We start from the raw sequence: 144179 nt of genomic DNA, 5'->3' as shown, positions 1-144179 counted from the left end.
CGACGGAAACTGCTTGAGTAACAGGAAGAAGATAAATACCTCCAGGGCTGCTCTTTGCTCCGTTTTCAATGAGAACTTCCCGTTGAATGCTTTCAATACAGCATCTACCGCTGTGTCAAAGGCTTGCCGCTACTCCATGTTCGTAATGTTTCTAGTGAATGAAGCGCTTACGGCATAGATTCTGTAAACAATCTATGGCTTCCGGTCGCAGTTCTACTACGTCACTGCCTTGAACACGCCTCTACCCAGGGCTGTTGGAGATGCTCAAAGTTGATTGGCTCCCGATTTTTCGGGAGCTTGGAAGAGCTGGAGATAGCTTGCCTTGCCAGACTAAGCTCGCAACAGGCTTTAATCACGGCTTTAATCTAGTTCAATACGATCAGTTTTAATCTTGATGTATTCGATTAAAGGAGAACTGAAGTCATTTTTAAACTTGCTTTACTTCTTAATTAACGCATTATTCGAGTACGTTTTCGGTTTTAGTAACCTTATATCGTGACTCGTATTGGCAACTAATTGCAATGAAATATTATACTTATCGGCACATTTGGTTTTTAGTCGTGTTGAATTTAGTTCGTTTGGTCCACGGCAGGCGTCGCTTATCCGCGCGATCTTCACGAGACTTGTGCGAGACTTCAAAACGTCAAGTGTCAGCCAGGCGTCAGTGCAGCCATCTTGAAAACTGTTTTCCAAACGAAACATTGCACAGAAATGAGTTTAAATGACGATTACTGCCGACTTTTTTCAAACTTTCCTGATTGCTATCAAAACAAACAAAACTTCCGGCTTGACTACGTCAGCATTCGAAAGAGGGCGCGCGTGTCTTTTGACAACATTGGCAGATGTCGGTCACTTTGATTTCCGTTGTACGTTTTACTTCCGTCCTACGATGTCTCGCACAGGTCTCAACGAATCTCGTTTACGGCTATTACTTTGACATATGGACTGATATATTTAGAGATGAAAGTGGAGCAAAGAAAAAAAATCCTGAACTTTTGAAAGTCAAACTAAGATGGGGGGGGTCGGGCGGCTACGTCCCCCGAAAAAATTTTAATAACACGCAAAACCCTGCATTCTAGTGCGTTTTAGTACTTATTTTCACTAAAACAAGTTATAACTTTTAAGCCTTTTTCTTTCATGTACATTAATGATTAACATGTCAAAAATATCAAATTTAATTCCCCTAGTTAATGAGTAATTTTCAGGAGTGCATTTAGAAAACGCGGTGATTTTCCTGCTACACAGTTCAGTACTTTGAAAAAAATCAGACAGTTGAAGGTAAACTCAGCAAAATCCCAAAACAGTCCTGTTAAAAAGTAAAGGTCTATTAGAGTTTCTAAAGCTTTCAGGTTTCAATGTTGGGGACATTGAGCCTCATTTATCAATCTTTCAGTAGAGTTGTGCGTTTGCAGAAGCTAAAGTGAACTAAACATTTCCAATTCATATTTATGCGAGTTGAAGCCAATTGTTTACATTAGTTCATATTGTCTGTAAATTTAAACACCAATGAATACCAAATTTCTCATGTAAATCAGGGGCGTAGCTAGGATTTTTCAGGGTGTGTGTGTGTGTGTGTGTGTGTGTGTGTGTGTGTGTGTGTGTGTGTGTGTGTGTGTGTGTGTGTCACACACTGACTGGCAGCCTGAGTACATTATGTAACAAAAAATAATTACCATTGCTAGTTTTAGGCAGCTTAGAAACCGGCTCTCATCATTGCTGTTTCTTCCACGTTTTCTTGATGCTGTGTTCTAGAAACGGCACTAAAACTTACAACCCCAATTCCAAAAAAAGTTGGGACAAAGTACAAATTGTAAATAAAAACGGAATGCAATAATTTACAAATCTCAAAAACTGATATTGTATTCACAATAGAACATAGACAACATATCAAATGTCGAAAGTGAGACATTTTGAAATTTCATGCCAAATATTGGCTCATTTGAAATTTCATGACAGCAACACATCTCAAAAAAGTTGGGACGGGGCAATAAGAGGCTGGAAAAGTTAAAGGTACAAAAAAGGAACAGTTGGAGGGCCAAATTGCAACTCATTAGGTCAATTGGCAATAGGTCATTAACATGACTGGGTATAAAAAGAGCATCTTGGAGTGGCAGCGGCTCTCAGAAGTAAAGATGGGAAGAGGATCACCAATCCCCCTAATTCTGCGCCGACAAATAGTGGAGCAATATCAGAAAGGAGTTCGACAGTGTAAAATTGCAAAGAGTTTGAACATATCATCTACAGTGCATATCATCAAAAGATTCAGAGAATCTGGAAGAAACTCTGTGCGTAAGGGTCAAGGCCGGAAAACCATACTGGGTGCCCGTGATCTTCGGGCCCTTAGATGGTACTGCATCACATACAGGCATGCTTCTGTATTGGAAATCACAAAATGGGCTCAGGAATATTTCCAGAGAACATTATCTGTGAACACAATTCACCGTGCCATCCGCCGTTGCCAGCTAAAACTCTATAGTTCAAAGAAGAAGCCGTATCTAAACATGATCCAGAAGGGCAGACGTCTTCTCTGGGCCAAGGCTCATTTAAAATGGACTGTGGCAAAGTGGAAAACTGTTCTGTGGTCAGACGAATCAAAATTTGAAGTTCTTTATGGAAATCAGGGACGCCGTGTCATTCAGACTAAAGAGGAGAAGGACGACCCAAGTTGTTATCAGCGCTCAGTTCAGAAGCCTGCATCTCTGATGGTATGGGGTTGCATTAGTGTGTGTGGCATGGGCAGTTTACACATCTGGAAAGACACCATCAATGCTGAAAGGTATATCCAGGTTCTAGAGCAACATATGCTCCCATCCAGACGACGTCTCTTTCAGGGAAGACCTTACATTTTCCAACATGACAATGCCAAACCACATACTGCATCAATTACAGCATCATGGCTGCGTAGAAGAAGGGTCCGGGTACTGAACTGGCCAGCCTGCAGTCCAGATCTTTCACCCATAGAAAACATTTGGCGCATCATAAAACGGAAGATACGACAAAAAAGACCTAAGACAGTTGAGCAACTAGAATCCTACATTAGACAAGAATGGGTTAACATTCCTATCCCTAAACTTGAGCAACTTGTCTCCTCAGTCCCCAGACGTTTACAGACTGTTGTAAAGAGAAAAGGGGATGTCTCACAGTGGTAAACATGGCCTTGTCCCAACTTTTTTGAGATGTGTTGTTGTCATGAAATTTAAAATCACCTAATTTTTCTCTTTAAATGATGCATTTTCTCAGTTTAAACATTTGATATGTCATCTATGTTCTATTCTGAATAAAATATGGAATTTTGAAACTTCCACATCATTGCATTCCGTTTTTATTTACAATTTGTACTTTGCCCCAACTTTTTTGGAATCGGGGTTGTAGCTTCGAAGCCACAAAATGCAACTTTGATGGAAAAAAATATATAATAAATTGCTTACTTCTCTTCACGTCGAAAGAAGGAGGAAAGTTTTGCTTGTTTTGACATGGCGAATTATTAACACGAGGAAATACTCGTAATTCAACTTAAGACTGCAGCTACACTGGCAGCTTGAACATGCTTTCTAGTGCGATTGTGTTGCACTCGCACAGAACAGTGTCAGTCCTGCGCACCTTAGCTTGTGCACCTGAAGGCGCGCCTAACGAGCTCCAGCACGCGTGCCATTAACAAGGAACACCTGTCTTTAATCAATGAACTATGTTTGGGCTATTTAAGGACTGCGCCCATGCAAGGATGATGCGAAGTATTACGCCGCGTCTAGGAACGCGAAAAATCCAAAAAATAAATTTCTCCATTTGGAAAACTGGAGATTTTCAAGAGTTTTGTCAAATATCCGGATTTCCGGGTAAATCCGGAAGACTTTCATCTATGTATATTCCATAGCATATTACAAACACTCATAACTTGCTATAGCAGTGACAAAATAGCGATCAAAAATGCATTCCGATATTTAATAAAATGAGAAATAGAATTTTGATAATTAAAAAAAAAAATGCCTTCAGTTCTCCTTTAAATTTACTGTTATGGGTAACATTGGGTATTGTGTAGCCAAAGCATGGTTGTTAGGTTTTTTTTAGTAATTTTCTGCATATCAACCTAAACATGGAAATAAAGTCTATTTACGTCATTAATGAAATCATTCACTGTCCAAGTGGACCAAATAAACCTTTACAGAATTGCCCAATTTTGGTCAGTAGGCCTAATATTGGTAAAGGAAACCATTTAATTTCTGAGTAGAGAAATGATGCACCCTACTAGGCAGCACACTGTAGCTTCGACTTGCCCAGGGGACGCACAGTAAAATGTCTACGCCCCCCCCCCCCCAAAAAAAAAAACACAACAGATTCAAGTCATGTTTAGTAAAAACGTTCAATCAGACCCGTTGCAACAAGGTAGGCAGACTTGGCAATTGCCTAGGGCCCCAGCCCTCGAAGGGCCCCCGCTGCCGAACGACTGGTTATGTATTCAATAGCAATGACAACTTTTTGAGCGCAGCGCCTAATGACACTTGTTGAAATACCCTAGTTCCAAGGGGGCCCCCCTAATGCACAACAGCGCCTCCCTACATGCTTTGGCCGAAAAGTGCAATGACAGTCTGTTGTCAACCCCTCAATGCCCATCTCCGTCCAGTCAAGTGGTTGCAGAGCTCCGCGGCAAAAAACAAAAAATCAAATATGAAGCGAAATTAGCCCTCAGGGAGCCAGAAGAGAAAGAAGAAAAGGGAAGAGGAAGACAGAAAAAAACAAGACACTGGTAAGTGAGAATGTACACACTCATTAATACCAAGCGGGTCGACAAGCAAATTTGGTAGCTAGCTTATGTTAATGGTAGTTATCTTGTAGACAGTGTTTATAACAGTGATGTAAACCTTGTCATGCACAACAGGCTTATAAACTTGCAAGGACTGGCTAAAAATTCTAATATGTGCCACACAAATAGGTGAAAGACTGTCAACTTCTCCCAGATTAACTTATTGTGTTTATCAAAATGTCATAGTCAGAGTTAGTTTCAGCGAGCTGCATGGCTTTCATCAGAAGTAGCTAGTGTGTCGTGAGCATGAATGGAGTAGGACAGGGGATGGCTCACAAGAAAGCTCTTTTTTTACATAAATAGCCTATTTATGTAAAAAAAAGTGGCACTGATGGCAATTGAATGTGATGTCCGCAGGTCTTTGGACATGGAGGGTATTGTGGCTGCCTTTGCTAAAGCCAAAGCCCGCAAGCAGCAGTTTTAGACATTTTGCCCATGATTCTAGTTGTGTATTCTTAAATTTTTGTGTTTTTCTATACCTTTTGCACTTTTCTGTGTGTGCTGGTTATTATTAAGATTCTTATTCATGTTTGTAATCATTTAATCACCATTTAAAGTTATTTCTACTTGTGTATATACTGTAAATATTTAGTGTTCTGTTATTTGCACATTTTATATTACTTTGGCTTATTTTCATATTTGATTTATATATATTAGTGTTGTCAAAAATGTCGCGTTATTAACGCGTTAACTTGACTCAATTTTAACGGTGATAATTTTTTTTATCGCGAGATTAATGCTCTGTGACATGATGTAGGTTTTTCATAAGCTTTTGAAACTGCCAGGAACTTGGAACAGAGACTTTGCTTAGAAAAACGATAGCAGCTAGACTGTAATGCCACGCCCCGCACAGCCAGAGTCCTCTGCCCTCCCCCCAAAGAACCAGCGCGGGCAGGGCGCGCTAGCCCCGCGCCTCGGGACGAAGAGCCACGGTGCTCGGCTTAGGTTTCGTTTTCCCATCGGCAGCTCCAGCCCGACTTTGCAGTGGCTGTGACAAGACGTGTTATGCTCTGCAATAAAAAAAAAAAAAAAAAAAAAAACATTGGTACAACCAGTGTTCGAACTATGCCGATATTTTCGGGGGGGTCCCTTTTTTTCCCTGGGGGGGTGCTTGCGCTTGTCTCAGAGCGCGGATCTCCATCGCGCGGATCTCCACTGTTGGCACACTTCCTTTCTACTAGTTTGTGTCCCCAACCTGGCAGCAGCAGTCGTTGTCATATCGGTTTATTTTATCTTTGATGTAAACACAACACTTCGGATATGCAAATGCTTCCCGTTACACACGATTGCTATGTCAATAAACATCATTTTGCCAATATTTTAGAGACCCCCCAACATTTCCTAAATCATGTTTTCAAGGGATCTCATGTCTGTTTCAGGGGATCTCGGATCCCCCGAGTACCCCCGTAGTTCGAACGGTGAGCAAGCCCATTCACTTTTTTATGCTGATAAGAGAATTACAATGGTTTTTCATGTGACAAAAATGTGTTATTAAATTGCGATTAATCGCGAGTTAACTATGACAGTCGTGACATTAATCGCAATTAAATATTTTAATCGCTTGACAGCACTAATATATATGTGTGTGTGTGCATTTTGTCTATTCTTGTGTTTAATTGGGTTTGATAATTATTTATAATAATGTAAAAAGAGTTTATTTATTAAGTAAAAATCGTAAGAATGATTACAATATGTGTGATGTTTACTTATTAAGTCTTCAGTGGGTAGGCGGCCATAAGGCCTTTCGTTGAGGGGGGGATAATTATGGGCCCCAGATCCCCCTTTGCCTAGGGCCCCCAAATAGCTTGAAACGGGCCTGTGTTCAATAACAGCCCAGTTTCTTCAGACACTTAGCCATCTGCACTGGCCTGTAAAGGATGTTATAATAAATCATGTCTCATTAATCAGTCCAGGACTACATCCTGTGTTTAAAAAAAAAAAGATTAACAAGTTCAAAGGTGAGCTGCGTTAACATTACACCTACATGCCCTTTTGTCAGCGATCCATGCCGCGCTCTTACGTCAGCGGAGAATAAACTATACTTTGCATATGAAAAGGACTAAGACGCAAAACCAACAAAAGTGGAACATAAATTATAAGTCACTCGAGGCTGTATGACGACATTTCAATACCCTTTCCAAACTTTTTTAAATCAGTGTACACATGAGTTCAGACTTTGTACTCGTCCGAAAGTGAGCCATTATTGTAGGACACTGAGGGGAAAAAAAAAAAAACAGTCACAAGTGAAAATATCTTGCGTATCGTCAAAATAATCTTTATATGACTTAACAGTTCTCGTGAGATTAGGATTAAGCTAAGACAAGCTGACTGAGCCTGTTTAACATTTTTCTCATTTCAAGCTTGATGGTGATTTGTTCTATTGGCAGATAATTTTGCTTCTAAAAATAAATGTTTAAAATGATCAAAATCATCATCTGCCAAAAAAACCACAATTTTACGCCTCAAACCAGTAAAACATCTGGAAATAAGCACAACAATAACAACCATTTTTTTCTTAAACGCAGTAAGAAGTACAAACTAAATTCTATTTAACAAATTTTGACTTGCCGAGCTTGTGTGTTCGCAGTGAACAGAGACCACATTCAGGAAACTCTGACTTGAATGAAAGTCTGTGTTCTGTGGCTTTGTTCTTTTTTTTTTTTAAAGATTATTTTTTGGGGCTTTTTCCACCTTTATTGGATAGGACAGTGTAGAGACAGGAAATGAGCGGGAGAGAGAGAGAGACGGGGAGGGATCGGGAAATGACCTCGGGTCGGAATCGAACCCGGGTCCCCGGATTTATGGTATGGCGCCTTATCCACCTGAGCCACGACGCCCCGTGGCTTTGTTCTTAACCTGTTCCTGAACATGCAGTTAAACTGGCACTGAAAGTAAATCAACAGGCTGTGTGACATTAAAAAGGAATTTCAAAAAAAAACAAAAAAATGAACAAAAAAAAGTGTGTGAAAGAATGAGCTAGTGAGAGAGAGAGAGAGAGAGAGAGAGAGAGAGAGAGAGAGAATGTGAGAGTGAGTGAGTGTGTATGTATGGGTGTGTGTGTGAGAGAGAGAGCGTGTACCTATGTGTGTGTGAGAGAGACTGAGTGTGTGTGTGTGTGTGTGTGTGTGTGTGTGTGTGTGTGTGTGTGTGTGTGTGTGTGTGTGTGTGTGAGAGACTGAGTGTGTGTGTGTGTGTGTGTGTGTGTGTGTGTGTGTGTGTGTGTGTGTGTGTGTGTGTGAGAGACTGTGGCCAAGTTTACATTAGACCGTATCTGTCTCGTTTTCTTCGCGGATGCACTGTCCGTTTACATTAAACCGCCTGGAAACGCCGGGAAACGGGAATCCGCCAGGGTCCACGTATTCAATCCAGATGGTGTCAGCTCCGGTGCTGTGTAAACATTGAGATACGCGGATACACTGTGCTGAGCTCTAGCTGACGTCGTCATTGGACGACGTCACTGTGACATCCACCTTCCTGATTCGCTGGCGTTGGTCATGTGACGCGACTGCTGAAAAACGGCGCGGACTTCCGCCTTGTATCACCTTTCATTAAAGAGTATAAAAGTATGAAAATACTGCAAATACTGATGCAAATACTGCCCATTGTGTAGTTATGATTGTCTTTAGGCTTGCCATCCTTCCACTTGCAAGTGGTAAGTGATATGCGCTGGGATCACACACACAGCGGCTCAGTCCCGAATCACTGCTTGTGCGCTCCACTCGCGCGCTGTGTGAGCTGCGCAGGGCCGGAGTGCGCACCCTCCAGAGGGCACTCGCTGTTCAGGGCGGAGTGATTTGGAGCGCAGGATGCCTGCGGAGCCGAGCGTATCCGTGTATTGGTGTTGCTGTGTGCACGCGAATCGTGTATTGCTGTGTGCACACTAATCGTTTTAAAAACGTTAATCTGATGATCCGCTGATACGGTCTAATGTAAACCCCACCTGTGTGTGTGTGTGAGAGAGAGTGAGCGTGTGTGAGTGTGAGAGAGCGCGTGTGTGAGTGTGAGAGAGCGCGTGTGTGAGTGTGAGAGAGCGCGTGTATGAGTGTGAGAGAGCGCGTGTATGAGTGTGAGAGAGAGCGCGTGTATGAGTGTGAGAGAGAGCGCGTGTGTGTGTGAGAGAGAGAGAGAGAGAGAGAGAGAGAGAGAGAGAGCGCGCGTGTGTGTGAGAGAGAGAGAGAGAGCATGTGCGAGTGTACGTGTGTGTGAGAGAGAATGTAGTGAATGTATGTGTGACAGTGTGTGTGTGTGTGTGTGTGTGTGTGTGTGTGTGTGTGTGTGTGTGTGTGTGAGAGAGAGCATCTATGAGTGTGTGTGTGTGTGTGTGTGTGTGTGTGTGTGTGTGTGTGTGTGTGTGTGTGTGAGTGAGTGAGTGAGTGTGAGAGAGAGAGTGAGCGCGCGTGTATGAGTGTACGTGTGTGTGAGAGAGTGAGAGAGAGCACGCGTGTATATGAGTGAGTGTACGTGTGTGTGTGAGAGAGAGAGAGAGAGAGAGAGAGAGAGAGAGAGAGAGAGAGAGTGAGAGAGAGAGTGCGTGTATGAGTGTGAGTGTACGTGTGTGTGTGTGAGTGAGAGAGAGAATGTGTGTGCATGAGAGTGTGCGCACGTGTGAGAGAGAGAGAAAATGTATGAGTGTGTGTTCCCTGATCTTTAGGGTCTGATGAGTTTACACATTGAAAAAAGAGAGAGAGTAAATACAGACGAATGCACTGCTCAGGCTTCAAGGCTGCTCCTGTTCCCTACAGAGCCGCGCCCAGAGTCAGGGATTTATTCCACTCTCAGGGACGAGATACAAAAGCACAATATCATCACTCAAACCACACTGTTGTGTACATTGCTATAAATACCGTACGGGAAACACATTTCCATGGCTGTACGGCAGTGGGCGCGGCTGGTAGCGCACCGTGTTACTCTGTGGCCATTCTGCCACTGATCAGGGTTCAACATTAATGCTTGTCCGACCAGACGGGACAAGTAATTGTTTGGTCCGGACAAGTCAAAGCCGCACCTGCTTGTCCGACGGGAGAAGTTGAACTGTTCCCAACTCTCCCGGAAGTTCCAGGAGTCTCTCGCATAGCGGCTCCCTGACGCCTGCAATTTACGTACAATATCCCAGAATCGAGAGCGAGCAAGCAAGAGAGAGAGAGAGAGAGAGAGAGAGAGAGAGAGAGAGAGAGAGTGTGTTGGGGGCGGGGAGTATAGCACAGAATTCATCATATCCAACTATCTCATGTAAGAAATCATCGAACATTATCATACTGAATGTAAACAAAGAACATGGCTATTGTTAGTGCTCACAGTTTTCGACTAGCTCGCAAGCTTTAGCAATGTATCTGCCGAGCCTTGTAGAAGACCCCAGTCACATGCAATCAATGCACAGCAGTGTTGGAAATTAGCACCTGCTACCCACCAAATGCGGGCAATTGTGCGTCGTGGCAGGTGAATTTGCTCAACCTACCAGACGCCGTGGTGGGTAAAAAATAAAAGTAGCATAAACAAAGAAATAACGCGATTGCACCAGAACTATTTGTGACGTTCCACAACACGGGCTGAATCACGAGTCTTCTTGTTCCACTCGGACACAATCTCCTCATTAAAAAGTGTCCGAGTGAAACAAGAAGACTCGGATTCAACGTGGCAACTTGAGCATAAAAAGCATGACATGCTAGCTAGCTAGCTAGCTAACTAACTAACTAACTAACTACTGACTGATCGTTAAATCATATACACAGAACCACGGCCTTACTTTTCATTTATAAATGCCTTGAGACCTCAAGAATGGCACAGGAATAGTTTTAAGCATTAATAATAAATCTAATATCGTAATTTTTACGATTAAAACGATTCATATCGGTAGCGGTCTGAATGAATGACCTTGAAGTCCGTAACATCACAGCAGGAAGTCTATCGGTCTCATCGCCATTTCCGCTATACTAAAACACAGAGCTGACTGCAACTCCGATCCTCCGTTTTAAGCTAATTTATCGCCATGCCACGTAGATGTGCTGCTGGTGGGTGCGGCAACACGACAGAAGGCGGATTTACGTTGCAATCACGGTCCAAGAATGTTCAAACTGCAAAGATTTGGACGCGTTTTGCGAGAAGTTCACGGGCACATTGAAGTGGTCTCTCCTCCGCTCTGCACATTTTACACGATTCCATATCGAGACTGGTCTAACCACTGCTGCGCACGGGAACGAAATTGATACCTGGAGCTTTGTGAAGGCCAATTTATGCTGACAGCCCAGTCCTCGCAGACGGCGTCGCAGATGGCGTCTGCGTAACCCCCCTACCTTCGCAGACGCTCTGCGCACACCTCCCAAAAATTGTGACCACCGCAGAAGCCTCGCAGACAGCGTCGCAGATAAGAGGGCTCTGATTGGTCCACTCTACATCCGCTGTACACGCACTTCCGCTTCCCAACTTTCCCGGTTTGGTTTGTTTTCACGACCGCCATTTTTAAAAACACGAGCGAAGATGGAGCAGCACGAAGAGCGGTTGATCGAGGAAGTGAGGACGTACGTACATCTATACGACTCCAGTTCTAGTCATTATAAGTAACCAGAGGATAAACACTCCACTAACCACACCCACCAACTACTCCTAGCGATTTCACAACTTCGCGCCCCCTTGCGTTGTGGCGGTGAATAACATCGCGCACGCCTATTACTCCCCGCTCAACGATGAATTACAACTGTCTGCGAAAAGCTATCTGCGAAAGCCTTGTCGCAAGAGCATGCAGAGGCCCTTACACGTGTGATGTCACGCATCCCTTTGGGATCTTCCGGATCAGTCTCAGCAGATTCCGTGAAAATCGGCTGATCTTAGTGATTTTACATTAATTTATAGCCTTTTGGATCAGCTATGGTTCAAAAACACATGGTCAATCAACAATGATTGTTGCTTTGTACAAGGAAAAAAAAAAGAAAGTGTGGTTTAGAGGTGTTACATACACTTTAAATATGTCCACTGTTCAAATTTGTATATTTCAAATTTTTTTTTTAAAATAAATTCAATGTATATAGAGCGGCTGCTACAACTATCGACACCTTTTCAGATTTGCCAATAAAAATTTTTTACAAAAGGTGAGTTTCAGTTACAGCAGTTATTATTGGTTAATTAATCAACCGGAAGACCCGCCTCACCCTTTGATCTTGCCATCTGATGACGCAGCTTCTTACCAGAGATGGAATTTTTTTCAGCACGTTCAGCAATTTGAGGAAAACCTGGACGTTATCATCGCAGGTGAGCATGGTGGGAAGATCACGGACATGTTTTTACTCATCAAATTCACTGATATTTCAGGATCTCCTTGTCGAACCCTACTTTGTTTCTTACCCTTTCATTTCGCCATTTTGTATCTAAACGCGCGTTTGAGAAGTCACGTGTATGAGGTGTCGATAATAGCGATCACTTTCACCGGTGTCCACCATTATCGACACGCTGTGGAATTAAGTGACGTTTACAACTGTTATGGCTCGATCTTTGGGTAACATTGTAGAAGTAGATGAAGGACTTTAAAAGAAGAAAGAAATAAAAATGCTGTGATTTATAAGAATTTTTTTTTCTGATTCATAACAGAATGGAATATTTATAGAGTATTTGGAATCCGATTGCAATAAATAGAATTAGAACAGAATTAAATTCGGGGCGGCATGGTGGCGTAGTGGTTAGCGCTGTCGCCTCGCAGCAAGAAGGTCCTGGGTTCGAGCCCCGTGGCCGGCGAGGGCCTTTCTGTGTGGAGTTTGCATGTTCTCCCCGTGTCCGCGTGGGTTTCCTCCGGGTGCTCCGGTTTCCCCCACAGTCCAAAGACATGCAGGTTAGGTTAACTGGTGACTCTAAATTGACCGTAGGTGTGAATGTGAATGGTTGTCTGTGTCTATGTGTCAGCCCTGTGATGACCTGGCGACTTGTCCAGGGTGTACCCCGCCTTTCGCCCGTAGTCAGCTGGGATAGGCTCCAGCTTGCCTGTGACCCTGTAGAGGGATAAAGCAGCTAGAGATAATGAGATGAGATGAGAATTAAATTCCTAGCATATTTTTAAAAATAAATAAAAATTCTATTCCATTCAGAAAATATTTTTTGCAGTTTGTTGTAAATATCTACCACATATTACAATTAGTGCTGTCAAGCGATTAAAATATTTAATCGCGATTAATGTCGCGACTGTCATAGTTAACTCGCGATTAATCGCAATTTAATCGCACATTTTTGTCACATGAAAAACCATTGTAATTCTCTTATCAGTATAAAAAAGTGAATGGGCTTGCTTTGTACCAATTTTTTTTTTTTTTTATTGCAGAGCATAACACGTCTTGTCACAGCCACTGCAAAGTCGGGCTGGAGCCGCCGATGGGAAAATGAAACCTAAGCCGAGCACCGTGGCTCTTCGTCCCGAGGCGCGGGGCTAGCACGCCATGCCCGCGCTGGTTCTTTGGGGGGAGGGCAGAGGACTCTGGCTGTGCGGGGCGTGGCATTACAGCCTAGCTGCTATCATTTTTCTAAGCAAAGTCTCTGTTCCAAGTTCCTGGCAGTTTCAAAAGCTTATGAAAAACCTACATCATGTCACAGAGCATTAATCTCGCGATAAAAAAATTATCACCGTTAAAATTGAGTCAAGTTAACGCGTTAATAACGTGACATTTTTGACAGCACTAATTACAATATCAGTAGACATTTTATATTTCGGTTCGAGGAATGACATGCGACCTTTGACCTGGCTTTTCATGTGGTTACAATGCCAATCGCCTGTTGATATTTATTGGTAAACTACAAAACTAGAAATCAGGGCTTTGAACCGGTTCAAGGAACGAAAACGAAAACCGGGAACTTTTTCTATTTCACATGGAACAGAAACGAAACCAGAAACGTTATTATTTTTTATGTTCCGGAACAGAAACGCTTATTAAAAATAATGGTAACCGGTTAATACCGGTTTTTATTTCATTCCTCAAAGTTTCCGTAGCCTACAAATAAAAAAGTCATTCTTCTCCTGCGCAAGTTTCTATGACCCGCTGGGGTTCACTTCCTGTGTGACGTTCGCTGACTGAATGGAGAGAGCGGGAGGGTGGACTACTATCAAGTCTCCACATCTTAAATAAGAGGTAAATATTGCAGTCTATCGTTATTCGAAAACGTCAATTTCAAACACGATATTGATATATTTGTCCACGTTAATGAGAGGCTCGCGAACATTAAATGACGTTAACCTCTGTTAGCCTATCAATGCATAGGGCCTGACTAGCCTTTGGTAACACACTAAACCAATTATCTTTCATTTCTGGCACTTTTTCTGTTTGTGTAGATGGGAAGACATACTGAGAATCCAAATCACCAACATTTGAAATAATTGTTTTGAATTATTTCTTGTCTTATTTAATGAAGGTTGTAATAGAATTAGCCTACATTTGGCTTAAGCTGGATGAGACAGAGACATAATTTTATAGCCATTTGTTAAACAGCTGACAGGGAACGTAATTAACCGTTCCGGGAACGAAATTTTTTTGTTCTAACCGGTTCGGGAACGTCTATTTAATGGTGGAACCCAAAACCGGAAACGTTAAAATTCCGTTTCTGTTCGGAACGAACCAATAGGAAAAAAATTCTGGTTCAAAGCCCTGCTAGAAATTAATACAAACAACAACGAATGATCAACAAACTGTGATCTACGAAAATACTTAGAAAGTGGGTAGAAAGTGGAACAGAAAGATTTTCCGATGCAGGTTAAACATGATCAGTTCATTTGTTTACAAACATTAGAATTACTTCCTCATTGACGTAAACACCGACATCCAGATATTTATATAAAAGATATTTTGTATTAAAGAAGTCTGTGTAAAACACATTTTAAATAAAAAAAAACCCTTTAACTTAATACCACATACCGATTTTTTTTTTATAAATGATCATCTGGATGTCGATGACTGTGGACAAAGGTGTCACGTAATCTAATACTCTGAGTAATGAGCAATTCCAGCGTTATGGACGTGACACTTGAACTCAAAATGGCAACAAATGACCCAGTGCATGTTTTATTGTCTCCCAGTATTTAAACAGGTGTTGCATATTTTAAGGCTGTACCATACTGGAGAAGTGATAGAACAAGAACAATTCCCATAGTACATCTAGGGCATGCCAGAAAACGCCAATAAAAGATGCGTTATGGATGTGACAGAAAAAGTATCACTTTTCTTGGGTGACTGTACATTTTTATCAAACTCTGTGAAATTGTAAACCTAATGTCGAAATGGAGAGATCCATTTGATAGAAGGATCCAAGGTGAATATTAAAAAATCTTTGTTTAAAATATTTTGTATTTCATGCAGAGTTTTGGAAGGAAAAGTCAGCGTTATGGATGTGACGAAATTCCGTTATGGATGTGACGCGTCTGAAATAGACATGGCATATGTTTAGAAAATCAGCAATTTAACCACCATAACCCTTTGAAAAACTCTCTAAATATCAGCTAAAACTATCAAAGTTCTTAAATAATATTTAGGATGGCTATTGTTTTGCTGTTTTGTGGATTTTAGCATACATTTCTGTGGCTTGTGGCAATAATATAGAATTGTACATCATCAAAGTTGATTTTAGCTTGGGTTTTACATTATAAGAAAGAAAGACTGACATATTAAGGTGAAGGGAACAATTCTTGTGACAAATTGGTTCAACTTATTCACATCTGTAAAATACAGGCCTAGGCGATATCTCCCGGAGTGGTTTTGATGTATTACATGTTGCTTTATTTTTGCATGGTGAGGTTGACATTTACATGGAATTGCCCAAATCGGGAATCAACTCTTTTTTTTTTTCCAGTGGAAATTTGAGTAATTATTCATGCACAATTTATGCATTGAAAGTCTTTTCTACTTTTGCAAAGGTGTCGATAACTGTGCACAAAGGTGTCGACAATTTTTGCACCAATTACAGTGGCCTCACTGTACCAAATCTACGTCTTTTGATGAACTGTGGGGGAAACCGGAGTACCCGTAGGAAACCCACGCAGACACGGGGAGAACATACAAACTCCACACAGAAAGGCCCCCGTCAGCTACGAGGTTCGAACCCGAAACCTTCTTGCTGTGAGGCGACAGTGATGACCACGACAGCACCATGCCGCCTGGAAAATAATTGTGGAACGGTGTTGATAATTGTGGACAAAGGTGTCACGTGATCTGATACGCTAAGTAATCAGGAATCACTTTCCCCCCCCCCCCCCCCCAGTGGAACTTTGAGTAATTATTCATGCACAATTTACATACTGAAAGTCTTCTCTACTTTCGCAAATCACCAAAAGATCGTTAAAGTGTCGATAACTGTATCTGTTCAAGACCCAAACACCAAAGCAAATTCCTTGTACGTGAGAACAGACACTGGAAATAAGAGTTTTCACATTCATGTGTTATCCTGGTCTTTCATTATTTACTGAATAAATCAAATCGATGCCAGTCACCCTCTGGACACCGTCATCAGCAACCAGAAGAGTCTGTTCAGTGACAGAATGCTCCTTCCCAAGTGCAGGACGAACAGACTCCACACAGAAAGGCCCTCGCTGGCCGCTGGGTTCGAACCTAGAACCTTCTTGCTGTGAGGCGACAGTGATAACCACTACGCCACCGTGCCGCCCGACAATACTGGATAATGTGCAATACCTCTTCTGTTGACCCTTTCCCCATATCTTCTCATCTTATCTCAAGGTCGCAGGCAAGCTGGAGCCTATCCCAGCTGACTACGGGTGAAAGGCGGGGTACACCCTGGACAAGTCGCCAGGTCATCACAGGGCTGACACATAGACACAGACAACCATTCACACTCACATTCACACCTACGGTCAATTTAGAGTCACCAGTTAACCTAACCTGCATGTCTTTGGACTGGAAACCGGAGCACCCGGAGGAAACCCACGCGGACACGGGGAGAACATGCAAACTCCGCACAGAAAGGCCCTCGCCGGCCACGGGGCTCAAACCCGGACCTTCTTGCTGTGAGGCGACAGCGCTAACCACTACACCACTGTTAAAGTTCTTCCCGCACCATGTGGTGCTGATCTCCGTTTTCGCAGCCCTCAGCCTCTCACCTACTACATAGCTAGGGTTACAGTGGGGGGCTAATCCTCTGGTAACCACAAGAGTTTAACTCCCGACTCGCATCTGTAATGCAGCGTCCCTTACCAGATGGTAGGTTTTTATGATGGTCTTTGGTATGACCCGACCATGAATAGAACTCACGATCTCCCGATCGAGAGGCGGACACGCTTCCACTAGGCCACTAGTCGGTGCACTCCACCACTGTGCCGCCCCGTATCTCCAAATCTCATCTCATATCTCATTATCTCTAGCTGCTTTATCCTGTTCTACAGGGTCGCAGGCAAGCTGGAGCCTATCCCAGCTGACTACGGGCGAAAGGCGGGGTACACCCTGGACAAGTCGCCACGTCATCACAGGGCTGACACATAGACACAGACAACCATTCACACTCACATTCACACCTACGGTCAATTTAGAGTCACCAGTTAACCTAACCTGCATGTCTTTGGACTGGGGGGGGGGGGGGAACCGGAGACGGCGAGAACATGCAAACTCCACACAGAAAGTTCTATCAAAATAAAGTTTAATCTAATCTAATCAACCTGATTCAGATTCATTGAATTCAACTTCATGAGAAAACTCTCCACTGGCTATAATGGTGAACTGGATTCCATGTGTGTCCTGTTCGGGCTTCTGTGTTAATGATTGAGCTCCATGAAGATAAAACACCTTGTAGAGGTGGGAGGATTCAGCCAGGTGACCTCTTCCTGCTTTCTGATCTCACTCTCAGTCCTGCCTGGGGAACTCCCAGTAGGACAGGACAGGACTCCTGAGGCCATGTCTGACTGTCCCTGACCGTGACTCCATTCTTCCAGATGTGAGGCGGTGCAGCTGTCGCTGCCCTCCTGCAGCTGTCCAGGTGTGATGTGATGTGATGTGATGTGATGTGTTGGCTCCTACCTGCCCGGTGATGCCGGTGATGATGGCGACTCTCCTCGGCTTCTTCCCACAGTTGTTAGCGGTAGAACCGGAAGTCGTCCCTGCGCACTGAGCCATCATCTACCGGTTCTGTTCGGGAATAAATGAGCTTCAAGATTTCCGGCGAAGTAACGTCTCTCTCTCTCTCTCTCTCTGTGTGTGTGTATGTCTCAGTTCCGGACGGTTCTGTTTCTTCCCCGCAGGAGCGGCGCGCTGCCAGGAGCCAATCAGAGAGCACGCCGGCGATGACGTTTCCACAAGCACTACAGAGAAAGGCGGTTTGCTTTCAGTTTAGCAGAATCGTACAGCGCCCTCTATAGTCAGGTCAAGTCAAGTCAACTTTATTGTATATGCTATACATGCTCGACACACAGCACAGATGAAATTTCAGTCCTCTCTGACCCACGGTGCAAACAGGCAATGCAATAAATAAAAATAAAAATAGAATAATTGAAAAAACAAAAACAATATAAACAGCATAAACGAACTAGACATAGACTAAACACTCATAAACAGACAATATAAACAGTATAAACACTAGACAAGAACTAGACATAGACTAAATACTCATAAACAGACAATATAAACAGCATAAACACTAGACAAGAACTAGACATAGACTAAATACTCATAAACAGATAATATAAACAGCATAAACACTAGACAAGAACTAGACATAGACTAAATACTCATAAACAGACAATATAAACAGCGTAAACACTAGACAAGAACTAGACGTAGACTAAATACTCATAAACAGACAATATAAACAGCGTAAACACTAGACAAGAACTAGACATAGACTAAATACTCATAAACAGACAATATAAACAGCATAAACACTAGACAAGAACTAGACATAGACTAAATACTCATAAACAGACAATATAAACAGCATAAACACTAGACAAGAACTAGACATAGACTAAATACTCATAAACAGACAATATAAACAGCATAAACACTAGACAAGAACTAGACGTAGACTAAACACTCATAAACAGACAATATAAACAGTATAAACACTAGACAAGAACTAGACGTAGACTAAACACTCATAAACAGACAATATAAACAGTATAAACACTAGACAAGAACTAGACGTAGACTAAACACTCATAAACAGACAATATAAACAGTATTAACACTAGACAAGAACTAGACATAGACTAAACACTCATAAACAGACAATATAAACAGTATAAACACTAGACAAGAACTAGACATAGACTAAACACTCATAAACAGACAATATAAACAGTATAAACACTAGACAAGAACTAGACATAGACTAAACACTCATAAACAGACAATATAAACAGCGTAAACACTAGACAAGAACTAGACATAGACTAAACACTCATAAACAGACAATATAAACAGTATTAACACTAGACAAGAACTAGACATAGACTAAACACTCATAAACAGACAATATAAACAGCGTAAACACTAGACAAGAACTAGACATAGACTAAACACTCATAAACAGACAATATAAACAGCGTAAACACTAGACAAGAACTAGACATAGACTAAACACTCATAAACAGACAATATAAACAGCGTAAACACTAGACAAGAACTAGACATAGACTAAACACTCATAAACAGACAATATAAACAGTATTAACACTAGACAAGAACTAGACATAGACTAAACACTCATAAACAGACAATATAAACAGTATAAACACTAGACAAGAACTAGACAGACTAAACACTCATAAACAGACAATATAAACAGTATAAACACTAGACAAGAACTAGACATAGACTAAACACTCATAAACAGACAATATAAACAGTATTAACACTAGACAAGAACTAGACATAGACTAAACACTCATAAACAGACAATATAAACAGCATAAACACTAGACAAGAACTAGACGTAGACTAAACACTCATAAACAGACAATATAAACAGCATAAACACTAGACAAGAACTAGACATAGACTAAACACTCATAAACAGACAATATAAACAGTATTAACACTAGACAAGAACTAGACATAGACTAAACACTCATAAACAGACATGACTAAGCAATTTCACATAATTCTATTTACTTATTTATTTATTGTTTGTTTGTTCATGTTTTAAATTGAAAACCATGAACATTTTTGTACATTGTTTGATTTTAGAGTCATTTATGAAGGAAAGTCCCAGCATAAGTGAAAGATAAGCTGTATAAGACAGTAGTAAGACCAGCTGTGATGTATGCAGGGGCGTCAGAAGCATTTTTAAAGAAGAAGTAGTTGTTGTTTGATTTTAGAGTGTATTTTTACATATATCTTCTTCTTCTGGCTGCTCCAGATTAGGAGTCGCCACAGCGGATCTTTCGTCTCCATTGCTCCCTGTCTTCCTCATCCTTCTCTACCACTTTCATGTCCTCTCTTACCACATCCATATATCTCCTCTTTGGCCTTCCTCGTTTTCGTGTGCCTGGCAGCTCCATCTTCAACATTCTCCTTCCAACATGCTCTACATCTCTTCTCAGGATGTGCTCATACCATCTCAGTCTCATCTCTCTTAGCTTAATTCCCAAGCTCTCCACATGTGCTGTCCCTCTGATGTGCTCGTTCCTTATCCTGTCCAACCTCCCATCGCAAACCTTAACATCCTCAACTCCACCACCTCCGACTTTTTCACCACCTCCTGTCTCTTCGTTAAGGGTACGGTCTCCAATCCGTATATATATATATATATATATATATATATATATATATATATATACACAACACCAATTCCAAAAAAGTTGGGATGCTGTGTAAACTGTAAATAAAAACAAAATATGATAATTTGTAAAACATGGAAACCCGATATTTCATTGAAAATTGTACAAAGACAACATATCAAATGTTGAAACTGAGAAATTTTATTGTTCTTTTGAAAAATTTATGCTCATTTTGAATTTGATGTCAGCAACACGTTTAAAAAAAGTTGGGACAGGGGCATGTTTACCACTGTGTTGCATCACCGCTACTTTTAACAACATTCTCTAAACGTTTGGGAACTGAGGAGACCAACTGCTGTAGTTTTGAAAGAGAAATATTGTCCCATTCTTGCCTGATATACAATTTCAGTTGCTCAACTGTTCGGGTCTCCTTTGTCGTATTTTGCGCTTCATAATGTGCCAAATGTTTTAAATAGGAGACAGGTCTGGACTGTAGGCAGGCCAGTTTAGCACCCGGACTCTTTTACTACAGAGTCATGCAGTTTTAATATGTGCAGAAAGTGGTTTGGCATTGTCTTGGTGAAAGAAGGAAGGCCATCCCTGAAAAAGATTTTGTCTGGATGGCAGCATATTGCTCTGAAACGTGTATATATCATTCAGCATTAATGCTGCCTTCCCAGATGTACAAGCTACCCATGTCATATGCACTGATGCACCCTCATATCATCACAGATGCTGGCTTTTGAACTGTGCACTGATAACAAACCGGATGGTCCCTCTCCTCTTTAGCCTGGAGGTCATGGTGTCCATGAGTTCTAAAAATAATTTCTACTTCTGATTCATCAGACCTCGGGACAATTTTCCACTTTGCCTCAGTCCATCATAAAACAGCTCAGGCTCAGAGAAGGTGGCAGTGTTTCTGGATATTGTTTATATCTGGTTTTAACTTGCATTTGTGGATGCAGTAATGAACTGTTTTCACAGATGATGGTTTTCTGAAGTGTTCCTGAGCCCATACAGTGATTTCCACAACAGACACGTGTCTGCTTTTAATGCAGTGTCACCTGAGGGCCTGAAGATCACAGGCATCCAATGTCAGTTTTCAGCCTTGTCTCTTGCATACAGAGATTTCTCCAGATTCTCTGAATCTTTTAATGATATTATGTACCACAGATGATGTGATCCCCAAATTCTTTGCAATTTTACATTGAGGAACGTTATTCTTAAATTGTTGCACTGTTTGCCCACACAGTATTTCACAGAGCAGTGAACCCCTCCCCATCTTTACTTCTGAGAGACTCCGCCTCTCTGGGATGCTCTTTTTATACCCAATCATGTGACCGACCTGTTGGCAATTAACCAAATGAGTTATTTTTTAACATTACACAAATTTTCCAGTCTTTTGATGCCCTGTCCCAACTTTTTTGAAACGTGTTGCTGACATCAAATTCAAAACGGGCATAAATTTTTCAAAAAACAATAACATTTCTCAGTTTCAACATTTGATATGTTGTCTTTGTACTATTTTCAATGAACTATAGGGTTTTCATGATTTGCAAATTATCGCATTCTGTGTTTATTTACAGTTTAGACAGCATCCCAACTTTTTTGGAACTGGGGTTGTGTGTGTGTGTGTGTATATATATATATATATATATATATATATATATATATATATATATATATATATATATATATATAAATTTCTTGCTTGGTGCAGTGATTACAGTCCATCTTTCTGCTTTTGGCCTACTCTCCAAGCACCCATTGAAGTGGGCGAACTGTGGCGGGCCAACACCTTACTGGCTGGGGGCTGCCCAGCTTGAGGTGGGCGGTAGCTGGCCAGTGGGACGCGATGATCCCTCCCACTGTCGGAAGACAACCTATAGCGCCATGAGTTTACGCCAATCCGCTCCAGGCTTTGAACTCGTAACTGCTGTCTTCCCGTGTTGTTGCTGGTGGCGGCACTGGAGTGACCTCTCCAGGGCGCAGGCCTGGGCGATGATATGGAGATCCTGGGATGCCCAGTTGTCAGGATCCCCTTCTCGGCTTTGCTGGCAGTCTCCAACGGAAAGGACGAGCTGATACAGTTGGCGCCAGCACAGCTGCAGGAGTTGCCGGATGGTGTCTCAGTGTGATGACCATCTGCCTTCGGGGCTCCACTCCGAATTTTTCTGTCGGGGTTGTCTCCCTTAGCCTTGTTCACTCCCGTGACAACCATAAGGCAGTAGTGCTATTTGCCTATAGCTGGGGGTTTGGTTTGTGGGCACCAAGACGTGTTCCACCATAGAGATGGGCCATGCATGCCGCACATCAAGGGGGCCAGACCTCCTCCCCTCGTCCCTGTAGTACAGCCAGTGTCCGATAGGTCACTGTTACCAGGTATCGGCGCAAGGAGCCACTAACATAGGACATTGCTGTTGAGAGGCTAATATACTGACAGGGCAAGACTTATGCACTCTGCTTGCCTTTTCGCGGTGCTGCAAGCAGCATTGCTAGTCAGCGGTGAGGGCTGAAAGTGAAACGTGACAAGCACATGCACACTTCACCAACACACTAGACACATCAACCAATCATTTGACGTGCTGTATGGTGAGCTGGCCACAGGCTCCAGACCCACAGGATGACCCACACTATGCTACAAGGACGTGTGCAAGCGTGACCTGAGGGCAGGCGGCTTCAACCCCGCAGACCTGGAGACGGCGGCCTCAGACCGCGCCGGCTGGCGGTCCACCGCCAAGGCCATCGTTGGGGAAGCCGAGGAAAGGAGAGAGACCCGGTGGGGGGAGAGGAGGCTCTGATGACAGCGGAGACTGCAGTTGGCACCAACAGACACCCAACCAAACAACTTCACCTGCAGCAACTGTAGCTGACCGTGCGACTCACGCATCGGCCTATACAGTCATACTACGCGCTGCAACTTGATAACTGATGGATGACCCCTGGCGCAGATCACCATGATCTTTTGAGATCAAAGGAGCCAACAATATACAGTACACTATAACAAATTGCTGTAAAAATACTGGATATTTTGCACAGTAGTGTACCATTCTCCATTAATACAGTTGAATACTGTAAATTCTGATGTCTTTGAAGAACAAAATATTAACAGCAAGCTTCTGTAAAGTCTTACGGTATAAAGCAGTATTTATTTATTTTTTACAGCAAGCTACCTATACTCTTACAGTATAATACAGTATTTTTTTCTTTTTCAGTTAACTTTAAAACAGACTTGATCTTCAGTCTGTTCAATAATTAATCTGAGCAAAATTAAATTAAATTAAAAATAGGCCTACACATCAGTTTTTTTAGGGTGGCACGGTGGTGTAGTGGTTAGCGCTGTCGCCTCACAGCAAGAAGGTCCGGGTTCGAGCCCTGTGGCCGGCGAGGGCCTTTCTGTCCGGAGTTCGCATGTTGTCCGTGTGGGTTTCCTCCGGGTGCTCCGGTTTCCCCCAAAGACCTGCAGGTTAGGTTAACTGGTGACTCTAAATTGACCGTGAGTGTGAATGGTTGTCTGTGTCTATTTGTCAGCCCTGTGATGACCTGGCGACTTGTCCAGGGTGTACCCCACCTCTTGCCCGTAGTCAGCTGGGATAAGCTCCAGCTTGCCTGTGACCTTGTAGAACAGGATAAAGTGGCTAGAGATAATGAGATGAGATCAGTGTTTTTATGTAAGATTGAGGACAGAATAACAAGAAGATGAAGAATTAGTTTTCATCCAGACTCTTTAGCTGAAAGCACCAAAGTGGACGGAGCACTTGAGGCATCACCTGCTGCTTTCCTCCCCGTTCTCTCGTCAACTGCGCAGCGTACCCTCATCCATCCTGTCCCCGTGGCTTTCTTATGAAGGTAAATATAATCTTGCAGCATAATGCTAATGTGATTTTGTGTTGGATTAACATTTTATTGACTGTTTTTTGCCGGGTGTACCCCGCCTTTCGCCCGTAGTCAGCTGGGACAGGCTCTAGCTTGCCTGCGACCCTGTAGAACAGGATAAAGTGGCTAGAGATGATGGATGAGATGAGATTGAGTCAAAAGTATGTGCCGCAAGCTAGCATACATTACTCTCATTTAGCAACTATGTGGACAAAAGGTTAGCTTTCTGTTGAAGCACATTACTTAAGTTAGCATAAATTGGCTTGGTCATTTGATTTGTTGTCACATCTACTTAAGGGGGGCTACAAGTTTCTATTTTACCTTTTGTTGCTTTACATTTTCAAGTCTTCAAGTATGGGAGTTTATAGGGAGAAGTTTGTTATGCAGGTTGATGCAAAAAGCTAAAAAGTAGCTTCAAATATGCACTAATGTAATATACAGTCACTAAAAGTTAGTTGACTAGTTGTTGATGTAATTATTTTTTTTTCTTGAGAGAGTATTTTAAAGATTGTGTGTTGGTGAGATTATTTTGCTCTGAAGGCCTGTAGTGAAAACATGATAACTTGCAACATATGTGGTAAAACCTGCAAGAAATACATTTGCACATGTCAGGCACAAACTCGGGCGGCACGGTGGTGTAGTGGTTAGTGCTGTCGCCTCACAACAAGAAGGTCCTGGGTTCGAGCCCCATGGCCGGCGAGGGCCTTTCTGTGTGGAGTTTGCATGTTCTCCCCGTGTCCGCGTGGGTTTCCTCTGGGTGCTCCGGTTTCCCCCACAGTCCAAAGACATGCAGGTTAGGTTAACTGGTGACTCTAAATTGACCGTAGGTGTGAATGTGAGTGTGAATGGTTGTCTGTGTCTATGTGTCAGCCCTGTGATGACCTGGCGACTTGTCCAGGGTGTACCCCGCCTTTCGCCCGTAGTCAGCTGGGATAGGCTCCAGCTTGCCTGCGACCCTGTAGAAGGATAAAGCGGCTAGAGATAATGATGAATGATAATGAGGCACAAACTCATAGTTGTCTGCCTAATGCATCTTTCAAGTGTGGTTTCCCTGAATGCACAAGAGCTTTTTCTAAGTTTTCGACCTTTCGCTCTCACACTCATCGCCATAAATATGTAAAGAATGTAACTAAACTGGATAATGCAAGAGATTTAACATGTCATATGGACTTCTGTAGTACAAAGTGTGAGGATATCCGGGGTCTTCTTTTGCACCTGAAAAGTCATATAACTGATTGCAAGACAGTCTCGTGCCCTTTCAGACAATGTGACAAAAAAATTTACAGTTAAGTCAACATTCACATCGCATGTGTCCAGAAAACATAAAGATTACTCTGAAGGAAGTCTAGTTGAGTCCATAGCAAGTACAAGCAGCACCAGTGATTGAAATGATGAGGGCTGAGATACACAGCTTGAGAATCCAGGTCAGTCCAGTGATGAAGACATGGAGGTCTACCCAGAAAAAGCAGACGAAGGGGAATTTGTCAGACATTTGGCCTTGTTTTATTTGAAATTACAAGCTAAATTGCTCCTTCCATCTTCCACCATTCAAGCAATAATTAAACATTATCAGGAAATACATGACATCAATTAGTCTCACCTACTTTCCAAGCTTAATGAGAAGTTGTCATCACTTGGATTTTCTGAAGCTGACATAAATACTGCCATAGATACACTGAAAAATGAGGATCTCCACAGGGCTAGCAATACCCACGCACTGAAAACTGACCATAAAAGAAAAACTTTTTTTAAAAGTAACTTTAATTATGTGGAGCCAGTGTCCATGTATTTCGGTCAGAATGAGTCAGGCAAAGAATCTCATCTCATCTCATCTCATCTCATCTCATCTCATTATCTCTAGCCGCTTTATCCTATTCTACAGGGTCGCAGGCAAGCTGGAGCCTATCCCAGCTGACTATGGGCGAAAGGCGGGGTACACCTTGGACAAGTCGCCAGGTCATCACAGGGCTGACACATAGACACAGACAACCATTCACACTCACATTCACACCTATGGTCAATTTAGAGTCACCAGTTAACCTAACCTGCATGTCTTTGGACTGTGGGGGAAACCGGAGCACCCGGAGGAAACCCACGCGGACACGGGGAGAACATGCAAACTCCGCACAGAAAGGCCCTCGCGGGCCACGGGGCTCAGACCCAGACCTTCTTGCTGTGAGGCAACAGCGCTAACCACTACACCACCGTGCCGCCCAGGCAAAGAATGTTTTGGACAATATGTTCCTGTGAGAAACACCATTGAGTCTGTCTTGTCTTCAGAGTCAGTGAGGGAGCAACTGCAGCAGGCAAAAACCAGAGTACAACCTGATAATGTTTTACAGGATGTGTGGGATGGTACAAATATTGAAAAGAACTTGCTGCTCGACCAGCACCACTCAACTGCCCCTTCATTAGGTGTAATCCTGTATCAGGATTCCTATGAAGTTGTCAACCCCCTAGGGTCCGGAAGGAAAAAGCACAAGATTTTGGCCATGTATCTAACCCTTATATTTTGCCCTACAACAGATCAAGTCTTGATCACATGCAACTTGTGCTGCTTTGTCGAGAGCAAGACTATAAATATTTTGGACAGGATCTAGTGTTTGGCCTTCTTGTGAAAGATCTGAAGGAACTTGAGCTGAATGGAGTAACTCTGCCTGATGGCCAGCTCTACAAGGGAACCCTGTGTGCCACAGCAGGAGACAATTTGGGTTCACACAACATTGGGGGCGTCACTGAAAATTTTAGCAAGAGGTAACATTTTTGCAGATATTGTGAGATTGATCGGGAAGCATTTCAGGCAGATCCTCTGGCTAAGGGCCATGATCGCACACCACAATCGTATCATAAAAACGCTGAGGCTGCGAGTCATAATGTGGAATCAAGGGGCTGTTGTGGTGTTAAATTTGATTCCATTTTCAATCAACTGGCATATTTTCATGTATGTCAGCCTGGATTACCTCCTTGTCTCGGCCATGACCTTTTTGAGGGAGTTGTCTCTACAGATTTGGCATTGTACCTCAACCACCTTGTTTTAAAAGAAAAAGAGTTTACTTATGTTGAACTGAATCGGCACATTAACCAGTTTAAATATCTTGGCAATGACGCCAACAACAAACCTTGTGAGGTGAACCCAGGGGCTGGAAAACTCTCTGGACATCTCATCTCATCTCATTATCTCTAGCCGCTTTATCCTTTTCTACAGGGTCGCAGGCAAGCTGGAGCCTATCCCAGCTGACTACGGGCGAAAGGCGGGGTACACCCTGGACAAGTCGCCAGGTCATCACAGGGCTGACACATAGACACAGACAACCATTCACACTCACATTCACACCTACGGTCAATTTAGAGTCACCAGTTAACCTAACCTGCATGTCTTTGGACTGTGGGGGAAACCGGAGCACCCGGAGGAAACCCACGCGGACACGGGGAGAACATGCAAACTCCACACAGAGGGGCCCTCGCCGGCCCCGGGGCTCGAACCCAGGACCTTCTTGCTGTGAGGCGACAGCGCTAACCACTACACCACCGTGCCGCCCCTCTCTGGACATGCAGTTCAAAATTGGTGTTTCCTGAGAATGTTGCCATTATTAATTGGTGATAAAATAAAAAGCCCTGGAGAGAGTGAGGTGTGGCAGCTTATTTTACAGCTGAGAGAGATCGTGGAGCTGGTATGTGTTCCAACCATTTCCACAGGCCAGGTAGCATATTTAAGAGTCCTGATAGCTGAGTATTTGCATATCAGAATGCAGACTTTTGCGGATCATCCACTCAAACCTAAACATTACTACCTAAATCATTATCCAGAACTCATTGTTCAATTTGGGCCACTCATCCGTCTATGGACACTAAGATTTGAAAGTAAGCACACTTATTTCAAACAGTGTGCAAGAAGGCTGCACAACTTCAAAAACCTCTGTGGAACCCTTGCTGAAAGACATCAGCTTTTGCAGTCTTTTCTAAGTGCTGGAACACTGTTTCCACCATCTGTTGTGGTAGAGAAGGGAACTGAATTTATTGCGGGAGACTACAATGATAAGATCAGACAGTCAGTTGCTTATCTTAATTTTGATCATCTAAATACCCTCATTAGTCATGATGTGACAGTACAAGGGACAACATATAAGAGCAACATGTTTGTTGTTGTAGGTCATAATGATGATGGCCTTGTAGTGGGAAAAATCAAAAAGGCTGTCATTCATAAGAATTCAGCAGTGTATTTCATCACTGAGGTACATCAGGCTGTTCGTCAACCAGAGATTAATGCTTACCACACTTCACCAATGCAGGAAGCCTACTACTGTGTCAGTCAAGCAGAGCTCCTTGATCACTACCCACTGCCTGAGTATTCAGTTTGGGGTATGTCTTTGCTAACTCTTCATCATTCTGTCCCAACATTTTAGATTCATATCATCCACTGGTGATGAAATAAAGGTCATCATCCTCAAGACTTTGCCCAATTTGTCTGAGGATACTCAAAAACAGATCATCACAGCACTTGAAATCTCAGGTGTGGAATCAACAGAAGACCTCAAATATATGAGGCAGGATGACCGCCGAGATCTCTTGCCTGATATCCAACAAAGGAAACTTCTGGAGGCATTCAAAATGGGTAAGTATTATCAATATACACTACCGTTCAAAAGTTTGGGGTCACTTTGAAATTTCCTTATTTTTGAAAGAAAAGCACTGTTCTTTTCAATGAAGATCACTTTAAACTAATCAGAAATACACTCTATACATTGCTAATGTGGTAAATGACTATTCTAGCTAAATTCTACTAAATGTGTGGTTTTTGGTGCAATATCTCCATAGGTGTATAGAGGCCCATTTCCAGCAACTCTCACTCCAGTGTTCTAATGGTATAATGTGTTTGCTCATTGCCTCAGAAGGCTAATGGATGATTAGAAAACCCTTGTACAATCATGTTAGCACAGCTGAAAACAGTTGAGCTCTTTAGAGAAGCTATAAAACTGACCTTCCTTTGAGCAGATTGAGTTTCTGGAGCATCACATTTGTGGGGTCGATTAAATGCTCAAAATGGCCAGAAAAATGTCTTGACTATATTTTCTATTCATTTTACAACTTATGGTGGGAAATAAAAGTGTGACTTTTCATGGAAGACACAAAATTGTCTGGGTGACCCCAAACTTTTGAACGGTAGTGTACTTTCTCTATTGTTACATTTTAGGTGCCTCATTGGGATTAATCCTGAGAGGGGAAGAAAGACCAGCCAGGGGAAGGTGGTGTCAAAGAAGACGGGAAAGCTGGTCCACAAAAAAGCAACAACAGTGAATCCCCATGTGGCCACTCTACTAAAAAATTTGATGGACTTTGAGTGGGGCTTTATTTAGCCAGTATAGTTCGGTCCATCTGTCTCAGATGTCCAGGTTCATTTTTGGACCCACCATTGTTGAGAGCCTCTTTGATAATGTTTAATTGTTATTGTTAATGGAATGTGTGTAATTAAGTTAGCTTTTACTTAGTTTTCTTAGCTGCTATGCAATTGATGCAGTGACTTTAACCCAACTGTTGTCTTTAGGTGAAGGGAGAAGAGGAAGGAAAAAAAACTAGCAGTAAAGTTAAATGAAGTTGAACTGGCTGATAATTTGTACTCTATGCTTTGCAAACAGTCAAACCAATTTTGACCCGGGGAGGAAAATACAAAGTTTAATAAATGCCTAATAAATGCCTAATGTTGTAAGGCCATCTCTTGTCTGAGCCATTTCTGTGGTAGCTATTTTCATTTATTATTATTATTATTATTATTATTATTATTATGGGCGGCACGGTGGTGTAGTGGTTAGCGCTGTCGCCTCACAGCAAGAAGGTCCTGGGTTTGAGCCCCAGGGCCGGCGAGGGCCTTTCTGTGTGGAGTTTGCATGTTCTCCCCGTGTCCACGTGGGTTTCCTCCGGGTGCTCCGGTTTCCCCCACAGTCCAAAGACATGCAGGTTAGGCTAACTGGTGACTCTAAATTGACCGTAGGTGTGAATGTGAGTGTGAATGGTTGTCTGTGTCTATGTGTCAGCCCTGTGATGACCTGGTGACTTGTCCAGGGTGTACCCCGCCTTTCGCCCATAGTCAGCTGGGATAGGCTCCAGCTTGCCTGCGACCCTGTAGAAGGATAAAGCGGCTAGAGATAATGAGATGAGATGAGAACTTTCTGTCTCTCTCTCTCTCTCTCTCTTACACACACATGCACACTGTTCTATTATCTGCACCTGGGTGTCTGATAGATTGTTTAGTGTTTTTTCACTTGTATGTCCATGTTACACTTCCTGACTTTGTACTTTGTTACACTTCTTGACTTTATACTACACTTACTGACATTGTTATTGTGCATATTTTGAAAAAAATGATGACACTGTGAGTGTGTGCTCATCACCTGTTCTAATATCTGCACCTATTGTTTGATGTTTGAGGTTGTTTGCCCTCAAAATAATTGTTTTCCAATGATGAAAATTGGCACGAAATGTTTGCGTATTGCACTTTTCATTAAAAGTGTCAAAATGAGGTTACTGTGTGTAGTGGCTGCACTGTTGCCGCACCGCGTCGTTGCCGCGCCATACCACACCACACTGCTGCCATGTCGCATTATGGGTCTATATATTTTCCTGCTTTTTTGTCCTTGGCCAATCACATCCCTGTAGGGTCACTGGGGGCCGGGTGTAAGTGGTGTTAGCAGCCTAGAGGGTCATTAGGGTGATCTGTGGGTCATTAGTTCTCTCTGCAATCATGTGAGTCAGTCAGTCAGTGCGTTTACATGCACATAGAGAAAATTGAATTTCTGCCATTGCTCGACTGAAATCGAAGTTCTAAATGCCATGGATACACCTTAGCTAGGCTGAAATCGAACCGAACTTGATTTCTCGTAATCGAGCAACGCGACCTAGATTATGCGATTTTAGCCAAACTACTTAGTGCATGTAAACCCTATCGAGCTATGTAGTCGAGCTACTTACTTCAGCACCGCCCCTTCTGGAAGTGACGAGTGACGAGACCACAAGCGGGAAACACAACAGCCTCAGTTGGCATGACAACGAATCATGACAACGGCATGAATCTTTTCTTTTTGTGGCATTGTTTGCACTGTTAAAATTTAGCTCACTTACTGTATCACCAAATACATCTGTACAGCTGTTGCATAGCTGTGAATTGTGTACATAAACAAGTCATTGTATTTGTGTGTGTGTGTGTGTGTGTATATATATATATATATATATATATATATATATATATATATATATATATATATATATGTGTCCAACATCTGAAGAATGTCAATAAAAACAAAACAATTGAACTTTTTTGTGTGTTTATTAAGACATAAGTTAAATTGTAAGCAAAAAAAAAAATTTTTTGTAAGCAAAAAAATGGACTTTAGAAAAATATACAATTGTGCAAAAAAAGTTGTCTTACAAAACAGTGGTCTGCGCAGGATAGTTTGTAGCCATACAGTCTGCTAGAGCAAGCCTAACAGCTTGAGCACAGAACTTGTGAACACGGAACTGCCAGTGTTGCCAGATTGGGAGGTTTTAAGTGCATTTTGGCAGATTTGAACATGTTTTGGGCTGGAAAACGTCAGCAGTATCTGGCAACACTGCTGATAACTTTGTTTATACTCTTGAATAGCTCTTCTTCATGACGACAACCGGAAGTGTACCAACACGATGGGGCGTGTAGCGCCACCTGTGGCTCGGGTGCACAATGTACCTCACACAATAGCTCGATTTCCTTGTGTGCATGTAGGATTGGATTTCTCTGGCACCCCTGCTGGGACCCTTAACTTGATTACCGACAGTAGCTCGATTTGGATGTGCATGTAAACACACTGATTGAAGCCAGCTGAGTCTTGGTGTGGATGTGTATTCAGTTTTCTGGGAAGTGTGCCAAGGACTGCATTGTAGGTGGCTGATAAGTGATGCCTCAGGCTACGTTTACATTAGACTGTATCTGTCTCGTTTTCTTCGCGGATGCACTGTCCGTTTACATTAAACCGCTTGGAAACGCCGGGAAACGGGAATCCGCCAGCGTCCACGTATTCAATCCAGATCGTGTCAGCTCCGGTGCTGTGTAAACATTCAGAATACGCGGATACGCTGTGCTGAGCTCTAGCTGGCGTCTCATTGGACAACATCACTGTGACATCCACCTTCCTGATTCGCTGGCGTTGGTCATATGACGCGACTGCTGAAAAACAGCGCGGACTTCCGCCTTGTATCACCTTTCATTAAAGAGTATAAAAGTATGAAAATACTGCAAATACTGATGCAAATACTGCCCATTGTGTAGTTATGATTGTCTTTAGGCTTGCCATCCTTCCACTTGCAAGTAATAAGTGATATGCGCTGGGATCACACACACAGCGGCTCAGTCCCGAATCGTGGCTCGTGCACTTCACTCGCGTGCTCTGTGAGCTGCGCAAGGCCGGAGTGCGCACCCTCCAGAGGGCACTCGTTGTTCAGGGCGGAGTGATTTGGAGCGCAGGATGCCTGCGGAGCCGAGCGTATCCGTGTATTGGTGTTGCTATGTGCACGCGAATCATGTATTGGTGTTGCTGTGTGCACACTAATCGTTTTAAAAACGTTAATCTGATGATCCGCTGATACGGTCTAATGTAAACATGGGCTCAGACCACCTCCTCTGTTCAGTGATGGCCATTCCAAGTTGACAAACATGACTTATTTTACTCCTCTTTCAAACCACCGGTCTACCTACAGGATGACCGAGAGGGTCAACAACCCATGTGACCTCAACGACTTTCCTTACGGTTGCTTTTGGTCCACTAGAGGATAAATACCTGGAACTCTCCACTAGTCAGATAGAACTGAAGAAGCCTTTCGGATGAGAGGTGAAACATCTTCAAGAATTTCAAGCAAGTCCAATTGCCTTCTTTAGCACCTACGGTTTACGATGACCTGGATGACTGAGAACCTTCACAGACATGTTCAGCAGCATCCTAACTTTAATTATAAACGTTATACAATTTACATTTCATACAAAAAGTATGGAGTCGCATAGCAAAGACATTTGCTTCTCAAATTTTGTTCCAGAACTACAAGTCTAACTAAGTAATGGTAATGAAACCTCTGCCTTAAACTGCATCTAGTTATTCAGTAACATCACACCGACTTCTCAGTGTGGTTTTAGAAACAGTATAGCATTATAATTCTAATCTACAGTACAGTCTTAGACCCTCTATTTTTTCATACAAACTTTGTTATAGATTTCTATTTTATGACTTGTACATTATCGAGTCAGTACAAAAACATTTTAGAGTTCCAAACATTTGTTTTCCAGCACAAATTAAATGTTACAGAAAAAAAATTTGTATCTGAGCAGCATATTACATAAGCAAGCGCTTTTCAGATTAATAAAGAAAACATAATGAAGGCTACTGGGTTTTGGTGCAAAATGAAGAAGCGAGTGTGACAGTCAAAGTGTCCAGAAGAACTGTGGTTGGTTCTGTAAGATGCTCAGTAAAACCTACAGCTCATTTCCGCATAAAACTGCATTCACTGTACCTGAGACTACTATTTATTTTTTTATTTTTTTTAAAGCAATGGTTCGTCTCACACCAAATATTGACTTTGTTTCATTTATTATGGCTTACTGATTACTGTTCATAGTTTTTTGTAAATACAGAGGGTTCACTGCACAGTGCAAGCCACTCATAAGCCTCAAGAATTTTGTTCAACCCACTGAATTAAAGCTGAAAGTCTGAACTTCAACTGCATCTGAATAGTTTTGTTCAAAATTCATTGTGGTAATGTACAGAACCAAAATTAGAAAAATGTCTCTGTCCAAATATTTATGGACCTAACTGTGTGTGTATATATATATATATATATATATATATATATATATATATATATATATATATATATAATTTTTTCATGGAAGGCAAGTTAAATACCCAGCAGCGAGGAAGTAGGAAAACGTTCAGCAGCATTGTAGATGCTAAAGAAGGCAACTGGACTTGCTTGAAATTCTTGAAGACATTTCACCTCTCATCCAAAAGCCTTCTTCGGTTCTGTTTGACTAGTGGGGAGTTCCAGTTATTTATGCTCTAGTGGACCAAAAGGAGAGTCGTTGAGGTCACATAGGTCATTGACCCTCTCAGGCTACGTTTACACTACGTCGAATCAGCGGATCATCAGATTAACGTTCTTAAAACGATTCGCGTTTACACTAAAACCGTTAGCCGTGCACACAGCAACACCAATACGCGGATACGCTCGGCTCCGCAGGCATCCTGCGCTCCAAATCACTCCGCCCTGAACAGCGAGTGCCCTCTGGAGGGTGTGCACTCCGGCCCTGCGCAGCTCACAGAGCGCGCGAGTGAAGTGAACAAGCCACGATTCGGGACTGAGCCGCTGTGTGTGAGATCCCAGCGCATATCACTTATTACTTGCAAGTGGAAGGATGGCAAGCCTAAAGACAATCATAACTACACAATGGGCAGTATTTGCATCAGTATTTGCAGTATTTTCATACTTTTATACTCTTTAATGAAAGGTGATACAAGGCGGAAGTCTGCGCCGTTTTTCAGCAGTCGCGTCACATGACCAACGCCAGCGAATCAGGAAGGTGGATGTCACAGTGACGTTGTCCAATGAGACGCCAGCTAGAGCTCAGCACAGCGTATTCGCGTATTCTCAATGTTTACACAGCACCGGAGCTGATACGATCTAGATTGAATACGTGGACGCTGGCGGATTCCCGTTTCCCTGCTTTTTCAGGGGGGTTAATGTAAACGGACAGTGCATCCGCGAAGAAAACGAGACAGATACGGTCTAGTGTAAACGTAGCCTCAGTCATCCTGTAGGTGTCAGGGTCACTGGGGGCCGGGTGTGAACGGTGTTAGCAGCCTAGAGGGTCATTAGGGTGATCTGTGGGTCGTTAGTTCTCTCTGCAATCATGTGAGTCATTGAAGCGAGTCTTGGTGTGGATGTGTATTCGGTTTTCTGGGAAGTGTGCCAAGTACTGCATTGTAGGTGGCTGATAAGTGGTGTCTCAGGCTACATCCACTCGACAACAGCAACGAGATGTTATTTAAAAAAATATCGCGTCCACATGGGCAACGATCAGTAAAATATCAGGTACATATGGCAACACAACGCTTGCTGAAAACGATGCAATACACATGCCACACCACTAGGGGCGCTGTAAGATGGTCCCTTCGGAGACACCAGAACAATAGAAGAAGTAAGGACGCATGCACATAAACTATTATGCGCGAGACTTCATATTAGCCACAAAGTCAGAAAGATCTGTTTGTAAAATTACATTATAATGACCAAATACAATGAAAAGTATTTTTCCAGTCTCACATGTGAAAGGTAATCCCATGTGATCTCGTTTGGATGGTAAACCTGTTGGTACAGTTAAACGCAGCACATGAATGAGGCATCTTTATTCTCCGCTTTGACCCATCCAATATGGCGGCGAGGATGACGTATGATTCTACGCGGAAGGCGGCGTCTTTAATGGTCCGGAATAAATTGAATGCTACACGTTGATGGATTAATTTGTTCTTCTACGCCCTTTTTGAGGAATGTATTGGGGCAATTCCATGTAAATGTCAACCTCACCATGCAAAAATAAAGCAACATGTAATACATCAAAACCACTCCCAGAGATATCACCTAGGCCTGTATTTTACAGATGTGAATAAGTTGAACCAATTTGTCACAAGAATTGTTTCCTTCGCCTTAATATGTCAGTCTTTCTTTCTTATAATGTAAAACCCAAGCTAAAATCAACTTTGATCATGTACAATTCTATATTATTGCCACAAGCCACAGAAATGTATGCTAAAATCCACAAAACAGCAAAACAATAGCCATCCTAAATATTATTTAAGAACTTTGATAGTTTTAGCTGATATTTAGAGAGTTTTTCAAAGGGTTATGGTGGTTAAATTGCTGATTTTCTAAACATATGCCATGTCTATTTCAGACGCGTCACATCCATAACGGAATTTCGTCACATCCATAACACTGACTTTTCCTTCTGAAACTCTGCATGAAATACAAAATATTTTAAACAAAGATTTTTTAATATTCACCTTGGACCCCTCTATCAAATGGATATCTCCATTTCGACATTAGGTTTACAATTTCACAGAGTTTGATAAAAATGTACAGTCACCCAAGAAAAGTGATACTTTTTCTGTCACATCCATAACGCATCTTTTATTGGCATTTTCTGGCATGCCCTAGATGTACTATGGGAATTGTTCTTGTTCTATCACTTCTCCAGTATGGTACAGCCTTAAAATATGCAACACCTGTTTAAATACTGGGAGACAATAAAACATGCACTGGGTCATTTGTTGCCATTTTGAGTTCAAGTGTCGCGTCCATAATGCTGGAATTGCTCATTGTAGGACTTAAACCAACATCTGAAGAGGTGAGATTGCTCCTTTTTTTCCCCTATTTTTGCTGGCGGGATTGATTCTGCCCTAAGGGCTATTCTCTCTCTCTCTCTCTCTCTCTCTCTCTCTCTCTCACTTTGCACCATTACACAATAAATATTCACAGTGAAAATATTTTGTAAGCGCATTTCATGAACCAAGTTATAGGATTTGTTGACAACTTGCATCGAGTTCGTTACACTTCTACCCGGCGTGAAGCACTCACAGTCATGTGGTTGTGACGTCATCATAAACAAATCCGTTCTACTCATCCAGAAGACTTCGCAATGGCAACGTTGCCAGATCTTTCCACTCTGGAACCCGTTCTCAAAAGATTGCGTTTTGGGGCACCCAAAACGCCGGTGCCGTGTGGACGCCAGGCCGAAACAATAAACAATTGTATCGGATTCACCTGAATCCGTTGCCGTGTGGACAGGGCCTCAGACCACTTCCTCTGTTCAGTGATGGCCATTCCAGGTTGACAAACATGGCTTCTTTTACTCCTCTTTCAAACCACCGGCCTACCTACAGGATGACCGAGAGGGTCAACAACCCATGTGACCTCAACGACTCTCCTTACGGTTGCTTTTGGTCCACTAGAGGATAAATACCTGGAACTCTCCACTAGTCAGATAGAACTGAAGAAGCCTTTCGGATGAGAGGTGAAACATCTTCAAGAATTTCAAGCAAGTCCAATTGCCTTCTTTAGCACCTACGGTTTACAATGACCTGGATGACTGAGAACCTTCACAGACATGTTCAGCAGCATCCTAACTTTAATTCGTCATCGTCGTAGCATACTCTGATCAGAGCGTAGCTTCTCTTATGGCAGTGTGGTAAAAACGTCTATTCTGAGCAACCCTAGTTGCCTTTTCCATCGACCCAAAAACCTCTTTCATAGTTCTATCCCATCTACATCGTGGCCTTCCTCTGCTACACTTCCCCGGAATGTATGCCTCAAGAACTCGCTTCTCCATCCCATCATGCCTCACTATGTGACCAAAGTATTTCAGCTTCTGTCTCAAGAACATATTGTAGCAGCCAGTCACTGGTTACTTGTAGCTCCTTCCTGATGTCTTCATTTGTGCGCCTTTCCACCCAGGGGACTCTCAAAATCCTGCGGTAGCATTTGTTTTCAAAAGATGTGATTCTTTGCTCATCTGTCTTCCGAAGGACCCAAGCCTCACAAGCATAAGTTGCTATTGGGAAAATGCAGGCTCTGAGAACTCTGAGCTTTGTCTCCTTATCCTGTCCTGTCCATAACTCCTTCATCCCATTCAAGGCTTTCAAACCCATGGCCAGTCTACTCTTGATTTCCTTCTACTCTTGATTTCCTTAACTTTAATTATAGTTAGAAGCAAATGTCTTTGCTATGCGACTCCATACTTTTTGTATGAAATGTAAATTGTATAACAGGTTTATAACTTTAATTATAAACCTGTTATACAATTTACATTTCATACAAAAAGTATGGAGTCGCATAGCAAAGACATTTGCTTCTCAAATTTTGTTCCAGAACTACAAGTCTAACTAAGTAATGGTAATGAAACCTCTGCCTTAAACTGCATCTAGTTATTCAGTAACATCACACCGACTTCTCAGTGTGGTTTTGGAAACAGTATAGCATTATAATTCTAATCTACAGTACTGTGCAAAGGGCGGCACGGTGGTGTAGTGGTTAGCGCTGTCGCCTCACAGCAAGAAGGTCCGGGTTCGAGCCCCGTGGCCGGCGAGGGCCTTTCTGTGCGGAGTTTGCATGTTGTCCGCGTGGGTTTCCTCCGGGTGCTCCGGTTTCCCCCACAGTCCAAAGACATGCAGGTTAGGTTAACTGGTGACTCTAAATTGACCGTAGGTGTGAATGTGAGTGTGAATGGTTGTCTGTGTCTATGTGTCAGCCCTGTGATGACCTGGCGACTTGTCCGGGGTGTACCCCGCCTTTCGCCCGTGGTCAGCTGGGATAGGCTCCAGCTTGCCTGCGACCCTGTAGGACAGGATGAAGCGGCTAGAGATAATGAGATGAGATGAGATGAGTACTGTGCAAAAGTCTTAGACCCTCTATTTTTTCATACAAACTTTGTTATAGATTGCTATTTTATGACTTGTACATTATCGAGTCAGTACAAAAACATTTTAGAGTTCCAAACATTTGTTTTCCAGCACAAATTAAATGTTACAGAAAAAAAAAAGTTTGTATCTGAGCAGCATATTACATAAGCGAGCGCTTTTCAGATTAATAAAGAAAACATAATGAAGGCTGCTGGGTTTTGGTGCAAAATGAAGAAGTGAGCGTGACAGTCAAAGTGTCCAGAAGAACTGGGGCTGGTTCTGGAAGATGCTCAGTAAAACCTACAGCTCATTTCCGCATAAACCTGCACTCACTGTACCTGAGACTACTATTTATTTTTTTTTAAAGCAATGGTTCGTCTCACACCAAATATTGACTTTGTTTCATTTATTATGGCTTACTGATTACTGTTCATAGTTTTTTTTTTTTAAAACGTTGGAACATTTCATTTCATTATTTTTTTAAGCCATTTTTGGTCGACAGCATTTCTTTACATGTGCCTAAGACTTTTGCACAGTACTATATGAACATTTTGGGGTGTAAAGTTAATTTTTTTTTGTTGTTTTACATTGGATGCAAATGTAGCTAACAAATAATGGCACTCAAAAGCAAATGTTACTGTTGCAGTAAGAGTCTGTCACTGTCACGGGCGAAAGGCGGGGTACACCTGCGACCCTGTAGAACAGGATAAAGCGGCTAGAGATAATGAGATGAGATGAGATTTTCGATGACCACACACTGTACACCCCCCTACACATTTATATTACATACAGGATGTTCGGGTCCACTGGACCCGGGGCTAATAAAAGTGTGTACCTTCACTCTGTCCTCCTCCTGTCTGGGCCTGCTGTTAGTGTGTGTGTGAGTTTTGTGTTTCTGCCCCTGCCGTTCAAGCACCGACACCTGTCTGCTTGCACATTCCTACACATTTTACCCTCTGTCTTGCAGAAACCAAGACAGAAGTTCCCATAAATTGGGGGCGGGATGCAATAATTATAGCTTTTCCAATATGGCTCCTTATCACAACTGATCAAGATGGCCAAAAGATTCTCTGCTCAGATGGACTTGCAAATGATTTTGGAAGCAAGAGAAGCTTTTGATGATGGTGTAGAGGAAGACATTTCAGAACGTCAGGATCACATTTCTGAAAATTCAGAGTCTGACAGTGACTTTGAAGAAGAGGATGAGATGGAGCATCAGCCAGTCCCGAAACGAAGACGAGCATGGGGATGATGTGTTGTATAGACTGACGTGGTTACTGTATGTGTTCAGCTTGTGTTGTGTAAACTGAACTGAATGGGTTAAATTTCTCATGAAATTCAAAGAAATAAAAACCAGTTGTTATGAAAAACCTTGCTTCATTTGTAAATTTGAAGATAAACATCTTCATATCTTGACTGTAATTGATTTTCTTTTTGTAAAATTACATTTTATTAAAAAAAAAACGAGTAGCACTTTTTTTTAAATAAATGTAATCTAACAAAGGTAAAGGGCAAATATTAACCATATATGCTGTTAATGTTGCTTGTAATTGGGGTGAAGTAAACATCTGTTAAGTATTTAATGTAAAATTGTTTGATTGTGTTGAATTTAAAGCACCAAAATGCAGCGGGTCCACCAGACCCACCAACACTGGCTGAGTAACAAAAATACGAACACCACACAAGAAGTTAAAATTTAACTACTTCCCATTAGTTGTGTGAACTATTGATAGAAATATGTGTTTGGCATGCTTGGAACAGGAACAGGCTGTTCTGATTGCTGCTTGTTTTGGTTGGTTAAATCCTTGAGATTTATCTTCGCTCACACATTCTGCTCTCTGCTTAATGAAGGTTATGTTGACCAGTACTATCTTTCTTCTTTTAATAAGACTATGATCCTGATGGGTGATGTAATGGTACATAATGTCTCTCTTCTTTCATCCAGTAGTGTAGGCTAAACCAGTGATATCATGTTTTATAACTTAGCTTTGTCAGTTAAATCATCATTATCCAATCACATAGCTACAACACACTCTTTTTTTTTTAAAGATTTTTTTTGGGGGGGCTTTTTTCACCTTTATTGGATAGGACAGTGTAGAGACAGGACAGGAGTGGGAGAGAGAGACGGGGAGGGATCGGGAAATGACCTCGGGTCGGAATCGAACCCAGGTCCCCGGATTTATGGTATGGCACCTTAGCCACCTGAGCCATGACGCCCCCCACACTCTTGAATGTGAATACGGTACTCATGTTTGTCACAATAAACTGAGAAACATCTCTGAGCAGCTGTGTTTAATGGGAGTAAAGACTAAGACTCATTGGACAACAGGATTTTAATACACTACCAACAAACTTTGTTATAGATTTCTATTTTATGACCTGTACATTATCGAGTCAGTACAAAAACATTTTAGAGTTCCAAACATTTGTTTTCCAGCACAAATTAAATGTTACAGAAAAAAAAAATTGTATCTGAGCAACATATTACATAAGCGAGTGCTTTTCAGATTAATAAAGAAAACATAATGAAGGCTGCTGGGTTTTGGTGCAAAATGAAGAAGCGAGTGTGACAGTCAAAGTGTCCAGAAGAACTGGGGCTGGTTCTGGAAGATGCTCAGTAAAACCTACAGCTCATTTCCGCATAAACCTGCACTCACTGTACCTGAGACTACTATTTATTTTTTTTAAAGCAATGGTTCATCTCACACCAAATATTGACTTTGTTTCATTTATCATGGTTTACTGATTACTGTTCATAGTTTTTTTTTTTTTAAACATTGAAACATTTCATTTCATTATTTTTTTAAGCCATTTTTGGTCGACAGCATTTCTTTCCACGTGCCTAAGACTTTTGCACGGTACTATATGAACATTTTGGGGTGTAAAGTTAACTTTTTTGTTGTTGTTTTACATTGAATGCAAATGTAGCTAACAAATAATGGCACTCAAAAGCAAATGTTACTGTTGCAGAAAGAGTCTGTCACTGTCACGGGTGGCATGGTGGTGTAGTGGTTAGCACTGTCGCCTCACAGCAAGAAGGTTGGTTATGGGTTTGAGCCCAGTGGCTGACGGGGGCCTTTCTGTGTGGAGTTTACAGTTCAAAGAGATGCGGTTAGGTTAACATGGGGCAGCCATGGCCTGAGGTTCGGCTGAAGTGCCCTTGAGCAAGGCACCGAACCCATAGCTGCCCACTGCTCTGGGTATGTGTGTGTGTTCACTGCTTCAGATGGGTTAAATTTCACTGTATGCTTAAGTCTGTACTTCAGTGTAGACAAATAAAGACTTCTTGGCTTGGCAAATTTAGCTAATGTTATGTTGAACTATACATAATAACCACCAGCATTCCACTTTAATTCACTCTTTGCATTATTGCAGCATGTGGCTCCTTTAATCTTCAGTGTGAAATGAAAGAAGCTAATTTTCCATCCCGAACGTGTCTTGTCCTATCAAGTACTTTTGGGGTACAAGTGGAGAACTGTGTAATTTGTTCTTGCTAATGAACTACTTCTTAATTTCTAAATGAAGTGTTCTATATCACATACATTTTGTGATTGCTAAGAATATAATGCAAACAAACCCAAAAGCCACGTTTTTCCCATAAACAAGAAACCATTTTGAAGAGGGTGCTGGATGGAGAATGCATCTCTCTCTCTGTCTATTTTATATATATCAAGTCGTCCGCCAGGATGCCCTGCTGACAAAACACGACTTTTCCATTGTCCATCATTGCAGTTTGCAGTTCCTGAGTGTTCGCTATTCTCGAGTCATTCAGTAGGTTGTCTATATACGTGACTCGTCTTTGTCCTCTGTTGACTTTACCTTCGATTGGTTGCCAAAGTACAACTTTGTTGGCCAGTTCTTCTTCACAATATCCCACCAATCTCATTCGACGCTGACGAACCTTTGTTGATATTTTGGAGAGTTCCCCGTACAACTCTTCATTTGTGAGGTGTACCATCCTGAGCATCCGGGTGTAGCATCCATCAAGCAACTTCTCAAGAGTCTTCGTGAGAGTCCATGTCTCGGCACCATAAAGATAAAACGATTCAACTGCCACAGTGAATAGGCAAATTTTCAGTTTTCTGGAAAGTTGGGAGGACCGTATTTTGCATAACTTGTGACATGCACTCGAGGCCAGTCCCTTCTTCACAGAGAGATCTTTCTCTGTACTTTCCATCCAAGCTCCCAAGTATTTAAAATTGTTTACCACTTTTAGCTTCCTCCCATCTTTCGCTGTAACCTGTACCGGCTGATTCTGGTTAAATTGCATGGATGCATGGAGTGAAAGTAATAATGTATTCGAGCGAACCAAGTCTGCAGTACATTATATCATGATACAGTAAAAACAAAATCTTTAATCAGCTTTAATCATTTTTATTCCAGTATAAATATCAAACTATAAAATAAATAGTATCACAGAAATAAGACTTGATTAGTACAAGGTGAATTACGTGGAACAGCAGATTTGTGCGTTTTCGGTATGCAGCAAGTGGAGGACTGTAAAGCTCTGTCCTTTTGTTCAGGTATTGTGAGAAAATAGTTTGTATTGTGCTATCTATCCTATGTATAATGGTTGTGAAATGGAGATTCATTGTTGTATAGGAGCTGGTGGACATTCAGGTGCAGGGTCGTTGGTCCAGTTTTTCACATGGGGAAAGATGTTTTCTGTAGGAAAAAAAAATGTTGTAACTTGAGAAAAAAACACCTAGTCAAGAGAATTACAAGCGAATAAGATATTGTGTGTCTCCTTACAGTCTTCAAGTGGGAAGAAAGCATGCACAAGAATGAATGAACCTACTGTATAGAGGGCTACCGCATGACGTCACCGCGCCGAGAGATTTTGTTAGGCGCCATATTGGAAGACCAAGTACATGCACTCACAATATAAAACAAAGTACGAGCGAGAGTAAAGTGACATGATGGATGATAATTCTGGTTATGTGAGTACATTACCAGCTGCAGAAAGGGCACGGTATGTGGAGAAACTGGCTGTGATTGATGGGTTTGACCCATATGATAAGACTCGTGGCAAGGGAGAATGGAAACATAAGGAGGACCGGACACCAATTCTGCCATCTGTTTGCTACCCAGACATTGTAAACTATTTGTTGTTTACACCCAGTGCCTACACTGCTGATGACTTGAAGGCCTACAAAGGGCTACAGGCTTACAATTATGCTGTTAGTGGCTTGGTTCGTGATATTACAGCTGTTATTAAGAATAACCTACACATAGTTATGGCCAAGGTAATCTTGTTGATATCTTTTAATAATATATCTTTTCAGTTGAAAAAGTAATACTTTGTTACTATTAAGGTATCCATAATTTAGGTTAATTTATCCAAATTATACATATGTATTTATGATATATGCCTACACAACAACTATGCTTTATTTATATAATAGGAGGGAGAGCAAGCCCCAAACCATCCTAAATTATTATTATTATTATTATTATTATTATTATTATTATTATTATTATTGTTAAATTGTAGAAGTCTGGGAGGCTTGCTCCTCATACATTTATCAACTTGGGGCCAATTTAGCATGTTTTAAATCTGAATTTCTTGCGTTTGCTTACCTCAGTGTCCGCAGATCATGCACAGACTTATCCATTATATCCACAGTTTTTTGCCAAGTCTCACACAGGTTTCTTTCAAGTCTACTGTTGGGCCAATAAATCATAAATAAAACAGCTCAGATTTGTTTCTTTAAGTCGTTTGCCACTCCACTTTATTCTCGTGGATTCACATACCGCTGCCGTTATTTCCCCCTAATCACGAGTTTGTTGGTCTTCCAAAATGGCGCAGGGTCTGTTTACTTCCGGTTTCGGGTGACGTCAGTGAAATCCCTCTATACTGTATATGAACTCAAAAGACACATCCTTCAAACATTTGAGTAGGCATCACTGAAATTTTAAAATAATTCTTGGAGAGTTGTTAGCATGGGGCAGCACGGTGGTGTAGTGGTTAGCACTGTCGCCTCACAGCAAGAAGGTCCTGGGTTCAAGCCGACGAGGGCCTTCCTGTGTGGAGTTTGCGTGGGTTTCCTCCGGGTGCTCCGGTTTCCCCCACAGTCCAAAGGCATGCAGGTTAGGTTAACTGGTGGCTCTAAATTGACCGTAGGTGTGAGTGTGAAAGGGTGTCTATGTGTCAGCCCTGTGATGACCTGGTGATTTGTCCAGGGTGTACCCTGCCTCTCACCCATAGTCAGCTGGGATAGGCTCCAGCTTGCCTGCTCCCTTGTAGGACAGGATAAGTGGCTACAGTTAATGGATGGATGGATGGATGGAGTTGTTAGCATTAGTTAGTTAGCGAGCACTATCTATTTATTCCGGCGGCACGGTGGTGTAGTGGTTAGCGCTGTTGCCTCACAGCAAGAAGGTCCGGGTTCGAGCCCCATGGCCGGCGAGGGTCTTTCTGTGTGGAGTTTGCATGTTCTCCCCGTCTCCGCGTGGGTTTCCTCCGGGTGCTCCGGTTTCCCCCACAGTCCAAAGACATGCAGGTTAGGTTAACTGGTGACTCTAAATTGACCGTAGGTGTGAATGTGAGTGTGAATGGTTGTCTGTGTCTATGTGTCAGCCCTGTGATGACCTGGCGACTTGTCCAGGGTGTACCCCGCCTTTCGCCCATAGTCAGCTGGGATAGGCTCCAGCTTGCCTGCGACCCTGTAGAACAGGATAAAGCGGCTAGAGATGATGAGATCTATTTATTCCAATCAAGGACTAAAGTCTGTGGTGTGCAGAAAGACCCACATGTACATTATTTGGGAATCTGAAGAACTGCGAGGTACCTGTTTTAGCTCTCTGGTGGAGGAGCATGTGTGGAGTGGCACTTGTTTCTCTGCAACAAAAACACAGTCAGTATGAACACAGAAACATGCGCCAAAGCATAAGCAATTCCTGAGAGAAATATCTGTCTGGCATACTTGACACTGGAACAGGCTGTTCTGATTGCTACTTGTTTTGGTTGGTTAAATCCTTGAGATTTATCTTCGCTCACACATTCTGCTCTCTGCTTAAAGGAGATACACAGAACCAGGGCCTCACTTTTTGTTCATAAATGCCTTGAGACCTCAAGAATGGCATAGAAATAGTTTTAAGCATTAACAATAAATTTAATATCGTAATTTTTACGATTAAAACGATTCATATCGGTAGCGGTCTGAGTAAATGACCTTAACGTCTGTGACATCACAGCAGGAAGGCTATCGGTCTCATCGCTATTTTTGCTATACTAAAACACAGAGCTGACTGCAACTCCGATCCTCCATTTTGAGCTAATTTATCGCCATGCCGAGTAGATAATAATAATAATAATAATTTATTAACTTATAATGCGCTTTTTACATAAAATGATCAAAAGCGCATAACAAATCGAAAACAGAACAATACATCATATACAACCTAAATCAGGGGCGGCACGGTGGTGTAGTGGTTAGCGCTGTCGCCTCACAGCAAGAAGGTCCTGGGTTCGAGCCCCGGGGCCGGCGAGGGCCTTTCTGTGTGGAGTTTGCATGTTCTCCCCGTGTCCGCGTGGGTTTCCTCCGGGTGCTCCGGTTTCCCCCACAGTCCAAAGACATGCAGGTTAGGTTAACTGGTGACTCTAAATTGACCGTAGGTGTGAATGTGAGTGTGAATGGTTGTCGGTGTCTATGTGTCAGCCCTGTGATGACCTGGCGACTTGTCCAGGGTGTACCCCGCCTTTCGCCCGTAGTCAGCTGGGATAGGCTCCAGCTTGCCTGCGACCCTGTAGAAGGATAAAGCGGCTAGAGATAATGAGATGAGATGAGACAAACTAAATCACACCAGTGTCATACAAACCAAAAATAAACCACATAGAAAAGATGATGACAGAGCGAATGCATCATGACCATGAAAAAAAACACACACAACAACACTGCATCTCCCTCACGGCTACGATGCACTGGCTCCACCACCAACAATAATGCATGCACATATAACAATAATAAAAGATAGCAATAGAATAATGCTATTCTAATGACTATAAAATTTCCTAAGAACTAAAAGCTAATACAACCCCAATTCCAAAAAAGTTGGGACAAAGTACAAATTGTAAATAAAAACGGAATGCAATGATGTGGAAGTTTCAAAATTCCATATTTTATTCAGAATAGAACATAGATGACATATCAAATGTTTAAACTGAGAAAATGTTTCATTTAAAGAGAAAATTTAGGTGATTTTAAAATTCATGACAACAACATGTCTCAAAAAAGTTGGGACAAGGCAATGTTTACCACTGTGAGACATCCCCTTTTCTCTTTACAACAGTCTGTAAACGTCTGGGGACTGAGGAGACAAGTTGCTCAAGTTTAGGGATAGGAACGTTAACCCATTCTTGTCTAATGTAGGATTCTAGTTGCTCAACTGTCTTAGGTCTTTTTTGTCGTATCTTCCGTTTTATGATGCGCCAAATGTTTTCTATGGGTGAAAGATCTGGACTGCAGGCTGGCCAGTTCAGTACCCGGACCCTTCTTCTACGCAGCCATGATGCTGTAATTGATGCAGTATGTAGTTTGGCATTGTCATGTTGGAAAATGCAAGGTCTTCCCTGAAAGAGACGTCGTCTGGATGGGAGCATATGTTGCTCTAGAACCTGGATATACCTTTCAGCATTGATGGTGTCTTTCCAGATGTGTAAGCTGCCCATGCCACACACACTAATGCAACCCCATACCATCAGAGATGCAGGCTTCTGAACTGAGCGCTGATAACAACTTGGGCCGTCCTTCTCCTCTTTAGTCCGAATGACATGGCGTCCCTGATTTCCATAAAAAACTTCAAATTTTGATTCGTCTGACCACAGAACAGTTTTCCACTTTGCCACAGTCCATTTTAAATGAGCCTTGGCCCAGAGAAGACGTCTGCACTTCTGGATCATGTTTAGATACGGCTTCTTCTTTGAACTATAGAGTTTTAGCTGGCAACGGTGGATGGCACGGTGAATTGTGTTCACAGATAATGTTCTCTGGAAATATTCCTGAGCCCATTTTATGATTTCCAATACAGAAGCGTGCCTGTATGTGATGCAGTGCCGTCTAAGGGCCCGAAGATCACGGGCACCCAGTATGGTTTTCGGGCCTTGACCCTTGCGCACAGAGATTCTTCCAGATTCTCTGAATCTTTTGATGGTATTATGCACTGTAGATGATGATATGTTCAAACTCTTTGCAATTTTACACTGTCGAACTCCTTTCTGATATTGCTCCACTATTTGTCGGTGCAGCATTAGGGGGATTGGTGATCCTCTTCCCATCTTTACTTCTGAGAGCCGCTGCCACTCCAAGATGCTCTTTTTATACCCAGTCATGTTAATGACCTATTGCCAATTGACCTAATGAGTTGCAATTTGGTCCTCCAGCTGTTCCTTTTTTGTACCTTTAACTTTTCCAGCCTCTTATTGCCCCTGTCCCAACTTTTTTGAGATGTGTTGCTGTCATGAAATTTCAAATGAGCCAATATTTGGCATGAAATTTCAAAATGTCTCACTTTCGACATTTGATATGTTGTCTATGTTCTATTGTGAATACAATCTCAGTTTTTGAGATTTGTAAATTATTGCATTCCGTTTTTATTTACAATTTGTACTTTGTCCCAACTTTTTTGGAATTGGGGTTGTATAAAAAGATAAGTTTTAAGGCGCGATTTAAAAGTAACAAGGGATGAAACATTGTGAAGTTCGCCAGGAATCTCATTCCATAATATTGGTGCCCCCATGCTAAAAGAACGATCACCAAAAGTGCGCAGCATTTTTCTTTTGGGAAATAGTAAAACAGTGCTAGCACCTGAGCGCAATGAATAATGCACATGTTGTCTAATATTAATTAGATCAGTAATATAAGGTGGCGCCATACCATGTAAAGCCTTAAAAGTTAAAAGTAATATCTTAAAATGTATTCTAAATCTAACGGGAAGCGAATGTAGGTCCCGAAGAACGGGAGTTATGTGATCATATTTGCTAGTGGATGTCAATAACCTTGCTGCAGCATTCTGTACTCTTTGAAGCTTAACTATCTCACAGTCAGGTAAACCATAAAGAAGACTATTACAATAATCAATTCTAGTTGTAACAAATGCATGCAGAACCATTTCCAGCTTATCCTTAGGTAGAAATTTGCTTACGCGCCCAATATTATGCAACCAAAAGAAAGCTACGCTGCAAGACTTAGATATTTGGGTAGACATAGTAAAGTTAGTATCAAACCAGAATCCTAAATTACGTACTGCAGAAGCAGGCTTAATATCAGTAGTACCAACATGAATTGTACAAGGATTAATTTTCAAAAGTTGTTGTTTAGAACCTATAATTAGAAATTCAGTCTTATCATCGTTCATCTTTAACTTGTCCTGGAACATCCATTTTCTTAAATCGTAAATACAGTTCTCCATGGCACGTACCGCCTCAGCTTGGTCCAAAGGACTGTTAGGCTTGAAAGAAAGATATAATTCTGAATCATCAGCAAAGCAATTAGCATCTGGAAGGTGAACTTGCACAATATGGAATAGCTTGGACGCATAGATCACGAAGAGTAATGGGCCAAGGCAGCTTCCTTGAGGAACACCAAAACGCAGGTCGAAACTATCTGATGTAGCACCTTCAAACAAGATACGCTGACTACGCCCTGACAAGTACGAGGTGAACCAATCCAGCGCCTTCCCACATATTCCAAAACTCAAATTTAAGTGCCTCAGCAAAATTTGGTGATCTACTGTATCAAACGCAGCACTTAAGTCCAACAAAACAAGTAGTGTGACACGCTGAGAGTTCATATTTAGAAGAATATCATTAGCAACTTTTAATAAAGCCGTTTCAGTACTGTGGTATTGACGATAAGCAGACTGCAATAAAGGATAAAGGCCCGAGGATATCAAATGATCATGGATCTGATTGAGTACTGCACGTTCTATGAGCTTTGATATATATGTCAGATTACTCACAGGACGCAAGTTCTTAAACTCCGATTCTAGACCAGCTTTTTTCACTAAAGGTCGAACCATAGCCTCTTTCCAATCTTCAGGAAAAGTCCCTGATTCCAGAGAAACGTTGATAACCTTTGTGATCACTGGGATCAAAGGACCAACACATGACTTCAAAAGAGAAGTGGGTATCGGATCAAGGCAGCAGGATGTAGTTTTAGAATTAGCTATCAGCATGCGAACATCATCCTCAGTCAGCAAATTAAACGAGCAGCTTGCAAGCTAACATTGCTAATTTTGTCAGCTGATATTTGAACAGCCTTTTGATGCTCTTACTTATGAGGACAGACCAACAAATGAAACAGATAAAACACACACCGATCATCCATAACATTACGACCACTAATGGGTGAAATGAATAATATTGTGTCAGCCCTGTGATGACCTGGCGACTTGTCCAGGGTGTACCCCGCCTTTCGCCCGTAGTCAGCTGGGATAGGCTCGAGCTTGCCTGCGACCCTGTAGAACAGGATAAAGCGGCTACAGATAATGCGATGAGATGAGATTTTCGATGACCACACACTGTACACCCCCCTACACATTTATATTACATACAGGATGCTCGGGTCCACTGGACCCGGGGCTAATAAAAGTGTGTACCTTCACTCTGTCCTCCTCCTTTTTGGGCCTGCTGTTAGTGTGTGTGTGAGTTTTGTGTTTCTGCCCCTGCCGTTCAAGCACCAACACCTGTTTGCTCTCACATTCCTACACATTTTACCCTCTGTCTTGCAGAAACCAAGACAGAAGTTCCCATAAATTGGGGGCAGGACACAATAAATATAGCTTTTCCAATGTGGCTCCTTATCACAACTGATCAAGATGGCCAAAAGATTCTCTGCTCAGATGGACTTGCAAATGATTTTGGAAGCGAGAGAAGCTTTTGATGATGATGTAGAGGAAGACGTTTCAGAACGTCAGGATCACATTTCTGAAAATTCAGAGTCTGACAGTGACTTTGAAGAAGAGGATGAGATGGAGCATCAGCCAGTCCCGAAACGAAGACGAGCATGGGGATGATGTGTTGTATAGACTGACGTGGTTACTGTATGGGTCATTCTATGAAACCGGTGCCTTTTCCACATTGCAATTCTTAAAAAAATAATTTAAGATAAGCTATTTTTTAAGATACTCATATTAAATATGTGACATCAGAGCCGCAAAAAAATTTATTTTCCCACCTCGTGCATAAATTCCTGTTAATATTATCCTTTTTATTGTGACCCAGGTGTCATGCGTTTTACCACCCTGTAACGGACAAGATGCACTAAATTTGAATACAAAGTGTTAAAGGGTGGTATGTTACAGGGTGGTAAATTTCACCTCAGAATGACCTCAGCTAGTTCTGATAATAACTAGCATAGCTAACAAGTGTACAATCCAGTTTACAAATCTCTCTATTTTCCTTAAAAGCTGGAAAAAACAAGAATTTTTTATAGTTTCCCTGTCTATTATGCGTTACAGGGTGGTAAGGTTAAGCTTAACGGACCCTATCTAACTACCAAAAAGAGCAAATAAATCATATCAAATTGTGTGGGAACTTGCCTGCTTGGGATCCTGATTTTGGCCAAGGGTTTGAGTGATGTTATCAGCTTCCTGTGATGTCACTTAAAGAGACACTGTCTTTCTAACAGCCAAAACGTGTAAGCGTTACAGGGTGGTATGTAAAATTGTGGGACGAGCATAAATTGTGATTTTTAGATAATAAATGATACTTTTATTCTAAACAAAACTATTGTATTTTACGAAGGATGTAATTTTATTCATGAAATTAATAAAAATTGTTTGAAAAATGTATATATTTATGTAAATATGTTAGGTGCAAATTCCATACGCGACTTCCCGGACATGGGAAAATAGGTTGTGTATATGATAAAAAGATGAAAAAAATGTAGGATTTTTGTTTACAGTGACAGTAAAACATGCATTGTGTAATTCACAACACTTAAACAGTTTTGTTCATTTGAAATACATTTTCACAATTTCTGACATTTTTTAGAGGTCATGAAATTATGCAGACACAAAAGGCACCGGTTTCGTAGAATGACCCGTATGTGTTCAGCTTGTGTTGTGTAAACTGAACTGAATGGGTTAAATTTCTCATGAAATTCAAAGAAATAAAAACCAGTTGTTATGAAAAACCTTGCTTCATTTGTAAATTTGAAGATAAACATCTTCATATCTTGACTGTAATTGATTTTCTTTTTGTAAAATTACATTTTATTAAAAAACAAAAAAAACGAGTAGCACTTTTTTTTAAAAATAAATGTAATCTAACAAAGGTAAAGGGCAAATATTAACCATATACAGTGGTGCTTGAAAGTTTGTGAACCCTTTAGAATTTTCTATATTTCTGCATAAATATGACCTAAAACATCATCAGATTTTCACACAAGTCCTAAAAGTTGATAAAGAGAACCCAGTTAAACAAATGAGACAAAAATATTATACTTGGTCATTTATTTATTGAGGAAAATGATCCAATATTACACATCTGTGAGTGGCAAAAGTATGTGAACCTTTGCTTTCAGTATCTGGTGTGACCCCCTTGTGCAGCAATAACTGCAACTAAACGTTTGCGGTAACTGTTGATCAGTCCTGCACACTGGCTTGGAGGAATTTTAGCCCGTTCCTCCGTACAGAACAGCTTCAACTCTGGGATGTTGGTGGGTTTCCTCACATGAACTGCTCGCTTCAGGTCCTTCCACAACATTTCCATTGGATTAAGGTCAGGACTTTGACTTGGCCATTCCAAAACATTAACTTTATCCCTCTTTAACCATTCTTTGGTAAAACGACTTGTGTGCTTAGGGTTGCTGTCTTGCTGCATGATCCATCTTCTCTTGAGATTCACTTCATGGACAGATGTCATGACATTTTCCTTTAGAATTCGCTGGTATAATAAAGAATTCATTGTTCCATCAATGATGGCAAGCCGTCCTGGCCCAGATGCAGCAAAACAGGCCCAAACCATGATACTGCCACCACCATGTTTCACAGATGGGATAAGGTTCTGATGCTGGAATGCAGTGCTTTCCTTTCTCCAAACATAACGCTTCTCATTTAAACCAAAAAGTTCTATTTTGGTCTCATCCGTCCACAAAACATTTTTCCAATAACCTTCTGGCTTGTCCACGTGATCTTTTGCAAACTGCAGACGAGCAGCAATGTTCTTTTTGGAGAGCAGTGGCTTTCCCCTTGCAACCCTGCCATGCACACCATTGTTGTTCAGTGTTCTCCTGATGGTGGACTCATGAACCTTAACATTAGCCAATGTGAGAGAGGCCTTCAGTTGCTTAGAAGTTACCCTGGGGTCTTTTGTGACCTCGATGACTATTACACACCTTGCTCTTGGAGTGATCTTTGTTGGTCGACCACTCCTGGGGAGGGTAACAATGGTCTTGTATTTCCTCCATTTGTACACAATCTGTCTGACTGTGGATTGGTGGAGTCCAAACTCTTTAGAGATGGTTCTGTAACCTTTTCCAGCCTGATGTGCATCAACAACGCTTTTTCTGAGGTCCTCAGAAATCTCCTTTGTTCGTGCCATGATACACTTCCACAAACATGTGTTGTGAAGATCAGACTTTGATAGATCCCTGTTCTTTAAATAAAACAGGGTGCCCACTCACACCTGATTGTCATCCCATTGATTGAAAACACCTGACTCTAATTTCACCTTTAAATTTACTGCTAATCCTAGAGGTTCACATACTTTTGCCACTCACAGATATGTAATATTGGATCATTTTCCTCAATAAATAAATGACCAAGTAGAATATTTTTGTCTCATTTGTTTAACTGGGTTCTCTTTATCTACTTTTAGGACTTGTGTGAAAATCTGATGATGTTTTAGTTCATATTTATGCAGAAATATAGAAAATTCTAAAGGGTTCACAAACTTTCAAGCACCACTGTATGCTGTTAATGTTGCTTGTAATTGGGGTGAAGTAAACATCTGTTAAGTATTTAATGTAAAATTGTTTGATTGTGTTGAATTTAAAGCACCAAAATGCAGCGGGTCCACCAGACTCACCAATACTGGCTGAGTAACAAAAATATGAACACCACACAAGAAGTTAAAATTTAACTACTTCCCATTAGTTGTGTGGACTATTGATAGAAATATGTGTTTGGCATGCTTGGAACAGGAACAGGCTGTTCTGATTGCTGCTTGTTTTGGTTGGTTAAATCCTTGAGATTTATCTTCGCTCACACATTCTGCTCTCTGCTTAATGAAGGTTATGTTGACCAGTACTATCTTTCTTCTTTTAATAAGACTATGATCCTGATGGGTGATGTAATGGTACATAATGTCTCTCTTCTTTCATTCAGTATTGTAGGCTAAACCAGTGATGCCATGTTTTTCATCGCCCATTTCCGTTACCCTGTCATACATAGATAACTTAGCTTTGTCAGTTAAATCATCATTATCCAATCACATAGCTACAACACACTCTTGAATGTGAATATATACGGTACTCATGTTTGTCACAGTAAACTGAGAAACATCTCTGAGCAGCTGTGTTTAATGGGAGTAAAGATTAACACTCATTGGACAACAGGCTTTTAATACATCATTTTGGGTTCCATCCCAGATGCACAGCTTTACTAGGAGTAAACGTGGGTGGGTGCGTGGCTTTTGTGCACAGAAAAGAAAAAAAAATCTCAATTTTTTCGACCGTGTGCTGTCAGCCACCTGGAAGCACAGCTTCACCATGCAATGATTGGGAAATCTCTCAAAGGGGTGGAAACTTGTAACCAATTGCTTATCACTGAAATGGAATTGAACATGACTGATATCTCAAACTTAAACATATCAGTGGCAGTCAGACTCACAAAGTGCCAGAGCTGCAGTAATCAGTAGGATAATCCATAACAGTTTTACACAACTTGTATAGCCCATTATTTTATCTTTGTAACTGCTAAGCATTGTAAATAAACTAGCAGTTGTTGCCATGAACCTGATTTCCTCTGAATGGTGCTCTTCGATGTCCTGTACAATCGAAACTCTCAGGTGAGTCGTGGAGGGGAGTCCCCACCGAGGCTGTGCGCAGTGTGTTAGCGTGGGCATGTAGCCTATGGGAAATGAATAGTGTGTCAGATTAGCACTAATCCCATGTTTTGGAAAATGGAAAATGTTGTCTTGGGCCCCTCTGGGGTGTCACTAATCCATGTGCAAAGTATGGTGTATGTGCGTCCAGCCATGTCGATTTGCATAGGCGAACAGACAGACAGGGGCGGCATGGTGGTGTAGTGGTTAGCGCTGTCGCCTCACAGCAAGAAGGTCTGGGTTGTAGCCCCGTGGCCGGCGAGGGCCTTTCTGTGCGGAGTTTGCATGTTCTCCCCGTGTCTGCGTGGGTTTCCTCCGGGTGCTCCGGTTTCCCCCACAGTCCAAAGACATGCAGGTTAGGTTAACTGGTGACTCTAAATTGACCGTAGGTGTAAATGTGAGTGTGAGTGGTTGTCTGTGTCTATGTGTCAGCCCTGTGATGACCTGGTGACTTGTCCAGGGTGTACCCCGCCTCTCGCCTGTAGTCAGCTGGGATAGGCTCCAGCTTGCCTGCGACCCTGTAGGACAGGATAAAGCGGCTAGAGATAATGAGATGAGATGAACAGACAGACAGACAGCCTTCGTTTAGTAATATAGATTGCAAGTATAATGTTGGTCTAGCTAGCTAGCGGTCACTATCTTCTTCTTCTTGAGGGAAATTTAGCTTCCTAGTTAGCAGCTTGCAAGCTAACATTGCTAATTTTGTCAGCTGATATTTGAACAGCCTTTTGATGCTCTTACTTTTGAGGACAGACCAACAAATGAAACAGATAAAACACACACCGATCATCCATAACATTAAGACCACTAATGGGTGAAATGAATAATATTGACTGATTTATCTCATTACAATAGCACCTGTCAAGTGTTGGGATATATTAGGCAGCAAGACAGCAGTCAGTTCTTGAAGTTGATGTGTTGGAAGCAGGAAAAATGGGCAAGCGTAAGGCTCTGAGTGACTTTGACAAGGACCAAATTGTGATGGCTAGATGACTGGGTCTGAACATCTCCAAAATGGCACATCTTGTGGGGTGTTCCCAGTATGCAGTGGTTAGTACTGAACAAAAGTGGTCTAAGGAAGGACAACCGGTGAACCGGCGACAAGGTCATGGATGTCAAACGCTCACTGATTCATTTGCATGGGGCATGAAGGCTAGCCCATATGGTCCAACCCCACTACTGTAGAGCTACTGAGCACAAACTGATGAAAAAGTTAATGCTGACACCTTTTTGTTTTAGCCAGCATTAACTTGACCGGTGCCATTGTAACGAGATCATCAATGTTATTCACTTCACCTGCCAATGGTTTTAATGCTATGGCTGATCGGTGTGTGTGTGTGTGTGTGTGTGTGTGTGTGTGTAGTTCTTCAGTAACGGAATTACATTCACAGCAAAATGTGGTAACTTTTTTTTAGTTGCATTATTCAAGATAATGGTATTAAATAAAAATTTCACACTGTATAGGGTATCTTTTGACCCTAAAAAAAAAGAAAAGAAAATTGGCTATGTTTAACTCTGAATGAAAAATCTTTTATGAGGAAAGAAAAGTCAGTTACAGAATTACGTCGGAAAAAAACTGAACTTTCATTCCTTAAAATTCAAACCAAGATTTCTCTGAAGCGACATTGCTATAATTGAGAGTGGTGATTTTTTTCACTATGGTTTTCAGTACATTTTGCCTTGGATTCCATACTTTAGCAATATCACCGAGCTGACAAGTTACGGCAATCTTAATTATTTCATAATTCGGGCCTCTTTGCTGAAGAATTACATATATAAAACAGACACCTATGGTTCCAACCAGTTTAAACAAAAGCAGCCACCACTGCTACAAAGTAATATAGGGAGAGAGAGAGAGAGAGAGAGAGAGAGAGAGAGAGAGAGAATGATAGAATGAAACGGTGAGATGAGGTGTAGGTGCTTACTTTCTGATGCAGACGATAGTGAAGTGATCGGTCAGACAGCCAGGGATGTTTCAGGGACTGAGATGCACTCATCCGCCAACTATATTGAACACAAGCATTAATCTACAATGAACCCTCTCACTTAAAATGAACTCTCTCTCTCTCTCTCTCTCTCTCTCTCTCTCTACCTCTTGCTCTTAATGAGCAGGTGTGTTATGAAGTCTTTGGCTTCATCAGAGATATCTGCAAACTCAGCCTCTTCAAAGCTCCACTTACATTCTAGGATGTTATTCAGTGTCTCATTGTCATCATCACCCAGGAAAGGAGAGAGACCACTTAGCCTAGAGGAAGAAGGAAGAGAAGAAGAAAGAAGAAGAAGAAGGATTACAACTTGCTTCCAAACTTCAAGTTAAACAAACAGTAAAATGTCGACTGGGGAGGGGGGGATAGAAAATAGACTTGATAAAAAATATTCAATGTAATCTACTTAAGCATACCCTTAATCTTTTGACTTCTCAAACCTTAAATAAAGCACTTCCAGTTTTAGATGGCTTTAGGTGACTTGTGTGCTCTTCTAAAGCTGGCATATGCTTAATATCCATATCCTGGTTATGCATATCCTCTCTCCTTGCTAGCCTTCCAGCTTCTGCCATCAGACCCCTACAGCTCATCCAGAATGCTGCAGCTTGCCTGGTCTACAACCTCCCTCGTTCTTCTCATGTCACCCCTCTGCTCGCTGGCTACCTATCACAGCTCACATCAAATTTAAGACACTGGTGCTAGCTTACCAGGCTCTCAAGGGGTTAAGGCCAGCATACCTCCAGAGTCTGTTCTGCCCCTACATGCCAGCCAGATCCCTACGCTCCACTACTACTGGTTGTCTGGCCCCTCCTCTTCTCCACTCCTGCCCAGCCCACTCAAGACTACTGTCTGTCCTGGTACCCCGTTGGTGGAATGACCTTCCCATTAAGGTCAGAACTGCCGACTCCCTGACCACCTTCAAGCGCAGACTGAAGACTCACCTCTTCAGGCTGCACCTCTCCCCTGCTTCCCTGCCCACTGCATTTTGGTCAAGACCAACCCAGGCTGTGTAAGGTCTAGCCTGGGGTTAGCTGTTTTGAGTTCTATTTAGTTATACTTTATATGGTTGGTTTGTTTCCTTGGCTGTTTGAGTGTTGGTATTTCAACAGCATATTACACTAGATATTGCTGTCACTTGTTCAGCTGGCACTAGAACTTTCTTGTCTAGAAGTTCAGCACTTCATCTACCTGACTTTTGCACTCGTTGTACATCGCTCTGGATAAGAGTGTCTGCTAAATGCCACGTAATGCCATGTAATATCAGATATGCAAAGTTCTTATAAACCTTGGAAAGTGTACAGTAGAATTACTGTATTTTTTGAGGTTCCAGAGAACACATGATCACTTCCAACATTTTAAAATTAAAATTTGAAACCACTAAAACATATAGTGTGTATATATATATATATATAGTGCTGGCCACATAACCAAACCAAGCCTACAGGGGACAAGGACTTTAGTCATGACACATCCCAAAGGTCACTCTGTTAGGAGTCTGGAGGACCTGTGTCTCCACTTTGACAAGACATGACACAGCTGGACACAGCAGGTTTGAACCCATCCCAGGTTGTTACAGCTCGGGATGGTTAATAGGTGGGTAGCAACAAGAGATTACCATTATACGTACTACCTTGGAAAACACTCTCACAAGAATGCCATGTGAATGATAAACACAGTGCCAGCCAAAGGTCCATATCTTTTGTTATAATGTTCACTATGTGCATCTCAAGACCTTAAAACCTAAAGTTCATGGGTCTTGCTTGGTAAATTCAGTTAGGAAAGTAGCATACTCTCACCGGCCACTTTAATAGGAACTTATTTTGATTCTAATATTCCTGTTCTTGGCTGGCAGGAGTGGAACCCAATGTGGTCTTCTGCTGTTGTATGCTGAGATGCTTTTCTGCTCACCACGGTTGGAAAGAGTTGCTTTGAGTTACTATATCCTTCCTGGCAGCTTGAACCAATCTGGCAATTTTCCTCTGACCTCTTATCAACAAGGCGTTTGTTTCCACCCACAGAGCTGTCGCTCACTCAACTCAATGTTTTTTGTTTTCCGCACCATTCTGTGTAAACTCTGGAAACTGTTGTGTGTGTGTGGAAAGTCCAGGAGATCAGCAGTTTCTTGAAATATTCCCGTGGCTGTGGTGTATTTGAGATTTTTTTGCTGTCTGAAGCTGAGGGGTGATGAAATTTTATGTATTTGAGCTGGTGGAGGGTGTATACATATATAAAGTTTTGTGCCAATTCCAATCTGATACCCTCGTCACAGCGCTTACTGTGGAATCATCATTACAGGATTGTCAGTTCTAAAGTCACTCAAGAATAACGTACTATGGCATCTTTTTTTGTTGACAAATTCAATAGCATTCAAGAGGTCAAGAAGGTCAAAATGTTGAGAGCTGGGACTCACAGCATGTAGGTAATGACTCCTAAGCTCCACATATCTGTTGGGAAGGAGACAAACTCATAGTTGATCACCTCAGGTGCAAGGAACTCAGGTGTGCCAAAATTCACTCTGAGCTTCTCCCTTGGTTTATATCTGATGATGCAAAAGAGCATAAAAGTGAAGAGAGATATAGAGATGTCATGGCTGGAATATTAGTCTATAATTCCAACCAGTGTACTAACCAACCTTCTGGCCAAGCCAAAGTCAATGATCTTGATTTTGTTTGTTTGTCGGCTCACGCACAGTATATTTTCTGGCTGGAAAAAGCAACAAAGGTTCAAGTGAATCGCCTTTATTAATAACTTGTGTACAGTATGAAAGTTGGCTTGTAAGCATGTGATACCTTCAAGTCAAGGTGCAGTATGTACATCTTGTGCATGTACTGCAGCCCCTCGGCGATCTGTCTGATTAACAGCACTGTGTCCAATTCAGTCAAATTGTAATTCTCATCGATGATGCGGTCAAATAATTCTCCTCCCTCGACACTACAATTATACACACCCACATATATAAATACTAAAAAAAAAAAATCAGCATATCCTGCTATCTCGAGCTACGTGTCTTTATTTACTTACTACTCCATGACAAGAGTGATATCAGTGCGTGATTCATAAGCAGCATAGAGCTGGATGAGGCTAGCATGGTTCAGCTGGTTCATAACCTCAATCTCACTTTTAACCACTTCCTGATAAGGCAAGATAGATACATACACCATAGTAAGTACAACAGTAAGAATAGAAGAGAAAAGTGTATTAAGGGCTTTCGTTACTTTTCTGGTTTAATTATTCTTTAATGATATGCATTGTGGTGTACAGGAGCGTATTGCTGCCACGTCAGAAAAAGAAAAGTGGATCAGTATCATGTTATAACGTGAAAAGTTTGTGATGTTTTTAACGTGAAACGTTTCACATCGTAAAAAAGGTTTCTTGTTTGGCGAAACAAACGTTTGGCAGCAACACATTTCTGTCGTGGTCAATAGAGTACACAGTGCCGTACACTGCAAAAAATTGAAAATTGAATTTGAAGAGAAAATTAATTAAATTATCTTGCTGAATGGACAAATATTTTTACTTGATAAGACATCTTCGAATAAGTTGGTTGCAATCTAGAACTAGGTTTAATAATCTCAGAATTGGTGTCTTGTATTCTTCTCATAGGAAATGCTAGATCGTTTCAACTACTTTCAAGATATTTTCACTTGCTAAGATATCATTTTTTGCAGCGTATATCCAGCAAGCATGGACGTGATTTTACCTTCTCCTTTTGATTCCTGGTTTTGATGATCTTAGCTGCCAGCGTGAGGCCAGAGGTAATCTCCACACACTTACGGACCATTCCAAAGCGCCCACTACCAAAACCAAACACATTTTACACCAGGTTAAGTGAAAGGTTTACCAAAAAGCTTGCACGAGTTAAAAGCTATAATTTCTGTATTTCAATTACATCATTCCTGATTAAATGTCATCCCTGCTATGTTTTAGGTAAAGGTTTACCAGACACCATGACATGCTAGAATAACGCAGGGTGGAGAGTTAATGCTAGACATGAAAGATTAGTATTCTAATGTTCTACCTAGCCTCTTGGTTTTTACTTTCATCACAGTAAAAGGCATGGTGGTGTAGTGGTTAGCACTGTCGCCTCACGGCAAGAAGGTTCCGGGTTTGAACCCCATGGCTGATGGGGGCCTTCCTGTGTGGAGTTTGCATGTTCTCCCCATGTCTGCATGGGTTTCCTCCGGGTTCTCCGGTTTTCCCAACAGTCCAAAGACATGTAGATTAGGTAAAATACCCAGCCACTGGAATTGTACAAGACAGTGTATACTTAGTACCTGTTCCAAGCCTGGATAAATTGGGGAGGGTTGTGTCAGGAAGGGCATCTGGTGTAAAACCTATGCCAAATCAAATATGAGGAACAGATCCGCTGTGACGACCCCAAACGAACAGGAGCAGCCGAAAGAAGAAAAAGACAGTAAAAAGAAAAAGATATTGCCTGATACAAGAGACCGGTGAGTTTTTAAAACCCCTCCCCCCTTCTCCCCTTTTTTTTGATGGGTGAAAAATAATCAAATTCTGTGCATATTAATAAAAACTTTGTTTTAAGTAATGAAGAAAAAAGGACATCATACAAGCAAGTTACAGAAATCCCATTTGAGAATTTCCTAAATGAAAGGTTCTGTGCTTTTAGCAAAGTCAACACAAACACATAGTGCTGGGAAAGCAAGCAGAAGCAAAGTTGCGAAATCCTTGGTGACAGAAAAGCATCACAGAATCCTGGATCAGCAAATATACTTTGGGGCTGATTTATAACTATAACTTTTGTGGTGCGATTTTGTTAGTATCCAAGTATCTTTGCTGATCCAGGATTGTCTAAATGCTCTTTTGTAACCAAGGATTTCCTGGCTTGCAACAGACATTGTCTGAAATAGACAACACTACCATCTATCCAGAACTATATTAAGAACGGTGTTTCCATCCATCCATTATCTGTAACCACTTATCCTGTGCAGGGTTGCGGGCAAGCTGGAGCCTATTCCAGCTGACTATGGGCGAGAGGCGGGGTACACCCTGGACAAGTCGCCAGATCATCACATGGCTGACACATAGAGACAAACAACCATTCACACTCATGGTCAATTTAGAGCCACCAATTAACCTAACCTGCATGTCTTTGGACTGTGGAGGAAACTGGAGCACCCAGAGGAAACCCATGCAGACACGGAGAGAACATGCAAACTCCGCACAGAAAGGCCCCCTTCCGCCAGCCACTGGGCTTGAACCCAGAACCTTCTTGCTGTGAGATGACAGTGTTAACGACTACACCACCATGCTGCCTTAAGAATGATGTTGAAGTATGAAAAATAAATGCAAACAGAGAAAGGAAACAGCTCACAATCACATTCTCAATAGCAGTTCATAAATGGCAACTCCAAAGGCAAATTCAGGCAAATTCAAAGGAAAATATGGCACCCTGATATCCAAGAGAGAAAACAGGCTCAGGAGAGTATATCATAGACTGACATCAGTCTGAGCTTTTCTTGCCAATCATTTTGGGGAAAAAAATCTACCCCACATCCTACCAACTGACAGCAAATCCATCACAGAACCAACGAAATATGAACATTTTGAAGATAGTGTCTTCAAACTCTGCCACCAAGTCTGGAATTACTGAGCATTGAAAGCACAGGGGGTGGCACGGTGGTGTAGTGGTTAGCGCTGTCGCCTCACAGCAAGAAGGTCTGGGTTTGAGCCCCGTGGCTGGCGAGGGCCTTTCTGTGCGGAGTTTTCATGTTCTCCCCATGTCCGCGTGGGTTTCCTCCGGGTACTCCGGTTTCCCCCACAGTCCAAAGACATGCAGGTTAGGTTAACTGGTGACTCTAAATTGACCGTAGGTGTGAATGTGAGTGTGAATGGTTGTCTGTGTCTATGTGTCAGCCCTGTGATGACCTGGCGACTTGTCCAGGGTGTACCCCGCCTTTCGCCCGTAGTCAGCTGGGATAGGCTCCAGCTTGCCTGCGACCCTGTAGAACAGGATAAAGCGGCTAGAGATAATGAGATGAGATGAGATGAAAGCACAGGGAAAGTATTAAATCCCAAAAAATGTAATTTCTCCACATTAACAACTGGACAAGCATTACACTTCAAGCAACCCTCAACATATTTGAGAAGAATTAGACTACACACACATATATTTGTAGCCAATCTCTCTGTTCAATAATTTTCCACACTCCTGGATGGCTTTGAAACCTGGTATCTGAAAATCATACCAAAAAGAGAGTTGAACTGATTACAAACAAGGTTTTCAGAAGCAGAGTCAGAAAGACAACTAGTTTCTGCTTTCTAGACCTTGTGATAGGACTCCACCCAACCTGACCTCCAAGTAAAGTCCGAAAGTTGTTGCCTTCGGGACAGAGGCAGACAGGATACACAAAAGTGGATTTGAAACAAATGCAGTGCCCTCTACAATTACTGGCACCTGTAAATATCAGTAGAAAGGGTTAGAACAAATCCACTTTTGACACTGAGAAAATGAGAAAAATCCAACCTTTAATTGAAATAATTTTATTCAGAGAGAAGCAAATCCCTCATCAGGAAATAATTATTTTCAACAAAAACACATGTGCCACTATTATTGTCATCCCTGGAAATGATGGTGAACACAATGCAACTGAAGCATGTTTCCCATTTAAACTCTACATTTTTTAGATGATTGGATTGTGTAGAAACTTTCAAGCTGTAATCCATGACTTCCTGATTAATTGGGGTACAAATATGAGGTGACACAGAGGCCAAATTCCCTTAACCCTGTGTCCCAAATCACTATTCCCTACTCCCTATATAGGGAATTACTACAGTATATAGAGGACTATATAGTGAGCTCATTGGCAAAATGAAAAAATGCTTTTGGACACTTGTCCATCGCGCTGGGATTTACGTCATTACTGTCGCACAATTAAAACGTGTCAGATCAGCCAGCTGATGGGTTTTCAAAATAATAAATACATGCATGCATCTTTGTGATAAATCCATATTATACTGAGCGTATTTCCCACATTAATCAGTACAAAGTACCTGCGTCTTTCAGTTTTTTAAATCAAGGCTGAATACTTAATTCTTTGCCGCTGCTTTTTATTAAATCAAATTTGAGACTTTTAATTTGATTTCTTTCAGCACAACTGCAATGCATGATGGGATATATTGCTTGGTTAGTGACCATCGGTTGTATACTACTTTTCTTGATGCACTGTGGGATACTTTGAGTGCACTATATAGTGTGTAATAATCCTCACTATCGTTTTGGACAGCACTACAAAATGGCGTCCTCACTATATAGTGCCCTATATAGTGAGTAGGGAGTGATTTCGGACACAGGGTTAGTCATTCACCAACATGGGAAAGATAAGAGAACACACAAACCAAACGAGGGAGAAGTGTGTTGACCTTCATACCTCAGAGGATGGTTATAAAGAAAAATAGCTACTCTCCTGAAAATGTACATTTCTACTATTAGGGCAATAATAATAATAATAATAAAAAATGGGCGGCACGGTGGTGTAATGGTTAGCGCTGTCACCTCACAGCAAGAAGGTCCGGGTTCGAGCCCAGCGGCTGGTGAGGGCCTTTCTGTGCGGAGTTTGCATGTTCTCCCCGTGTCCACGTGGGTTTCCTCCAGGTGCTCCGGTTTCCCCCACAGTCCAAAGACATGCAGGTTAGCAAAAGCAAAGGGGAGTCCCATATATGATTCGTACATTGGGGGAGTGCCTGTTAGAGAGCGCACTTGTCCTGGGCCATCGGCATAGTGAGGTAGGGTGGCCAGTTCCTTTCCTCGCCGCCAGTGTTTCCACCAGGTCCCCATTCACTGCTGGGTGGACAGGGAGCGAGCCCCAGATCCCTGTCAAGCCGAGGCTCGAACCAGGGACCATTCGCTTAGCGGTCAAGCGCTCTAACCACTTGGCCACCTGCGCTCCATGCAGGTTAGGTTAACTGGTGACTCTAAATTGACCGTAGGTGTGAATGTGAGTGTGAATGGTTGTCTGTGTCTATGTGTCAGCCCTGTGATGACCTGGCGACTTGTCCAGGGTGTACCCCGCCTTTCGCCCGTAGTCAGCTGGGATAGGCTCCAGCTTGCCTGTGACCCTGTAGAACAGGATAAAGCAGCTAGAGATAATGAGATGAGATGAGATAATAATAAATTGGACACCAACTGGAACTGTTACAAACTTGCCTGGAAGAGAACCCAAGTTTAGCTTGCCCCACATACAGTGAGGAGGAGGGTAAGAGAGGCAAAAAAAAAAAAGGAAAAAATCCCCAAGGATCACTGTTGGTGAATTACAAGAAAAAGTAAAATCTTGAGGTTTCCAAGTCTCCAAAACCACCATCAGACTCCACCTCCATGCCAAGAGATTATTTGGAAGGTACTCCAGGAAAAAAAAGAAGCCTTTTTCTGTCAGTTAATCACAAATGTAAGCACGTGGAGTTTGTGAAACACTACTCCAACTTTGACTGAAACTGTATTCTATGGTCTGATGGAACAAAAATGGAGCTTTTTGGCAATAAACACTCAATGCAGGTTTGATGTAAAAGGAAGGATGGCTATAATGAAAAGAACCCTATCCCAACTGTAAAATATGGTGGAAGTTTTGTGATGTTTTGGGGCTGTTTTTCCTTCAAACACCCTAGAAACCTTGTTTGGGTACATGGCATTATAGACTCCATGAAATACCAGGACATTTAAAATCAAAATCTGTCTGCTTCTGCCAGGAAACTCCTGCATCCTTCATGACCTTTTGCAGGAGTACCAAAGTCTACTGTAAGTCAGGTTAATTTAATGTAATATTTTTGTTTCTTCAAAGATTCTGTAGCTCACCCTCCAAGCACTTCCTCTCTGTTGATGGTGTAATAGGTAGCTATATGTTGGGTTTTGGTTGTAACCACACGGTGCTCAAAGGGTGCTGGAGGAGGAGGTGAGCAATCTGGAGGACAGAGCGAAAAGGAGAAATAAGAGAACTTTCCAAATAAACAGTCCTAAGCCATTGGATTGTAGCATATCTTATACCTATGATGTACTCCTCAGGTCTTGGCTCTACTTCTTTCCTCTCATCCTCAGGTTTTTCTGGTTTCACTTTGGATGCTCCCACTCCAGGCTTCTCTTCTTCCTCACTTTTTTCGACCTCCTCTGACCTTTCCTCCACTCTGCTTTTTTTGAGATCATCTTTCTCCAGATTGTCGACTCGTCTCTTTGTGCTGGCGATCAACTCCACATGTTCACTGTTGCTACCCAAACACACAGCACACATGCATCAAGGAAAGAAAAAAAAAACATTTTAATGGATTAGATTTTTCCAGATTCAATATTGCAGTGAAAAATAGTACTTTTTCCAAACAGCGTCAACAGCTGGCTTAAAGACAGTGTTTAATTGCGAATGTTTCAGTACCTTTCCTGGGGGACTTCATGGCCTCGACTAAGCTTACAGTTTGACAGGAGTAAAGACGGCACTTCAGGGACACTCAAACCATCTTCTTTTTCTATTCTCTGACTCTCTTCCTCTTTGTTTGTCTCTACTTTCTCATTCAACCTGGATTCTTTGAGAATATCTTGATCTTCCTTACTGCCCTCTTTTTCCTCCTGTGCTTGCAGCTCTTCTTCATCATTTTCCTTCTCAGTTTGTGCTTCTTTCACATCTTGGATAAAGTCCAGAAGTCCTTTTGTGCTCACATCCGTTTCAGCATTGCCATGGGAAAGGCTGGTGTTTTGTTGATTGAGCATTTGTACCTTTTCCAAGTCATCCTGGGCTGCAGCTTAAAAGAATTAACAAGATCAACTGTGAGCTACTGCTCACTTACATATCCCCCCGCTCTCGCTTATATCAGAATGCAGGCAATCGAAGGAATAGGATACTTATTATGAATGTTGACTTCAACAAATAATTAACCCTGAAACAAGTAAGTAAAGAGCAGTGTTCTCCCCAGGGGTTTCAAATAGCATCCTGGTAAACTGTCATTTTGAAATAGCATTTTGCTTCTTGAACTGGCGTCAAAATCCACCCTATATGTTTTATTCAGTCGGTAAACAGGAAGTCGATGTGCAACAGACCTGAAAATGGTATACACGGTATAGAACCCCAAGCTGAAGCTCAGTACCAAATATCAAGCAGTTGTGATTTGTAGTTGCTGAGAAAAATGTTGCAAATCTACGCAATATGTTTCGTAAATACATTCAGTTGGTAAACAGGAAGTTGATGTGCAACAGACCTGAAAACAGTATATGGGTCCATCTCAGAAACTGGTCTCTCATTTGGGACATTATGGTCAAAAAATCAGTTTTCAAATTTTACTATTTTTTTTGCATTTACCTAACACTCAATGTTTCTTTTGTCATGTTTAATAAGAATAAAGATAGCGTCTTGCTGTATCTTGCCTCTACTGTGGAAATATTTTTTGATTACAATTCAAATGTTTTTGTAAAATTGATTTGCATATAAAATAACTACATCATGAAGAATTAAAGCCCCTCCGTCACAGATGAGTGAAAATATTGAATACATTTCCTCTTTTTGATTGCTTGGGTTAAAAATGCCAAGTTATGATGACTGAATTGATTATTCACTTAAATATGAATAATATGATAAATTTTGGGTATTTGATATGGCGAAATAGGACACAATGGAAAAATCAAGAACACACCGGAAAGATGAGAATAACGGCGCTGGTAAAAGAACAGCGACTGTACCGGCTGAAGGTCGCGCGGGTCTCTGCTGCGGCGCGCGAGCAACGGGACATCACTACCGCACTGGACGGAGCGCGAGGCGGGGCAAAATGACTGGCTGTAGATTCTATCAAAAGTTCGATCTAAACTAACCATGGTTGCAAAATATTGGCCAAAAATATGCAAACACTACGAAATATGAAAGTAAGATGAAAAGGAAACATTCTATTGCCTTATACTGCAAGACTAAAACAAAATAAAACTGCCAAAACTCACCTTTTCAGTGATAACGTCTGAACAGATCACTCGCGTAACAGAAAGACCGCAAATGGAAGCACGATCAACTTCTAACTGTTGGAGTGGAAAATTCCATTCTACACATGCAAATTGTTAAAGGAACAGTCCACCGTACTTCCATAATGAAATATGTTCTTCTCTGAATTGAGACGAGCTGATCCGTACCTCTCCGAGCTTTGTGCGACCTCCCAGTCAGCCAGATGCGCTGTTACTCCTGTTAGCAATGTAGCTAGGCTCAGCATGGCCAATGGTATTTTTTGGGGCTGTAGTTAGATGCGACCAACCTCTTCCGCGTTTTTCCTGTTTACATAGGTTTATATGACCAGTGACATGAAACAAAGTTCAGTTACACAAATTGAAACGTGGCGATTTTCTATGCTATGGAAAGTCCGCACTATAATGACAGGCGTACTAACACCTTCTGCGCGCTTCGACAGCACACAGATACCTTCATTCCTGTTTTTTTTTCTCTCCCCCGCCCCCCCTAACTTCCGTCAATACAACCAATGTGACCACCAAGACAAGTAGCCTGCACTCCTTTGAACACAGTCTAGTCAGGGGGGCGGGGGAGAGGGGGAAAACAGGAGTGAAGGTATCAATGTGCTGTCGAAGCGCGCAGAAGGTGTTAGTACGCCTGTCATTATAGTGCGGACTTTCCATAGCATAGAAAATCGCCACGTTTCAATTTGTGTAACTGAATTTTGTTTCATGTCACTGGCCATATAAACCTATGTAAACAGGAAAAACGTGGAAGAGTTTGGTCGCATCTAACTACAGCCCCAAAAAATACCATTGGCCATGCTGAGCCTAGCTACATTGCTAACAGGAGTAACAGCGCGTCTGACTGACTGGGAGGTCGCACAAAGCTCGGAGAGGTACGGATCAGCTCGTCTCAATTCAGAGAAGAACATATTTCATTATGGAAGTACAGTGGACTGTTCCTTTAATGTGTGTCCTTCCGCGCACACAAATAACATGCTACGGTAAAAAAATAGACCACAACTCATTTTATAGCTCAGAAATTCATACAAGACCAGCTACCATCGTAACATATTCTGTAAGAAACATATTCTATACCTAACTTTCAGCTTTCGTTTTAAAAAACAAAATCGCAGATTTATAACTAAATTTTTATATGGCCTAGTGATTTTAAGTTACTACTTTTGGTGAGGTAGTGACCTTGACCCTGAGGCTTTCCGTTTAGATCAAAACACACGATCGTATTGGTTTTGGGTATGCGGAAAATGGAGTTACAACGGTGATCAAATATTTTGCATAATGTTTTATTACGGTTATGATTATTCTGGGGCGGCATGGCAGTGTAGTGGTTAGCGCTGTCGCCTCACAGCAAGAAGGTCCAGGTTTGAGCCCTGTGGCCGGCGAGGGCCTTTCTGTGCGGAGTTTGCATGTTCTCCCTGTGTCCGCGTGGGTTTCCTCCGGGTGCTCCGGTTTCCCCCACAGTCCAAAGACATGCAGGTTAGGTTAACTGGTGACTCTAAATTGAGCGTAGGTGTGAATGTGAGTGTGAATGGTTGTCTGTGTCTATGTGTCAGCCCTGTGATGACCTGGCGACTTGTCCAGGGTGTACCCCGCCTTTTGCCCGTAGTCAGCTGGGATAGGCTCCAGCTTGCCTGCGACCCTGTAGAACAGGATAAAGCGGCTAGAGATAATGAGATAAGATGAGATGATTATTCTGTGAGCGCACCAATCCTTAGGTGGATAAAGTTACAACTTAAAATACAATTAGTGATAACTGTAGACTTTTCAGTGGACTACAACCTTTTTAAGGGAATGCGATGTAGTCAACCATTTATCATGTCCCAGATCAAGCCACCATTTTTCCACAAATTTGCAGAATTTTTGCCAAATTCTGAATAGAGTATTCACATCAAAGATTTAGTTTTATCTGTATTATTTCTTTCATCATTTTATTTCAAATTAAAACCAACATCACCATTCAAAACCGTATAGTTTATTGACTGAGTATATTTAGTGGGGTACCCACACAGTACCCAGTTTCTGAGACAGACCCATATACGGTATACAACCCCAAGCTGAAGTTTGGTACCAAGTAGCTATGATTTGTGGTTGCTGAGAAAAAGGGTGTTTCGGACGGACGGACAGAGGTAAACCAGTATACTCCCACTCTGAAGGAGTATATAAACACAAGGTTTATATACTATTTTTGTGAAATCCAGTTATCAACATCACGGGGAAGTCATGGCCTAATGGGTAGAGGAGCAGCTTTGGGACCAAAAGGTTGCCAGTTTGATTCCCTGGACCAGCAGGAATGGCTGAAGTGCCCTTGAGCACGGCACCTAACTCTCAACTGCTGCTCTGCGTTCATTGTACATCGCTCTGGCTAAGACCGTGTGCCATATTATGTTACAGATGATGTCAGGGACCAGTTCTGTGCCTTCAGATTCTTTGCAAAATTTTAATCAACATCAAAATCTTAGATTTTCAAACAAGGTAAACCACCCTAGAGATGTACCAGCTAAAATCTAGCAGTTGGATTTGCAATTACCTGTTACATCTGGTGGTCTTTTCTTCTGGGAGTTCAACACCAGCTTCTCCTTGCATTCCTTTTCTTTCAGCTGCATAGGGACAAAGAAAAGCGAGAACAGCAAACAAAGCATTTTTTTTTAAATTATGAAAGCTTTAAAAGCTGTCATGTTTCCACCATTAAATTGTATATAAGGCATCTGTAAAGTAGACGGATTGCGGTATACATCCTACTTTAGACATTTTTCAAATTATTTCATGTTAAACATGAATACAACACCAAAGTATTATCATTTCATATATGACACACTCTTCTGCTGTCCATAACAAATGATAAACATTGAATAAATGACAATTTTTTTAAGAAATAAAAATTCTAACAGGCTAGTTAAAATTGCTTTTAGTAAACAAAGTCACATTTTTTCATATTTTGCTCTCTGTGTACTTAAAATTGCCTTTGACAGAATAAAATAGTATTAAGTTATTTAAAACCATGCAAATACTGCACATGCAAACATGAAAAAGCAATTGCAAGGCATGCTCACCCTAAGAAATAGAAAAATAGATGACAGACCTAAAATTGCTCACCAGCAGACTCCATGTAATGATTTTTTTTAAATTTACTTATTTCTTGTTGTAATACAACAAAATGTGGAAAAGTTTAAAGCTAGACGGCCTTTCAGTTTCATAAAATCGGTGAAATTTAGTTCCCTCTGAAATTTGGTCATTGTGATGTTTATTTCTATAATATCTCAAAACAGGCCATTCTGTGGCTGGGAAGTTATTTAATTTGAGGGGATTCCTGAGCAAATAATGTGCATGAAATCACTCGCTTCATGCAATCAAGCAGACAGAGGAAGTCCGTGTGCACACTTCCTTCTTCTTTTGGGTTTTACGGCAGCTGGCATCCACAGTGTTGCATTACTGCCATCTACAGGTTCACCATGACCGTGCACTGACAGTTCCATCATTCTGTCACTAAACAAACAGCTGATCACATCGAGGTGCTCGCTGACCACCGATATTTATTAGTTTGGTCCTGCGTTTCCTTTCCTTCGCAACATAACATCTTTGCTTTTCAATTTCCGTGACTGTAGTCGGTCTTTCACGTTTCATTCACACACTCACATCTTCCATTTTTCTCTCCTGTTTCAAATTTGTATCCCATAATGCCTTGCGCGAACAGGGAAAGCCTACCATGATGTAGTATCTTGAATTGGGTCAGGGTGAAGCAGGAAAAAATATCGGAGAATTTAGGGCCATGTGGCCCTAAATTCATTAATTAAATGCATGAATTAACTATTAAAAAAAACTAATAAAATTGGAAGTCTGTGATTCAAAGTCAGTAGCTTTCGGTCCACTAAACAAAAATAATTGGGTGTCGGGGAAAATTCTTTTTATGACCTAGACTTGAAAAATCTGAAAGGCAGTCTAGCTTTAAGGGGGTGAATACTTGTGCATGACATCTTGTGAATGTAAATTTATAGCCACAGTGAGACATTGAATCTGCTCAGCTGTCTCTTTAGACTTTGCAGAGATAGTCACTATGAACAAAAATGCCATGTCCTTAATTAAATATGCAACTAGCTTACAAAATGGATCACTTTCCGTCTATCCATTTATCAGTCCAGTAATTTACAAGGCGCTTTACCCTTTCACTAGTAGGTGTGTATGCATTTTTAGAGTTTGCTCAACTGCTTGAGTACCTCAGAGAGGAAGCGGATAACTTAATGAACTCCGGTCAGCAGTCGCTCAAAGGCTTCTAGTCCCTGAGCCTTCTGATTGACCTGTTCATTCGTGGTCTCCATGCTACTTGAAGTCTGCTCTATGTTCTTCCTCACAATTGATAATGCCCAGATGGCTTATGGCTGACTTCTGTAGAGTGAGGAGCATGTCTTTCTAGCCCCTAAGTACATCGATCTGTCTCTCAATCATCTCATCTCATTATCTCTAGCCGCTTTATCCTTCTACAGGGTCGCAGGCAAGCTGGAGCCTATCCCAGTTGACTACGGGCGAAAGGCGGGGTACACCCTGGACAAGTCGCCAGGTCATCACAGGGCTGACACATAGACACAGACAACCATTCACACTCACATTCACACCTACGGTCAATTTAGAGTCACCAGTTAACCTAACCTGCATGTCTTTGGACTGTGGGGGAAACCGGAGCACCCGGAGGAAACCCACGCGGACACGGGGAGAACATGCAAACTCCACACAGAAAGGCCCTCGCCGGCCCCGGGGCTCGAACCCAGGACCTTCTTGCTGTGAGGCGACAGCGCTAACCACTACACCACCGTGCCGCCCGTCTCTCAATCATTGCAAAAAAAATGTTGAAGGAAGAGAAGCTAAGGAAGATTTATCTTCTGCAGTCAGCAAGGATTTTTAGTTCCTCCTTTGCCACCGTTGCACCAACTGCGGTGGTGTTTTGAGTCAAAAATCTTGGCTGGCGATGTCATAAGACTGGAGCTCATCTTTAATGGTTCACGTAAAAGCTCCAAAATCAGATGCACTTACGGGGCGGCACGGTGGTGTAGTGGTTAGCGCTGTCGCCTCACAGCAAGAAGGTCTGGGTTCGAGCCCCGTGGCCGGCGAGGGCCTTTCTGTGTGGAGTTTGCATGTTCTCCCCGTGTCCGCGTGGGTTTCCTCCGGGTGCTCCGGTTTCCCCCACAGTCCAAAGACATGCAGGTTAGGTTAACTGGTGACTCTAAATTGACCGTAGGTGTGAATGTGAGTGTGAATGGTTGTCTGTGTCTATGTGTCAGCCCTGTGATGACCTGGCGACTTGTCCAGGGTGTACCCCGCCTTTCGCCCGTAGTCAGCTGGGATAAGCTCCAGCTTGCCCACGACCCTGTAGAACAGGATAAAGTGGCTAGAGGTGATGAGATGAGATGCACTTACAGAAGACACTGCAGAAAAAAAAGCAAAACAAAAGAAATACCCATCTGGAGGGAAGCTGTTGTGAACCCATACCTGTCCTGAACTACAGCATATATGGTAGTATTTATGAATTCCCTGTTCCTTTCCTTGTTTCTTGTCCACTCTCAAGCCCACAGACCTAACATTTATATAGTGTGTTTTGGCTGTTGCTGACTGGTCTGTATTGACCAGTCGAACCTTGTGAGACTCCTGGTCTGATCCTAAAGCAAAGCCAGGAGTCAGGTGTGAAGAAACATGCTCACCAATTCATAAATATTATACACTGAGCTTAAGTGTTTTAGCTGAGCAAGCAGCCTGCAATAATTCCTTAAATCCTTGGTTCTTCTGTATGTGTGTACTTGTGGTGTTTTATGGGTGTAGGTGTATGCATTGGTGTGTATTATAGTAAGATTTGTATCATTCAGGACAGGATACAAGTCCTGCTGTTAAACACACAGACAGGTGTGTGAATATCAGAGAACCGGATCAGGTGTGTGATAAAGCCAAGTAAACAAAGATTTGACGTGAACAACTTGGATAAAACTCAGTAAGGATGTTTACCTACATAAATCAATACTGAACATTCCTTTTGGAAAAAAAAAGACCTAATCTTTTATTGAAATCAAGAAAAAAAGGCCTCATAGCTCAATGTAGTGTAAGGTTTCATGCTTGTAAATTTGAACCAATTTGCACGAATCAATTCAAACTGTCAAATATGCAGCGGAATCTGTGTTGGACTCTGTTTCCCAGCACGGGGCAGCTGGAGATGGAGTGACTGGATGTCCCACAGTAGAAGCAAAGGTGCTTCCTTCTCCATCCCTTCCACACGGCGAAACTCAGGCTGATCTGCATGGGTTCAGGAGATTCAGGCATATGGAGGTGTCGGTTGTGGCTCTGAAGCAGGTGGTTGAGTCATATAGCCTAGTCGGTGAACAAGTCAAGGGAGGCTTCAGCATCCCGATACACCAGCACTGTGAGGACCTCAATTTTCAGGCTCTGGCGGAATGCAGCTTTTAATGCGGGCTTGTTCCAGCCGCTCTCTGCAGCTAGCATGCAAAACTTGAGCGCATACTCCATGACTCTTCTCCCTCCCTGCTTCATAGCTAGCAGTTCTCCAATCTCTTTTCCCTCACGAGCGTGATCAAACACATGATCATAAGAGGAGATGGACTTGCTGCCTCTCTCTCACACTGCCATGGCTCAGCAGAGAGTTTTGCCAGTGAGCAGCCTGAACAGTTGCACAATCTTGGACTGATCGGAGATGCCCTCTTGAGCGATGAAATAGAGGAAGCACTGGTGAAGGAATCCCTGACACTGTGAGGGTTCTCATGAGAACTTGGTGAGCTGGGCGACCAGTGATTTCATGGGTGTGGAGAAACCTTCAGTGAGGTGATGGAGCTGTGCACTCAGCTCCTGGAACTGCTGCTCCTGCTCTCTCATGAGACGACCTTGAGCACAGGGCGTGCTCAGGAGGAGCTCTGAATCCACTGTATCCGTAGTAGATAGTGAAGTAATCTGTCACTTAATGAACAGATATGGATGCAATTGAGGTTCAGTTCTTTTATGATCAATTCAGGCAAACAGGTTCAAAACAGTATTCAAAGTCAAAATCCAGAAACAGGTTAACGTCAGACAATCTGCAAACAACACTGTAATCCAAAAATGCGAGAAACCAGGAAACCAGAACAGGATCAAAAATGCCAGAATACAGTGGTGAACTGTTACTATTAGATCTGGGACTTGAGCTCAGCCAAAACTTAGTCAGACACACCAAAAAAGCAACAGGGCAAAGGACTTTGCAAGGGATTAGCGGCAGGCTGCCAGGTCGCTCCGTTGTGTCTAGCTGTTGATGTTGATTTTAAAAGTAACTAAGTAAATTACAGAGGGAAAGGAATACTTAAGCTTGAGTGAAAAATTCTATAACAAGTGTGCGTGGAAGAAGAATCTGGAGACAGAAAGCTTAGTTTCTCGGTCGATAGCCTGTGCTACTTGTTCTCGATAGCACCGGCTTGACTGCTTTATTAGCATTATCTAACACTACTGATGGACGCTACACCGGCTAGAAGGTGACTCCAATTTTTGGTCCCTCCCAGCATAAATCAAAATCTGATTGGTTAATTCATCTGTCACTTCCTACATAAACATACGCTGCCATGGCCTTCTGTCCTGGCAATGAAGTCCTAACCAATGAGTGAGCAGCTCTAAACTCTTCTCAGCCTAGAGACAACAAACAAACAAACAAACAAACAAAAATATTATTGGATAACTCGATTTTAATGTTTTCAGGACAGTAACCCTTTCATTTCTGAAGCAAATTTGATAGAAAATGAAGCCAAATTAGAAGAGAATACTTATCATGAAATTATGAAAGAAATTAAATATAAAGTTTGAAACGCTGATATGTTTGGGCCTTCTCTGAAGGCCTAGAAGGCCTTGACGGTTCCCCTCTGCCAGAATATCAGTCAGAATACACAAGAGCTTGTTAATATCAGGCACATGCACATTTGAGTGTTACTTCACAATGGTTGCATCTGAAAAAGAGTCTTTATGTAGTTTGTGATGTGAGGCAGGTGTATAAGTCCGGTGAACTAGAACGTGAGAACTGTCGGGATTTGTAGTCTATGGTGGTTATGTTTGTGTGCTGTGGCAGAGTCTGAGAAACGGCGTTGGATGTGGAAAAGTAGGTTTGGGGTGGGATAGTTCTGGCACTTTTTCTGCCAACCATATTGCCCTTGTTCATTGATATCATAAATCAGATAGATTTTTGAACAAGCTCAGGTTTATGTGTGTGGCAGCGTGGGCGTGGTCAAGTGCCAGTCTGTGACTGGAGGGCGGAGTCAGGGAAGGTAAGTGGCAGAATCACTTCACCTGATGTCAATTAACCTGTGTTTGTGTGTCTTCCCAGTGACCACGCCCTATATAAAGAGAGAGAGAGCAGAGGAAGTGAGCTCTCTCCTGAACCAGCCAACTTGTGTGTGTGTGTGAGACTGGGAGAGTATTTGTGTCTGAAAAGAACAAATAAATTGAGTTATGGAACTTTATTCTGGCCTGCCGTCTTTCTGTGCTCCTCCCCCTCCTACGAACTGCTACAGTGGTGCTGAAACCCGGGACGGAGCACAGGAAAAGAACAGCCCCATGGAGTCCTCCCCCTTCGCAGACCTGGTCCACGCCCTCGCCACGGCCCAGCAGAGCCAGCACCAGGCACTAGCCACCCTCCGGAAGGAGCAAGAGCGCTGGTTTGAGGCCCTGGTGCTGGCGCAGCAGGAAGATCGACAGGCATTCCGGCACCTCCTCGCGTCGGCGGGGTCCACCATCTCCACCACCGTGGGCCCTTTTTCCCTCACCCTAACTAAGATGGGCCCGCAGGACGACCCCGAGGCCTTCCTCACGCTCTTCGAGCAGGCAGCAGAGGCCTTGGGCTGGCCGGTGGAACAGCGCGCCGCGCGCCTCCTCCCCCTGCTAACGGGCGAGGCGCAGCTGGCCGCGCTACAGCTCCCCGCCGACTGCCGGCTGGCCTATGTGGACCTTCGCCGGGCCGTCCTCCAGCGGGTGGGGCACACCCCCGAACAACAGCGACAGCGCTTCCGCACTCTGCGTCTGGAGGAAGTCGGCCGGCCGTTCGTGTTTGGCCAGCAGCTCCGGGATGCCTGCTGGCGGTGGTTGAGGGCCGACAACCGCGACGCCGAGGGAATCCTCGATCAGGTGGTGCTGGAGCAGTTCATCGGCCACCTGCCAGAGGGAACCGTGGAGTGGGTCCAGTGCCACCGCCCGGCGTCGCTGGATCAGGCCATCGAGTTGGCGGAGGACCATTTGGCGGCTGTTCCGACAGCAGGACAGCGGACATCCTCTTCTCTCATCTCCTCTCTCTCTCTCCCCCCTCTCCTCCTGTGTCTCGTCCTCGCCCTGTTCCCCCACCGTGGAGGCGGGGGCCGGCCCCACCCCAGCCGGCTCGTCGCACCCGCGGTGCCGTCCCGTTTTTCCCTTCTGTGTCTGTCTCTTCCCCCCCTCAGGTGAGTGAGCCCCAGGGCGCCGGTGCAGAGAGGAAGCCCGGGCCGGCTTGCTGGCGCTGCGGGGAGCCGGGCCACCTCCAACAGCAGTGTTCGGCAATGGAAGTGGGCGCGGTGGTTCGGATCCCCGACGCGCCGGGAGCTGCCCTCGATCGGGCCGGAGCGTATCGCATACCGGTGAGTATCCAAGGGGATACATATCAGGCGTTGGTGGATTCTGGTTGTAATCAGACCTCAATTCACCAAAGCCTGGTGCAAGACGAGGCATTGGGGGGAGCACAGGGGGTGAAGGTGTTGTGTGTGCACGGGGATGTTCACAGCTACCCTTTGGTGTCGGTCCACATTTTTTTCCGAGGGGAAAAATTTAGAGTAAAGGTGGCGGTTAATCCTCGCCTCACACACTCGATAATTTTGGGGACTGATTGGCCGGGATTCGGGGAGTTGATGAGTCATTTAGTGAAGAGTGGGTCCTGCCGTAGTTTAGCAGGGAGAGGTCCCGGTGTCGCTTTGGCGGGAGCAGCTGTCACAGAGCCGTCTATGTCATCTCCGTGTCAGAGTGAGGAGCAGCAGGCTCCTCCTCCCTCTCTCAGGGAATCCCTGGCAGATTTCCCGTTAGAACAGTCGCGAGATGAGACTCTGTGGCATGCGTTTGACCAAGTGAGAGTAATCGATGGTCAAACGCTCCAGCCAAACGCCACCCCGTCCTTCCCCTATTTTTCTATTATGAAAGATAGATTATACCGAGTGATGCAGGACACTCAGACTAAAGAGCAAATCACATAGCTTTTGATTCCAAAAAGCCGCCGGGAATTGGTATTCCAGGCAGCTCACTTTAATCCCATGGCTGGACACTTAGGGCAGGATAAAACACTAGCCCGAATAATGGCCCGATTCTATTGGCCGGGGATTCGCAGCGATGTCCGTAGGTGGTGTACGGCGTGCCGCGAATGCCAGTTAGTAAATCCAGTGGCCATTCCAAAAGCGCCTTTGCGCTCTCTACCATTAATCGAGACCCCGTTTGAAAGAATTGGGATGGATCTCGTCAGGCCATTAGATCAGTCAGCACGAGGGTACTGCTTTATATTAGTTCTGGTGGACTATGCAACACGATACCCGGAAGCAGTGCCTCTTCGCAATATCTCAGCACGCAGTATTGCGGAGGCACTCTTCCGCATCATCTCCCGAGTTGGAATCCCGAAAGAGATTCTGACTGACCAAGGCACCTCGTTTATGTCACAGACACTGAACAAACTGTATGGTTTATTAGGGATTAAGCCGATCCGCACCAGCGTGTATCACCCTCAAATGGACAGTTTAGTTGAACGGTTCAATCGCACCCTCAAGAATATAATTAAAAATTTCATAAGTGAGAATGCACGTAATTGGGATAAGTGGCTCAAGCCCTTGTTGTTTTCAGTGCAAGAGGTCCCCCAAGCCTCCACGGGGTTCTCCCCGTACGAATTATTATATGGGCGTAAGCTGCGTGGCATTCTAGATGTGCTGCGAGAAAATTGGGAGGAGGGACCTTCACCAAGTAAAAACGAAATTCAATACGTTATGGACCTGCACGCAAAACTCCACACAGTCACACACCTAACCCAGGAGAATTTGCGGCAGGCCCAAGAACAGCAAACCCGCCTGTACAACAAGGGTACGCGCCTTAGGGATTTCGCACCGGGAGATAAAGTACTCGTACTGTTGCCCACATCGAGCTCCAAATTGATCGCCAAGTGGCAAGGACCCTTTGAGGTCACACAGAGAGTCGGGGACATTGACTATGAGGTGAGGTGAATGGACAGGGGTGGGGCGCTACAGATTTACCACCTCAATCTGCTCAAACTCTGGAATGAGGAGGTCCCCTTGGTGTTGGTGGTTCCGGAGAAGGTGGAGCTGGGGCCGGAGGTTCAAAAGGGAGCATTGGCATCGCGTACCTCTCCGGTCCCCTGTGGAGACCACTTCTCCCTGACCCAACTCGCGGAGGTTGCCCAGTTGCAGACCGAGTTTTCGGACGTGTTCTCGCCCCTGCCCGGCCGCACCAACCTCATAGAGCACCACATTGAGACGCCCCCAGGGGTGGTAGTGCACAGCCGCCCTTACCGGCTACCCGAACACAAGAAAAAAGTGGTTCGGGAAGAACTCGAGGCCATGCTCGAAATGGGCATCGTCGAGGAGTCCCACAGTGACTGGAGCAGCCCAGTGGTCTTGGTTCCCAAGGCCGACGGGTCGGTCCGGTTCTGTGTGGACTACAGAAAAGTCAACGCAGTGTCTAAATTCAACGCATACCCAATGCCTTGTATTGATGAGTTGCTCGATTGACTAGGCACGGTTTGCTTTTACTCGATGCTGGATTTGACAAAGGGTTATTGGCAGATCCCCTTGACTCCATTATCCCGAGAAAAAACGGCCTTTTCCACACTGTTCAGCTTACACCAGTTTGTCACACTTCCTTTTGGGCTGTTTGGGGCACCCGCTACGTTTCAGCGGCTGATGGACAGGGTCCTCCGCCCCCACGCCACCTATGCGGGCACATACCTAGACGATATCATTATTTATAGTAATGACTGGCAGCGGCACTTACAACACCTGAGGGCCGTCCTTAGGTTGCTGAGGCAAGCGGGTCTCACAGCCAACCCAAAGAAGTGTGCGATTGGGCGGGTGGAAGTACGGTATCTGGGCTTCCACTTGGGCAACGGGCAGGTGCGTCCCCAAATTAACAAGACAGCAGCAATTGCATCCTGCCCGAGGCCCAAGACCAAAAAGGGGGTGAGACAGTTCCTGGGGCTGGCTGGCTACTATCGTAGGTTTATACCTAATTATTCGGATGTCACCAGCCCGCTGACTGATCTCACTAAAAAGGGGGCACCAGATCCAGTCCAGTGGACGGATCAATGCCAGTGGGCTTTCTCTGAGGTAAAGGCTGCACTGTGCGGGGGGCCACTGTTACACTCCCCTGACTTTTCTCTCCCTTTTATGTTACAGACGGATGCGTCGGACAGAGGGCTGGGGGCCGTTTTGTCCCAGGAGGTGGAGGACTGTCCAGTGCTGTACATCAGCAGAAAGCTGTCAGTACACGAGGGGCGCTACAGCACGATCGAAAAGGAGTGCCTCGCGATCAAGTGGGCAGTCCTCGCCCTCCGCTACTACCTGCTGGGACGCCCTTTCACCCTCTGTTCGGACCACGCGTCCCTCCAGTGGCTCCACCGCATGAAGGATGCCAACGCGCGGATCACCCGTTGGTATCTGGCACTCCAACCCTTTAACTTCAAGGTGATCCACAGGCCGGGGGCGCAGATGGTTGTGGCAGACTTTCTCTCCCGTCAAGGGGGGGGGGGGGGGGGAGTCGGCTGCAGGCCGGACAGCTGCCCGGCCTGAGTCGGGCGGTGGGGGTATGTGGCAGCGGGGGCATGGTCAAGCGCCGGTCTGTGACTGGAGGGCGGAGTCAGGGTTGGTAAGTGGCAGAATCACTACACCTGATGTCAATTAACCTGTGTTTGTGTGTCTTCCCAGTGACTGCGCCCTATATAAAGAGAGAGGGAGCAGAGGAAATGAGCTCTCTCCTGAACCAGCCAACTTGTGTGTGTGAGAGACTGGGAGAGTATTTGTGTCTGAAAAGAACAAATAAATTGAGTTATGGAACTTTACTCTGGCCTGCCATCTTTCTGTGCTCCTCTCCCTCCTACGAACTGCTACAATGTGGTATTCATGCTGTAAATGTACAGCATACTGTGAAGGTGCAGAGGCTGCTTGACAGTCATATACAGGGGATTTGTTTTGATCTGCCCAGATTTAGACACAGTCCAGACAATAAACACCCCTCATGATATAATGTTACTTAATAGCCTGAATCAGCAAAGTACCAAAAAGACAACGCAGTGATCTTATAATAGACTGGAGATCAAGTATCAGAAGTACCAGATGTGTTTTATTCCTTACGTACAATAGCGATTTTGATTTGTTGATGAACATACTGTGCTTCTGAATAGTTGATACTTTTAATGTTGGGGAACATCTGTGAGACAAGTTCAGTCCTGTTTGCACCTACATTATAGTGGTGTGGAACCCCATAGTTAATAGAACTGCATCGACCTGATTTTTGATGGCTTGACCATACGATGTCTGTATGTACAACGAACGACGTACATGTACCGCCACAGGGAACCTGATCATAAGTGCAAGGCAATGCATCTCATACACACTTGATCACCAAACAATGAAATTTGTATCTTTATATTTACATAAGACAGATGGGATTTTATACAGCGCTTATTTAATTCGTGCTAGCAGCGCTGATGCAAACTGTAACTCTCAGGATCTTTCTACTTTCTTCTTCTTCCTCTTCTTCTTATCCTCCTAACGTTTTCTCCCTCAGTTTTCAACCAATCATCACCAAATATCACATGAAGAATACCTCTGGGCTGACTTGCGTTGTTATGACTTTTGGTGGTGATCTGGATCACTGATCCAGAATGATCCACGAAAACCTTTTTTTTTCAATCACTAACTCTGTCAATTTTCATGATTTTTTTCAATCATTTAAAAAAAATGTTCAGGGTGGCAGGGCGCAAGTTTTCCTCACTAAGCATCATTCTCTATCTTTTACTGTTCCTGATCTATTGGGTATGGTGACCAGACATCCCGGTTTGTAACAGCTAGTGCAAATTACTGTGACTTTAGTCACAGTCTCTATCTAGTTTTAATCTGCATTAAAAAAAAAATAACGTGGGATTATTTACTAACATATTTTACGGAAAATATACATGGCAGTTTCATATAAAAGTACAGTAGATGGATGTAAGGCCAGGAACAGTTTGACTGAAAACACACAAGCAAACAGATCCAAAATGGAGACAAAGGCGGAGTCAAAAAGCAGGCAGTGAGGCACAGACAGGATATCAATACTCACAGTCCAAAAACACAAACAGGGTCAAAACCAGAAAAGCGATACAAAATACAAGTCTGTGTTACTGAGAGTCCTTATATGTTTGTGCTATGATTGAGCTCTAATCAGGAACAGGTGCATGGGAATTAGTCCGAATGGCATACGTGGGCTTTGAAGTCTGCGACTGCATGCTCTAAGCTCCAACGCACGTGGATGCGACCGATGTAACCAGGCAACTGTTTGATACATCAAGTTTAATATTTGACGGGATCTATATAGTAATGATGTAAAGTGAAAGCGCTGGTTCACTGCTGATCACCAGGCACCCAGCAGTCACACCATAATAAATGTCATGGTGTTGTTTCTGGTGCATGGCATGCAGTGCCAAAGAAAGGAATAAATATGTATTGTAACTGTGATGTGTACATCATTATTGTTCTCACTGTCACAAGACAATACAGCAATTTAGTGACATGCGATGCACTACACTACACAATTTGGTGGTTTATATGCTATAATATTATTATTCTATTCAGGTTGATTTTGTGCCCTTGCAAATATTTTACTCATACACTCATCAGGAGCTCCACTTTTAGGCACTGGCTAAATATCTATATTAGTAATTGTTAACAGAGAGTTCAGAGGAGAATGGCCAGACTGGTTCAAGCTGACAGGAAGTCAGTATAGTAACTCAAAGAAACACAGTTTACAACCATGGCTTGGAAAACACAACACGTAGACGCTTGAGGCAGATGGGCTACAACAGCTGTAGACTTCCTGTAAGAGGTGCACAGCTGATCTGATTAAACTAGCCGGTAAGCATAATTATTTGGTTTGAGCAGATAATGTGTTCTAAACAAATACAGATACTAATATCAGATGCTGTATTTGTTTCTGTTGTTCCTGTTCCTGTTGTTGTTGTGTTAAAGGTAGGCTGCCTTTCAGATTTTTCAAGTGTCGGTCATAAAAAGAATTTTCCCGACACCCAATTATTTTTGTTTAGTGGACCGAAAGCTACTGAATTTGAATCACAGACTTCCAATTTTATTAGTTTTTTTTTTAAACAGAACACAATTAATGGGCGGCACGGTGGTGTAGTGGTTAGCGCTGTCGCCTCACAGCAAGAAGGTCCTGGGTTCGAGCCCCGGGGCCGGCGAGGGCCTTTCTGTGCGGAGTTTGCATGTTCTCCCCGTGTCCGCGTGGGTTTCCTCCGGGTGCTCCGGTTTCCCCCACAGTCCAAAGACATGCAGGTTAGGTTAACTGGTGACTCTAAATTGACCGTAGGTGTGAGTGTGAATGGTTGTCTGTGTCTATGTGTCAGCCCTGTGATGACCTGGCGACTTGTCCAGGGTGTACCCTGCCTTTCGCCCGTAGTCAGCTGGGATAGGCTCCAGCTTGCCTGCGACCCTGTAGAAGGATAAAGCGGCTAGAGATAATGAGATAATGAGATGAGACACAATTAATGGATTTAGGGCCCTAAATTCTCCGCTATTTTTTCCTGCTTCACCATGACGCAATACAAGATACTACATCATGCATCACATGGTAGGCTTTCCCCGTTCACGCAAGGCATTGTGGGATACAGATTTGAAACAGGAGAGAAAAATGGAGGACGTGAGTGTGTGAATGAAACGTGAAAGACTGATTACAGTCACGGAAAGCGAGAAGAAAAGACATTATGTTGCGAAGGAAAGGAAACACAGAACCAAACTAATAAATATCGGCGGTCAGCGAGCACCTTAGTGTGATCAGCTGTTCGTTTAGTGACAGAATGATGGAACTGTCAGTGCACGGTCAAAGGTAAACCTGTAGATGGCAGTAATGCAACACTGTGGATGCTGTAAAACCCAAAAGAAGAAGGTAAACCTGTGCATGCGCACACAGACTTCCTCTGTCTGCTTGACTGCACAAAGTGAGATTTTTTCATGCACATTATTTGCTTTGATCCCCTCACATTAAATAACTTCCTAGCCACAGAATGGCCTGGTTTTTTTTAGATATTACAGAAATAAACATATATCACAATGATCAAATTTCAGAGGGAACTAAATTTCACTGATTTTATGAAATTGAAAGGCTGTCTAGCTTTAAGGTTCAGTGTGTCTGGGTATGATTGCAGGTGTACACTGGGACTGGAAAGTCATTGGACACGACAGTAAACTGACATGAGTGGGAGGTTTTACTTTCATAAATTATATTCGCCAAGTGCACAAATATGAACTTTATGAGACAAAGACAAATGTTCATGATGAAAAAAAGAGTGTTCAGTTTTTTTTTCTGTTGTCAGTGTTTGCTCCACTTTTCATACTGTCAAAGGATTTGCAAAATAAGTTTGGAGTGGCTAATTATCCTTTCTTGCAGCTGAATAACAAAGGACGCAGCTCGACATGGCCGAGTCGAAGGCATACAAAGGTGCCGCTGACAGCCGCCATACTACTCATGTCTGCCCATGGAACACAGCTAGTTGGCCTAATGGTTAGCGTGTCCACCTCTCACTCAGGAGAGTGCAAGTTCTATTCACGGTTGGGTCAGGTATTCATACCTATGGTCAGTTTAGAGTAGCGAATTAGCCTAACTGCATGACTTCAGGGGAAACCAGAGCACCTGGAGGAAACAGACATGGGGAGAACATGCAAACTCCACACAGAAAGGCGAGAACCCACAACCTTCTTGCTGTGAGGCTTCAGCGCTAACCACCACCCGGTGACTTTTAGATAAATTCATAAAAAAATATTCAAACAAATTTTGAAATTTATTGAGAAGATTGTTAGAAATGAATTCTTGTTTTAATTGTCTCATCTCATTATCTCTAGCCACTTTATCCTGTTCTACAGGGTCACAGGCAAGCTGGAGCCTATCCCAGCTGACTACGGGCGAAAGGCGGGGTACACCCTGGACAAGTCGCCAGGTCATCACAGGACTGACACATAGACACAGACAACCATTCACACTCACATTCACAGCTACGGTCAATTTAGCGTCACCAGTTAACCTAACCTGCATGTCTTTGGACTGTGGGGGAAACCGGAGCACCCGGAGGAAACCCACGCGGACACGGGGAGAACATGCAAACTCCGCACAGAAAGGCCCTCGCCGGCCACGGGGCTCGAACCCGGACCTTCTTGCTGTGAGGCAACAGCGCTAACCACTACACCACCGTGCCGCCCCTGGGACAAAGTACAAATTGTAAATAAAAACGGAATGCAATGATGTGGAAGTTTCAAAATTCCATATTTTATTCAGAATAGAACATAGATGACATATCAAATGTTTAAACTGAGAAAATGTATCATTTAAAGAGAAAAATTAGGTGATTTTAAATTTCATGACAACAACACATCTCAAAAAAGTTGGGACAAGGCCGTGTTTACCACTGTGAGACATCCCCTTTTCTCTTTACAACAGTCTGTAAATGTCTGGGGACTGAGGAGACAAGTTGCTCAAGTTCAGGGATAGGAACGTTAACCCATTCTTGTCTAATGTAGGACTCTCGTTGCTCAACTGTCTTAGGTCTTTTTTGTCGTATCTTCCGTTTTATGATGCGCCAAATGTTTTCTATGGGTGAAAGATCTGGACTGCAGGCTGGCCAGTTCAGTACCCGGACCCTTCTTCTACGCAGCCTTGATGCTGTAATTGATGCAGTATGTGGTTTGGCATTGTCATGTTGGAAAATGCAAGGTCTTCCCTGAAAGAGATGTCGTCTGGATGGGAGCATATGTTGCTCTAGAACCTGGATATACCTTTCAGCATTGATGGTGTCTTTCCAGATGTGTAAGCTGCCCATGCCACACGCACTAATGCGACCCCATACCATCAGAGATGCAGGCTTCTGAACTGAGCGCTGATAACAACTTGGGTCGTCCTTCTCCTCTTTAGTCCGAATGACACGGCGTCCCTGATTTCCATAAAGAACTTCAAATTTTGATTCGTCTGACCACAGAACAGTTTTCCACTTTGCCACAGTCCATTTTAAATGAGCCTTGGCCCAGAGAAGACGTCTGTGCTTCTGGAGCATGTTTAGATACGGCTTCTTCTTTGAACTATAGAGTTTTAGCTGGCAACGGCAGATGGCACGGTGAATTGTGTTCACAGATAATGTTCTCTGGAAATATTCCTGAGCCCATTTTGTGATTTCCAATACAGAAGCATGCCTGTATGTGATGCAGTGCCGTCTAAGGGCCCGAAGATCACGGGCACCCAGTATGGTTTTCCGGCCTTGACCCTTACGCACAGAGATTCTTCCAGATTCTCTGAATCTTTTGATGATATTATGCACTGTAGATGATGATATGTTCAAACTCTTTGCAATTTTACACTGTCGAACTCCTTTCTGATATTGCTCCACTATTTGTCGGCGCAGAATTAGGGGGATTGGTGATCCTCTTCCCATCTTTACTTCTGAGAGCCGCTGCCACTCCAAGATGCTCTTTTTATACCCAGTCATGTTAATGACCTATTGCCAATTGACCTAATGAGTTGCAATTTGGTCCTCCAGCTGTTCCTTTTTTGTACCTTTAACTTTTCCAGCCTCTTATTGCCCCTGTCCCAACTTGTTTGAGATGTGTTGCTGTCATGAAATTTCAAATGAGCCAATATTTGGCATGAAATTTCAAAATGTCTCACTTTCGACATTTGATATGTTGTCTATGTTCTATTGTGAATACAATATCAGTTTTTGAGATTTGTAAATTATTGCATTCCGTTTTTATTTACAATTTGTACTTTGTCCCAACTTTTTTGGAATCGGGGTTGTACACACACACACACACACACACACACACACACGATTCCATGACACCCAATAAACTTGGTGTGGTACTGAATAGCTCTTTCACTGCTTGTAATTACTTGCTGTCACTCAGGCACTCATTCACTGATCCACATGCAAGTTAGGAGTGTTAGCATTCATATGTGTATGTGTGTAACAGAAGAGGAGACGTAGTATATCTGAAGTAATGGTAGATGTATATGTGTGCGTATGTGAGTGTATGTGGGCATTCAGCATCTATAAAACAGTTATGGGTTCAGTAGTAACCAAAGACTTGAGTGACATTATCATATGTCACTTTAGTTATGGGGGCGGCACGGTGGTGTAGTGGTTAGCGCTGTCGCCTCACAGCAAGAAGGTCCTGGGTTCGAGCCCCGGGGCCGGCGAGGGCCTTTCTGTGTGGAGTTTGCATGTTCTCCCCGTGTCTGCGTGGGTTTCCTCCGGGTGCTCCGGTTTCCCCCACAGTCCAAAGACATGCAGGTCAGGTTAACAGGTGACTCTAAATTGACCGTAGGTGTGAGTGTGAATGGTTGTCTGTGTCTATGTGTCAGCCCTGTGATGACCTGGCGACTTGTCCAGGGTGTACCCCGCCTTTCGCCCGTAGTCAGCTGGGATAGGCTCCAGCTTGCCTGCGACCCTGTAGAAGGATAAAGCGGCTAGAGATAATGAGATGAGATGAGATGAGACTTTAGTTATGATTAATTCAGCCAGTTTATAATCTTCTGGACTTTACAAGATCTGTAAACTGCATAAAGTTTATGGATATAAGTGTGTGTGTGTGTGTGTGTGTGTGTGAGAGAGAGAAAGAATGTAGTATGTTTAGAGAATGCGATTGTTTATATAAGGTTGGTTAAGGTCCAAGTAAATGAACAGAGAGGTCAAGTGCTATTTTAGTGTTTGAGAGGGTAGAAGAAGGTAACCAAATCTCTTCCCAACCCCCACCCTTCTTTCTTTTCTCTCTCTCAACACATCTCACTTGTCTCTATTTATTTTATGTAATTGATATGCGCACTGACAGGCGCCATCTCCTCTGTACAAAACACAGTGAGCATGTGTGCGGCTGTAGAGTAGAAACGTACGAGCTGACGTGGGGGAGTCCCAGGGAGAATCTGGCAAACACTTGTCTAGTGATAAAAGCAGGGACCTGGCACATGGGTGGTAAACACATCACCACTAGCTATACCTAGCCACTACTGAACTTTTCTCCCAAATATGACATTGAGAATGTGATTTTATAGGATTCCAAATTGTTAGTATTGTGTAAGGGCTGAACAGTTCGTCGTATTTTAATCACAAACTTTGACCTCCTCATTTAAGTATACTGGTGGTACTGATGAGCTTAGTTAGTACTGTAATTAATAATAATTACTTGTGTATTATAGTTCGGACCTGGTCTGCCATGATATCAAAACCACCTTGATCTTTCCACATGTCAAACATTCTCTTTCAATATCTTGTCTCATCAGGTCTACTTCTGTAGTAGCACTTCATGATTGCTCTGTTGTCTTCTCTGCTGTACTTTCTCCTTGAGGATGTTCCAAGAGCAGGTTGACGACCTTGGACTGCCTGGTTCCCCACAGTTCCACTGCTGGGCGAGAGCTGACTGGCCAGCCTGGCCCACTTCGTAATAACAATAATGAATAGACAATATCCAACAAGTAACTCTGTTAGGATTGGTGCAGGTCTTGAGGAAAGTCCTGTCCATACCAGTCTAGTGGTACGATCAAGATGGCAGAGACCAACTACTGACATGTTGTGATATAACTACTGCTAAAAATAATAATAAAGGGCAGGGCGGCACGTTGGTGTAGTGGTTAGCGCTGTCGCCTCACAGCAAGAAGGTCCGGGTTTGAGCCCCGTGGCTGGCGAGGGCCTTTCTGTGCGGAGTTTACATGTTCTCCCCGTGTCCGCATGGGTTTCCTCCGGGTGCTCCGGTTTCCCCCACAGTCCAAAGACATGCAGGTTAGGTTAACTGGTGACTCTAAATTGACCGTAGGTGTGAATGTGAGTGTGAATGGTTGTCTGTGTCTATGTGTCAGCCCTGTGATGACCTGGCGACTTGTCCAGGGTGTACCCCGCCTTCGCCCGTAGTCAGCTGGGATAGACTCCAGCTTGCCTGCGACCCTGTAGAACAGGATAAAGCGGCTAGAGATAATGAGATGAGATAAAGGGCGGCACGGTGGTGTAGTGGTTAGCACGGTCACCTCACAGCAAGAAGGTTCTGGGTTCGAGCTCAGTGACTGACAGGGGCCTTTCTGTGTGGAGTTTGCATGTTCTCCCCGTGTCTGCATGGGTTTCCTCCAGGTGTTCCGGTTTCCTCCACAGTCCAAAGACATGCAGGTTAGGGTAACTGGTGGCTCTAAATTGACCGTGAATGTGAGTGTGAATGGTTGTTTGTCTCTACTGTATGTGTCAGCCCTGTGATGATCTGATGACTTGTCCAGGGTGTACCCCGCCTCTCACCCACAGTCAGCTGGGATAGGCTCCAGCTCGCCGCAACCCTGCATAGGATAAGCAGTTACGGATAATGGATGGATGGATGGATATAATATAATAAATATAATGTATTAATTTAGATATTACAATTATTTTAATTGTAATTATTAGTTTCAGTTGATTTCAGGTGGCATGTTCCATCTATAAGGCAACACAGAGTGACACTATATCCATTAAAGGTGTCATTCCATGACAAACTGTTTAATACTTGCTCTTTTTGAAATACCATAGGTCACTCTGAGTTGCATATGCATGCTGCACGTGAAAATGTCCTTCTACCCCCATTCCCTGTATTAGCCTATGAAAGAAAATAGACGGGGCGGCACGGTGGTGTAGTGGTTAGCGCTGTCGCCTCACAGCAAGAAGGTCCTGGGTTCGAGCCCCGGGGCCGGCGAGGGCCTTTCTGTGTGGAGTTTGCATGTTCTCCCCGTGTCCGCGTGGGTTTCCTCCGGGTGCTCCGGTTTCCCCCACAGTCCAAAGACATGCAGGTTAGGTTAACTGGTGACTCTAAATTGACCGTGAGTGTGAATGGTTGTCTGTGTCTATGTGTCAGCCCTGTGATGACCTGGTGACTTGTCCAGGGTGTACCCCGCCTTTCGCCCATAGTCAGCTGGGATAGGCTCCAGCTTGCCTGCGACCCTGTAGAAGGATAAAGCGGCTAGAGATAATGAGATGAGATGAGAAAATAGACGGAAAAACGAGCGAATCAGAAAAAGCCCTACGAACATACGTCACTTCGAAAATTAGTAGTCATGGCCTCGCCCATAACCCACTGGAGGGAGCGTCACAGTGCTGTTAGCCAATCAGAAGCGATATGTTTACATGTCATGAATATTCATGAGTAAGAGCTGAAATCCTGTCCTTTTCTCCCCACCCACTCCTCCACCAAACAAGAACAGCTTGAAACAGGAGCACCACAGCATTTTTTTCACCAAAACCGGCTCACAGGGCATTCATTCATACTAGAGACCACCGTACAATTAATGAAAAAAATGATGCAATGACACCTTTAAATATTAAAACAATCATAATTTTATTTTCTTCTTCTTCATTTATTCATTTACCTATCAATGAGCTTCTACATATATGTATAGCAAGTGAAATCTTCATCCAGATTAATGTGACTCGTCTTATTTTAATTCAGAGTTATACTAACCGGCCACTTTATTAGGGACACCCATCCAGCTGCTGTTTTATGCAGTTATCTAATCAGCCAATCCCTTAACAGCAGCACAATGCATAAAATCATGCAGATACAAATCAAGCGCTTCAGTTACCGTTCACATCAAACATAATCTCATCTCATCTCATCTCATTATCTCTAGCCGCTTTATCCTGTTCTACAGGGTCGCAGGCAAGCTGGAGCCTATCCCAGCTGACTACGGGTGAAAGGCGGGGTACACCCTGGACAAGTCGCCAGGTCATCACAGGGCTGACACATAGACACAGACAACCATTCACACTCACATTCACACCTACGGTCAATTTAGAGTCACCAGTTAACCTAACCTGCATGTCTTTGGACTGTGGGGGAAACCGGAGCACCCGGAGGAAACCCACGCGGACACGGGGAGAACATGCAAACTCCGCACAGAAAGGCCCTCGCCGGCTGCTGGGCTCGAACCTGGACCTTCTTGCTGTGAGGCGACAGCGCTAACCACTACACCACCATGCCGCCCGTCAAACATCAGAATGGGAAAAATTGTGATCTCAAAGTGTGACTTTGTTTCACTGTGGCATGGGTGTTGGTTTTGAGCCAGATGGGCTGGTTTGAGTATTTCAGAAACTGCTGATCTCCTGGGCTTTTCACACACAACAGTCTCAGAGTTTACACAGATAGAATGGTGCGAAAAAGAAAAAAAAAAAACACTGAGTGAGCAATAGTTCTGTGGGTGGAAACAAAATTGCCTTGTTGATAAGAGAGGTCAGAGGAAAACAGCCAGATTTGTTCGAGCTGCCAGGAAGGATATAGTAACTCATAGCAACTCTTTACAACTGTGGTGAGCAGAAAAGCATCTCGGCATGCAACAGCAGAAAACCACATTGGGTTCCACTCCTGCCAGCCAAGAACAGGAATCTTAGAATCAAGAACAAGTTCCTATTAAAGTGGCTGGTGAGGGCATATATTTGAAGAAATACATACATAAATGTGAAAAACTCATCTGCTGATTTAAAATGGAAAAAAAACCCCCAAACAATTAAGTGCAATGAAGCAATCAAATTAAGTTAACGTCAGAAGTTTAGATACACTAATCATGGACATGAATGCCATAGTAATATTAGGCTTTCGATGATTTCTTTGAATGCTTCTTTTTCTGGGGAAGAATGATTGAACGACATACATTTTAATAAAAAAAAGAATAATTTGGTGCACAAGTTTTCATTTATTTTGGGCTTTCTGAAATCAACACAGGGTCAATATTATATATATATATATATATATATATATATATATATATATATATATATATATATATATATACAGTGGGGCAAAAAAGTATTTAGTCAGCCACCAATTGTGCAAGTTCTCTCACTTAAAAAGATGAGAGAGGCCTGTAATTTTCATCATAGGTACACTTCAACTATGAGAGACAGAATGGGGGGAAAGAATCCAGGAAATCACATTGTAGAATTTTTAATGAATTAATTGGTAAATTCCTCGGTAAAATAAGTATTTGGTCACCTACAAACAAGCAAGATTTCTGGCTCTCACAGACCTGTAACAACTTCTTTAAGAGGCTCCTCTGTCCTCCACTCGTTACCTGTATTAATGGCACCTGTTTGAACTCGTTATCAGTATAAAAGACACCTGTCCACAACCTCAAACAGTCACACTCCAAACTCCACTATGGCCAAGACCAAAGAGCTGTCAAAGGACACCAGAAACAAAATTGTAGACCTGCACCAGGCTGGGAAGACTGAATCTGCAATAGGTAAGCAGCTTGGTGTGAAGAAATCAACTGTGGGAGCAATTATTAGAAAATGGAAGACATACAAGACCACTGATAATCTCCCTCGATCTGGGGATCCACGCAAGATCTCACCCCGTGGGGTCAAAATGATCACAAGAACAGTGAGCAAAAATCCCAGAACCACACGGGGGGACCTAGTGAATGACCTGCAGAGAGCTGGGACCAAAGTAACAAAGGCTACCATCAGTAACACACTACGCCGCCAGGGACTCAAATCCTGCAGTGCCAGACGTGTCCCCCTGCTTAAGCCAGTACATGTCCAGGCCCGTCTGAAGTTTGCTAGAGAGCATTTGGATGATCCAGAAGAGGATTGGGAGAATGTCATATGGTCAGATGAAACCAAAATAGAACTTTTTGGTAAAAACTCAACTTGTCGTGTTTGGAGGAGAAAGAATGCTGAGTTGCATCCAAAGAACACCATACCTACTGTGAAGCATGGGGGTGGAAACATCATGCTTTGGGGCTGTTTTTCTGCAAAGGGACCAGGACGACTGATCCGTGTAAAGGAAAGAATGAATGGGGCCATGTATCGTGAGATTTTGAGTGAAAACCTCCTTCCATCAGCAAGGGCATTGAAGATGAAACGTGGCTGGGTCTTTCAGCATGACAATGATCCCAAACACACCGCCCGGGCAACGAAGGAGTGGCTTCGTAAGAAGCATTTCAAGGTCCTGGAGTGGCCTAGCCAGTCTCCAGATCTCAAACCCATAGAAAATATTTGGAGGGAGTTGAAAGTCCGTGTTGCCCAGCGACAGCCCCAAAACATCACTGCTCTAGAGGAGATCTGCATGGAGGAATGGGCCAAAATACCAGCAACAGTGTGTGAAAACCTTGTGAAGACTTACAGAAAACGTTTGACCTCTGTCATTGCCAACAAAGGGTATATAACATAGTATTGAGACGAACTTTTGTTATTGACTAAATACTTATTTTCCACCATAATTTGCAATTAAATTCTTTAAAAATCAGACAATGTGATTTTCTGGATTTTTTTTCTCATTTTGTCTCTCATAGTTGAGGTATACCTATGATGAAAATTACAGGCCTCTCTCATCTTTTTAAGTGGGAGAACTTGCACAACTGGTGACTGACTAAATACTTTTTTGCCCCACTGTATATATATACACACAGGGTCAATATTTTATATATATATATATATATATATATATATATATATATATATATATATATATATATATATATACACACACACAGGGTCAATATTTTATATATATATATATATATATACACACACACACACACACACACACACACACACACAGGTTCAAAAATATACATACAGCACACAATATTCAGTTTAAAAATGTCCCTTAGCAAGTTTCACCTTGACCAGCGCTTGGTGGCCATCTGGCAGAATTCTGGTTGGATATTTGACTATTCTTCTTGGCAGAATTCAATTTAATTTGTGTTTTTCCCTTCACGGACCCAACTTTTAAGCACAGTCCATACATTTTCAAAAGGGTTGCGGTCCAAAAACTTAATGTTAGCCTGCTTTGTCCATTCCACAACCAGCTTGGATGTGTGTTTGGGGTAATTGTCCGGTTGGAAAACCCAGTTGTGTGCAAGTTTCAACTGTCTAGCTGATGGTCTGAAGTGATGCTGAAGAATTCTGAGGTAGTCCTCATTTTTCATTATTCTATCCTGTTTGTGCAATGTACTAGTTCCACTGGCAGAAAAACATCCATTGCCAGAACATGATGCTACCACCACCATGCTTAAAAGTTAATACATAGTTTTTGGGGTTGAATGCCTCACCTTTACTCCTCCAAACATACCTCCTCCAGAAGACGTTTTCTCTGTCCATGTGGTCATCTGCAAACTTTAATCAAGCTTGAAGGTGTCAATTTTGGAGCAGGGGCTTCTTTCTTGGATGGCAGCCTCTCAGTCCATGGTGATGTAAAACTCGCTTGACTGTAGACCGAAACACTGGTGTTCCAGAAGCTTTCAGGTCACAACAGACCTGTGTCTTGGTGGTTCCTGAGTTGTACTTGACCATCAAAATCAATTTCCTCTCAGCTGAACTCAGTCACTACTCAAAGCTTATGACCATAGGTGAGGGTTGGAATGTAGATCTCATCTCATTATCTCTAGCCGATTTATCCTGTTCTACAGGGTTGCAGGCAAGCTGGAGCCTATCCCAGCTGACTATAGGCGAGAGGCAGGGTACACCCTGGACAAGTCGCCAGGTCATCACAGGGCTGACACATAGACACAGACAACCATTCACACCTACGGTCAATTTAGGTGGGGTTTACATTAGACCGTATCAGCGGATCATCAGATTAACGTTTTTAAAACGATTAGTGTGCACACAGCAACGCCAATACACGATTTGCATGCACATAGCAACGCCAATACACGGATACGCTCGGCTCCGCAGGCATCCTGCGCTCCAAATCACTCCGCCCTGAACAGCGAGTGCCCTCTGGAGGGTGCGCACTCCGGCCCTGCACAGCTCACAGAGCGTGCGAGTATAGCGCACGAGCAGTGATTTGGGACTGAGCCGCTGGGTGTGTGATCTCAGTGCATGTCGGGCATGCACGTCACTTACCACTTGCAAGTGGAAGGATGGCAAGCCTAAAGACAATCATAACTACACAATGGGCAGTATTTGCATCAGTATTTGCAGTATTTTCATACTTTTATACTCTTTAATGAAAGGTGATACAAGGCGGACGTCCGCGCCGTTTTTCAGCAGTCGCGTCACATGACCAACGCCAGCGAATCAGGAAGGTGGATGTCACAGTGACGTTGTCCAATGACGACGCCAGCTAGAGCTCAGCACAGCGTATCCGCGTATTCTCAGTGTTTACACAGCACTGGACCAGACACGATTTGGACTGAATACGTGGACCTTGGCGGATTCCCGTTTCCCGGCGTTTCCAGGCGTTTTAATGTAAACGGACAGTGCATCCGCGAAGAAAAGGAGACAGATACGGTCTAATGTAAACCTAACCTGCACGTCTTTGGACTGTGGGGGAAACTGGAGCACCCGGAGGAAACCCACGCGGACAACATGCAAACTCCGCACAGAAAGGCCCTCGCCGGCCATGGGGCTCGAACCCGGACCTTCTTGCTGTGAGGCGACAGCGCTAACCACTACACCACCGTGCTGCCCTGGAATGTAGATTGACTGGTAAATTGAAAGCTTTGCCTTCCAGCTCAGCTCCTTCTTCACCACGATGGTTCAGTACAACACCTGCATTATTGCTGACGCTGCCCCAATCTGTCTGTCCATCTCATGCTTCATTTTGCCATCACTTGTGAACAAGACCCCAAGATACTTGAACTCCTTCACTTGGGGCAGCAGTTCACTCCCAACCTGGAGGGAGCACTACACCATTTTCTGGTTGAGAACCATGGCCTCAGACTTGGAGGTGCTGACTCTCATCCCAGCTGCTTTACTCGCAGCTGCAAACCATCCCAGTGCTTGCTGAAGGTCATGTTCTAAAGAAGTCAGCAGAACCACATCATCTGCAAAGAGCAGAGATGCAATTCTGAGGTTCCCAAACTGGACACCCTCCTCACCCCAGCTGCGCCTTGAGATCACATCCATGAATATCACAAATAGTATTGGCGACAAGGGGCAGCCTTGGCGGAGTTCAACACCTACTGGGAATGTCTTTGACTTTATGCCAAGAATTCGGACACAGCTCACACTTTGGTTGTACATGGACTGGATGGCTCGTAGCAATGGTCCGATACCCCATACTCCTGCAGTGCCCCCCACAAGAGCCCCTGGGGGACATGGTCATATGCCTTTTCCAAATCTACAAAACACATGTAGACTGGCTGGTCATACTCCCATGAACCCCCCCCCCCCCCCCCCAACAACCCTGCCAAGGTAAAGAGCTGGTCCACCTTTCCACGGCCAGGATAGAATCTGCATTGCTCCTCGTGAATCTGAGGTTTGACAATCGGTCAGAGCCTCCTTTCCAGCACCCTGGAATGTATATATATATATATATATATATATATATATATATATATATATATATATATATATATATATTGTGTGTGTGTGTGTGTGTGTAATATATAAAACTAAGTCATGTTTTCAGTGTCCAATACATACTTACAATGAAATTAGTAGCAAAACATCTGCTTGAGGCTTTCTGGAGGATTCACAAACAGACCTTGAGTACATTCAAATGACTGAATGGTATAACACAGGGCCACCTGCTTCTGACAGTCAGCAGTAAGAGACCTGTGCTCAGCATTGCTGATGATCTTATTCCACCTGAACATGATGTTCTCCACATACTTTGAGCTCATAGCTTACAGTAGATAACAGACTCTGAACCAACCATGCCTTCTTTCACTTAACCTCACTTTATATATTTACAGCATAGATTAGTTTAAACTCTAATCTCTAATTTCTTATTATAAATTCCAAGAATTATGAATATGCAAATGCATAGATATGCCAAGGCTATCTGGGGAGGTGACAAAGCTTACTGTTTGTTCAAGGGCTTCATTTTTATACTGATGTTGAAAATTTCCACTGACTTTCAGAATAAATAGTTTCAAAAATAGGTTCATCTACATATATTAATAATGTCAAGTATGCACCTCATTTTGGTTTTATTTGCTAGTCAGTGATATAGCTACATGCTTGCAGGTCAGACTGAACAGCAGTTGAAGTTCCTTTAAAAATGGCATGTTATTTTGCAGCATCCATATGAAGGGCTTTTCCTTTTCGTGTCCTTTCCTTCACTGCTCCATTTGGCTGCTTCTTGTCTAGTCTTCAGTGCATCTACATATCTGTCTTTGCTTTCTGTTTCATGTTACTTTTATTTACAGAAGCTAGATGGAAATAAGGCCAGTGATCACCAATAGCACTGCAAGACTTGCAAGTCCATACAATATTATACTTTTTACCTCCGCCAAATTTGTCGGAGGAGGTTATGTTTTCACCTCCGTTTGTTTGTTTGTCTGTCTGTTCCAAATGTAACTCAAAAAGTAGTGAAAGGATTTTGATGAAATTTTGAGGAAAGGTGGGCCATGAGCCAAGGAACAATTGATTCGATTTTGATGTAAATCTGGATATGTATGTGGAGCCAGGATTTTTTTTTTGTCTGTTCCAAAAATAAGTCCGAAAATAGTGAATGAATTTTGATGAAATTTGGTGTACAGCTTTAGTATTATCCTTGGTTCAAATGATTTTGATGCTTGGCAGAGGTATGCACTCTACCATGTGTCCTTTTAGTTTATTATGCAATTATATACAATTGTCAAATCTGTATTAGGGCAGTGGGCATGTGCCATCCTTGACCACCATGCAATGGAGTAGTAAGACATGTCCTTCCCTCTACTAGCCTGGGGTGGTGCCTTGAGCAAGCACGAGCAACCCCTCGCTCCCCCTGGTCAGGGTTACGACCGAAGACTGGACTCAGCAGACTGCATGGAGGAGACCACCACCTGGTGGTTCAATGGGCAGGAAGGTGGACCCAGCAAAGCGTTTGTGGAGCATGATCAGGGCACAGTGCAACATGTAGAAAACTGTTGGGCATCCACTGCATCCTGACCTAGCTCCAGCCATCTTGATTCTGTCTTGCCCCTGGACCCAGTTAGATCGGGATAAGAGAGTGAGGCTGACGGCTGCGCAACTCTCCCTCACTCTAATCCAAGTCACGCACAAGTCACGACTTTAAATTCAAGTCCTGTGGCGATGGGCAAGTGGCAAAGCGGCAGGTGCGGAAAGACTGGAAGCTGTAGTCATGAAACTGCACACAGGCAGCCCATAGGGTCACTCTCTGCTGGAACGAAGCAGCAGCGGAGTTTGGCAGCCCCCTGGATGTCTGTGCAGCCCTGTTTAGGATTCGCTCTGCTCACCTCCATGGAGAAAGGCGCTAGAAAAGGTGCCCCAAACATAGCCTGCTTCACCTCATCCTGGCCAGCACACTGTGGCTGGCAGGGATTCCACTCATCGGTCGAAATACAATGAAAAGATAGTGAAGGTACTCAACCTTGGCACGTGGAATATCAACATGTGGGTGTACCTTCAAAGCCCGGATTGGCCTCATCAGTCACCTCCGGACCCACAACCGCCACCCAACAAATTGAAGTCATGGTCATCTTCAACCCCCAAAGGATGAACATCATCATCATATACAATTGTATTATACAGCTGTTCTTTTGGGGAAAAAGGCTCTGCACCTCTGCTTGTGTGTTCTTTATTCAGGTTATGTTCAAAATGTTAGGAAGAAAGTTTCCCAAAGAAGGTTAGAGATTAACAGGTTTTATCACAGAAGGTTAATGCACAGACAGCACCTTTAGACTAATATGAGAGAGAAATTAAATGAAACACACAACAGTCAAGACTGTAGCACATTCCAAACTTTTTTACTTGATTGCTTTATGTGCTATTACAATAACACGTTGGGAAAAGTAGCAAAATCTATGGACCACAGCAGAGCCTCACCAATAAACCTGCTGACCCATATCACATGATGAATGTCTGAATCATTTGACTCATATCACTGAGTAACCAAAGCAGGCAAGGAAGGTTCCACAGCTGACAGCTCACATGTTCTGTGCTCTTAGACCATCAAACATGCATAAAGTATCTGTACTGGTGTAAAAAACTGTTATAGAATGTACTGTGCACTACATGGTTTGTATATAAATTCAGCACTAATATTTAAGCTCTCCATACTCTCATTTATTACACACCTTGCCATATGTGAGTGGCAAAAAAACACTGAGCAGTGTGTGGGGATAAACGAGAGCATGCGTGTTACCTGTGAGTAAACTGATGTGCTTCGAGTTGATTTATCTTGTTTCCTCTTGTGGGTGAATAAATTCCAAAACTTCCTCCATAAAATGGATACAACTAAGCACACACTACCCACAATCCAAACATCCTTATCACGCAATAAGTTCTCCATGGTAACCAAAGTCACAAGCATGGGGCCCAAGGCCGAGCCTCTGTCTACGTCAAACTCTACTTTATTGACACTTTTAATCCCCTATGTATCCCTATCTCCCACTTTTTTCTTTTTTTTTTTAGCTCTATGTTAACAGCAGTCCGGTTGTTGACATCAACGGTGTGACCAAGCCACAGGTTCTGTAAGGGAGACAGAAGTGAACCCCCCCCCCACCCATACACACACTCCTCCTCTCTATAAGGAGCAGAGAATGTGTCAGTCACAGAGACAAGTGTCAGACAGGTGGAACGCTGGCTCTGAGGGAACGCAAGGTGCTGAAGAGGACCCTGTTTATCCTTTAAAATTAGACGCAGAACAGCTCAGTCATTTCTCTGCACTTGCACATTTGCACTTGATTCACACATGCACACACACAAATCTGTACAAACTGATAAACTGTAAATTTCTACATTCTTGACATGGATTAAACACTGCCATTCAGGATTCATTAGTTGAATTATGTATCGACAAATGCCAAGGAGTATAGGTTACAGTGCTTAAACTAAAGGGCAAAGTGAAACTCTAATTTGTAAACATCAGTGGCGCAAACTCGGAACACATTAGCCATCATGGAGCAGTCAAAATCTAAAGCAAACATTTGGATTCTTTTTCAATTACTTAATTATATCTTGAGTACCAAGTCCAGGGATCAAATGGTATCAGGAGATAGCTGCTAATACAACCAAGATCTTCAACATTCTTACTTGCTTACTGCTTCATTCAGCAGTTTCAAAACTAACACACACACACACACACACACACACTCGCTCACTGCTGGGTATGCATGACACTTCATCTACTTGCGTGAGCCAAGTATTAGGATGACTCCTAGCCAGAGCATCTTGAGCTGGTATTCTACTAATCACACATGTCAAGAGAGCTGCATGTATGTGTACTAATTAGAACACCAACATAGGCACACACTGCAAATACACATGCCACCTAATATATATACAGTTGTGGTCAGAAGTTTACATGCAGTGACATGAATATCATCTTGGATATGAATGTCATGGCAATATTTGGGCTTTCAGTAATTTCTTTGAACTGTTCTTTTTCTGTGGCAGAATGTACAGCATACAGCTTTAATTAAAAAATAAACACTAGAATTTGGTGCACAGGGTCAAAATTGTACATATAGGTTCAAAAATGTACATTCGTTCACTTAGATTATTAATTCAGAGGTGCTGAAACTTCCAAAATGTCTCTTATCTTGCCAAGGCCGAGGTCTCTTAACTTCCTGTTAGTGGTCATGATTGACTACAGCTGGTAGCTTCTCTGTGCCTTCATAAAAAGGGTTTGTTTACAGCACTCATTGGATTGACCAACACACAGTAAAATGGAAAAGTCCAAGGAGCTCAGTGCAGACCTGAGAAAGAGGATCGCAGATATACACAACTCCGGAATGCCTCTTGGAGCCATTTCTAAACAACTGCAGATCCCAAGATTAGTTCAAACAACTGTATCCAAGTTTTTGTGAGGTGTAGTCACTTTGCCAAGCCACTTTGCTTCAAGAAAACCCAAACCGTCACCTTCAGCTGAAAGGAAATTGGTTTGACCCCATCCGGCCAGCTCTGCTGGGTGAGAAGTTGACAGCGATGGAGATGGATGCCCTACTGGTGTCCTGGATTGTGGATTATTTGACTGGCAGACCACAGTACGTACGCTTGCAGTGCTGTGTGTCGGACAGAGTGATCAGCAACACCGGGGCTCTGCAAGCGACTGTCCTTTCTCCTTTCCTTTTCACTCTCTACACCACTGATTTCAACTACTGCACGGAGACCTGCCACCTCCAGAAATTTTCTGATGACTCTGCAGTGGTTGGATGTATTACTGGTGGTGAGCGAGTGCAGGACGGTGGTGGAAAACTTTGTCACGTGGAGCAGGAAGAACCACCTACAGCTCAACATGATGAAGACAAAAGAACTAGTGGTTGATCTGAAGAGAATCAGGGCTCCGGTGAACCCTGTTAACATCCAAGGGGTCAGTGTGGACATGGTGGAGGAATATAAGTACCTGGGGGTGTACGTGGATAATAAACTGGACTGGTCCAAAAACGTGGACACGGTATACAAAAAGGGGCAGAGCCGTCTCTATTTTCTGAGACGGCTGAGGTCCTTCAACATCTGCCGAACGATGCTGCGGATATTCTATGAGTCTGTGGTGGCCAGTGCCATCCTGTACACTGTTGTCTGCTGGGGCAGCGGCTTGAGGGTGAAGGACACTAACAGACTCAATAAGATCATCAGGAAGGCTGGCCATGTTGTAGGCGTGGAACTGGACTCTCTGACAGTGGTGTTGGAGAAGAGGACACTGTCCAAAATAAAAACAAACAATCTTAGACTGTCCTTCCCACCCTCTACATGAGGAGTTGATCAGCCACAGGAGCACGTTCAGTAAACGGCTGATTCTTCCATGCTGCACAACTGAGAGACACAGGAAATCATTCCTACCTGTTGCAGTCAAGCTGTACAATGCCACTGTATAACTCTGGTACACTGTCTTTACCATGTATACTGTATACAAGGTGCAATACCGGTATATGTATATAGGAATCATTGTATATAAAATCACTTCATTTTGCTTTTACTTGAAGTTATTGAACTTATTTAAATTTATTTTATTTTACTTTATTTATTCTTTTTTTTCAGACAATTTCCCTCTGGGGATTAATAAAGTAATTCTGATTCTAATTTGGTCAGAACAGCCTGGGCACCACCATGGCACAGCCCTGCCATGAACTGGAAGCTGATGGATCACTGTCTACAGTTCAGATCACCATGGACTAAGAGGCTGCTATCCAAGAAATAACCCCCTGCTCCAAAATTGACAACTTCAAGCTGAACTAAAGCTTGAAGCTGACCACATCGACAAAGAAAAAAGCCTTCTGGAGGAAAGCTGTATGGTCAGATGAGACAAAGATTGAGTTGTTTGGCCACAGTGACCACCATGTACAGAGGGACACTGTACCAGCTGGTGGTGGTGGTAGGATCATCATGCTCTGGGGCTGTTTTGCTGCCAGTGGGACTGGTTCATTGCACAAAGTGGATGGAATAATGAAGAAGGAGGACTACCTCAGAATTCTTCAGCATAAACCAACAGAAACTTGAACAGGACTTGGGACTTACAACAGGACAATGAACCCAAACACACATCAGAGCTGGTTGTGGAGGATAAAGCAGGCTAACATTAAACTTAAAACAAGTCCTGACTTCAACCCTCTTGAAAATATATGGACCGTGCTTATAAGTCGAGTCCATGCCAAGAAAAAAAACCCTGAACTCTATCAATTCTACCATGAAGAGTCATGAAATATCCAACCAGAATTCTGCCAGAAGCTTGTTCATGGTAAACAAAAATGTTTGGTCAAGGTGAATCTTGCAAAGAGACATTTTACCCAAATATTAGGTGTGCTGTATGTATATTTTTGACCCTGTAGGTATAATTTTGACCCTGTATTGATTTCAGAAAACCCAAAGAAAATTAAAACTTGTGCACCAAATTCTAGTGTTTTTTTTAAATTAAAGCTGTGTGCTGTACATTCTGCCACAGAAAAAGAACAGTTCAAAGAAATTACTGAAAGCCCAAATATTGCCATGACATTCAAACCCAGTTAAACAAATGAGACAAAAATATTATACTTGGTCATTTATTTATGGAGGAAAACGATCCAATATTACATATCTGTGAGTGGCAAAAGTATGTGAACCTTTGCTTTTAGTATCTGGTGTGACCCCCTTGTGCAGCAATAACTGCAACTAAACTTTACCGGTAACTGTTGATCAGTCCTGCACACCGGCTTGGAGGAATTTTAGCCCATTCCTCCGTACAGAACAGCTTCGACTCTGGGATGTTGGTGGGTTTCCTCACATGAACTGCTCGCTTCAGGTCCTTCCACAACATTTCCATTGGATTAAGGTCAGAAATTTATGTCCTTTTAATGTCCTTTTTGGAGAGCAGTAGCTTTCTCCTTGCAACCCTGCCATGCACACCATTGTTCAGTATTGTCCTGATGGTGGACTCATGAACATTAACATTAGCCAATGTGAGAGAGGCCTTCAGTTGCTTAGAAGTTACCCTGGGGTCCTTTGTGACCTTGCCGACTATTACACGCCTTGCTCTTGGAGTGATCTTTGTTGGTCGACCACTCCTGGGGAGGGTAACAATGGTCTTGAATTTCCTCCATTTGCACACAATCTGTCTGACTGTGGATTGGTGGAGTCCAAACTCCTTAGAGATGGTTTTGTAACCTTTTCCAGCCTGATGAGCATCAACAACGCTTTTTCTGAGGTCCTCAGAAATCTCTTTTGTTCATGCCATGATACACTTCCACAAACATGTGTTGAGAAGATCAGACTTTGATAGATCCCTGTTCTTTAAATAAAACAGGGTGCCCACTCACACCTGATTGTCATCCCATTGATTGAAAACACCTGACTCTAATTTCACCTTCAAATTAACTGCTAATCCTAGAGGTTCACATACTTTTGACACTCACAGATATGTAATATTGGATCATTTTCCTCAATAAATAAATGACCAGGTATAATATTTTTGTCTTATTTGTTTAACTGGGTTCTCTTTATCTACTTTTAGGACTTGTGTGAAAATCTGATGATGTTTTAGGCCATATTTATGCAGAAATATATAAAATTCTAAAGGGTTCACAAACTTTCAAGCACCACTGTACATACAGGTTCCTTTCGGGTGTTTAATGCATCTTTCTCAATCAAAATTCTCTCAAAATCTTCCGCATTTCATGAAGCAAACATGGTGGCCATGTTTATTTACAAATTGTCACAGTTGCTCACTAGTGCAGAAGTTTTACATCTCCGATGTGTGACCTCCGGTGGTGTAGTGGTTAGCGCTGTCGCCTCACAGCAAGAAGGTCTGGGTTTGAGCCCTGTGGCCGGCGAGGGCCTTTCTGTGCGGAGTTTGCATGCAGGTTAGGTTAACTGGTGACTCTAAAGTGAGTGTGAATGGTTGTCTGTGTCTATGTGTCAGCCCTGTGATGACATGGCGACTTGTCCAGGGTGTACCCCCCCTTTCGCCTGTAGTCAGCTGGGATAGGCTCCAGCTTACCTGCGACCCTGTAGAACAGGATAAAGCGGCTAGAGGAGATGAGATTTTATTTTCTCAAAGTTCATGCCAATATTTGCCTTTTCGCTGAAACGCTTGCATAAGATTGTATGGTGAGGCCTTTATCTTGAGTTAAGTCATTTGGTGACCAAGAGTAGCTTATAAAAACCATAAAGCTACGTGTCAGATAAGATTCTTTTTATTGCCATTGCACAGGAAGATATTTTATTTCCGTAATGAAAATCCAGACCTAAGTACTACTGTCAGGTTAACTTCAGTGTTTAGAGGTTTGCATGAGTTTATGAGCCTTCTGCAGTACCACTTACACATCATCAAATGCCAGTCTGACTGAATCCCTACACTACAAGCGATTATCTTGATGGTCCATCACACCATAATATACGGTATTCTGATATTTCATACCAAAAAGTATGGAATGCCATTTAAGTCATCTCATCTCATTATCTCTAGCCGCTTTATCCTGTTCTACAGGGTCGCAGGCAAGCTGGAGCCTATCCCAGCTGACTACGGGCGAAAGGCAGGGTACACCTTGGACAAGTCGCCAGGTCATCACAGGGCTGACACATAGACACAGACAACCATTCACACTCACACCTATGGTCAATTTAGAGTCACCAGTTAACCTAACCTGCATGTCTTTGGACTGTGGGGGAAACCGGAGCACCCGGAGGAAACCCACGCGGACACGGGGAGAACTCCATGCAAACTCCGCACAGAAAGGCCCTCACCGGCCACGGGGCTCGAACCTGGACCTTCTTGCTGTGAGGTGACAGCGCTAACCACTACACCACCGTGCCGCCCCCATTTAAGTCAGTATTAAATAAATCAATAGCAAACAAAGCAACAACAGCATCAGAACCAGAACAGCACTGAATCACTGAATATACAGCAGCATGGAATATATGAGAAGGCTGCAAAAATTTCTGATGGATGGAAAGACAGGAGATGACATGATTGCTGGTCATTGTTTATCTGTGTGGGATGTCTCACTCTGAAAAAAGCAACTTCTTGGACATCTTCCACATGAACACGGCGCTCAATCAGTCTCAGTTTAAAACGGCAACATCCATGTCTATATCTTGAAGAGCAATTATCTGCCAGAGTCTCAAAAAAGTCTTCAATATGGGACAAAACAGTATCAGCAAGAAGGTTCTGGGTTCGAACACAGCAGCTAACGGGGGCCTTTCTGTGTGGAGTTTGCATGTTCTCCTCTTGTCTGCGTGGGTTTCTTCCGGGTGCTCCGGTTTCCATCCCCAAAGTCCAAAGACATGCAGATTAGGTTAACTGGTGGCTCTAAATTGACCGTAGGTGTGAGTGTAAATAGTTGTTTGTCTCTATGTGTTAAGGCCAATTTATGCTGACAACGCAGTCCTCGCAGATGGCGTCGCAGAAGGCGTCTGCGTAGCCCCCCCCCTTCGCAGACGCTCTGTGCGCACCTCCCAAAAATTGTGACCACCGCAGAAGCCTCGCAGACAGCGTCGCAGAGAAGAGGGCTCTGATTGGTCCACTCTACATCCGCTGTACACGCACTTCCGCTTCCCTACTTTCCCGGTTTGTTTTGTTTTCACGACCGCCATTTTTAAAAACACGAGCGAAGATGGAGCAGCATGAAGAGCGGTTGATCGAGGAAGTGAGGAAGTACGTACATCTATATGACTCCAGTTCTAGTCATTATAAGTAACCGGAGGATAAACACTCCACTAACCACACCCACCAACTACTCCTAGCGATTTCGTGACTTCGCGCCCCCTTGCGTTGTGGCGGTAAATAACCGCGCACGCCTATTACTCCCCGCTCAACGATAAATTACAACTGTCTGCGAAAAGCTGTCTGTGAAAGCCTTGTCGCAAGAGCATGCAGAGGCCCTTAGCCCTCTGGTGACTTGTCCAGGGTGTACCTCCCCCATAGTCAGCTGGGATAGGCTCCAGCTTGCCTGTGACCCTGCACAGGATAAGCGGCTATGGATAATGGACGGATGAAAATAAAAAAGAGCTGGGAAATAAATATGGCATTAGATATAAAAGTCCCCTGAAATAAATAAAAGTAGTAATTTGAAAAACAACATTTAGAAATACCCCCCTTTATTTATTAAACTAGAACTGTATATTGACTGGTGTGTGTGATTTATTTATTTCAGGATTCATTCATTCATTTATTCAATAATTATTGACTTAAATGGCATTCCATTAAAAAAGACCTAGGAACTGAACTGAGAACCTTAACAGAGTGCCCTCTAGTGGTGTATTTTAATAGCAGCGCTCCAGCGCGGCCCAAAGGCCTGCGTGAGCGGAGCACCATACCTAAGGCCCCGGTCACACCGCCCGAACTTTGCTGGAGCGTTCCTTGAACGGTAGGGAGGGGGGCCGAATTTCGACAACGCTCGTCACCGCGCACAAAATGGGAAAAAAATCGAAAACATGGGCGTTGGCTTAGCGGTGCACCGCTGAAGCCGGCGTTGCTTTAGCGTTGGTTTAGCGGTAGCGAGCGTTGGTTTAGCGGTGACGCAAGCGTTGGTATAGCGGCGTTCTGCGCATGCGGGCTTTGGCACGGCGGGGGTATAAAGTTGGTTTAGCGGCATACCGCTTGTGACTACGGAGCTGAACGGATCGTTTTGATACAAGTTCTGATAGATTTTTGATAGAAGCTCCACCATCAGCTTGTCATACAGTCCATGTTCAGGCCTTCTCAGTATCCACTGTCTGACCCACACAACTCTGTCTCTCCTTCTTCTCTCTCTTCTCCTTCTTTTTTTTCTAGTTAAAATTCTTATTACTGTTCTGTTGTCTGTATAGCTTTTCCCCTTTTTTCACTGTTGTTTAGTTGATCTTATTATCATATTTTTATCTATAAAAACGTTTGTTATTAATATTATTATTTATATTACTTTATACTTTTTTATTATCATTCATATTACTTTATTTTTTGTTTATTGTTTGCTATCAGTCAGATTATTTCTATTTTCATTATGTTTTTGCTGTCTTTTCCTTAATGTTATTATTATTTGCTATTATATTATCTTTATCATTATTTAATCATCATTTAATATTTACTATTAATATATACATTTTACTTTATAATTGTTATCCATAGGTACTAGTCATACTTTTTGAAATCAAATTTTATAATCAAATTCCAGTCTAGTCTATACAATGCATTTTCATTGTCTACTAGTCTAGTCAATTTAAGTCAATTTATTATTATTATTATTATTATTATTGTGGTTGTTGTTATTATTATTATTATTATTATTATTATTATTTTCACCATTTACATAGTACAGTGAGTCAATATTAAGTCAAATCATAACGTTGCCATTGCTGTTTTACGTGTTTTAATGGGACCACAATGGAAATAAGTGCTTGCGCTTTCTTGTGTAATCCTGATTTTAATGTATTTTGTACTTCATTTTACATTATGATCGAATCAAATCAAATCAAATCAAAAAAATCTGTCAACAGCTTGTTGCAATCTGAGGGGGTTCTGATTCTGCTGCTGGACTAGTGCACCAATCATAGCAAGTCTCTCAGCATCCAAGGTGATACAGTTTTACTGTAACTTTGAGCAAATTCGATATAGATGAGGTCTGAACTCAACGGCAGCTCGATTCCAAATGAGCTCCTGGTCCATTTCTCCCCGTATTTATAGCCAAATTCTGGTCCCGCTCCGACACCTCTATACCAACGCCAAATCAAAGTTCATCGCCGCCATGGATAGCTGCTTCAACGCCCGACACCGTTCCAGCAACCCCGTGTCCGCTCGTAAAACGCTTACAACCGCTCCACCGAAGTTTGTGCAACGTTTAATCGCCGCCCGGGCAACGCTGGCGAAGCAGCGGTGGTCCAGCGTTCAAGATTTCTGCGTTGGCCTAGCGGACCCAAGCGTCCACGAACTTGCGTCTAGCGGTGCCAAACTTTGACTGGGCGTTGGTGGAGCGGGGGTGAACTTTGCCGGGGTGGAAAATTGCCCCCTCCTCACCGCTCGCAATATTTTGTGCAGCTCAAAACTTTCGGAGCGGTAGGAGGGCCCCTCGAGAAACATCAGCGGTGGCCGAGCGTATACGGCGTTGCTTTAACGGGGGCCAACTTTTGTTAAACGGTGGTGAACGGTTACGAGCGGTGATGAATTTTTTTCACCGCTCCAGGAATGCTCCAGCAAAGTTCGGGCGGTGTGACTGGGGCCTAAGAAAAAATGGTAAACCCATCGAGTCAATTTTTTGTGGTTTGTCTGTGTACGTGTACCACCACTCATACACACCGCCTAGTGGCCAGTGTTAGTAATTACCAGTCATACACACCGCCTAGATTAGATTAGATTAGATTAGATTAGATTAGATTAGATTAGATTAGATTAGATAAAACTTTATTGATCCATTTGGATGGGTTCCCTCAGGGAAATTAAGATTCCAGCAGCATCATTACAGATAAACAGAGAAAAGAAATAGAAAAAAACTTCTAGATAAATTAAAATAAATTAAGTATTTACATATACAAATATAAAAAGAATAAGATATGGGGAAGAGAGGAAGGGGGAGGGGGGAAGGAGGGGGGAAGAGAAGGGGGGCGGCGGCAGGAGAGATATTGCACTTTATATTGCACATTGTCTGGTATTGCTTATTGTTAGGCTAGGCTACTGCTCCTTCCCATCCTCTGTCCTCCTGTTACCCCTCCTCACCCCCAGAGAGGAGTTGTACAGTCTGATGGCGTGAGGGACAAAGGAGTTTTTAAGTCTGTTCGTCCTGCACTTGGGAAGGAGCATTCTGTCACTGAACAGGCTCCTCTGGTTGCTGATGACGGTGTGCAGAGGATGACTGGCATCGTCCATGATGTTCAATAGTTTGTCCATAGATCTCTTCTCTGCCACCGTCACCAGAGAGTCCAGCTTCATGCTGACCACAAAGCCGGCCCACCTGATCAGTTTGTCCAGCCTGGATGTGTCCTTCTTGGATGTGCTGCCCCCCCAGCACACCACAGTGTAAAACAGGACACTGGCGACCACAGACTGATAGAACATCCACAGGAGTTTCCTGCAGATGTTAAAGGACTGCAGCCTCCTAAGGAAGTATAGCCTGCTCTGTCCCTTCCTGTATAAGTGTTTAGTGTTGCAAGTCCAGTCCAGCTTGCTGTCCAGCCACAGCCCGAGGTACTTGTAGGAATCCACAGCCTCCACCTCGACTCCCTCGATCAGAACTAGTCGTGACCTTGGTCTGGACCTCTCAAAATCAATGACCAGCTCCTTGGTCTTCGAGGTGTTGAGCTGCAGATGGTTCCTGTTGCACCACACAGCAAAGTCCCTCACCAGGCTCCTATACTCCTCTTCTCTGTCGTCACTGATACACCCAATGATGGCTGTGGCATCGGCAAACTTCTGAATGTGACACAGTTCTGAGTTGTAGCAGAAGTCCGCGGTGTACAGGGTGAAGAGAAGAGGGGCCAGCACCGTGCCCTGGGGTGCTCTGGTGCTGCTCCGGTGCTGCTAATCACAGTGTCAGACATGATGTCCTTCAGCCTGATGTACTGCGGCCTGTCAGTGAGGTAGCTGGAGATCCAGGTGACCAGGCAGGGGTCCAATCGCATCCTGTTCAGTTTGTCCTGAAGCAGTAGGGGCTGGATGGTGTTGAAGGCACTTGAGAAGTCCAAGAAGAGGATCCTCACTGTGCCATTTCCCTTATCCAAATGCGAGTGGGCTCGGTGTAGCAGGTAGAGGATGGCGTCTTCCACACCGACACCTGCCCAGTACGCAAACTTCAGACAGTCCTGGGCATGTTGTACCTGGGGTCTGAGGAGGCTGAGGAAGAGCTGCTCCAACGTCTTCATCAGATGTGAAGTGAGTGCCACTGGTCAGAAGTCGTTCAGCTCACTGGGCCAATTCGTTTTGGGAACTGGAATGATACTGTACATGATGTCTTCCAGAGGGTGGGCACTCTCCCCAGCTGCAGGCTAAGGTTGAAGATGCATTGGAGTGGTTCACCCAGTTCAGCAGCACAGGTCTTCAGTAGTCAGGGACACACCTTGTCCGGGCCTGCTGCTTTCCTGGGGTGAAGCTTCCTCAGTTGACCTCTGACCTCTGGTCTGCAGTAATGCATGGAGGAGTCTGTGTTGAGGTGGGGGAGGAGGGGGAGGAGGGAGCTGCTGTGATGACTGGGGGGAGGTGTGTTGAGGGAAGAAGGAGAGATGGCTGCAGTGAGGGAGAGGGTGGGGGGGACGTGGGCTGGTTGAACTGATTGAAAAAGTCATTCAACTCATTCGCCCTCTCCACTGTCCCCTCAATGACTCTGGTCTTTGTATTGTGGCCTGTGATGGTTTTCACACCTTCCCAGACCTCCCTTATGCTGTTCTCCTTCAGCTTCTGCTCCACCTTTCTCCTGTAGCTGTCCTTAGCTTCCCTCACGCAGAGTTTTACCTCCTGCTGTGCTGCTTTCATCGCCTCCCTATCCCTGCTCCTGAAGGCGGCCTTCTTCCTGTTGAGGACAGCTTTGACTTCCTGTGTTACTTATGGCTTGTTATTAGGGTAACACCGTACAGTCTTAGGCCCTGTCCACACGGCAATGGATTCAGGTGACTCCGATACAATTGCTTATCGTTTAGGCCTGGCGTCCACACGGCACCGGCATTTTGGGTGCCCAAAACGCAATCTTTTTGAGAACGGGTTCCAGAGTGGAAAGATCTGGCAACGTTGCCGTTGTTAAGTCGTCTGGATGAGTAGAACGGATTTGTTTATGATGACGTCACAACCACATGACTGTGAGCGCTTCACGCCGGGTAGAAGTGTAACGAACTCGATGCGAGTTGTCAACAAATCCTATAACTTGGTTCATGAAACGTGCTTACAAAATATTTTCACTGTGAATATGTATTGTGTAATGGTACAAAGTGAGAGAGAGAGAGAGAGAGAGAGAGAGAGAGAGACTCTGCCCTTAGGGCAGAGTCAATCCCGCCATCAAAAATAGGGAAAAAAAGGAGCGATCTCACCTCTTCAGATGTTGGTTTTAGTCCTACAATACATTCCTCAAAAAGGGCGTAGAAGAGCAAATTAATCCATCAACGTGTAGCATTCAATTTATTCCGGACCATTAAAGACGCCGCCTTCCGCGTAGAATCATACGTCATCCTCGCCGCCATATTGGATAGGTCAAAGCGGAGAATAAAGATTCATGTGCTGCGTTTAACTGTACCAACAGGTTTACCGTCCAAACGAGATCACATGGGATTACCTTTCACAGGTGAGAAACAACAAATTAATCCATCAACGTGTAGCATTCAATTTATTCCGGACCATTAAAGATGCCGCCTTCCGCGTAGAATCATACGTCATCCTCGCCGCCATATTGGATAGGTCAAAGCGGAGAATAAAGATTCATGTGCTGCGTTTAACTGTACCAACAGGTTTACCGTCCAAACGAGATCACATGGGATTACCTTTCACAGGTGAGAAACAACAAATTAATCCATCAACGTGTAGCATTCAATTTATTCCGGACCATTAAAGACGCCGCCTTCCACGTAGAATCATACGTCATCCTTGCTGCCATATTGGATAGGTCAAAGCGGAGAATAAAGATTAGCTGCGTTTAACTGTACCAACAGGTTTGCCGTCCAAATGAGATCACATGGGATTACCTTTCACAGGTGAGACTGGAAAAATACTTTTCATTGTATTTGGTCATTATAATGTAATTTTACGAACAGATTTTCCTGACTTTGTGGCTAATATGAAGTCTCGCGCATAATAGTTTATGCGCATGCGTCCTTACTTCTTCTATTGTTCTGGTGTCTCTGAAGGGACCGTCTTACAGTGCCCCTAGAGGTGTGGCATGTGTATTGCATCGTTTTCAGCAAGCGTTGCGTTGCCATATGGACCTGATATTTTACTGATCGTTGCCCATTTGGACGCGATATATTTTTAAATAACATCTCGTTGCCGTTGTCGTGTGGATGTAGCCTTGGGGGGGGAGACCACGTTTGCAGAGAAGTTAAGGTAATCCATCAGACAGTATGTCAGCCCCTCTATGTCCTCACAGTGTAGGCTAAGCAGCACATCCCAGTCCGTGATGTCATAACAGTCCCTGAGGGCATCTTCCATTTCAGGGGACCACCTCCTGATGGAGCTAGTTGTTGCAGGCTGCCTTTGAACCAGGGGGGTGTACTTCGGCTGTAGAAGAACCAGGTTGTGGTCAGACTTCCCTAGAGGGGGGAGGGGTGTGACTCTGTATGCATCCCTCACATTAGCATACAGCAAGTCTATTGTCCTGTTGTTCCTTGTTGGACAATCCACAGCCTGGTAAAAAGCAGCCAAAGTAGAGTCCAAAGTAGCGTGATTAAAGTCCCCAGAAATTATGATAAATGCCTCAGGGTGCTGTGTCTGCAGCCTTGCTGTGACAGAGTGAATCCTCTCACATGCAGCGGCTGTGTCTGCCTTCGGAGGGATGTAAACACAGATGGTGATCACGTGACTGAACTCCCTCAGCAGATAATATGGCTGCAGGCTAATGGCTAGCAGCTCCAAGTCCGGGCAACATAAAACTGTCTTTACGGAGATATGTCCAGGGTTACACCAGCGGTTGTTAACATAAATGATGAGTCCCCCACCTTTGCCTTTCCCGCATGCTTTAATGTCTCTGTCGGCTCTCACAGCAGTGAATCCCCGCAGGTCCACGTTAGCATCCGGTACAAGGTGTGTTAGCCATGTCTTCATAAAGATAAATAAGCTGCTCTCCCGGTAAAGCCGCTGGTTGTTCAGAGCAGAAAGCTCATCGACTTTATTCGGCAGCGAGTTCACATTCCCCATGATAACGGAGGGAATGGATGGTTTGTAGCGCCACCGGTTGTCCGCTAGCCTAGCCTTTAGCTTAGCTCTGGCTTTGCAGCCCCTGGGTTTCCTCCTCAGCTCAGCCGGGATGGGGTGTCGTATCCTGGCTCGTGCCATTGTTTTCAGGGCCAGCAGCTCCTCTCTCGAATAAGAGAGAAAACTGGCTCCTGGTTGCAGGTTAAAGTTAAATATATCCATGTTGTACAGTAAAACACACCATGTCTTCATAAGAAGAGCAGAAAAGTAAAAAAAAGGTGGAAAAAAGAGGTTTAAAGAGCTAAAAACTACAGAGCTACTGGAGAGGCAGCCGTCTCACACAGCGCCCATATGTGTAATATGGTGGTCAGTGTTAGTAATTACCAGTCATACACACCGCCTAGTGGCCAGTGCTAGCCAGTAAAGAAATAAAACAAAAGAGACTGGCTATGATATAAGAAAATTCTACAACCCAGAAACAGATGGGAGCTCTGCTTTAAGGCAGTGCCTAAATCTATATATTATACTAAATTTGTGAGGTGTTCAGAACAAATAACAGATCTTGGGTATTTAAGGGGAAAACACACATATAATGCAATACTATAATAATATTGGGGATGGTAAGATGATGGGTGTAAGTGTTCTAAGTGTCTGACTATTCAACTGTGAGAGGAATACCTGCCCCAGGCCCTCCATCTGAACATGTTTGAGCTCCCAATAGCTGCGTAGAGTCTCCACTCTTTCCAGGTTTCGGAAGAAATCCGTGCGACCAGTGGCTGACCTCTCACCTTCCCCACCCAGTGGGACACGGTTGCTCAGCGATTCAGGATGTGGCAGCAGTGAACTCACTGCATCAGAGAGATCAGATTTGCTGTGCTTGCTTTCCGCAGCAGACATGTTTGAGCTGCAAGAAAAGAAGGAAAGAGATGATGATGATGATGACACTGCTGCTGCTGATACAGTGTCTTGCAAAAGCATTCATCCCCCTTATTGTTTGTCCTGTTTTGTTGCATTACAAGCTGGAATGAAAATTGATTTTTTTGGGGGGGTTAGCACCATTTTATTTACACAGCATGACTACTATTTTAAAGGTGCAAATTGTTCTTTTATTGTGACACAAACAATAATTAAGATGAAAAAACAGAAATCTGGAGTGTGCATAGGTATTCACCCCCCAAAGTCAATACTTTATAGAGCCACTTTTTGCTGCAATTACAGCTGCAAGTCTCTTGGGGTATGTCTCTATTAGCTTAGCACATCTAGCCACTGGGATTTTTGCCCATTCCTCAAGGCAAAACTGTTCCAACTCCTTCAAGTTAGATGAGTTCTGTTGGTGTACAGCAATCTTCAAGTTATGCCACATATTCTCAATTGGATTGAGGTCTGGGCTTTGACTAGGCCATTCCAAGACATTTAAATGTTTCCCTTTAAACCACTCCACTGTAGCTTTAGCAGTATGTTTAAGGTCATTGTCCTGCTGGAATATGAACCTTCATCCCAGTCTCAAACCTCTGGTTGACTCAAACAGGTTATCCTCCAGAAATGCCCTGTATTTAGTGCCATCCATCTTTCCTTCAGTCCTGACCAGCTTTCCTGCAGATGAAAAATATCCCCACAGCATGATGCTGCCACCACCATGCTTCACTGTAGGAATGGTGTTCTCAGGGTGTTGGGTTTGTGCCCCACATGGCATTTCTCATGTTGGCCAAAAAGATCAATTTTAGTCTCATCTGACTAGAAAATCTTCTTCCATGTGTTTGGGGAGTCTGCCACATGCTGCTAGGCAAACTCCAAATGTGTTTTCTTAAGCAATGTTGTTTTTCTGGCCACTTTTCCAAAATACTTTTGCTAGACACTGTACTACTAATATGACATCCATTATCTGTAGCCACTTATCCTGTACAGGGTTGTAGTCAAGCTGGAGCCTATCCCAGCTGACAATGGGCAAGAGGCAGGGTACACCCTGGACAAGTTGCCAGGTCATCGCAGGGCTAACACAAAGAGACAAACAACTATTCACACTCACATTTAGAGCCACCAGTTAGCCTAACCTGCATGTCTTTGGACTGTTGGGGAAACCGGAGCACCCAAAGGAAACCCACGCAGACACAGGGAGAACATGCAATCTCCACACAGACAGGCCGTCGCCGGCCACTGGGCTCGAACCCAGGATCTTCTTGCTGTGAGGCGACCGTGCTAACCACTACACTGCCATGCCACCCACTACTATGACAAGTAACATTAATTAATTAATTAATTAATTAATTAATTAATTAATTAATTAATTATGAATTGGTTAATTAACTAATCATTCAATTAATTTGTTTATTACTTTTTTAATATTTCTAAAGCAGTATTCGCCTATTTATGATAAGGTACATAATTGAACCAATAAAGAATCATTAATGAATTATAAATAGACATTATTATCAGAAAACACCTACAGAGATAGTGTTGCTAATGTTTTGAATGATATCAGAAAACATCTTCCACCAGCTGAGCTGTGTGTGACCTTCAAGATTAACAGTACACTTGCTTTGGCTGTGTGAAGTGCTCAGGATAGACTATAATGCTTCATGAGATCAGCTAAACTTGTTCCAGTAGGCATTAACCATGCAGTACTTAAGAGATGTTGACTTCTGGTGTTGGAAAGCGATGTGAGAATCTCATTATTTTACTTTTGTTCACAAACAAACATTTTCCTCAGAAGTGATTAAAAAATGAAGCATATTACAGCCTGCCTGGCTTCTTGGCACTGGTAGTATGGCAAGCACTCAGAGTTTTGAACCGTCAACAATTCATTCACACAATAACAATGAGCACAGTCAACCCCTGCTGTCCTTAAAGGTGCACTGTGTAGGATTTAGTGGCATGTAGCCAACTGAATATCCTTCCCTCACCTCTCCCTTTCCAAGCATGTATTAAGACCTATGGTGGCTGACACGTACAATAATATCTGTCTGTAGAGCCATGGCAGTGCATTAGTGGCCACTTTTCTTTGTTTATCCTACCAACTCTTAGGCTAATTAACATTCCAATTATTTTTTGTGGGTTTCCAATAAATTTGTGATATAAAATTAAAATAAAACAACTCTAGTGTCATATATATTCGAATCTTTTCCGGTTTTCTTCCAAAAACAAAAAGCCTGGTATGTGGTTGTTGGGTGGTTTGGTTTGCCTGGGCTTTATGTGTACACTGATGAAATACTGTGTTTTTGCGCTTCCTAATGAAGCACTCATCATCACTAGCGATGGACAGCTGATGATGTGTACATTTACACAACATGTGCAGGAATGAAACTTTACATCAAACAGGCAAATAATATTATGTGAGCATAATATTATTTTACTGGAACCACCAAAACAATTACACAAGCGAAAATCCAACTGCACTGAAATTTATCTCCTCTTTCTTCTTCTTTGTATTGGCTCCTCTTCTGTTTCTCTTGGTTGCTTACAGAGCGGGTTACTTGCAACAAGTGTAGCACGAGAAACTTCTCAAAGAACAAAAATTTTCAACTAAAAAATATTGGTTTCCTAAACCAATATTTACACTTACAAATTACAGTTGATTCTTTCATCAGAATTTCATCAGAAAACTATGTTAATCCTAACCTGATAATCTTATATCTGTTATTATTCTATCCACATTCACTGGATATGAGCAATCGCATGCTCTGATTGGCTACTCTACTACTAGAACATCAGCTTATATACCGTGAGTAGAGGAAAATGGCAGAGTGTATCAAGTCAGATATTTATCACTTTATTATCAAATATTTAAAAGAAACAGAAATAACTAAATAAAAGAATATTGTTTTATTCCCCCCAGTATCTCCTGTTCCACACTCCAGCCCAGTCGGTGGCAGTAATGCACCTTAAATTGGTTTGCCAACCACCAAAAAAAGAAGAAAAGAAAATGGCGGAGCATGTTACACCAACCAAGGACAAAATAAAAACTTGACTTGAAAACAAAACCCCCCAAAAATGAAAAAAAAGCAACAAAATATAGAATAAAAGTATTTGATGTAAAGAATGTATCTTTTTTTATTTTCAAGAATTATTAGTATAGCATTTTTCACAAATTGCGGCTGTCATTTTGCCGGTTTGTTTGCATTCTCAGCAGAAATGATTTTGTCTGACATTTTGTATAAAGGATTTATTTATCAAATTTGCAAAAAGTAAAAATAAAAATGCTCTGTTTCTCAAAACCCAGTGAATTTGGATAGAATAAAACAGTTATTCCACTCAATCTCATCGTACATGGCTTATAGCCAACTCAGTGCTATGTGCCTCATTGGCTATCAACTCATGTACGACTCGATTTTGTGGAATAACTTAAATATTTCCACATCCGGGGCGGCACGGTGGTGTAGTGGTTAGCGCTGTCGCCTCACAGCAAGAAGGTCCAGGTTCAAGCCCCGTGGCCAGCGAGGGCCTTTCTGTGCGGAGTTTGCATGTTCTCCCCGTGGGTTTCCTCCGGGTGCTCCGGTTTCCCCCAGAGTCCAAAGACATGCAGGTTAGGTTAACTGGTGACTCTAAATTGACCGTAGGTGTGAATGTGAGTGTGAATGGTTGTCTGTGTCTATGTGTCGGCCCTGTGATGACCTGGCGACTTGTCCAGGGTGTACCCCGCCTTTCGCCCGTAGTCAGCTGGGATAGGCTCCAGCTTGCCTGAGACCCTGTAAAACAGGATAAAGCAGCTAGAGATAATGAGATGAGATTTCCACATCCATGAATGCTATATGGAAGGTACCATTACAATATCAGCCAGGGGGATATTCTATACAACCAAAACACTGATTCATGGGGGGTAACTCTTAACTGCAGCAGCTTCAATTGTCATCTGGCAAGACTCCACCCAGAGAAGGAAGTGACACGCTATGTTCATTGCTCTGTTGATAGCGGGTGGGGCTTGCTGAGTGATGTACAAGCTTTTTATCTGTAGCCTGTTAACTAAAATGGGGCAGTCGAGCAGTAACGTTAGTCCAACACAGTAGCAGAGACAGTTTCACATAAAGGCAGCAACAGCCACCATCAAATGGTGCAGTTGGAGTCTTGTTCTCAGACTCGACTCAAAATTTTCTTTCATGATTTGGACTTGACTCGGACTTGAACACTGGGGACTCGAGACTGGACTCGGACTCGAGGTTTAGTGACTTGACTACAACACTGCCTCTCACTCACCCAGTTTCAACTGGGATTGGCTCCAGCTTCTCCTGTGACCCTGAGGGATAAGTGGTATAGATAATGGATGGATGGATGAATGGATACGGGAGATATTTTTTTACAACGTGTATAAATCATATGTATTATAGCTCAAATTCACATATAAAATGAATGAATACAAAACAGATCATGAATCGAAGGGTGAGTGTAAGGTTTATAACCATAGAGTAAGGAAGAGTAAGGACACGCTGTATATATAAGTAAGTATTCCAGGCTATGGGACAAAATGTTCTCGTTTACATGACATTTCCAATACTTACCACCTCAGTAAAGGTCACACAGCCCCAGTTAATTAGTCATGAATGAGGTGCCAACTTGGGCATGATACTGCACATGCACTGCAGCGTTCCACTATAATCCAAGTAACACAATGTTCAACCTCCAAGTATGGATTAACCTCAGCGTCCTGCGAGGCTTCCCCAGCGAAATAGTTAATGAATGATGTTCTATTTTCAACCTATATAATCCTGAATTAGCTCTGGTGCCTGAGCATAAGAGAGATCCACAGCAATGACAGAGATGTTAATTGATAATGTTCCATTGCTGAAGCAGTTGTTATTAAAAGTCAAGCTAGATAAACTGACGTGTAATATTTGGGTGCTACATGATTGTTAAAAAATTCTCAAAAGATAACTGTTCATTTGTTAAAGACAATAATTATTTAGTTTAATGTAATTCATAACATTAACTCCCAAAATATTGCATAAAATGACAAATAGTGTTATGATAATATAAAACACTGTCATTTTTTTTTTTAAAAGAATGTGTATCTGTTATTTCTGTGCGTCACTGTCAGTTTCCTGCACTTATTGTAATATAACCCACTGAAAGTATGTTGGTCAAGGGACCATGGGACTCTGTGCTATGTTAATGTCTGCTATTTTCTTTGACGCACTATTCAAAGGCTTTGGATTACTCTCGCCACTGTGATCAAAGAAAAACTGTCTGTCTGTCAACACATTATTTTATAACATCAAAATCTGCTCTCTCTCTCTCTCTCTCTCTGTATATGTACATAAACTACGAGCCTTAAAAATAAATTTTGTGGAAACATGTTTTGTGCAGGCGGCACGGTGGTGTAGTGGTTAGCGCTGTCGCCTCACAGCAAGAAGGTCCGGGTTTGAGCCCCGTGGCCGGCAAGGGCCTTTCTGTGCGGAGTTTGCATGTTCTCCCCGTGTCCGCGTGGGTTTCCTCCGGGTGCTCCGGTTTCCCCCACAGTCCAAAGGCATGCAGGTTAGGTTAACTGGTGACTCCAAATTGACCGTAGGTGTGAGTGTGAATGGTTGTCTGTGTCTATGTGTCGGCCCTGTGATGACCTGGCGACTTGTCCAGGGTGTACCCTGCCTTTCACCCGTAGTCAGCTGGGATAGGCTCCAGCTTGCCTGCGACCCTGTAGAACAGGATAAAGCGGCTACAGATAATGAGATGAGATGTTTTGTGCAATGCTTATTCAAATAGCTAGGTTCATATTTGTGTCAAAAAGTTCAAATACGGTCATAAACTGTGTCACAAAAAAGCAAAAAAAATAAAAAAAACCTTTGCAAAAAGATTCCAGAATAATTGTAATTTTTTTTCGCAGTCCGGTTTCCATCAAATCCTGTGCTCTGATTGGCTGGCGAGCAGGTCCGTATCCTACGGTACGGACCCCAGTTACGGACCCCGGTTATGGACCTCTGGCGACTTGCTCGTTCACAACAACAACAAACATAGTAGCAATTTTTGTCAACATTTATTTTCGCATTTCTCAGGAGAATAGCATTAATTTTACAGCATGGATAGCGATAACGACAGTCTTCACAGCGAAAGCGAGTTTTACTATCCTGAGGAAGAAGAAATAAAAGAAAACATTTCAGGAGAAAGCTAGAAACCTCTAACTGTTGCTAATGCTGAGCAAAAACATGGCTGAATCCTGAATGACTCAATTTTGTATAAATAGGGGACTACATAGGCGGTAAAATGTATTTTTTTTCCTGCCATGGAAGTGCACTTGCATATCGAGGAGGAAGCAATTTGCATTACAGCCGTGAATGAGGATTCAAAATGGCAGCTCGCCTCTGCTCGGTTTTCCCTTTCGGGTGCTCTCGTTTTCTATTTGAATTCGGTAAAGAAAAAAATTAATATATTATTTACCAGCTTAAGGTCGGTCTGTATGGTGAAATACCATGACCTCGGCCTTGAATACGACCTCGGTCATGGTATTTCACGATACGGACCTCCCAGCTGGTAAATAACAAATATTTATTCAACACTATTTCAGACCCGAGGGTGGCACGGTGGTGTGGTGGTTAGCGCTGTTGCCTCACAGCAAGAAAGTCTGGGTTCGAGCCCGGTGGCCGGCAAGGGCCTTTCTGTGCGGAGTTTGCATGTTCTCCCCGTGTCCGCGTGGGTTTCCTCCTGGTGCTCCGGTTTCCCCCACAGTTCAAAGACATGCAGGTTAGGTTAACTGGTGACTCTAAATTGAGCGTAGGTGTGAATGTGAGTGTGAATGGTTGTCTGTGTCTATGTGTCAGCCCTGTGATGACCTGGCGACTTGTCCAGGGTGTACCCCGCCTTTCACCCGTAGTCAGCTGGGATAGGCTCCAGCTTGCCTGCGACCCTGTAGAACAGGATAAAGCGGCTAGGGATAATGAGATGAGATGAGATTTCAGACCCTTTTCTATAATTGCTTCCAAGTATAAAATGTGTGTTTCCCAATCTTTAAGAAATTCTGTATAACCATTAGTATTCTATCTGTATTCATTGGATATGAGCAATCGCGCACTCTGATTGGCTATTTTACTACTCGGCTATTAGCTCATACCGTATACCATGAGTAGAGAAAAGCAAGAGTCATCAGAAGATGGCATATCCCCCCAGCCCCCACATGAATCCCCTCTCCAAATTTTCCCAAGTTGAATTGGATGTCATGGAAATATGGAAAAAATAAAAATCACAGAAATCCCAAAATGTCAAAAGGCACAAGTCCTCTTATCACTTATCATAACTGTGAGGTTTTGTGAAAAAAAAAAAAATTCTTCATAGTTTTTGAGTTAGGCTCCGGAAACTAAAATGTTTATAGATGGACGGACAGATGGACAAAGTGATAGCTATGTCCCCACCGCATTATTTGCTGGGGGGGAGATAACAAAATGGCTGACCATGTTACTGAACCAACCTAGGATGAAATAAAAACTTTACTTGAAGACAAAACCCAAAAAAATTTAAAAAAGCAACAAAATATGGAATAAAAGTATTTGATGGTAAGAACATATCTTTTTAAAATTTTTAAAGAATTATTATTATTATAACATTTTTCACAAATTGCTCCTGTCATTTCACTGGTTTGTTTACATTCCAAGCAGAGATGATTTTGTCGGAAGTTTTGTATAAAGTTTTTATTGATCAAATTTGCAAAAAATAAAAATAAAAATGCTCTGTTTCTCAAAATCCAGTGAATGTGGATAGAATAAAACAGTTATTCCACTCAATCTCGTCGTACATGGCTTATAGCGGCTATCAGCTCACGTACAACTCGATTTTGTGGAACAGCTTAATTATTCAACACTATTTCAGACCTCTTTTTTTATAATTGCTTTCAAGTATAAAAAAGTGTATTTACCAATGTTTAAGAAATTCTGTAGAACCATTAATATATGCATTTATTCCCTTTTTTTTTAAATTTCATTTTAAAATTCAACATTCCAGCCAGCATTAGACACTTAACATGACTGTGTGGTTTGTGAAACCTCTATTCATTTTCAACATCATTTAAAGAAGTTTTAATCAGCTAAAGATTAAATGTCAACATGCAGCCCAGTCAGTAGTGTGAAGAACATACGGTAAGTTTTTGCTCGGATTTTATTTTGGATAAGAAAATTAAATATTATAACTTATCCTAAAACATTAAAAATGCCTTAATGCATAGAGTTAGCAGTGAAAATTCTTTTTTTCCCCCCTTCATCTTGAACGAGTAGCTCAGTAGGACCAGTATCCAGGCAAAACGTTCAGAAAATTAGAGCACTATTTCCTCTCCATTAAATTTGATTGACAGTTTATACTTGGCAGCATATGGGTGGGTAAAGTTTTGCATGACAAACTACTTCAAAGCATGCGCTCTATCTATAGCTCGGGGGCTCCCGCATATAAACCAAGTGGAATCCCACCAGGTGCATTCTACAAAAATAACAGTCATGAAAAATTTATACATCCAGAGAAAAAAAGTATTAGTGAGTAAATATTGAAACATTTTAAAAACATCAAATGCAAATGCATATTACGGTACAATATATGCACATTATATTTCAACCAGATCACATTGAATATGAAATTATGATTTGTTCAACTTAGTAGGTTTATTGTTTCCAAAAATTCTTCCCTTGATTCAGTTCAATACTTAATGATCAGGTGTAAGAAAACACAACAACTGGTGTGCCCTCCAAATAGATCAGCAGCGTTTGAGGCAACAAATAAGGGTCCGTTTTTCAAGAGTAATTCATTAAATGTACTCGGTGATATCCAGAAAGAAGAAAAGAGCGTGAGAGAATGTCTTGAACATCAATCCTGTTGTTCTCTTCTTTCATTCTCATCACTCCCACAGCTGCTTGATGTAATTGCCAAAGTATACAATTACAAGGAGCCACTTTTCCCCTTGGATGAATACACAGGGTCCATAGACACACATGCTTACACATATGCAAACAGGAATCTACGAACATCTAAACACATGCAAGTCATTTATTCCCAAGAAAAGGTGAAGCTCAAGGTCATGAGTGTGTTGTTTTTATAATATACACTGTCAGCTGTTATCTCAAGTTTAATTAGGGAAAGACTCATGCAATATGCCCTGATGAAGCAAAATTTAATCTCCGACATCCAATAGCATCAAGGGCTTCCACAATACTGAGTATAAAGACTGAGTCACCACACTCACTCACTTTTTACTTACACTTGATATTTAGCGATATTTAAAATCTTCTTCCCTTTTCCTCCCATCTCCTTCAACACTTTTTTAATTTGGATTCCACCTTTCTCTCCCTTCCCTGTTCTTCTCTCAGCAGCAGATGCAAAGTCAAAGTGTGTGTTGTCCTCAGTCTGAGCAGGCTCAGAGGTGAGTATTGGAATGACCATACACTCAATAAGACAAGGCAGAATTAGTTGCATGTTGGGGAAGAGGGAGGTGGGCAGGAGGGAGGAGTGTAACTTGTTATTGTCGGGTATATGGAATCACAGCAGTGTGTGTGTGTGTGTGTGTGTGTGTGTGTGTGTGTGTGTGTGTGTGAGAAACAAAGACAGCAAGCTGACATTCTTAGAAAAAAGAGATCTTGTCAGTTTTAATTAAAGGTTCTATGGAGGACAGAACCCTTCACATTGCCAAGAACCGTTAATGATCCAAGGAGATCTCATGAAAATTTTTTTTTCGAAACAATAACAGCAGTTTAACCTTAAAACCAAAAGGTTATTTCATTTCATTCATTTCCAGATGGTTGTTTCTAATAAACTACTTTAGCATCTTGTCGATCCCACACTTTTTGCTTCCCAAAGAAAGCATGAATTTTGTGAAAATGTAATACAGACAGAACACTTAGGTAAAGTAAAAAACAGAAACGAATAATTCGAGACCAGTACTGACAACTGCAACACAAAAACACTTGATATAATTAAAATAATATCCAAGTAGATCAGAAATATAAATAATTTTTTTTACATATTGAATCCTGATAAAACAAATCAAGTAAATCCTGTAGGGAATAAAAAACTGACCTGAGTGCTTCTACATATAAGCACTGTCTGATTTAAAGCTAGACTGCCTTTCAGATTTTTCAAGTGTCGGTCATAAAAAGAATTTTCCCCGACACCCAATTATTTTTGTTTAGTGGACCGAAAGCTACTGAATTCGAATCACAGACTTCCAATTTTATTAGTTTTTTTAAAACTAGAACAATTAATGAATTTAGGGCCACATGGCCCTAAATTCTCCGCTTTTTTTTCCTGCTTCACCATGACCCAATTCAAGATACTACATCATGCATCACATGGTGGGCTTTCCCCGTTCATGCAAGGCATTGCGGGATACAAATATGAAACTGGAGAGAGAAATGGAGGACGTGAGTGTGCGAATGAAACGTGAAAGACTGACTACAGTAACGGAAAGCGAGAAGAAAAGACATTATGTTGTGAAGGAAAGGAAACGCAGGACCAAACTAATAAATATTGGCGGTCAGCGAGCACCTCGGTGTGATCAGCTGTTCGTTTAGTGACAGAATGATGGAACGGTCAGTGCACGGTCAAGGTAAAATGCAACACTGTGGAAGCCAGCTGATGTAAAACCCAAAAGAAGAAGAAGGTAAACCTGCACATGTGTACATGGACTTCCTCTGTCTGCTTGACTGTGTGAAGCGAGCGATTTCATGCACATTATTTGCTTTAATTCCCTCAAATTAAATAACTTCCCAGCCATAGAATGGCCTATTTTTTGTTATTTTTTGAGATATTACAGAAATAAACATATATCACAATGACCAAATTTCAGAGGGAACTAAATTTCACCGATTTTGTGAAATTGAAAGGCTGTCTAGCTTTCATATTGTATTTGAATATATAGTCTTTAACAAAATCTTTCTACGTTTTCCCTCCTGCACCCATTCAACATAGATAAACATATGAAAATCTCTTGACATTGGCTGCTTGCCAGCAAACAGACACAGATCCTGCAGATGAAGTGCAGTCTAAGAGGTGCTGAAACAGTAAAACCCTGCTGATATGATGAATTTATTTAGGGCTTAATCTGACTTCTAAATGGTGCTGTCAGTGTGTAATACAAGCATGTATCTTTAGTCGTGCCCCTGCAGCTAGCTGGCGGTCTTACTTTTGGTGTTCTTATTTAAAGAGCTCTCCAGCTGCTATTGTAGACTTCCTCTAATTGTGCGATACTGAAGGAAACAATTTATCTTTATTGCTGATGTACTATATTTTTATCTCTCGTGCCATCTCTACAAACTTAATTCACACCACAAGTACAAGAAGAACAACCACAAATAGTTCTTTTCACATAGACCTTTTCATGTAGGTGAATTCATATTACTCAACTAGCAAGTGTCACTTCTAGGATTGTGATATGAACGGGTCCTTAAGTAAGAAATATAACAACATAGGGCGTGCTGTCATAGAAAAATAATTCTGCTACATTTTTATAATTTTCTTATGAACAGTACAATTCACTAGACGAATTAACAGCTTTAAGATATTCTTGAAGTATCCTAAAAGTTTACGGAATGCTAAATTTCAATGTATTTACTGATACCTTTAAGAATTCTTATAGTATAACTTTAAATCACTTTCTTTGACTTCTGAAAGATAACGACATGCTGTTAAAAATAGCATTAAGGCCCCCGTCACACTTATTCGGAATTAGCAGGAATCAAGCAGAACCAGCCGGAATGAAAAATTTTTCAAAATTCGTGCCACATTCGGGCGGGAATTTCAAACTGAAAAACATTCTTACAGCTTTATAAGAATGCCGTTCGAATACTTAGAATGCGCTTCGAACCCGCCTCGAATGATTCTTGAAAATTCTGGGTGTATTAGGGCTTTAGGGCTTTAGGACTGCAGTTGACTTGCTGACTTTGGGACTGCGGTTGTCGTAAATGGTTTTGCGCTCGGGTTTCCGTCGGTGGGGGGTTTATAGCATCAACGAAGCTGACTTTATGTTAGGACTGTTAATGTTATAGTCATGTTGTCTGCTGTTGCCTGGATGAGGATGGGTTCCCTTCTGAGTCTGGTTCCTCTCAAGGTTTCTTCCTCATGTCGTCTGAGCGAGTTTTTCCTTGCCACCGTCTCCACAGGCATGCTCACTGGGGATAGATTCGGGATAAAATTACTGTAGCTCATATTTTAAGTTGTTCAAATTCTGTAAAGCTGCTTTGCGACAATGTTTATTGTTAAAAGCGCTATACAAATAAACTTGACTTGACTATTAGCTTTCAAATGCAGTTCAAATGTAGTTGGAACACAGTAGGAATACCTAGAATGCTGTTAGAATGCAGTAAGAATATTAAGAATGCACTTCGAATACCATACGAGTGCGGCTTGATTGCTGCTCGAATACCACCCGAAGTCTGGTCGGAAGGTGCCTTGAATGCTCTATGAATTCACCTCAAATGCAGTCAGAATGCTCCTGGAACAGCCACCGAATATGTTTTGAACGTCTAAGAATTGAAAGAGAATGCAGCTCGAATACTTAGAATGTACTTCGAATATCCCAGAATATATGAATAATTTTCATTCCGATGGCATTCTGGCTCATTCGAGGCACATTCGGGACATTCTGGCAGGATTTGAAGTGGCTTGCCATTTTGATTTTTCCCTCAAATGTGATCAGAATGTTTCGAATACTGTTGGAATGCTGTAAGAATATTTAGAATGTAGTCAGAATGCAGTTAGAATACACTTCGAATGCCGTTCGATGTTTCTCTTTGAATGCACCTCAAATGTTTTGAGCATGAGCAAAACATTCGGGCCGGCCACAAGAATGGGCCTGAATGTTTGGAATGCACTCAGAATGCAGTCAGAATTTTTAGAATGGACTTCGAATATCCCGGAATATACGAGGAATTTTCATTCCGACGGCATTCCGGCTCATTCCGCCTCTAGTGTGACTGCCTTATAAAGATATCACTTAAAGTTACTAAATTTGACATTGAAATGTACTTAAAGTCACTACTACTTTTAAGAATATGAATAAAGGGTCTTAAAGTTACGAGTATATTTAATTAATTTAAAAAGTTCAGTCAAGATACTTACAATTACTACTAAATTTAAGGGCTGGTCTTAAAGGTAGACTGCCTTTCAGATTTTTCAAGTGCAGGTCATAAAAAGAATTTTCCCTGACACCCAATTATTTTTGCTTAGTGGAACGAAAGCTACTGAATTTGAACCACAGACTTACAATTTTATTAGTTTTTTTTTTTAAATAGAACAATTAATGAATTTAGGGCCACGTGGCCCCAAATTCTCCACTATTTTTTCCTGCTTCACCATGACCCAATTCAAGATACTACATCATGCATCACTTGGTGGGCTTTCCCTGTTCGTGCAAGGTATTGTGGGATACAAATTTGGAACAGGTGAGAAAAGTGAGTGTGCGAATGAAATGTGAAAGACCGACTATAGTAATGGAAAGTGAGAAGAAAAGACGTTATGTTGCGAAGGAAAGGAAACGCAGGACCAAACTAATAAATATTGGTGGTCAGCAAGCACCTTGGTGTGATCAGCTGTTCGTTTAGTGACAGAATGATGGAACTGTCAGTGCATGGTCAAAGGTAAACCTGTAGATGGCAGTAATGCAACACTGTGGATGCCAGCTGCCATAAACCCAAAAGAAGAAGGTAAACCTGACTTCCTCTGCGCACACCTGACTTCCTCTGTCTGCTTAACTGCACGAATTGAGCGATTTCATGCACATTATTTGCTAGGGAATCCCCTCAAATTAAATAACTTTCCAGCCAAAAAAAAAACAAAAACGTAACCTTAAACCACAGAGTGGCCTGTTTTTTTAATGAGATATTGCAGAAATAAACATTTACAGTATCACAATGACCAAATTTCAGAGGGAACTAAATTTCACCGATCTTATGAAATTGAAAGCCCATATAGCTTTAAAGGTAACTTAAAAACCCTATGAAATTTAAGGTTCCTTTAAGGTTTAGATTAAATGTATTTAAATTCACATTTTCACCTAGTGATTTATTTCAATTAATAGTCATATTTAATGTTGTGGAATGTTCATGAAAAAGCTTCCTGTTATTACTCATGTTATAAAAGCTACAAGTCATTCCCTCACCGGATTATTAGTTATGTACATTTCATACTGTGTGTAGATTACACTTGCATTCCATGTGAGTTCAGAAGGAATAAGAATATCTTCCAAAGCCTTCAGTGTGCCAAATGCCTCCTTATTTCTTATGACAATTGAAACATTTCATAACCAAAAGAATGCATTTTTGGTGGTGGTGGTGGTGGTGGTAGGATCATCATGCTCTGGGGCTGTTTTGCTGCCAGTGGAACTGGTTCATTGCACAAAGTGGATGGAATAGTGAAGAAGGAGGACCACCTCAGAATTCTTTAGCATAAACCATCAGAAACTTGAACACAACTTGGGAGTTACAACAAGACAATGAACCCAAACACGCATCAGAGCTGGTTGTGGAGGATAAAGCAGGCTAACATTAAGCTTAAAACAAGTCCTGACTTCAACCCTATTGAAAATATATGGACCATGCTTATAAGTCGAGTCCATGCCAAGAACCCCCCCCCCCCCAAATTTTATTGAATTCTACCAAAGCTACCATGAAGCGTCATGAAATATCCAACCAGAATTCTGCCAGATGCTTGTTAATGGGAAACAAAAATGTTTGTTCAAGGTGAATCTTGTGAAGAGACATTTTACCCAAATATTAGGTGTGCTGTATGTTTATTTTTGACCCTGTATGTATAATTTTGACCTTGTGTTGATTTCCGAAAACCCAAAGAAAATTAAAACTTGTGCACCAAATTCTAGTGTTTTTTTTTTTATTAAAGATGTACAGTGGTGCTTGAAAGTTTGTGAACCCTTTATAATTTTCTATATTTCTGCATGAATAAGACCTAAAACATCATCAGATTTTCACGCAAGTCCTAAAAGTAGATAAAGAGAACCCAGTTAAACAAATGAGACAAAAATATTATACTTGGCCATTTATTTATTGAGGAAAATTATCCAATATTACATATCTGTGAGTGGCAAAAGTATGTGAACCTTTGCTTTCAGTATCTGGTGTGACCCCCTTGTGCAGCAATAACTACAACTAAACGTTTCCGATAACTGTTGATCAGTCCTGCACACCGGCTTGGAGGGATTTTGGCCCATTTCTCCATACAGAACAGCTTCAACTCTGGGATGTTGGTGGGTTTCCTCACATGAACTGCTCGCTTCAGATCCTTCCACAACATTTCAATTGGATTAAGGTCAGGACTTTGACTTGGCCATTCCAAAACATTAACTTTATTCTTCTTTAACCATTCTTTGGTAGAACGACTTGTGTGCTTAGGGTCATTGTCTTGCTGCATGACCCACCTTCTCTTGAGATTCAGTTCATGGACAGATGTCCTGACATTTTCCTTTAGAATTCACTGGTATAATTCAGAATTCATTGTTCCATCAATGATGGCAAGCCGTCCTGGCACAGATGCAGCAAAACAAGCCCAAACCATGATACTACCACCATGTTTCACAGATGGGATAAGGTTCTTATGCTGGAATGCAGTGTTTTACTTTCTCCAAACATAATGCTTCTCATTTAAACCAAAAAGTTCTATTTTGGTCTCATCCATCCACAAAACATTTTAACAATAGCCTTATGGCTTGTCCATGTGATCTTTAGCAAACTGCAGACGAGCAGCAATGTTCTTTTTGGAGAGCAGTGGCTTTCTCCTTGCAACCCTGCCATGCACACCATTGTTGTTCAGTGTTCTCCTGATGGTGGACTCATGAACATTAACATTAGCCAATGTGAGAGAGGCCTTCAGTTGCTTAGAAGTTACTCTGGGGTCCTTTGTGACCTCGCTGACTATTACACGCCTTGCTCTTGGAATGATCTTTGTTGGTCGACCACTCCTGGGGAGGGTAACAATGGTCTTGTTATTCCTCCATTTGTACACAATCTGTCTGACTGTGGACTGGTGGAGTCCAAACTCTTTAGAGATAGTTTTGTAACCTTTTCCAGCCTGATGAGCATCAACAACGCTTTTTCTGAGGTCCTCAGAAATCTCCTTTGTTCGTGCCATGATACACTGCCACAAATGTGTTTTGTGAAGATCAGACTTTGTTCTTTAAATCCCTGTTCTTTAAATAAAACAAGGTGCCCACTCACACCTGATTGTCATCCCATTGATTGAAAACACCTGACTCTAATTTCACCTTCAAATTACCTGCTAATTCTAGAGGTTCACATACTTTTGCCACTCACAGATATGTAATATTGGATCATTTTCCTCAATAAATAAATGACCAAGTATAATATTTTTGTCTCATTTGTTTAACTGGGTTCTCTTTATCTACTTTTAGGACTTGTTTAAAAATCTGATGATGTTTTAGGTCATATTTATGCAAAAATATAGAAAATTCTAAAGGGTTCACAAACTTTCAAGCTCCACTGTATGCTGTATATTCTGCCACAGAAAAAGAACAGTTCAAAGAAATAATTGAAAGCCCAAATATTGCCATGACATTTATGCCACTGTATGTAAACTTCTGATCATGACTGTATATACTGTGTTCCTAGCCTGGTGCTCTTTGGTGAGTTCTACAGTCTGTTGTGCTCCTGAGAATGTAAGCCTAGAGTTTGTGACCTTTTGTCTGCTATTTTTGACACTGTGCCTTAGTTTCTTAGTGTTCCTATTTGCTGCTCTCAGTTTTTTTGGAAACTCTTCTGTATCATTTTTTGGAAACTCTTCTGTATCATCTTCTGTGTTTTTGAGTTGGACCTGTTTTTGCCCTGGTTTTACTTTTTGGATTGTTTTATATGCTGCCTGTTTGGACTTCCTTTTGTAAGCTCTCTGTTACCAAGACCTTGTATGGAACCTGTTTGGTGCGAAACTTGCATCATTTGGAATTTTCCAGATCTAAAGTAAAGTTCTGCAGCTACAACAAGGAGGCTCTGGCATCAGGTGTCATCCATCCCTCATCTTCAACTGCTAGGGCTAGGTTTCTTCTTCGTAGGGAAGAAAGATGGAGGTCTTTGGCCTTGCACAGATTATAGAGGTCTAAACAAGATCACTATCTGGAACCGATACCCACTACCCCTTATGGCCTCTGCTTTTGAACTTCTTGAAGGTGCCACCATCTTTACAAAGTTGGACTTGCGAAATGCCTACCATCTGGTATGAATCTGACAAGGCGACGAGTGGAAGACAGCCTTTAACACACCTACCGGGCACTACGAAAACCAGGTTATGCCCTTTGGCCTCACCAACACACCAGCTGTCTTCCAGGCTCTTATTAATGATGTCCTTAGGGACATGTTAAATCAATATGTCTTAGTGTACCTTGATGATATTTTGATCTTTTCCAAGAGCTTACACAAGCATGTCCTACACGTTTGCCAGGTCTTGAGACACCTATTGAAGAATGGTCTATTTGTAAAGCCAGAGAAATGTGACTTTCATATCAAGGAGATGGCCTTTCTTGGTTCATTTCTGAAGGTAGCGTTCGGATGGATCCTGGGAAAGTCCAAGCTGTTCGAGACTGGCTGACCCCGAGTTCAGTTAAGGAGACCCAAAGGTTCCTGGGCTTTGCTAATTTTTATTGTCATTTTAGTCAGGGTTTTAGTTCCATTGCTGCTCTTGACACAAAAAGATAAGATGCCCTTTTTTTGGTTCCCTGAGGCAGACAAAACCTTTAACATCCTTAAACAGAAGTTCACCATGGCTCCCATTCTCTGTCTGCCCGAGTGAGATTGACCCTTCATTGTGGAGGTGGGTGCTTCTGATGTGGGAGTAGGAGCAGTCTTGTCACAGACAGCAAGTGATGGGAAATTACATCCCTGTGCATTCTTCTCCTGCAAGCTTACGGCTACAGAGAGAAATTATGATATAGGGAACTGGGAATTACTGGCTGTAAAATTGGCACTGGAGGAGTGGAGGCATTAATTGGAAGGAGCCCAGCATCCTTTCTTAGTCTGGACTAATCACAAAATTCTGGAACACATCCAACAGGCCAAACAGCTCAGTCTTAGACAGACATGCTGGGCTTTGTTCTTCAACAGGTTTGACTTCACCCTTTCTTACCATCCCGAGACCAAGAATCATAAGCCCGATGCCCTCTTCTGACAGTTTCTCTCAGATTCTCCCGAGATCCAGCCCGAGCCCATTCTACTCAGATTCAGAGTCGTGGCACCAGTCCACTGTGGCATTATTACTGAGGTACAGTGAGTCCTTAAGAATAACTCTGGTCCACGTTCTGGGCCATCCAACCGGCTTTATCCCCCTAAGTCTATTTGAGCTAAGGTTTTCCAGCAGGGTCACACTTCATAACTAACAGCGCACCCAGGATCGTTAAGAACTCTGGAGTTTCTCCAATGCTGGTTCTGGTGGCCCAGCATGGAGAAGGATGTTAAAACCTTTGTGGCAGCTTGTTCAGTCTGTGCCTGGAGCAAAGATCCATGTCAGAGTACTCAGGGCATGTTCCATCCTTTCCTGATCCCTTGTAGACCATGGTCACACATCTCCTTGGATTTCTCCAAGGGCTTACCTCTATCGCAAGGCAACACAGTTATTCTTGGTGTAGTCAAATCAAGTCAAGTTACTTTATTTGTACCCGAAGGTAAACTTGCTTTGCAGTGAAGTGAGTCAGCTTTCTCTTCCACACATGCCAAACAACACTTAAAACATCTAACATAAAACACATGAAACACAGTGTAATAAACATATAACATTTTTTAAAAATGATAAAAAACATCTCACATAAAACACAACATTAAAACATAAAAACATAAACACATAAAACCCCACATGAAGCTAAGATTTATTAAAAAGGCTTATGGCAGCAGGAACAAAACTGTTTTTATAATGCTTGGTTTTACATTGTGGTACTTTATATCTACGTCCTGACGGGAGAAGCTGGAACTCACAATGTAGTGGGTGAGAAGTGTCCTTTAAAATTGATCCAGATATCCTCTGTACCTGTCTGGAGTACAGTGATTCTGGATTTAACTGCATCTCTCCCGTCAGCTTACTGGACCACTTCACTATTTGGTTCAGGCACCTCTTATTTTTAGACGACAGATTACCAAACCAAGACACCAAGCAGAAAGATAAAACTGATTCAATAAAAGCACGATAAAACAGGGTCAGCAGTGTTTTGTCAATGTGAAATGATGGCAGTTTCCTGAGGCAAAACAGACACTGGTTCCCCTTTTTATATACAGCTTCACAGTTTGCCTCAAAAGTCAGTTTACGATCAATGACTGTGCCAAGATACTTATATGTTTCAACACATTTTACTGTCTGATCCTTTATAAAAGTGAGTTCCTGTGCCTGGGGGAGTTTCCTAAAATCAATTAACATGTCTTTAGTTTTTAATATGTTCATCTGCAGAAAGGATTTATCACACCACTGAACAAAGTCCTGAATGACTGGACCGTGGCAGGTTTCATTGTCCTTCAGCAGACTGACAATGACGGAGTCATCTGCATACTTTAAAATGAATCTGCCCTTCCTGCTGCTACGATACATGTTTGTGTAAAGAATGAACAGGAGAGGTGACAGAACGCATCCTTGTGGGGAGCCAGTGGAGGAACAGACCTGATCAGACAGAGTGCTGTTCACTCTCACTCTCTGTGTTCTGTTTGTTAAGAAATCTAAAATCCAGCCCACAAGATTAAAACTTAGATTAAATAGTTCTAAAAGCCTCTCTGTTAAAATGTGGGGTTGAATGGTATTAAAAGCAGATGAAAAATCAATGAATAAAAGCCCTGCATGTGTTCCCTTTCCCTCAAGATGTTTAAGAAGCAGGTTCATTAAAGTGACTGTGGCATCCTCAACTCTTCAAAGGGGTCTATAAGCAAACTGCAGAGGATCCAGGTCATTCTCTGTCTTCTTCATAATTTCAGACCTCACCAACTTTTCAAAGGTTTTCATCACAATGGATGTCAATGCAATGGGTCTAAAATCGTTCAGGGTTTTTGGGCATTTTATCTTGGGAACAGGGACAACAACAGCCTCCTTCCAACATTTTGGGACATGCTGAGTCTGTAAGGATTTCATCTCATCTCATCTCATTATCTCTAGCCGCTTTATCCTTCTACAGGGTCGCAGGCAAGCTGGAGCCTATCCCAGCGAAAGGCGGGGTACACCCTGGACAAGTCACCAGGTCATCACAGGGCTGACACATAGACACAGACAACCATTCACACTCACACCTACGGTCAATTTAGAGTCACCAGTTAACCTAACCTGCATGTCTTTGGACTGTGGGGGAAACCGGAGCACCCGGAGGAAACCCACGCGGACACAGGGAGAACATGCAAACTCCACACAGAAAGGCCCTTGCCGGCCCCGGGGCTCGAACCCAGGACCTTCTTGCTGTGAGGCGACAGCGCTAACCACTACACCACCGTGCCACCCTCTGTAAGGATTTATTAAAAATATAATACAATATTGGGCACAGTTGTTTGGCACACAATTTGAGCAGTCGACCACAGATGTTATCAGGTCCCTGGCTCTTACAGGTATTTGTCTTTATGGAAGAGAAAACCTTCACAATATCTGTGTGTTCAATCTTAAAATGATGGTTGTCTTCAAGTTTATGACTCAATTCCTGCATCTCTTTGCTAAAATCAAAAACATCAAATCGAGAATAAAAACAATTAAGAGCATTTGCTAGATCAGAGTCTGAGTCAAAACCCTCTAAAGTGACAGTGCTTCTATTTTTTGGGTTACTTATGCCTGCTATGGCTTTCATACTTGACCAGGTAGAGCCAAGATTATTTGCAGCCATTTTGACTTCCAGTTTAATTTTATAGTCCTGTTTTGCTTTTAAAATGCTAATTTTCAGCTCCTTAGTGACTGTGTGCAAAGCAGGGACAGAACCAGACTTGAAAGCACATCTCTTAGTCTGTAAACTGGATTTCTCAGATTTTGTAACCCAGGGCTTGTTATTGGGGAAAATTCTGACCTTCTTGCATGGTATGATCATGTCTCTGCAGAAGGCCACACAGGAACATGTTACATCTGCTCGTTCATCTAAATCTCCAACACATGACAGATTCTCTAAGACCTGCCATTTTCTGCCCTTACCCAAACTTCCTTCTGCTGCCGAAACTGCCAGACTGTTGTGTGAACATGTCTTTTGAGTTTTTAGTCTTTCCCAGGATGTCGTTTCTAAACATGGATTCCAGTTCACCTCCAGCTTCTGGCAGGCATTCTGCAAGCTCATCGGCACCACCGTCAGTCTATCATCCGGCTTCCATCCACAGTCGAATGGGCAGACAGAGAGACTGAATCAAGACCTGGAAGCTACCCTGAGATGTCTAGTGTCAGCTAATTCAGCCTCCTGGAGTACCCACCTTCCATGGGAAGAATATGCCTACAGCACTCTCAGGTGCAGCTCCACTGGTATGTCTCCATTTGAATGTCTGTTCGATTAGAAGCCTCCTTTGTTTCCTGAGCAGGAGGAGGATTCTAACGTCCCTTCAGCCCTGAGTTTTGTGCGGAGGTGTAAGCAGACTTGGAGAAGGGTAGACAAGCTCTGCTTAGAGCCTCCAAGAGGTACCAGGTCCAGGCGAACTGATGACGCAGACTTGCTCCATCATTTTGTACTGGGCAGAGGGTTTGACACACTCCCCTGAGAATGGAGAACCAAAAGCTGGCGCCTCACTTTGTGGGTCCATTCAAAGTGGAGAGGCAGGTCAGTCCAGTCTCCTATCGTCTGCATCTGCCCCGGTCCATGAGGGTCAACCCCACCTTCCACATCTCCCAGTTGTGACCAATTATTGCCTCACTGCTGGCCCCCACCCCCAAACCCCCTCCTTCCCCTCGAGTCATTGATGGACAGCCAGCTTTCACCATTCACAGGCTCCTGGATTCTCACTGGGTCTGGGGTGGGATTCAATACCTGGTGGATTGGGAGGGGTATGGGCCGGAGGAACAGATTTGGGCTCTGGTCCGGGACATTTTGGACTGTGACTTCATAAGGGACTTTCATCAGGCACATCCGGATTGCCCTGGGAGAGTCAGGAGACTCTCATTACATTGCTGTACCTCTCTTTCACCAGTAGATGGACTCATTTTGCCCATTTGTGTTTATTTTGCTGTTGCTTACACCTGTGTCTTGTTAGCAATATTGTGTGCCTAGCCTGGTGCTCTTTACTGAGTTCTACAGTCTGCTGTGCTCCTGAGAATGTAAACCTCAAGTTTGTGATGGTTTGTCTGCCATTTTTTTTTTTTTTGACACTGTGCCTTAGTTTCTCAGTGTTCCTATTTGCTGCTCTCAGTTTTTTGGAAACTCTTCTGTGTTTTTGCCCTGGTTTTACTTTTTGGACTCTTATGTGCTGCCTGTTTGGACTTCCTTTTGTGAACTCTCTGTTACCAAGACCTTGTATGGAACCTGTTTATTGCGAAACTTGCATCATTTGGAATTTGCCAGATCTAAGTAAAGTTATGCAACTACTTCTTGTGATTTTGTGTTTCTCTACACTTGGGGCCAGTTCATCCATTGTGCTGGCTCTGGGGATCTTAAGGCCAATTTATGCTGACAACCCAGTCCTCGCAGATAGCGTCGCAGACAGTGTCTGCGTAGCCCCCCCACCTTCGCAGACGCTCTGCGCGCACCTCCCAAAAATTGTGACCACCGCAGAAGCCTCGCCGACAGCGCCGCAGACAAGAGGGCTCTGATTGGTCCACTCTACATCCGCTGTACACGCACTTCCGCTTCCCTACTTTCCCGGTTTGGTTTGTTTTCACGACCGGCATTTTTAAAAACACGAGCGAAGATGGAGCAGCATGAAGAGCGGTTGATTGAGGAAGTATGTACATCTATATGACTCCAGTTCTAGTCATTATAAAAAAAAAAAAGTTCTAGTCATTATAAGTAACCGGAGGATAAACACTCCACTAACCACACCCACCAACTACTCCTAGCGACTTTGCGTCCTCTTGCGTTGTGCCAGTGAATAACATCGCGCACGCCTATTATCCCCGCTCAACAATAAATTACAACTGTCTGCGAAAAGCTATCTGCGAAAGCTTTGTCGCAAGAGCATGCAGAGGCCTTTACACCTACACCATCTCTCAATCTGGTGCTCTAGGTTCAACTCCCCATCCACCTGACAATATTTGTAACAATGTTTGTAATAGTTGTACCCTCAACACAGATATCTGACAGTGGTACAGTACTTTGCCTTTAAAGAAACTTTAAGCGCTTAAATTGACTCTGAATGGAATCGGTTTCTAAAACAGTTAATGATGTTTATTCAGTCAACTCTCTTTGGTTATATGAATCTCTGGCACACACATTCAGAGCAGGTCCCGCTCCAACATGGTGCTCTAATTAGGGATTTACCCGAGTGGTTGCCAACAGCTTTGGCCTTTGATCTCTGAATGTCCCTAATGTCTTATGCACATGAGTTTTGCCTGCATGCACTGCTATTCTTCAGGTTAACAGCTGTGAGAACTGCAATTTCAAACAGAAGCTTGAGTCTTCCATGTCAGCTTTTGAAGAAACAGTGAACTGTGTTAAAGAAATTGTCCACCCTGAAACAATAAATATATTTATATTGAACTTTGTGATGTGCTTAATGATACTGGTGCTAATTTGTTAGTTTGTGCTGTATTTGTTTTGCCATTCCTGTGAGCAGTTAAAGGTTGTCTGCCATGCTGATACAGTATCACAGCAGGACATTGCTAGTGGAGTTAATTAACGGTGTTTAATCGGATATATTTTTTCATGAATCTCAAACGTAAGAAATAACACTGAGGTTTCTCTACAGCTCCTGAAAACAAGTTTGTATGTTCACCAAGCAAAATGCTCATGCAACATTTTTCAGGAATGTTCAATGGCATATTAATGAGAAATCTAATGTTGAATAGTGGAAAGAGCAAGCATTGAAGAAGCCTTTATTTGTCACATGTACACTTTAGCACAGTGAAATTCGTTCTCTGTAGTTAACCCACCTGAAGCAGTGAACACATGCAGGTGCGCGCACACACGCACACATACCCAGAGCAGTGGGCAGCTATGCTACAGCACCCAGGGAGCAGTTTGGGGGGGGGGGGGGGGGGGGGTTAGGTGCCATGCTCAAGGGTACTTCAGCCCAAGGCTGCCCCATGTTAACCTAACTGCATGTCTTTGGACTGTGGGGGGAAACCCACATAGACACAGGGAGAACATACAAACTCCACACAGAAAGGTCCCTGTCAATCACTGGGCTCAAACCCAGAACCTTCTTGCTGTGAGGCAACAGTGCTAACCACTACAGTACATCACCGTGCCCCCACTGTACTCAAAATCTGAAATAGACTATACAGTGTGCAGTCAAACACCATTGTGTGTAATGGAGTAAAACTGTTAGGCAAAGTGTCAAACAAGTCAACACAGAGTTTAATCATAAAATAATGTTTGTACAGTTGAAGATGCATTACATACAAATATTGAAATGCACAGTGTTCAGGGTGTTCAACATTCAACATGGTGCCGTAGTGGTTAGCACTGTCACCTCACAGCAAGAAGGTTCTGGGTTCAAGCCTCACAGCTGATGGGGGCCTTTCTGTGTGGAGTTTGCATGTTCTCCCCGTGTCTGTATGGGCTTCCTCTGGGTACTCTAGTTTCCCCCACAGTCCAAAGACATGCAGGTTAGGCTGATTGGTGGCTCTAAATTGACCGTAGATGTGAATTTGAGTGTGTATGGTTGTTTGTCTCTATATGTCAGCCCTGCAATGATCTGGTGACTTGTCCAGGGTGTACCCCACCTCTCACCCTGTAGAACAGGATAAAGGCCTCTGCATGCTCTTGCGACAAGGCTTTTGCAGATAGCTTTTCGCAGACAGTTGTAATTTATCGTTGAGCGGGGAGTAATAGGCGTGCGCGATGTTATTCACCGGCACAACGCAAGGGGGCGCGAAGTCGCTAGGAGTAGTTGGTGGGTGTGGTTAGTGGAGTGTTTATCCTCCGGTTACTTATAATGACTAGAATTTTTTTTTTATAATGACTAGAACTGGAGTCGTATAGATGTACATACTTCCTCAATCAACCGCTCTTCGTGCTGCTCCATCTTCGCTCGTGTTTTTAAAAATGCCGGTCGTGAAAACAAACCAAACCTGGAAAGTAGGGAAGCGGAAGTGCGTGTACAGCGGAGGTAGAGTGGACCAATCAGAGCCCTCTTGTCTGCGGCGCTGTCTGCGAGGCTTCTGCGGTGGTCACAATTTTTGGGAGGTGTGCGCAGAGCGTCTGCGAAGGTGGGGGGGCTACGCAGACACTGTCTGCGACGCTATCTGCGAGGACTGGGTTGTCAGCATAAATTGGCCTTATGTGGCTACAGATAATGGATGGATGGATGAAATCTAATGAAATTAAGTTCATGTAAATATCTCATCTCATCTCATTATCTCTAGCCGCTTTATCCTTCTACAGGGTCGCAGGCAAGCTGGAGCCTATCCCAGCTGACTACGGGCGAAAGGCAGGGTACACCCTGGACAAGTCGCGAGGTCATCACAGGGCTGACACATAGACACAGACAACCATTCACACTCACATTCACACCTACGGTCAATTTAGAGTCACCAGTCAACCTAACCTGCATGTCTTTGGACTGTGGGGGAAACCGGAGCACCCGGAGGAAACCCACGCGGACACGGGGAGAACATGCAAACTCCGCACAGAAAGGCCCTCGCCGGCCCCGGGGCTCGAACCCAGGACCTTCTTGCTGTGAGGTGACAGCGCTAACCACTACACCACCGTGCCGCCTCATGTAAATATCAATTTAGAAAATTCAGAAATTTCCTAACTGAAAAGTCAGGTCCTTTGTCAGCAAAGGGTTATATAAAAGCAAAGTTATATACACTGCAACCCTGCCATAAACTCCTCATTGGATGTCCAAATTCACTGAAACCTCACTATAACAAACACTTTTACCATGAACTCATCTCATTATCTCTAGCTGCTTTATCCTGTTCTACAGGGTCGCAGGCAAGCTGGAGCCTATCCCAGCTGACTACGGGCAAAAGGCAGGGTACACCCTGGACAAGTTGCCAGGTCATCACAGGGCTGACACATAGACACAGACAACCATTCACACTCACATTCACACCTACGGTCAATTTAGAGTCACCAGCTAACCTAACCTGCATGTCTTTGGACTGTGGGGGAAACCGGAGCACCCGGAGGAAACCCACGCGGACACGGGGAGAACATGCAAACTCCACACAGAAAGGCCCTCACCGGCCACGGGGCTCGAACCTGGACCTTCTTGCCATGAGGCGACAGCGCTAACCACTACACCACCATGCCGCCCACTTTTACCATGAACTTTCACATATAATGAAGTTTGTGTCCCCCGTCTTTAGTGACAATGATTTGGAGTCTTCAAAAAAACATGACTGAGCCATGCGTTCTTCCCCCAGAGACAAACAACAAGTAACCAAGTCCGCAGTTAAGTTAACAGTTAACAATTATTCGCCAAAGGTGAAGTGAATATTGGTGAATAATACCTGAGTTGAAGTCGAGGATATTATTCACCGATATTCACTGAGCCTGAGGCGGATAATTGTTTTAGTATAAATACACAGGTGATTATTTAAAAAAAAAATCATATTAACAAAATTATTTATTTCAAAGTTCAAAAGCGGCCTGCAAACATAATGCATACAGACTTGTATCACTTATCTATGGCGAGTCACATAAAATACTTTGTTTTGAAATATATAAAATAAATCACAATTCCACCTTACCTTGGAATAGTTTTAGACCAAACTTCGTAGCATCTTTATTGCTTTTAGGAACAGAATCTCTCATCTCTCTCTCATTATCTCTAGCTGCTTTATCCTGTTCTACAGGGTCGCAGGCAAGCTGGAGTCTATCCCAGCTGACTACGGGCGAAAGGCGGGGTACACCCTGGACAAGTCACCAGGTCATCACAGGGCTGACACATAGACACAGACAACCATTCACACTCACATTCACACCTACGGTCAATTTAGAGTCACCAGCTAACCTAACCTGCATGTCTTTGGACTGTGGGGGAAACCGGAGCACCCGGAGGAAACCCACGCGAACACGGGGAGAACATGCAAACTCCACACAGAAAGGCCCTCGCCGGCCACGGGGCTCAAACCCAGACCTTCTTGCTGGGAGGCGACAGTGCTAACCACTACACCACCGTGCTGCCAGGAACAGCATTTTTTTCATAATTTGTAATTCTTCCTCAAGGTGACAAAGTGATTGGCCGCCATTTTGCCAAGTCACTTGAGGCTATCATCGAAAAATAATCCAAATGTCTCGACCAATCAGTGTGCGTGGTTTTCTATATTCACCTCTGTATTTATGCTAATATGTGTTAATACCATAAAAAAAGGCTTAATGTGTCAGTAACAGTACTGAAAACCGGTGTTCGGAGCAGCCTCCAAACATGGCCGCTCCAGACTACAACTCCCAAGCACCGCAACACTCTTCATCTCCAGAATACTATCAAGTGCACCTGTCTCCTATTTGCCAGTAATCACTTCCCTATATAAGCTCAGCAGTCACAAACAACCATTGCAAAGTATTGTTCTGTCTCCAAACCTGATCATGCCAAGCCTTCTGATTTCCTGCCTATTGATGTTTCGACTCTGTTTGCATTTATTTTCGGAATCCATTTCCTCACCTGCTCTTTGACATCCTATTTGTTGATTGATCGACCCGTACCCATCCCTGACTACGTCTTCAGTTTACTGATTTGGATTTGTTGATAGTTTGTGACGCACCTGCTCTCCCCTGCGCTTGCATCCGCAAGTGCCTGAACCCTGACATAACAAACCTCGCTTAGGTGTCAAGCACTGACAATTATTGAGAACAGCAACCAAAGGATCTACAGAAGGACAAAATGACATCATTGGTAATTTTTAACACACGAATGAACTGAATGGTGAAGATTTAGAAAACATCACGAGTCAGTGGGTGGACACTGAAAATGATACACTGGTAACCTCCGTCATTTCCATCACAGACAAGAAAGAAATTGCCTCCATTCATGATCCTTTAACTCCATGAACTGCGACAGTGACTCGGAAGAATAAATTCATGATAAGGAGAATGTGCCTAAAATTTTGCATATAATGTGAGTGTTTGTTTGGTGTGACAAATGGGTCCATTTCAGTATTATATACTTCTCCAAGTCTGTGTGTTTAGAAAGTCCTTATAACTGTGTGCTGTGATTGCACTCTAATCTGGAACAGGTGCATAGTAATTAGTCCTAATGGCGCTAAGTGCATGCTCCGAGTGCCAATTCTTGTGGATGTGACACAGTGATTGTTTTTTGGAAGACTCCAACACATTGTCAATAAAAGCAGGGGACACAAACTTAGTTCGTTATATGTGAAAGTTTGTAGTAAAAGAGTTCGTTATAGCGGGGTTGTAGTGTACGTTAGTTATATGCATCACATTCACCATGAATGTTACTTTTGTAAAACTAGCCAGGGAAACTGTAAAACTTTTGTAAAACTGGACACTGAGAGCTGGGAAACAAATAAATATGAGAACACACCTAACTTTCCTTGGTTTATGGGTTTAATAGATCACGTTTATGAAATATGAGCATTTAAATGTTTAGCTAATATTTTACTGTTCTTATAACAGGTGCTTGAAACATCCATCCATAAACACTTATCCTATGCAGGGTCACAGGCAAGCTGGAGCCTATCCCAGCTGACTACAGGCAAAAGGTGGGGTACACCCTGGACAAGTCACCAGATCATCTCAGGGCTGACACATAGAGACAAACAACCATTCACACTCACATCTACAGTCAATTTAGAGCCACCAATTAGCCTAACCTGCATGGCTGTGGGGGAAACTGGAGCATGCAGAGGAAACCCACGCAGATATAGGGAGAACATGCAAACTCCACACAGAAAGGCCCCCCATCAGCTGCTGGGCTTGAACCCAGCACCTTCTTGCTGTGAGGTGACAGTGCTAACCACCATGCCGCCCGTGTTTGAAACAAATAAGCAGAATTATCATTCAAATTATTTTTTATGCCATTTTGATTGGCTTAGCGAACTGCACATAACTGCCTACAAATAACGGTCTGCTCATATGTAGTTACTCTGCACTTTTGTATTTTGAGTTCTATGAGATGTAAATAAAAGTGTAAATAAAACATATAAATAAATAAATAAAGATATAAATGAAACATAAACATACAACCCCGATTCCAAAAAAGTTGGGACAAAGTACAAATTGTAAATAAAAACGGAATGCAATGATGTGGAAGTTTCAAAATTCCATATTTTATTCAGAATAGAACATAGATGACATATCAAATGTTTAAACTGAGAAAATGTATCATTTAAAGAGAAAAATTAGGTGATTTTAAATTTCATGAAAACAACACATCTCAAAAAAGTTGGGACAAGGCCATGTTTACCACTGTGAGACATCCCCTTTTCTCTTTACAACAGTCTGTAAACGTCTGGGGACTGAGGAGACAAGTTGCTCAAGTTTAGGGATAGGAATGTCAACCCATTCTTGTCTAATGTAGGATTCTAGTTGCTCAACTGTCTTAGGTCTTTTTTGTCATATCTTCCGTTTTATGATGCGCCAAATGTTTTCTATGGGTGGAAGATCTGGACTGCAGGCTGGCCAGTTCAGTACCCGGACCCTTCTTCTACGCAGCCATGATGCTGTAATTGATGCAGTATGTGGTTTGGCATTGTCATGTTGGAAAATGCAAGGTCTTCCCTGAAAGAGACGTCGTCTGGATGGGAGCATATGTTGTTCTAGAACCTGGATATACCTTTCAGCATTGATGGTGTCTTTCCAGATGTGTAAGCTGCCCATGCCACATGCACTAATGCAACCCCATACCATCAGAGATGCAGGCTTCTGAACTGAGCGCTGATAACAACTTGGGTCATCCTTCTCCTTTTTAGTCCGAATGACACGGCGTCCCTGATTTCCATAAAGAACTTCACATTTTGATTCGTCTGACCACAGAACAGTTTTCCACTTTGCCACAGTCCATTTTAAATGAGCCTTGGCCCAGAGAAGACGTCTGCGCTTCTGGATCAG

At 42.8% G+C, this 144179-nt stretch overlaps 2 protein-coding genes across 4 annotated transcripts in view; both read right to left on the bottom strand.

Annotated features, from left to right (window-relative positions):
- The window catches only part of gmds (GDP-mannose 4,6-dehydratase), a 318752-nt gene extending 300726 nt beyond the window's left edge, over positions 1-18026 (bottom strand). For 2 of the 3 annotated variants that reach the window (XM_060917807.1, XM_060917808.1), the window contains exon 1: positions 17782-18026. In XM_060917807.1, the coding sequence (XP_060773790.1) occupies positions 17782-17880 (99 nt within the window). In that variant the 5' untranslated portion in view covers positions 17881-18026. The remainder of the gene's footprint in view (positions 1-17781) is intronic. The other variant, XM_060917810.1, reaches the window with a different exon arrangement.
- Positions 18027-43294: 25268 nt separating this feature from the next.
- Positions 43295-123511, bottom strand: mylk4b (myosin light chain kinase family, member 4b). Its single transcript, XM_060915726.1, has 15 exons — positions 123330-123511; positions 113855-114080; positions 70327-70396; positions 66232-66595; positions 65853-66070; positions 65664-65769; positions 60555-60648; positions 59876-59985; positions 59644-59785; positions 59487-59557; positions 59265-59393; positions 56962-57114; positions 56795-56873; positions 45613-45662; positions 43295-43486 (listed from the first exon to the last, which is right to left on the bottom strand). The coding sequence occupies exons 1-14, from the start codon at positions 123509-123511 to the stop codon at positions 45618-45620; spliced, it is 1989 nt and encodes a 662-aa protein (XP_060771709.1). The 3' UTR covers positions 43295-43486; positions 45613-45617.
- Between the last annotated feature and the right edge of the window lie 20668 nt (positions 123512-144179).

Source organism: Neoarius graeffei, chromosome 3, assembly GCF_027579695.1.
Source record: "Neoarius graeffei isolate fNeoGra1 chromosome 3, fNeoGra1.pri, whole genome shotgun sequence".
In the NCBI taxonomy this organism is placed as follows: domain Eukaryota; kingdom Metazoa; phylum Chordata; class Actinopteri; order Siluriformes; family Ariidae; genus Neoarius; species Neoarius graeffei.
Note: the sequence above shows the minus strand (reverse complement) of the source record. Positions and strands in the feature narration are given on the sequence as shown.

Bases quoted from the DNA above. Each gene is read 5' to 3' on its own strand.
- mylk4b (XM_060915726.1), bottom strand. From the start codon at position 123,511: ATGGTCATTCCAATACTCACCTCTGAGCCTGCTCAGACTGAGGACAAC. The intron at 114,081-123,329 runs GTAAGTAAAAAG...CTTTTCTTGCAG, and splicing joins AATATCGCTAAATATCAAGT to CTCAAACATGTCTGCTGCGG. The intron at 66,596-70,326 runs GTAATTGCAAAT...AATTCTTTTAAG, and splicing joins AAGACCACCAGATGTAACAG to CTGCAGCCCAGGATGACTTG.